The sequence below is a fragment of the Tachyglossus aculeatus genome, chromosome 14 (assembly GCF_015852505.1).
Source record: "Tachyglossus aculeatus isolate mTacAcu1 chromosome 14, mTacAcu1.pri, whole genome shotgun sequence".
NCBI lineage: Eukaryota > Metazoa > Chordata > Mammalia > Monotremata > Tachyglossidae > Tachyglossus > Tachyglossus aculeatus.
In genome coordinates, this window is record NC_052079.1 from 44,370,303 (window position 1) to 44,514,481 (window position 144,179).

General features: G+C 43.6%; 2 protein-coding genes across 2 annotated transcripts; one reads left to right on the forward strand and one right to left on the reverse strand.

Annotated features, from left to right (window-relative positions):
- The first annotated feature begins 8,113 nt into the window (after positions 1 to 8,113).
- WASHC4 (WASH complex subunit 4) lies at positions 8,114 to 57,954 on the forward strand. The gene is made up of 33 exons (XM_038756161.1): positions 8,114 to 8,187; positions 16,934 to 17,073; positions 17,897 to 17,950; positions 18,050 to 18,115; positions 18,829 to 18,874; positions 19,437 to 19,504; positions 20,475 to 20,557; positions 21,436 to 21,478; positions 21,743 to 21,846; positions 24,716 to 24,836; positions 26,926 to 27,049; positions 27,180 to 27,307; positions 29,832 to 29,992; positions 31,719 to 31,845; positions 32,102 to 32,227; positions 34,882 to 34,989; positions 36,345 to 36,491; positions 36,588 to 36,667; positions 37,646 to 37,751; positions 38,348 to 38,464; positions 38,988 to 39,156; positions 39,481 to 39,635; positions 41,271 to 41,345; positions 41,431 to 41,535; positions 44,005 to 44,139; positions 45,419 to 45,527; positions 46,478 to 46,544; positions 46,995 to 47,081; positions 49,408 to 49,555; positions 50,940 to 51,036; positions 51,935 to 52,131; positions 52,607 to 52,706; positions 54,958 to 57,954. The coding sequence occupies exons 1-33, from the start codon at positions 8,127 to 8,129 to the stop codon at positions 55,023 to 55,025; spliced, it is 3,522 nt and encodes a 1,173-aa protein (XP_038612089.1). The 5' UTR covers positions 8,114 to 8,126; the 3' UTR covers positions 55,026 to 57,954.
- Positions 57,955 to 60,404: 2,450 nt separating this feature from the next.
- APPL2 (adaptor protein, phosphotyrosine interacting with PH domain and leucine zipper 2) lies at positions 60,405 to 111,773 on the reverse strand. The gene is made up of 21 exons (XM_038756003.1): positions 111,622 to 111,773; positions 101,210 to 101,308; positions 91,328 to 91,387; positions 90,118 to 90,189; positions 85,540 to 85,627; positions 82,093 to 82,134; positions 81,941 to 81,999; positions 80,873 to 81,019; positions 75,701 to 75,783; positions 70,809 to 70,967; positions 68,167 to 68,355; positions 67,647 to 67,689; positions 67,509 to 67,565; positions 67,317 to 67,405; positions 66,208 to 66,366; positions 65,995 to 66,047; positions 63,513 to 63,687; positions 62,826 to 62,862; positions 62,528 to 62,668; positions 61,288 to 61,335; positions 60,405 to 60,924 (listed from the first exon to the last, which is right to left on the reverse strand). Exons 1-21 carry the CDS (start codon positions 111,673 to 111,675, stop codon positions 60,790 to 60,792), a joined length of 1,989 nt encoding a protein of 662 aa, XP_038611931.1. The 5' UTR covers positions 111,676 to 111,773; the 3' UTR covers positions 60,405 to 60,789.
- Positions 111,774 to 144,179: the final 32,406 nt, after the last annotated feature.

Below are 144,179 nucleotides of genomic sequence, written 5' to 3' on the forward strand. Positions count from 1 at the left end.
GTACTGATTCAAATTTATGTGGGCAACATAAATTTTACTTGACTAGTTGGCAGAGAGAATGTGCTTGCACTGCATTATATTTGGGAGGGTTGTTGAAAAGTAATGAAAACTTACACAAGCGCAACATGCAACAACTTGCTGAGTTGGTAAGAAGTCAGGATTTGCAGTGAGAAATCGGGATTACTACTCATTTACTTGCAAACAAAATTCATTTTCTGGCATCCAATTATCTGGGAAGTTTGCCAGCTCCATGGGGGCAATTGTCCCCATAGTTTTTTGAGCTGGGTTCTTCCCCCTCTCACCCTCCAACCTCACATCCTGAATTTCTGACAAGACCTGTGCTGAAAAGATTCAGAAAGTAGCTTTCTGGCCTGTTGGGTCTTTGAACCCTGCTCCTACCCAATGCTGAAAGGCCCTACTGTATTCTCCCAAGCGCTTAATACAATTCTCTGCATACAGTAAGTGCTAAATCAATCAATCAATCAATCAATCGTATTTATTGAGCGCTTACTATGTGCAGAGCACTGTACTAAGCGCTTGGGAAGTACAAATTGGCATCACATAGAGACAGTCCCTACCCAACAGTGGGCTCACAGTCTAAAAGGGGGAGACAGAGAACAGAACCAAACATACCAACAAAATAAAATAAGTAGGATAGAAATGTACAAGTAAAATAAATAAATAAATAGAGTAATAAATATGTGCAACCATATATACATATATACAGGTGCTGTGGGGAAGGGAAGGAGGTAAGACGGGGGGATGGAGAGGGGGACGAGGGGGAGAGGAAAGAAGGGGCTCAGTCTGGGAAGGCCTCCTGGAGGAGGTGAGCTCTCAGCAGGGCCTTGAAGGGAGGGAGAGAGCTAGCTTGGCGGATGGGCAGAGGGAGGGCATTCCAGGCCCGGGGGATGACGTGGGCCGGGGGTCGATGGCGGGACAGGCGAGAGCGAGGTACAGTGAGGAGATTAGTGGTGGAGGAGCGGAGGGTGCGGGCTGGGCAGTAGAAGGAGAGAAGGGAGGTGAGGTAGGAGGGGGCGAGGTGATGGACAGCCTTGAAGCCCAGGGTGAGGAGTTTCTGCTTGATGCGCAGATTGATCGGTAGCCATTGAAGTTTTTTGAGGAGGGGAGTAATATGTCCAGAGCGTTTCTGGACAAAGATAATCCGGGCAGCAGCATGAAGTATGGATTGAAGTGGAGAGAGACACGAGGATGGGAGATCAGAGAGAAGGCTAGTGCAGTAGTCCAGACGGGATAGGATGAGAGCTTGAATGAGCAGGGTAGCGGTTTGGATGGAGAGGAAAGGGCGGATCTTGGCAATGTTGCGGAGCTGAGACCGGCAGGTTTTGGTGACGGCTTGGATGTGAGGGGTGAATGAGAGAGCGGAGTCGAGGATGACACCAAGGTTGCGGGCTTGTGAGACGGGAAGGATGGTAGTGCCGTCAACAGAGATGGGAAAGTCAGGGAGAGGACAAGGTTTGGGAGGGAAGACAAGGAGCTCAGCCTTCGACATGTTGAGCTTTAGGTGGCGGGCGGACATCCAGATGGAGATGTCCTGAAGGCAGGAGGAGATGCGAGCCTGGATGGAGGGGGAGAGAGCAGGGGCAGAGATGTAGATCTGGGTGTCATCAGCGTAGAGATGATAGTTGAAGCCGTGGGAGCGAATGAGGTCACCAAGGGAGTGAGTGTAGATTGAGAACAGAAGGGGACCAAGCACTGAACCTTGGGGAACCCCCACAGTAAGAGGATGGGAGGGGGAGGAGGAGCCTGCAAAAGAGACTGAGAAAGAACGACCGGAGAGATAAGAGGAGAACCAGGAGAGGACGGAGTCTGTGAAGCCAAGGTCAGATAACGTGTTGAGGAGAAGGGGGTGGTCCACAGTGTCAAAGGCAGCTGAGAGGTCGAGGAGGATTAGGACAGAGTATGAGCCGTTGGATTTGGCAAGCAGGAGGTCATTGGTGACCTTTGAGAGCGCAGTTTCCGTGGAATGAAGGGGACGGAAGCCAGACTGGAGGGGGTCGAGGAGAGAGTTGTTGTTGAGGAATTCTAGGCAGCGCGTGTAGACAACTCGTTCAAGGAGTTTGGAAAGGAATGGTAGGAGGGATATGGGACGATAACTAGAAGGTGAGGTGGGGTCAAGAGAGGGTTTTTTTAGGATGGGAGAGACATGGGCATGTTTGAAGGCAGAGGGGAAGGAACCAGTGGAGAGTGAGCGGTTGAAGATGGAAGTTAAGGAGGGGAGAAGGGATGGAGCGAGAGATTTCATAAGATGAGAGGGAATGGGGTCAGAAGCACAGGTGGCCGGAGTAGCACTTGAGAGGAGGGAGGAGAGTTCCTCTGAGGATACCGCTGGGAAGGATGGGAGAGTAGCAGAGAGTGTTGAGAGCCGGGGGGTTGGAGAAAGGGGGGAAGAGACTTTGGGGAGGTCGGACCTGATGGATTTAATTTTGTTAATGAAGTAGGAGGCCAGATCGTTGGGGGTGAGGGAAGGAGGAGGGGGAGGAACCGGGGGCCTGAGAAGGGAGTTGAATGTACGGAAGAGCTGGCGGGGGGTGATGGGCATGGGTGTCAATAAGGGAGGAGAAATAGTTTTGTCTGGCAGAAGAGAGGGCTGAGTTAAGGCAGGAAAGGATAAACTTGAAGTGAACGAGGTTGGCATGGTGTTTAGACTTTCGCCAGCAGCGTTCGGCAGCTCGAGCATAAGAGCGAAGGAGGCGGACAGTGGCAGTGATCCAGGGCTGTGGGTTAGTGGTGCGAGAGCGGCGAAGGGAAAGGGGAGCGAGCGAGTCTAGCTGAGTAGAAAGGGTAGAGTTGAGAGCAGTAATCTGATCATCAAGACTGGGTAGAGAGGAGAGGGCGGCGAGGTGGGGTGTGAGGCGCTCCGAAAGATGGGTGGGGTCCAGAGAGCGGAGATCTCTGTGAGGGAGTAATACGGATTTACAGGGGAAAGGAGTGTGAGTGAGGAGGCAGGTGAGAAGATTATGATCAGAGAGAGGGATCACAGAGTTGGTGAGGGTGGACACAGTGCAGCGGTAGGAGATGATGAGGTCGAGGGTATGACCAAGTTGGTGAGTGGGTGAGGTGGGGTGGAGGAAGAGGCTGGCAGCGTCAAGGAGAGATAGAAGGCGGGAGGCAGAGGAGTCGTTAGGGATATCCATGTGGATATTGAAGTCTCCGAGGATCAGAGTGGGCATGGAGAAGGAGAGAAGGAATGTGAGGAAGGGGTCAAAGTCGTTAAAGAAGTTGGAAGTGGGGCCCGGAGGGTGGTAGATGACGGCTACAAGAATCTGGAGGGGGTGGTAGAGGCGAATAATGTGGGCTTCAAAGGAAGGGAAGGAAAGGGAAGGGGGAGGAGGGATAGTGCGAAAGCGAAAAAATATGGAACGCTTCACGAAATCATTGATGATGATGATACCCTGGCAAGTGCAGTATGACAAGCATGTCATGTTTGGCCTTAGAAAACTGTCTTTACAGCGGCCACTATTCCTGTTTGGAGGAGACCCTAGGAAGCTGAAGGTGGGCATCAAAATCTTTCCAAATTGGCAACACCTAAAAGTCACTCTTGGGTTTGCAGTGGTGGGTGCTATTTGAGAGTTTAGTACTGCCTGGATTTTTTTTTTGGTATGGTATTCGTTAAACGCTTACTATGTGCCATGCACTGTGCTAAGGGCTGGGGCTGATACAAGCTAGTCAAGTTGGACACAGTCCATGTCATCATCATCATCATCATCAATAGTATTTATTGAGCGCTTACTGTGTGCAGAGCACTGTACTAAGCGCTTGGGAAGTACAAGTTGGCAACATATAGAGACAGTCCCTACCCAACAGTGGGCTATGTCCCACATGGGACTCACATGATGAGGTAAATGAGGCACAGAGAAGTAAAGTGAGTTGCCCAAGGTCACACAGCAGACCAGTGGCAGAGGTTAGATTAGAACCCAGGTTTGTCTGACTCACAGGTCTGTGCTCTATCCACTAGGCCATATTGCTTTTCTGCCCTGATTTTGGTTGCCCTATTTCAGTAATGACAGCCATGAGGACAAGAAACTGAAGATGCTCCTGGCCGCCCCAGGACTCCGAGAAGGACCCCTCTAGACAGTAAACTCGTTGTGGGCAGGTAAACTTGGCGTTGTCCTTGACTCCTCTCTCTCATTCAACCCACATATTCAATCCGTCACCAAATCCTGTCGGTTCCACCTTCATGACATTGCTAAAATCCGCCCTTTCCTCTCCAACCACACTGCTACCACAGTAATACAATCACTCATCCTATTCCACCTGGATTACTGCAGCAGCCTCCTGGCTGACCTCCTAGCCTCCTGTCTCTCCCCGCTCCAGTCCATACTTCACTCTGCTGCCTGGATCATTGTTCGACAAAAATGTTCTGGACACATCACCCCGCTCTTCAAAAAACTCCAGTGGTTGCCCATCCACCTCTGTATCAAACAAAAACTCCTCTCCATTAGCTTTAAAGCACTCCATCACCTTGCCCCCTCCTTCCTCACCTCACTTCTCTCCTTCTACAACCCAATCAATCAATCAATCAATCAATCAATCGTATTTATTGAGCGCTTACTATGTGCAGAATACTGTACTAAGCGCTTGGGAAGTACAAATTGGCAACACATAGAGACAGTCCCTACCCAACAGTGGGCTCACAGTCTAAAAGGGGGAGACAGAGAACAGAACCAAACATACCAACAAAATAAAATAAATAGGATAGAAATGTACAAGCAAAATAAATAAATAAATAAATAGAGTAATAAATATGTACAACCATATATACATATATACAGGTGCTGTGGGGAAGGGAAGGAGGTAAGATGGGGGGTTGGAGCCCACAAACTTCATTCCTCTAGTGCTAACCTTCACACTGGGCCTCAATCTCACCTGTTTTGCCGTCGACCCCTGGCCCACATCCTACCTCTGGCCTGGAATTCCGCCAGACAATTACTCTCCCCCCTTCTTCAAAGCCTATTGAAGGCACATCTCCTCCAAGAGGACTTCCCAGCCTACGCCCCACTTTTCCACATCTCCCACTCCTTTCAGCATCGCCCTGACTTGCTCCCTTTGCTCTTCCCCCCTCCCAGCCCCAAATCACATATGTACATATCTGTCATTTCATTTACCCCCTTGTTCTCCCCCCTCCCCAGCCCCAAAACACTTATGTACATACCTGTAATTTTATTTGCTTGTATTGACGTCTGTCTCCCCCACACTGGAGAGAGCTCGTTGTGGGCAGGGATTGTCACTATTTATTGTTGTACTTTCTCAAGGGCTTAGTGCAGTGCTCTGCACACAGTAAGTGCTCAATAAATACGATTGAATGAATGAAAATGTCTGTTTATTGTTGCACTGTTCTCTCCCAAGTGCTTAGTAGTGCTCTACATACAATAACCGCTCAATAAATACTATCAATGAATGAATATCATTCATTCAGCAGCATGGCCTAGTGGATGGAGCATGGGGCTTGGGAGTCACAAGGTCAAGGGTCTAATCTCGGCTCTGCCACTGGTCTGCTGTGACCTTGGGCAAGTCACTTAACTTCTCTGTGCTTCTTAAGAGAAGCAGTGTGGCTCAGTGGAATGAGCCCAGGCTTGGGAGTCAGAGGTTGTGGGTTCTAATCCCGGCTCCGCCACTTGTCAGCTGTGTGACTTTGGGCAAGTCACAACTTCTCTGTGCCTGTTCCCTCATCTGTAAAATGGGGAGTAAGACTGTGAGCCACACATGGGGGATAACCTGATGACCTTGTATGCCCCTCAGTGCTTAGAACGGTGCTTGGCACATAGTAGTAATAATAATAATAATGTTGGTATTTGTTAAGCACTTACTTTGTGCCAAGCACCGTTCTAAGTGCTGGGGGAGATACGAGGTCATCAGGTTGTCCCACGTGAGGCTCACAGTCTTCATCCCCATTTGACAGATGAGGTCACTGAGGCCCAGAGAAGTGAAGTGACTTGCCCAAGGTCACACAGCTGACAAGTGGCGGAGCGGGGATTAGAACCCACGACCTCTGACTCCCAAACCCGAGCTCTTGCCACTGAGACACGCTGCTTCTCCAAAGCGCTGAACAAATACCATTATTATTATTATTGTCATTCTAGACTGTGAGACCACTGTTGGGTAGGGACCGCCTCTATATGTTGCCGATCTGTAGTTCCTAAGCGCTTAGTCCAGTGCTCCGTACACAGTAAGCGCTCAGTAAGTACGATTGAATGAATGAATAACCGTCTCTCTGTTGCCGACTTGTACTTCCCAAGCGCTTAGTCCAGTGCTCCGCACACAGTAAGTGCTCAATAAATACGACTGAATGAATGAATGACCGTCTCTCTCTGTTGCCGATTTGTACTTTCCAAGCGCTTAGTCCAGTGCTCCACACACAGTAAGCGCTCAGTAAGTATGATTGAATGAATGAATGACCGTCTCTCTATGTTGCTGACTTGTACTTCCCAAGCGCTTAGTCCAGTGCTCCGCACACAGTAAGTGCTCAATAAATACGACTGAATGAATGAATGACCGTCTCTCTATGTTGCCGATCTGTACTTTCCAAGCGTTTAGTCCAGTGCTCCGCACACAGTAAGCGCTCAGTAAGTACGATTGAATGAATTAATAACCGTCTCTCTAACGTTGCCGACTTGTACTTCCCAAGCGCTTAGTCCAGTGCTCCGCACACAGTAAGCGCTCAATACGTATGATTGACTGGATGAATGACCGTCTCTCTATGTTGCCAACTTGTACTTCCCAAGCGCTTAGTCCAGTACTCCGCACACAGTAAGCGCTCAATAAATACGACTGAATGAATGAACGACCGTCTCTCTCTGTTGCCGACTTGTACTTTCCAAGCGCCTAGTCCAGTGCTCTACACATAGTCAGTGCTCCATCACTATGCTTGAGAAGCAGCATGGCTCAGTGGAAAGAGCGCAGGCTTGGGAGTCAGAGGTCATGGTTCAAAGCCCAGCTTGTCAGCTGGGTGACTTGGGGCAAGTCACTTCACTTCTCTGGGCCTCACTTCCTCATCTGTAAAATGGGGGTTAAGATTGCGAGCGCCGCGTGGGACAGCTTGATCACTTCGTATCCTCCCCAGCGCTTAGAACAGTGTTTTGCAAATAGGAAGCGCTTAATAAATACCAAAATTATTATTATTATGACTGACTGAGTATGATTGACTGATTGAGTCTGACTGACTGACTGCCCCCCTCTCTTTCCTCTCCCCCTCGTCCCCCTCTCCATCCCCCCATCTTACCCCCTTCCCTTCCCCACAGCACCTGTATATATGTATATATGTTTGTACATATTTATTACTCATCAACATCATCAATCGTATTTATTGAGCGCTTACTATGTGCAGAGCACTGTACTAAGCGCTTGGGAAGTACAAATTGGCGACATATAGAGACAGTCCCTACCCAACGGTGGGCTCACAGTCTAAAAGGGGGAGACAGAGAACAAAACCAAACATACTAACAAAATAAAATAAGTAGAATAGATATGTACAAATAAAATAGAGTAATAAATATGTGCAAACATATATACATATATACAGGTGCTGTGGGGAAGGGAAGGAGGTAAGATGGGGGGGATGGAGAGGGGGACGAGGGGGAGAGGAAGGAAGGGGCTCAGTCTGGGAAGGCCTCCTGGAGGAGGTGAGCTCTCAGCAGGGCTCTATTTACTCTATTTATTTTACTTGTACATATCTATTCTATTTATTTTATTTTGTTAGTATGTTTGTTAGTATGTTTGGTTTTGTTCTCTGTCTCCCCATTTTAGACTGTGAGCCCACTGTTGGGTAGGGACTGTCTCTATCTGATGCCAATTTGTACTTCGCAAGCGCTTAGTCCAGTGCTCAGCACACAGTAAGCGCTCAATAAATACGATGGATGATGATGATGTCTCTCGATGATGCCAATTGGTACTTCCCAAGCGCTTAGTCCAGTGCTCTGCACACAGTAAGCGCTCAATAAATACGACTGATGATGACTGACTGACTGACTGAAAGGTATGCGCGCGCAGCGGCAGGCCGGGCCTCCTCAGAGGACTCGGTTTCCCAGCGGCCCCCGCGGCGGCGACAGGGCGCGAGGCGCGGGGGGACCGGAAGTCACGTGACGGGGGGGTCAGTTGGGGCGGCGGCGATGGCTGTGGAGACGCTGTCCCCGGACTGGGAGTTTGACCGCGTCGACGACGGCTCGCAGAGTAAGGGGCGGCGGGGGCCGGATCGAACCGGATCGGACCGGATCGGACCGGACACCCTGTCAGACGGAGGAGGATGGGCGGGGGGAATAATGATAATAACCATGGCATTTATTAAGCGCTTACCATGCGCAAAGCGCTGTGGGGACGTTACAAGGCGATCAGGTTGTCCCACAGGGGGGGCTCACAGTCTTCATCCCCATTTTACATATTTATCACCTTATTTATTTATTTATTTTACTTGTACATCTCTATTCCATTTATTTTATTTTGTTAGCATGTTTGGTTTTGTTCTCCGTCTCCCCCTTCTAGACTGTGAGCCCAGTGTTGGGTTCTCTAGATGATGCCAATTGGTACTTCCCAAGCGCTTAGTCCAGTGCTCTGCACACAGTCAGCCCTCAATAAATACGATTGGTGATGACGATTTTACAGATGAGGTCACTGAGGCCCAGAGAATAATAATAATAATGACGGTGTTTATTAAGTGCTTACTTATGCACTGTCCTAAGCCCTGAAGATGAGAGGTGCCACAGAGAAGGGAAGAGACTTGCCCAAAGTCACCCAGCTGACAGTTGGCGGAGGCGGGATTCGAACCCATGACCTCTGACTCCAAAGCCCGGGCTCCTTCCACTGAGGTCGCTGAGGCCCAGAGAATATTATCAATCAGTCAATCAATCAGTCGTATTTATTGAGCGCTTACTGTGTGCAGAGCACTGGACTAAGCGCTTGGGAAGTCCAAGTTGGCAATATATAGCGACAGTCCCTTCCCAACAATCAATCAATCAATCAGTTGTATTTATTGAGCGCTTACTGTGTGCAGAGTACTGGACTAAGCGCTTGGGAAGTCCAAGTTGGCAACATCTAGAGACGGTCCCTACCCAACAGTGGGCTCACAGTCTAAAAGGGGGAGACAGAGAACAAAACCAGACATACTAACAAAATAAAATAAGTAGAATAGATAGGTACAAGCAAAATAAATAAATAAATAAATAGAGTAATAAATCTGTACAAACATGTATATATTATCATCATCGTCAGTCGTATTTATTGAGTGCTTACTGTGTGCAGAGCACTGGACTAAGCGCTTGGGAAGTCCAAGTTGGCAACATATAGTGACAGTCCCTACCCAACAGTGGGCTCACAGTCTAAAAGGGGGAGACGGAGAACAAAACCAAACATACTAACAAAATAAAATAAATAGAATAGATATGTACAAGTAAAATAAATAAATAACTAGAGTAATAAATCTGTACAAACGTATATACATGTATACAGGTGCTGTGGGGAAGGGAAGGAGGTAAGATGGGGGGGATGGCGAGGGGGAGAGGAAGGAAGGGGCTCAGTCTGGGAAGGCCTCCTGGAGGAGGTGAGCTCTCAGTAGGGCCTTGAAGAGAGGTTCCACAGAGAAGAGAAGTGACTTGCCCAAAGTCACCCAGCTGACAGTTGGCGGAGCTGGGATTCGAACCCATGACCTCTGACTCCAAAGCCCGGGCTCCTTCCACTGAGGTCACTGAGGCCCAGAGAATAATTATTATATTATATATATGAATATATGTATATTCATTGTAATAATGATGGTATTCATTCAGCGCTTACTGTGTGCAAAGCACTGTTCCAAGCACTGAAAATGAGAGGTTCTACAGAGAAGGGAAGTGACTTGCCCAGAGTCACCCAGCTGACAATTGGCGGAGCCGGGATTCGAACCCATGACCTCTGACTCCAAAGACCGGGCTCTTTACGTTGAGGTCACTGAGGCCCAGAGAATAATTATTATATTATATATATGAATATATATATTCATTATAATGATAATGGTATTAAGCGCTTACTGTGTGCAAAGCACTGTTCTAAGCGCTGAAAATGAGAGGTTCCACAGAGAAGGGAAGTGATTTGCCCAAAGTCACCCAGCTGACAGTTGGCGGAGCTGGGATTCAAACCCATGACCTCTGACTCCAAAGCCCGGGCTCCTTCCACTGAGGTCACTGAGGCCCAGAGAATAATAATAATGATGGTATTTATTAAGCGCTTATTGTGTGCATAGCACTGTGCTAAGCGCTGAAAATGAGAGGTTCTACAGAGAAGGGAAGTGACTTGCCCAAAGCCACCCAGCTGACAGTTGGTGGAGCCGGGATTCGAACCCATGACCTCTGACTCCAAAGCCCGGGCTCTTTCCACTGAGCCACGCTGCTTCCCCGTTATTATTAATAATAATAATGATGGCATTTGTTAAGCGCTTATAATAATAATAATGTATTATTGACAATTGGCAGAGCCGGGATTAGAACCCATGACCTCTGACTCCAAAGCCCGGGCTCTTTACACTGAGCCATGCTGCTTCTCCACTATGTGCCAAGCACTGTTCTAAGTGCTGGGGAGGTTACAAGGTGCTCAGGTTGTCCCACGGGGGGCTCACAGCCTTCATCCCCATTTTCCAGATGAGGGAACTGAGGCACAGAGAAGTTAAGTGGCTTGCCCAAGGTCGCACAGCTAAGTGGCGGAGCTGGGATTCGAACCCATGACCTCCGACTCCCAAGCCCGGGCTCTTTCCACTGAGCCACACTGCTGCTGGGCGGAGGGCGGCCAGGGTCCTCCGCTCCCACCGGACTCCACACCTGCCGGTCCCCTCCAAGGGGGGAGCCCTGCCCTCGCCCTCCCGGCCCCCCATTCATTCATTCATTCATTCATTCAGTCGTCTTGATTGAGCACTGACTGTGTTCAGAGCACTGGACTAAGCGCTTGGGAACTACAGATCGACAACATATAGAGAAGGTCCCTATAATAATGATAATAATGATGATGGCATTTAATAAGTGCTTACTGTTATGTGCAAAGCACCGTTCTAAGCGCTTGGGGAGGTTACAAGGCCATCAGGTTGCCCACAGGGGGCTCACAGTCTTCATCCTCATTTTACAGATGAGGGAACTGAAGCACAGAGAAGTGAAGTGACTTACCCAAAGTCACACAGCTGACAAGTGGTGGAGCTGGGATTTGAACCCATGGCCTCTGACTCCAAAGCCCGTACTCTTTCCACTGAGCCATGCTGCTTCTCTACCCTACCCAACAACGGACTCACAGGCTAGACTGTCTCTCCCTTCCCTTCCCCCCGGGAGGGATAATTCATTTATTCATCCAATCATATTTATTGAGTGCTTACTAAGTGCAGAACACTGGGCTGAGTGCTTGGGAAGTACAAGTCGATAATAATAATAATAATGATGATATTAAGTGCTTACTATGTGTCTAGCACTTCTAAGCGCTGGAGTAGATACAAGGTGATCAGGTTGTCCCATGTGGGGCTCACAGTCTTCATCCCCATTTTCCAGATGAGGTCACTGAGGCACAGAGAAGTGAAGTGACCTGCCCAAAATCACACAGCTGATAAGTGGCAGAGTAGAGATTGGAACCCACAACCTCTGACTCCCAAGCCCGTGTTTTTTCCACGAAACCATGCTGTACTAAGCACTTGGAAAAGTACAACAATGAACAGTGACATTCCCTGCACTGTTCTAAGCGCTTGGGAGACTCCATAACAATGTAGTTAGCTGACACATTTCCTATCCATAAACGAGTTTACAGGCTACAGGAGGAGAAAGACATTAATATAGATAAGCAATTTATAATGTATAATTTAAAGATCTAAGTGCTGTGGGGTTTAGGGGTTGGGGGGGAGAGAAGTGTCAAATGTGCCAGGAAGAGGAGTTTCAGTGAATGATCTTGTGCTGTGATTTTATTCACTAAATTGGCAGTTGTGTAAAATTGAAGAAACTTAGAATGGGTAGTGTTGTTTTTCTTCTCCTTTTCTGAATCCTCTTTTCTCAGTGCTCCAAGAAGCAAGCTGCCTTTTTCCATACCTTGTAGCACTTGGGCAGCACTCCAGTTCTCCGGATTCCCAATTAAGTATGACAATAGCAACTGAAAACTGCTTTCATTTCTCAGTTGGGCCCACCTTCTTTGAGATTGTTTCTTCATTTACCAGGAATTAGTTATCTGATTGTGAAAGAAGTCTTAAAATATACACATAGGTTCCGCAGTTGCTTCCTTTTTTCTTTTTCTTGTGACATTGCCCACGACAAAGAACAAACTCCCCCCTGGAATGAATTTTGGTTGAAAATGGCGACTTTTTTCTCTCACCTTCTTCCTCCACTATCTCCCATTTGATACATTTGTTAATGCTTCTTTTATTTTTCTCCTCTCACTCTCTTTAGGCTAGTATTGTGTAAATGAGAAAGTAAAATGTATTTTTGGGTAATGAGAAAATTGCCTGCAGTTTCTAGGGCTACAAGAAAGGAATGAATCTCTTAGCTTTTTTGTACTTATATTTTCCACTAGATTAAGAACATTTCAAAATTGACCATTTTTGAAGGAGAGTGGCCAAATCAATAGTTTTTTTTTGGCGGGGGGCGGGGGGGTTGGTTTAAATTCCACTTTGAAGAATCTTTTCTATGTATATATTATAAATCATTTATTTATATTAATCTCTGTCTCCCCCTCTAGACTGTAAACTCATTGTAGGCAGGGAATCTGTCTACAAACTCGATTGTATTGTACTCTCCCAAGTGCTTAGTAATTCAGTTCAATGGTATTTAAGTGCGTACAGTGTGCAGACTCTTTTAGACTGTGAGCCCACTGTTGGGTAGGGACTGTCTCTATATGTTGCCAATTTGTACTTCCCAAGTGCTTAGTACAGTGCTCTGCACATAGTAAGCGCTCAATAAATACGATTGATTGATTGCAGAACACTGTACTAAGTTTTTGGGAGAGTACGGTATAACAATTAACAATAAGTGGAGAAGCAGTGTGGCTCAGTGGAAAGAGCCCGGGTTTGGGAGTCCGAGGTCATGGGTTCTAATCCCAGCTCCACCACTTGTCAGCTGTGTGACTTTGGGTAAGTCACTTCACTTCTCTGGGCCTCAGTTCCCTCATCTGTAAAATGGGGATTAAACCTGTGAGCCCCATGTGGGACAACCTGATCACCATGTATTCCCCCCCCCCCCCCATCACTTAGAACAGTGCTTTGCACATAGTAAGTGCTTAACAAATACCATCATTATTATTATTATAAACAGACACATTCCCTTCCCAGGGCTCTGCACACAGTAAGCACTCAAACACCACTGATGATGATGGCGATGATGTTAGAGAAGCAGCATGGCTCAGTGGAAAGAGCCCGGGCTTGAGAGTCAGAGGTCGTAGGTTCTAATCCTGGCCCCGCTACTTGTCAGCTGTGTGACTTTGGGCAAGTCACTTCACTTCTCTGTGCCTCAGTTACCTCATCTGCAAAATGGAGATTAAAACTGTGAGCCCCCCATGGGACACCTGATCACCTTGTAACCTCCCCAGTGCTTAAAACAGTGCTTTGCACATAGTAAGTGCTTATCAAATGCCATCATTATTATTGATAGCTCCAAACAAGTCACTTCACTTCTCTGGGCCTCAGTTCCCTCATCTGTAAAATGGGGATTAAGACTGTGAGCCCCACGTGGGACAACCTGATCACCTTGTATCCCTCCAGCGCTTAGAACAGTGCTTTGCACATAGTAAGTGCTTAACAAATGCCATCATCATTATTATTATTATCACTTATGTCACAGATTGTCTAAAATAGATGTTAGTAAACTGAGTTGCATACTCAGTTCACCCAGAAAATCACAAGTGAAACAAAGTGGATCTCAGTTTACTTCATTAGTATTCTAATATGGTTTCTGTATTTCAGTTTACGAAAATGAGGTATGGTTAAACTTGATTGCATAATAAAGTACATGAGCAGTTACTATAGGCTTCATATTAAGGGGAACTGTAGATTGGGTAATGAAACTAGCTTGCTCTAAAATTTACACTTTGAAGTAGTTATATGGTATAGGCAAAAATACTGTAGCAAACTGTACTTTGTGGAGTGGAATTGCCGTCAAGGCTTGGAAATAATTGCCCCAGGGCCTATTTCAGGGCCTAGGGAGCCCCATAAATGCCAGTAGTTTGTCTCAGGAAGTCCAGGCTTTTTAGGAGTTCCACTAGTATAGAGCCTCTTGGAAAGTATCCAAACTTCTGAGTTTAGAACTTTGAGAATACATATTTGTGAATGTGGCTAGCTACCACTGGTCATTTTCTAAATTCTGGGATTCAGGGGACCTGGGGCCCTAGATTATTCCATCATGAAACATATTTTTAAAATGTTTCAGAACTTGCTCTTCATTAATCAGCCCATCAATCTATGGTATTTATTGAACACTTACCGTGTGCAGAATGTTGTACTAAGCACTTGGGAAAGTATATTATAGAGTAGGTTGACACAATCCCTGCTCACAAGAATCTTAGAGACTGGGGGAGATAAATGTTAAATTTAATTGCAGATATAAATTCTGTTAGGCTGGGAGAGGGGTGAATATCAAAGGCCAGTAATACCAGTGCTGTGGCCAGGTTTATAGACTTCTTCGCTTTCCCTTTAAATACTTCTTTACTTTGTCAAATTTTTGTAATTTTTCCCTTTGTACTTTAATCAGTTGCATTTATTGAGTGCTTAATGTGTGCAGATCACTCTACTAAGCACTTGAGTATAATATAACAGGACTGGTAGACACATTCCCTGCCCACAAGGAGTTTACAATCTAGAGGGTGAGACAGACTTTAAAGTAAATTTCAGAAATGTACTTAAGTACTGTGGGGCAAGTTGCTCCTCACCCTTACCTCACCCACCACTTCCTCCATATAGATTTGTTCTTTGGACTTGAAAAATGATGCCACTGGGATTCCAACGGCAGATGGGAGTTTTTGTTGCTACCTGTTCTGTTTTATTGTCCTCTCCCAAGCCCTTAGTACAATGCTCTGTACATAGTAAATGCTTAATAAATACCATTGATTAATTGATTTACTGAGGTAGTCTTTTCTGTACTACCCATAGAAATATAGTAGGGCAATTTTTAGCTGGTTCTTCCATTGGGGTGAGCAGGCTATCCTTAAGAAAGGCTGCTTAGGCACCAACTGTTAGTAATGGTAGTTTTGCTGCCGAATAGTAATGTAGAGCTTAGAGCCAAATAGTAGAGCTTACCTGTAGACTGTAAGCTCACTGTGGGCAGGGAATGTTTCTGCTAATTCTTTTGTATTTGTACTCTCCAAAGGGCTTAGAACAGTGCTCTGAAAGTAGTAAGTGCTCAATAAATACCACTGATTGATTGGCACCTAATAATAATAATGGTATTTAAGCGCTTACTATGTGCCAGGCACTGTTCTAAGCGGTGGAGTAGGTACAAGGTAATCAGGTTGTCCCACGTGGGGCTCACAGTCTTAATCCCCATTTTACAGATGAGGTAACTGAGGCACAGAGAAGTTAAGTGACTTCCCCAAAGTCACACAGTTGGTAAGTGGCAGAGCAGGGATTAGAACCCACGACCCCTGACTCCCAAGCCCGTGCCATTTCCACTAAGCCACACTGTTTTATTTAGCCTAAATATCAATATTGGGCATCCCACTTAAGTCGGACTTGAGGTTCTGGGAAGAGGACAGGAAAAAGGATTGCTTTCTGCCTGCAAGATAGACATTTGATTTGTTTTTCTACTGTAATGATGATTATGGTGAATCGTCAGTACTCTTGTCCATCCTACATGTAGCCAACAGCTGGCAGGGCAGTCGGTGCAGTGTGGCTACGGAGTGGAATTTATCTGAGGGCTCCCCAACAGGAGATATTACTGTGTTCTTACATATTTTGCAAGCCATTATTGAGGGTGAAACTTGAGATGGCCATACTATGGACTGGGGCTCTTTTTTTTTCATTTGGCATTTGTTTATTATACATACATATATACATCATGCATGTGAACTCAACCATTTCTTGCTATTAACTGGATAGAGAAAAATGAACTGGGGTTGCAGTGTGGCAGAGGGAGGGAGCAATTGAAGTAGGGTTAGACAAGAATGAAGAGGGAAAGGGATGAGAAAGATGAGTGGGAGAGATAGGTAAAGAAGAGAAGAAGGAAGGAGAGAAAGAGGAAAGGTAGGGGAGAGAAAAATAGAAGGGGACCTGTCTGGCAGGGCCAGTTCAGCTGCTTAGCTTGGCAGCAGCTGTTATCACTAAAGAGGGAGGAAGCGGCAATTGAAGAGGAGACTCCATTGCCTTCTGGCTTCTTCCTCCTCTCTGTTGCCCTGTTTCTTCCTCCTCTCTGTTGCCCTGTTTCTGCTTTCTCCATTATAGTCCAAGGCTTCTCTCCCATCCACTGACTTAAAAGAGGGATGAAAATGTTTCCTCCTGGGGGCCTTTTGGAAGCCTGATAGAACCCAAAAGTGATACTGTCCCCCTCATGTCAGAGCATCTGATCATTTTATTGATGTACCCATAATTGCCCAGTGCTCTTAACCAGACTTTTTGGCTCATGAGAAGGGGGAAGAATTCTTAGTCATGTAAAGATCCCAAGCAATTTCTTATAGCAATTTAATGGACAGAACCCTGAGACTTTTAAGATACTGGAAAGGTTTTACTTGTAGCATGTGTTTCTAAAAGCTGTTTGTTTACTTTGCATGAATTTAGGCTTGTGACATTCTGCCATACATGAACTTCTACCTTCTGGAAATCTAGGTATATTAGAACTGATGGGCAAGAAAGCATCCCTTCCAAATCAAGAGAACATAGCAGCCAATGACACAATGCTTTAAATTCTTTATGCAGTAAATCCTGAAGTTGCTTTTGAGAGTCCTGATAAAACATGTTCTTAACAAATGTATTTTAATGTGTGACAAATACTGTATTGCAATGTACTTTTAGAAATTCATGCGGAAGTCCAGCTGAAAAATTACGGGAAGTTTCTCGAGGAGTACACTTCTCAGCTGAGAAGGATTGAAGATGCCCTGGATGATTCGATTGGAGATGTTTGGGATTTCAACTTTGATCCCATAGCACTGAAGGTCTGATTGAATGTTTTTGTTTTGGGCTTCTTTTGTTACATGCCAAATATCTAGCAAGTCAGGTATTTGAAAATTCATTGACCCTTTTGATTGGAGGAAATCTTGAGAAGTTATTTAATCTGTTGCTTATAGGTAGTCAGAATAACCCTCATCTTGTAACTTATCTTACTAGAATGGTTGATCCTTTTCTAAAAGTTTCCCTTCTTGGAATGTTTTATAACCTCCACTAGTAACCACTAGGTATCTCATGTTCTTTTCAGACAGTAAGGCTCTCCTAATCTCTGCATTCAATCCTTTTAGCTGTTAATCATTCCTTGTCTCGTATCTGTCTTCCTTTATTTATCATTCCTTTCATTATCTTCTCTCTCTGCTGTCTCCAGGTCTTTTGTGACCCTGTCAAATTGGAACCATTACTGTTCTATCAAATTACCTCCTTCTGTTCTTTTTAAATCCCTCCTCTGTCCCCTTCATGCCTACTCACTGCCTCCCTAAGCAGCATAGCCAGAAACCATTGAACAAAGGACAGCCAGAATCTTTTCAATAAGCCGTAAACAATTGTCCTTATACACTGTATTGAAGTTCCTCATCCAACTCTGAACTCCAGTCTTCCTTGTGTTTTTCTGTTTCATCTCTGAAAATTAAGGTCAGGGGCTTGGTACAGTAGGGAGTGTCAGATCCAATTCTGTAGTCTATACTATGTCAGCATGCTCTGTGTGCTCAGTATTTTGTTCACACCAGCATTTTATTAGATGCCCAATGTTGTGCTTTACATTTTAGGTTGTAAGTGCTTTTGCTCTTAATAGCTTTTTTGTTTTTTGAATAGCTTTTGCCTTACGAGCAGTCCTCTCTATTGGAACTCATAAAGACAGAAAACAAGGTAAAACTACATTAGTTAAAATACTTTTTCCATAAAAATTTTTAGACAATGTGTTAATAGTCTTATAAATATTTGTTCTTTTCCTCTCAATAAATCTAGGTTCTCAACAAAGTCATTACCGTGTATGCAGCTTTATGTTGTGAAATCAAGAAGTTGAAACATGAGGTAATTTGTGAGTGTTTTGCTTTTATATTGTAAGTGGTTAAAATATTGGTTTGGAAAGCTGTGGGTTCGTTTTAGCTTTGAATCTAAATTAGGAACTTACATATGCAGTCCACTGTTTGTGGCCCTCTGCCCCATCTTTGCTTTGCATTTCTGGTGTAGAGGATTTGGGCCAATTATACTGAAGGGTTGAGAGGAAGAGGAGAAGCAGTATGACCTAGTGGATAGAGACCGGGCCTGGGAGTTGGAAGGAACTGAGTTTTGCTCCTGGCACTGCCACTTGTCTGCAGTGTGACCTTGGGCCAGTCACTTCAGTTCTCTGTTACCTCAGTTACCTCATCTGTAAAATGGGGATAAAGATTGTGAGCTCCATGTAGGACAGGGACTGTGTCCAACCTGATTATCTCGTATGTACTGCAGTACTTAGAAAAAGTGCGTGACACATAGTAAGTGCTTAACAAATACCATAAAAAAAGCAAGAAATACCTTAAGAAAAGCAGTAACAAACTTTTAACTTAAATTGCCTGAGAATAACCACATGCAGATTTTGTGAAAGTACCAAGTATAGCATCCTCAAATATTTATTTGTGGCCCTTCTAGGAATCTCATACCTATGCATGTGACATTCTGGAAAATTTTAGTCAAGGCAGTTGATTTACTTAATGGAGACTTTGTTATTTTCATTGGGGAAAAAATGCTTTTTTCTTTTTTTACAGGCTGAAACTAAATTTTACAATGGTCTCTTGTTTTATGGAGAAGGAGGTAAATTCTGTTACATTAAAATACTATTGTGGCAAGATTTTTTGCCAACTTGTACTTCCCAAGCGCTTAGTACAGTGCTGTGCACACAGCGCTCAATAAATACGATTGAATGAATGAATGAATGATTTTTCATCAATATTGGGTTAAAGCAATGTAGGCAGATTGAGTTAACATAAACTGCTAATTTCATATCCTGGCTCACTGCCAGTAGGTTAAACAGTTGTAGGGTAGAGACCGTCTGGACATCCAAGCAATTAACTTGTCTAAAACCATAGAAATTTGATTAGTAATCTTTTTACAAAGTCATCTTTTAAAAGCTTTTGAAACTAAATGAGTGTTTTCATTGAATTGGATTGTTAATAAATACTATAGATCTGTTTACTTTTTGATTTGTTTTTAAGAAAGATTTGGTAAAAATAACCATAGAGGGCTTGAAAATTATTACTGCATTTGACAATGTATATTTTAAAAAGAACGCAATATCTTATTTTATGTTCTCATTATAGCTGACAGACTTCTCAAAATCAGTGAAATCACTAATGGCTCTTCTTGCTTTTTTAAGGCACAGATTCCAGCATGGTGGAAGGGGATTGCCAAATTCAAATGGGAAGATTTGTCTCATTTCTACAGGTAACAGACCTTTGACGTGCCATTCAGCCTTGTGCTTTGAAGTTTCATAATTGCTCTTTATTTTTAGAGAACCTTTTAATGATGTAGCCACTCATTTGTCTCACTGCTTCAGTTGTATCCATTGAATTCATACTACACCCTGCTGCCGGGATCATTTTTCTCAAACATCTTTCTACATCTGTCTTCCCACTCCTGTTAAACATCCAACGGCCATTGCCTTCCAGTCCACATCAAACAAATTTTTGACCATTGGCTCTAAAGAATTGAATCTGATCACTCCTTATTGTATATCCATTCTCTTCTTCCACTAGACCTTACGTCTATACTCTTCATTCCTCTCGTTTCATTCCACCCTGTTTTGAATGTGAGCTGAATTTTGTAGCTGTTAGAAAAATATAATCAATATAATTGTGGAAAAAAAAAACAAAACCTAATTTGAAGAAAACTGAATAAATGGGTAATGCTCTAATCAGGAATATGTGGGTCATTTAGGTTTAGAATAACTTTGTTTTAAATTGAAACTTCTCATTTTTAGCGAAGTATTTGTCTTTGGGCAAAGAACAATCAATGCAGAGCTCTTTTGCAAAACAGTACAGCATTTTATACCTTAAACTGCCACCTCAAATAATAATAATAATTGTGGTATTTGCTAAGTGCCTACTGTGTGCTAAGCACTGTGCTAAGTCTTGGGGTAAATACAGGATAATCAGATCAGACACAATCCCTTTCTCACCTGGGGTTTCCCACAGTTTTAAGGAGAGGGAGAATAGACAGTTAACCCCCGTTTCACAGATGAGGAAACTGAGGCACAGAGCTTTTAAGTGACCTGACCAAGGTTACGCAGCAGGCGGGTGGCGGAGGCAGGATGAGAATCTAGGTCTTCTGACTCCCCCAGTGGTTTTCCCACTAGACCACACTACTTCTACTTTTAAAACATCTTTGCACTAACACAGCTAATCTCTAATTTCAGGAGCTGTCTTGTTTTATTACCCGATGCTATGAAGTGGTGATGAATGTAGTCCATCAGCTGGCTGCCCTCTATACTAGCAACAAGTAAGATTTGCAGAAATATCATTGTTTATGTAGTACGAGGGGATAAAATCGTTCTTGGACTGAAATATGTGGTGAAGTAAAATAAATCTTAGCTTGGTTTAGAAAGTGAAAATGTCATTGAGATGTTTTTATTTTTAACTTTTAAGTCTAGCTCATCCATTAGGGACTTGGAACAAAAATTTTAACTAATTGACAAAGTCAGCATATTTCTAGGAGAGATTTTGCCATTTGTCTGTGGGCAGAAAGAGTATGTGAAGAAATGGGGAGGATGGAGAAATAGATTGAGTGGTTGGTTTCAGGATCCTGTTCTACAGAGGGCTCAGGGGATTATTTCTCTCTGTGATGGGCATAACTTAAATTCTTGTGTAGCGTAAGCAGTGGCTGCCCATGAGTAAGGGAATAGTGGGGGCCATATGGTTGTTGTGGGACCCACATAGTTGTTGTGGGCCCCAACCTCATAAGCCTTTTTTTTGAAAGCTGACCCTCAAGAAAACAAGAAGATGGCATGGCATTGTGCAGAATGGCTTTGCCTGTCCATTGGGATTCCTGTATTTTTTCACATGGGTCTGCTTCCCACCGCCCAGCAGGGAACAGTCATGTACTGTGGGGAAATGTGTCTGCTGACTCCTGTTCAGAATACTGTACATAACGGTTGGGAGAGTACAATATAACAGAGTTGGTAGATACATGCTCAATCAGTGGTATTTATTGAGCACTTATTGTGTGCTGAGCACCATCCCAGGAGCGTGGGAGAGTGCAATACAGTAGAGTTAGTAAGCACTTTCCCTGCTCACAAGGAGCTCACCCTACTGGCTTAAAATGCAGATAATTTAAAATGAAGTTGTCTTTGACAAGTGTGTTTGTTCTTTTTGTTTCAGGATTGCACCCAAAATAATAGAGACAACTGGAGTTCACTTTCAGGTAGGAACAGTTTTAAGAAACTTGATTATTTTTATAAGATTTTACAATTTTTAGCATATTTTTCTTTTATGGTTATACGTACATCTACTTTGAAAAAAAACCTCAATTCCAAGTTAAATTGTTTTATCTAAGGAGAAAAAGAGTTAAATCAATCCTTTCTTATTGTAGGATCAATTTGAGTCGCATTATAAATCTGAAATAAAAACATTTATTTTACTATAGCCTGACTAAGGCTACTAATAACCACTGAGGTTTTTTGGACAGACTGTGTATGAGCATCTGGGAGAACTTCTAACTGTTTTACTCACATTGGATGAAATTATTGACAACCATGCCACATTGAAAGACCACTGGACCATGTACAAAAGGTGGGTCAAAAAATGAATATTTCTATAAAATAATGAAGTACGTATTTCCATAACTCTTTAGACTAACTCCAAAAGAGCTTGAGTCTACATGCCGTTATGAATTTTATCTTTATTTGGATATTACTAAAATTCACATTGTATCCTAGTGCCGTGAGCCAGATTTTACGTGGCATTTTCACTGTTTAAAACTTTGTCACTATAAACTTTTCCTCAATTTTCACATTGCCTTTCTCTTCACCCCCTTCACTGTTGCCCTATCAGATCTTTTACTTCAGCCCTGGTTGAATCATCTTCAAATTTCATTTTACTTTCCCCTCTGCTTGCTTTTTCCTTCTCGCTTTTGCTTTCCACGCTCGTCCCCTCTATTTTTCCTCCTGATCCGTAAGCCCACTTCGTGCCCCTCCTCCTATGCCCCTATATTTTAATTTAACTGTACTTGTTTCCTGTACATTTCTTTCTGCGACCAATACGACAGAGTGCCGGTGCTGTATCATAGCACCATCAACAATGTCTGTTCTGATTTTTGCCTTTCGTGATAGCTAATTGTTTTTTTGGATTCTGGCTGTGCTTGTACACTTTTAAAACACCTTTAAGTGGTTCATCAGTCAAAAGAACTGCACTTCTTGGGGCTTTGCCCTGGTAGGCATTCCCTTACTTCTGGTTGTTACATCCCTCCACCCTTGGGAGGTGTCCATATTTTAACGGGAATGGGTCCTGCGTATAATAAAGTCCCCAGCACTTCACAATATGCTGAATCCCTGCCTGCTCACTGACTCATTGCACTCTGTGCCCCAGCAGATATACGGCTGGAAGGAGTGAGAGAGAGCAAGTCGGCCTGCACAAACCACTCTCACTAGTCACTTCTGTCCCACAGGTTCTTAGTCGTGACACCTTTGTGACGAGCGAGGCTTGTCCAGCGTTCTCAACAGGAGAGCCCATCCATATATCTGTTTCTTTCCACTAGCTGTTTTCTTAGCTTCTTCTTTCCGTCTGTTTTCTTGAAGTCCTCTACACTCTTGCCCTCAGTTTCCATCAGGTTTTTGTTTTTGTTTTTTTTTGGTGTGGTCCTTTTTGTCCCTTTTTCTGTCCCTTCCCAGCCTCTGCACCTTTTGTACACTTTTTCCTGTTGCACCTCTTCACCTCCCCCTTTCTTTCTTCCTTGATTTTGATTTTCAGGTTTTTGGGGCCCTTCTTTTCTGGTTCTCCACATGCTGTGCCCTTCTTATGAGATTGTTTCTATCAGAACCATTTTGTTCATTCTGGCCTCTCATAAGAACAAAAGCAATATTATACTGGCTTAGGCCAGCCACCGACCAGCTGTTATTTTGTCTCTGGCAGTGGTACAAAAGGATGCCTGGAGAAAGTGTCCCCATTTTAATACTCATTCACATAGGAACATTCCATCTAAACATTCCTAAGTTCTCTCCAGTAACCCATTATGGTCCTACTAACTCTTTCTGAGCCGCCTTCTAACCATTTTCCCCTTAGTAATCTCAACTTTTCTCACTAGTAACCCATCAGAGACTTCATCCACGAATTTGTCCTAGCCCTTATTAAACCTATTGATATCTTCTACCATCACAACTTCTTTTGTTAGATTAGACCTGCATGACAATTAATAGCTTGTTTTAGTTCATAATGCATCTCAGTGGATGCACAGTATACATTTAAGATAATGGAAAAAGGCGTCACAATTTCATTACATTTCTCGATAAATCGTACACTCAGTTATTCCACAACATATGTTTTGGATATAATATTTTTAGGGAATTAGGGAATGTTCTCCTGACAATGCAGGAGAACTAATTAAAGCATTCAGTCACCTTTCCCCCTCCTACCTCACCTTGTTGCTCTCTTACTATAATCCAGCCTGCACAGTTCGCTCCTCTAGTGCCAACCTATTCACTGTATCTTATTCTCATTTATCTTGTAACAGATCTCTCTCCCACATCCTACCTTTGGCCTGGAACCCTCTCCCTCTTTGTATCCGTCAGACAATTACTCCCCCCCACACCCATCTTCAAACTGTATTGAAGGCACATCTCCTCCAAGAGGCCTTCCCTGACTAAGCGCTCATTTCGTCTTCTCCTATTCCCTTTTGCATTGCCCATGAGCTTGGATTTGCTCCCTTAATTCACCCCTCCCTCAGCCCCACAGTACTTAAGTACATATCTGTAATCTATCTATATTAATGTCTATCTCCCCCTCTAGACTGCAAGCTCGTTGTGGGCAGGGAATGTGTCTGCCAACTCTGTTATATTGTACTCTCCCAAGCACTTAGTACAGAGCTCTACACACAGTAAGCACTCAATAAATACCATTGATTGATTGAATGTGTGTCTGTGGTTAGAAAGTGATGCAATGTCAGAATCATCAGTGGTGTTTATTGAGCACTTATTTTGTGCAGAACACTGTACTAAGTGCTCGGGGGAGTACAGTACAACATAGTTGGTAGGTACGATCCCTGCCCACGACAAGTTTACAGTCTAGAGGAAATGCTTGCATATGAAGCACCGTAAACACACATCTATCATGATAGAAAGTGATGAGATGTCAGAAGAAATGCCTATGTATACAGCACCAGGCAAGGAGAACATGCTATAGCACAGGTTTTCTTTAACATAGGGTTATCAGAAGCATAACCCCAGCATTAGAGGAAAACTGAGAGCATTCTAATTTATATTGCCAAAATGTCATCATCCTCAGTGGTGTTTGAGTACTTGCTGTGTGCTACCTGAAACCTGTGTTGTATTTTCACATTTTGTTGAGGAATCATGAATTTTCCATTTGATTTCATAACGTCTGAAATCAAGATTATAATAGAAACAGCTGAGGTGCTTTTAATTGAATCATGTTTATCTTACATAAGGTTACTAAAATCCGTCCATCACAACCCTTCAAAGTTTGGGATTCAAGAAGAAAAACTGAAGCCATTTGAAAAGTTTCTACTAAAGCTAGAAGGACAGTTGCTTGATGGAATGATTTTCCAGGTAAATCACCAAAATCATGTCAGTGTAGAACAAAATTCCTGGGGTAAAAATGCATTTCGGTCAGTGATGACTTTGAAATGTCTTCATTTAAAGTCTTATTGTATTCAGTGAGGCTTACTTCAAACGTCTCATTTTGCAATTGGAGCAGAACAGAAATGGTTTAGAATGTTTCCATGATGGTGGTGTCAGTGCTGTGACCTTAAATTGGTAGATTTGATATTTTCCTATTTTTACCTGATTATCGTGTATCTACTCCAGTGCTTAGTACAGTGCTTGGCACATAGTAAGCATTTAAATTCTATCATTATTGTTATCAATATATGATTACAATCATGCCTTGCCATTTCCTTGAGGTTCACATTTTTTAAAAATTGCAGGGAAAGCCAGGTATGTTAATGTCTATAAAGAATTTTGTCCTTAAAAGCATTAAGAAACAATGGGGTAGATTCAGGTTAATCAGATTGGACACAGACTCTATCCCAAATGGAACTCATCACCTAAGGTAGAGGGAGAACCGAGAGAGAACCCCAGTTTTACAGATGAGGAAACTGAGGCACACAGAAGTTACGTGACTTGCCCGAGGCCAAACAGCAGGCAAGTGGCAGAGCCCGGATATGAACCTAGGTTGCTTGGCTCCCAGTCATTCATTCATTCATTCAATCGTATTTATTGAGCGCTTACTGTGTGCAGAGCACTGTACTTAAGTGCTTGGAAAGTACAGTCCTGTGCTCTTTATTTAATGTTAGCATTTAGAGAAGCAGCATGGCCTAGTGGATAGAATATGGGCTGAGGAGTCAGAAGGACCTGGGTTCTAATTCTGGCATTTCTAAGTCTTCTATAGAATCCTTTTTGAGAACAAATTTACCTATCCTTCACACCCCTGAAAAAAAAAAAAACAGAAGCCCAAATGACATCTTAAAAAAAACTGGGGGGAAAAAAGTTTTTACCACATATCTTTATGCACACTGCTTTAATAAAATATCGTCATTTTCATCATCATCATTAATGGTATTTGAGCACTTCCTGAATGCATCACACTATTCTAAGTGCTTGGAAGAACACAACAGAAAAGCAAGAAGCATGATCACTAGCCTCCAGGAGATTACAGTTTAATAGAGTAGACAGACAAAGAATTATTTGAATACAGGAAGGAAAGTAATATTGTTGGAATAGGGTAGACAGACAAAGAATTACTTGAATACAGTAGTAACAGGAGGAAAAGTAATATTGTTGGAAGTAACATATGTATTAGGATGAAATAGTTGAATGTATATTTGATTAAACATATATATATATATTCATAACTAGTGGGGTTAGGAATAGAATTTTAAGTGTTCAGGGTAGTTTTGGGTTCATTCATTCATTCATTGTCATATTTATTGAGCGCTTACTGTGTGCAGAGCACTGTACTATCAATCATATTTATTGAGCGCTTACTGTGTGCAGAGCACTGCACAAAGCACTGGGAAATACAAGTTGGCAACATATAGAGACGGTCCCTACCCAACAGCGGGCTCACAGTCTAGAAGGGGGAGACAGACAACAAAACAAAACATATTAACAAAATAAAATAAATAGAATAGTAAATATGTACAAGACACACTGGAGTGGTGTGAATAGTTTAGTTTAGGAAGGCTTCCTGGATAAGGTGGAATGTTAGGAGAGCTTTGAGGTTGAAGTGAGCTGTTGATTGGTAGATTTTTCTGAGAAGGGAGTCCTAGGCTGCAGCTGAGTGAGGCCTTCAGGTGGGAGAGTCAAGAGCAACATACATTTAAAAGGGGAGCTCAGGAGGAGTGAGTGGTGGGTAAAGAGAACCAAAATGAATATTGGAAAAAGTTGTTGGAGAGTCTTGAATCCAATGGAAAAGTTTCAGCTAGTTTCTGCCTTATGCAGAGCAAGATAAGTAGTCTGTGAGGGGTATTTGAAAAACGTGTTGTCTAATCTACTGGTAAAATATATTTAATGTTGTGGGGTAAAACCATGCTAAATATGAATTTTAGTATGGTTATAAAATGGTGATTTCTTTTTGCAATGTCTATTGTGGTTTTTTAAGTGGGTCTTACTTTTAATGTTATTATTTCCTGTGTAGGCTTGTGTTGAGCAGCAGTTTGATTCCCTTAATGGAGGAGTGTCTGTGTCAAAGAATAGCGCTTTTGCCGAAGAATTTGCACACACTATTCGCACAATTTTTGCTAATGTGGAAGCCAAACTTGGTAATGCATACTGCATGTTTTTTGCAGTGATTTAACTCTTTTAAAGTTTTTTACTTTTACCTAAAAGCAAACTTTAAGATGTTTCTTTTTTTTACTTTTATCCCCAACCTGTGACGGCCATCTCTACAAGGTGAACCCTCTGAAATTGACCAGAGAGACAAATATGTAGGAATTTGTGGGCTCTTTGTGCTGCATTTTCAAATTTTTCGAACTATAGACAAAAAGTTTTACAAATCTTTATTGGATATTTGCAAGAAGGTAAGATATTTGACCTGCTTGCTGCTTCTTCGTAAATAGCTGAAGTAGAATTTAACTGCCATTTTAGATAGAGGACATCTTGGCTCCATCAAAGAACAACAAAAGTATTTCATTTCTTGCTGTGGATTCAAGCAAACTCATGACAGTATTTGTCCATTTAGAACGCTCAACCATCCTAATGAACACTCACCTCATCCACTCACTAACTTGGACACGTGATTGATCTCATCATCTCTAGTCACTGTACAATCTCAACCCTCACCAACTCTGAAATTCCTCTTTCTGACCAGAGCCTCCTCACCTGCCATCTCTCCCACCCATCCTCTTCCCACAAATCTGTCCTGTTCCTGGTTTTTATTGAGCTTTTCTCCAGCCTCTAATAGCCCTTGGGCCTCTTAGAGAAGCAGCGTGGCGCAGTGGAAAGAGCCCGGGCTTTGGAATCAGAGGTCATGGGTTCAAATCCCGGCTCCGCCAATTGTCAGCTGTGTGACTTCGGGCAAGTCACTTCACTTCTCTGGGCCTCAGTTACCGCATCTGTAAAATGGGGATTAAGACTGTGAGCCCCCCCATGGGACAACCTGATCACCTTGTAACCTCCCCAGCGCTTAGTACAGTGCTTTGCACATAGTAAGCGCTTAATAAATGCCATTTATTTAAGAGAAGCAGCGTGGCTCAGTGGAAAGAGCCCGGGCTTTGGAGTCAGAGGTCATGGGTTCGAATCCCGACTCCACCATGTGTCTGCTGTGTGACCTTGGGCAAGTCACTTGACTTCTCTGAGCCTCAGTTCCGTCATCTGTAAAATGGGGATTAAGACTGTAAGCCCCATGTGGGACAACTTGATCACCTTGTATCCCCCCCAGCGCTTAGAACAGTGCTCTGCACATAGTAAGCGCTTAACAAATGCCATCATCGTCATCATCATTATGCAGTCAGTCAGAGCACTGTAACAGAGCACTGAAAGTATATATGAATACAAGTATATTCATTTGAGAGTATTTAATACAATAGAGTTGGTAGGCACGTTCCCTGCCCAAGGAACTTAAATCTAGAGGGGGAAACGGACATTAAAAAAAATTACGACTATGTCCATAAGTGCTGTGAGACTGAGGGTGGGGTGGCTGTCAGGTGCTTAAAAGGATCCAGATCCGCGTGCATAGATGACCCAGAAGAGAGCGGTAATAGGAGAAATGAGGGCCTAGTCAGGGAAGGACTCTTGGAGGAGTTCACTCTGCAACTCCTTCCCCACAATCGTATTCTCAACTTCCCTGCCTTCTGCTAGGGTTCTTGCTTCCTTTGCTGTAACATCTTTCCTCTTTCCACCCTTTTTCTTTCCTCCATTGCTACCTGCCCTCCACCCCGCCCCCAGCCATCCTCCTCCCCTATCACTTCTGCTCATCCTTTGATACCAGTACCCAGTGCTACCAGAATCCTTCTTCCCTTCTCTTCCCTGGCCATTTTCCCTCGTCATTTGCTAGGCCTCATACTAGTGAATCCAAATATCCAAGCAAAGGTGTAGGCATGTGTCAGAGAGGGAGGGGCAGCAGTGGAGGGATACCAAATCACGCTGGCTGGTTCTCCAGCCTCTAATAGCCCTCAGGCCTCTTATGCAGTCAGTCAATTATATTTATTAAGACCTTATTGAATGCAGAGCACTGTACTAAGCCCTTGGGAGTGTACAGTATACCAATAAACACATTCCCTGCCCACAGTGAGCTTACAGTCTAGCGTGGGAGACAGACATTAATAATAATAATGGTGGCATTTATTAAGCACTTACTATGTGTAAAGCACTGTTCTAAGCGCTGGGGAGGTTACAAGGTGATCAGGTTGTCCCATGGGTGGCTCTCAGTCTTCATCCCCTTTTTACAGGTGAGGGAACTGAGGCACAGAGAAGTTAAGTGACTTGCCCACAGTCACACAGCTGACAATTGGCGAAGCCAGGATTTGAACCCATGACCTCTGACTCCAAAAGTCTTTCCCACTGAGCCACGCTAATAGAAATAAATATTACAGATACATATACCTTAGCACTGTGGGCTGGGAGGGGGAGTGCAGCTACTTTCAACCTTTGTTTCCAGGTTCGAGTTGCTGCTTCAGGCATCCCATGGGTGCCCCTGATGCTGGCCCTACCTCTCTCCAAATATTTGGGACAGCCCCTAGATGGGAGGGTAGGAAAAGCTGAAACTGCAGTGCTGTGATCCGAACCATAAATGACTATATTGCAGCTGCTTCAGGAAACCTGGTGTGCCCCCTTGTTCCCTTCTTCCCTTTCCCCAGGTCCTCTTAGAAACCAGTGTGACAACCAGTTTGGTTGTCAGTACTTGGAAAATATGATCCAAGTTACCATATGGCTCAACTATAATAGAAAAAATACGTCTACTGGATTTCCCATTTTGAATTCTGTTGTGATTTTTAAAATGGAAATTGATTTTCCTCCCCAGTCATTTATTGGGAGTTTGTAGTCTTTTATTGACTCGCTGTTGACTATTTCTTTTTCCCTCTCATTCTTCCTTATTATGTCTAGGTTCCAGCCATCACTTTAACGGCTAATATCATCTGGTTTGCTGATAACTTTCTGATCCAGAAAATGCCAGAAGCTGCCAAGCTTCTAGACAGGAAAAGCCTTCATGCCATTAAAACACAAAGGGACAGTTTTCTACAGCAGAAGACTCAGATGCTTACCAAGTAGGTTTTACAAAGCGGTATAATTAAAACAGAAAAGCATTATGCATTTCTGGGATTATGGGAAAAGGAAACAGTGATAAGACCTTGAGTATATTCTGTGCCAAAACCTAGCACTAATCAGCAAGCATTGAGTTTGCAAATAACAAGAAAGCTTGTGTAACCCTGTTTTTAAAAAGCTCCCAAAGCCCAAGCCCAGTTTTGATAGTGATTATGGGTAAATTATGCCTTTGGATAACAGTTAAAATATTTTTGTTTAAGTCCACTTAGTAGGTCTGGATAATTTTTTTTTTAAAAAAATTTTATAGTATTTGTTAAGCACATTCTGTTCATTCATTCAATTGTATTTATTGAGCACTTTCTGTGTGCAGAGCACTGTACTAAGCGCTTGGGAAGTACAAGTCAGCAACATAGAAAGACGGTCCGTACCCAACAACGGGCTCACAGTCTAGACGGAGACAGATAACAAAACAAAACATGTAGATAGGTGTCAAAACCATCAGAATAAATAGAATTATAGCTATATGCATATCATTAATAAAATAAAGTAGTAAATATGTACAAGTAAAATAGAGTAATAAATACGTACAAATATATACAAGTTCTTTGGGGAGGGGAAGGAGGTAGGGCGGCAGGGGCGATGGGAAGGAGAAGAGGAAAAAGGGGGCTCAGTTTGGGAAGGCCTCCTAGAGGAGCTGAGCTCTCAGAAGGGCTTTGAAGGGAGGAAGGAAGCTAGTTTGGCTAGTTTTTCTTTGTGCCGGATGGCAAACTAAGCCCTCAGGTAGCTAATCAGGTTGCAAACAGTCCATGTATTACTTGGGGCTCACAGACTTAATCCCCATTTTATAGATGAAGTAACGGAGGCACAAAAAGTTAAGTGCTTTTTCCCCAAATTCACACAGCAGACAAGTGGCAGAGCAAAGATTAGAACCTAGGCCCTTCTGACCCCCAGGCCTGTGCTCTAGCCAGTAGGCCATACTGCTTCTCAATAATTCAGGGTGTAGAATTTAATCTGTAGACCTGAATTGTCTAATTGGCCTATCTCATGGGCACAGTCAGCTGGGTATTTGCAGTCGCTCAGTGTTCTCCTCATTGGGGTTGTGTAGACCCATCAACACTGAGTAGCACAGTGTCTTGTAAAGAAAGAAAGAAATTCTCATCGAAGCTCTTCTCTGCAAGATTAAAGCTTCAAGCCAGCAGTGCAGTCAGTAGAGATGTTCATTATACCTTGCCCTTCCATTTTAGCTTGTTAATGATGTATACTGTACATAATGGTGGAAAGAAGAGAGGTGGGCACCCTTCCTTGGGAAATGGCAGCAGGCTGGGACTAGCCATTGAATGAAAATCTATTTGAATCATTGACTAGAGTGAAACTCTTTGGCTATATCTGTGGAAGACAGATCTAGTGACAGTTGAAAAGTGGTAGAAAATGTGATTGCATTGTAACAGCGCAAATGTCATCGGAATTGTAGCGATGAAAACATTTGCATCTGCTTCTCGTTAAAATTGAATACAGTGGGGTGGGAAAGTGATAGGTTGGAGCTGGGCAGGAAGGGGATTATTTCCTTCAGGATGCCTTCACTTGTTCAGTAGCTTTTTAGAAGAAAAATTGGAGCAAAAATGAGGATTGTGCATATGTAGCAATGAAGCAATCACTTTTAGCCATGTCTTAGAAGGGATACAAAATTTGTTTCCTTCTGCTGAATAACTCTCCATTTTCCTCCACTAGAGAGGTACAGTCTTACTACGTCTTTGTGAGTTCATGGATGATGAAAATGGAATCCATTTTGTCTAAAGAACAGCGAATGGATAAATTTGCTGAAGACCTCACTAATAGATGTAATGTTTTTATACAGGTAAAGTACATTCTGGCCTGATGGAAGCATTATTTTATTATTGGATTGTAATTCTTGAAAATTGAGTTAAGGGTTTTGTAACCTTAATGGAAAGTAAAGGGATAGCTGATATTAAATATTTGATACACCAAAACTTGATTTAAGTTTTGTTTGTATCCACTTTGTCTCCTCACTGGGTTTATATTGGTAACCAAACTTGCATATATTTACAACCCCACCTTGGAGATAGTCAATCTACTTTCCTGTTTGTTTCCAGGGTTTTTTATATGCATATAGCATCAGCACCATCATTAAAACCACAATGAATCTTTACATGTCCTTGCAGAAACCAATGACCAAAACCTCAGTCAAAGCCTTATGCAGGCTTGTTGAACTACTCAAGGTAAGGTTATGGGATGATGTGACTGACCTTTAACCCACTTGCCAGAGCATAACTTGATGGGGATCTTCTCACAGGAGTTTAGATTTGGTTCTGTTTTGGTGGGCACGAGGAAAAAAAAGTTGGGAAATGTGTACTTTTCCCTAATACCAACAAGCATTCTCTTTGCCTTTTCCTTAGTCTCCTGTTCCCACTTGCCTATTCTCTATGTCTCAGCTGTCTCTCAAGAATAAGCCTACCACTTTCTCTTAAAATCTAAACCTCCCTATCTGTGCCATGGACCCCCATCCCCACTGTTGTCTTAAAAATACTTTCCCCCTCCTCTGCTCTCGTGCTTCCATCCTCGACCTCTTACTCTCTTCTGTTGCCTTTCTCTGGGCTTTCAGACATACTCAAGCTCCCCGCCCCAGTCTCCCGAATGTCTTCATGCAATCTCCATTATCTCTTGTCTTCTGTTTCTGTTCAAATAATCTATTCACTGCCTTCACTTTTTTCCTTCAGTATTCTTTTTGGCCACGTTCTGGCCATACTGCACCCACAGCAGGCACTCAATCAGTAAATACACTACTGATCATCATCATCATCGCAAAAAAAATGAAGAACAGTCCCTGCCCTTTTGAAAAACTATTAGTTCTCCAAATGTAATAGGCAAGCTGTGTTAAAACTTTCAAGTTCTAGTAATTGTAGTAGGATGCAGTTGGGGAGATGAAGAAAAGGAAATACAGTAAACTGTTTTACAGAGGCTTCCATTTTGCAAGGGAAGCATCTGTTTCCCCTGAAATTTCAGGAATATTTTCTTGATTTTTTTTCTTTATACCTCAGCTAGGTTTTTAAATGTAGTGGGGGAGAAAGGCAGTTTATCCCATGAAAATTACATTATAATTTGTTTCTTGTACCTAAAGTATTTTAACTAAAACTTTGAATAAAAGTTTTAAGGACATGGAGTATGCTTTCTAAAAATACCTTCGAGCTTATTTTAATCAAATGAAAGTGATAGGATATTAAACACAGATATCAGTTGATATCAAATATCTTAGATGTCAGAAAACCAGGGAAAGAACTTTTGAAAAACACAAATTCAGTTCTGTTTTCCTGTCAGTTCACTAATTATACACTTTGCATCATTAATATATGAGTAGTACACATTTGACTGCTTCATTTTCTTGGTACCAGAAAAATGTCTACATTGTTGCTTGGTATAAAAGAATCTTGTACGTACAGCAGGACATCATCTCTTGGTAACATTTCCCCACATAAATGCATGGCTCCATCAGTCAGTCAATCAGTGGTATCTGTTGAGTGTTTTTTGGGTGCACTGCACTGTTCTCAGCACTTGAGAGAGTACAGTGGGGTTTGGTAGACATGTTCCCTTCCCACAAGGAGTTACAGTCTAGAGGAGGAGCTTTCATTCTAGAGGCTCCTTTGATTTTTGCCAAATAACGTTGCTAGTCATTACAGCTTATGTTGTCAATTAATAGTCTTTATTGAGCATCTGCTTTTATTTTCTTCATCAAATAATAGCCTTTATTGAGGATCTGCTGTTTGCAGAACACTGTGCTAAAACAGTATAAATAATCCCTGCCCTCAAGGATCTTACAGCAGGGGAGAAAGCTGCATAATTGGATACAGTAATTTTTTGTTGCCCCTTTCGCCCACCCATCCCAAGTATGTCCATCCACTTGTGGAAGTTCAAGTATACTATATTTTTTCTTAATATTTTTTCTTACTTTCTCTCTTCTCATTTTGTTTTCGTGGGCAATTCTGTATTTATAACAAGAAGATGCTTAATCTTGGGTTTGGTGCTATGGGGTGCAATGTTGTTGGGAAATACAGTCAGGGTAAATGGTTATTATCCAAGGCAAATCAAATGTTTACAAGCTTTTTGACTTCTGAAACCCTCCCATAATGATGGCATAAGCAATATTGTTATATGAGACATTTTTATTTTAGAACTGACATAAGGCAGCTAGCAACAGCCTGTCTGGGAATGGCTGTGGTAGGCCCTGGGGGAGAGGAAGCCTGGATTTGGATCAGCCTGCTATTTGACAAAATATAGCGTCCTATAGATAAAGGGAAGTTTAAATGTACAGTTTTTAATGCCAAAATAAGCTTTGAATTTCACTACTGATGGAAGTAGACTGGAACTTTTACATTACTTTAACCAGTGCTAAAAATGTAATTATCTAAGTATGAACTTATTAGACAATTTTTATAGTGCCTCTGGCCTTGAGGCCTAGCGGAGAAAGTAATTTTAGAGTAGGTAATGGATACCACAGGCTGTGGGTGTGAGTGCCAACAGTGTTTGAATTCTTTTCCAAACAGTAATGCAGGCACTTGTTTTCTGGCAGTGGCAAGCTTGCCAGTGTTGTTTCCAAACTAGTTCAGAAGTAGATGTTAATATCTAAAGCAAAATACTGGACAGCAAATTTTCTATTTGAGCTTCATTTTCTGAGTAGCTATGTGGTAGTTTATCACTATTATAGTGAGGAAAGAGATAAAAGTGCACCTGTAGTTTATAAAAGGACTGCCCAATGAAAAAAGAACAATGGAAGTACTTTTTTTTTTTTTTTACAAAAAAGCAATACACAAAGTATATGTGTGTGTGTGTGTGTGTGTGTGTGTGTGTGTGTATATATATATATATATTCTTTCTGTAGGCAATAGAGCATACCTTCTACCGAAGAAGTATGGTTGTGGCTGATTCTGTTTCACACATAACACAGCATCTTCAACATCAGGCACTTCACTCAATTGCTGTAGCCAAGGTATGTAACCCGTCGTATAATCCGTAAAATCTTTTCTTCTTAATTAGATTATATGACCTAAATAGAGTTTTTATTTATTTTAGTCCTCTGGATGCTTAATTGAGACTGTCAGCCTCTTCACATCTCTCCTTCGTCCATTATGAAATGTATGTGCCCCTTCATCAAGTCTTATTCTATCTTGAAATCTTTTGGCATTTAGATTTGAATTTCTTTTTCTTCAAAGATGCAAGGTGTATTTCTTTTTCATCTTTCATAGTGTATAAGCAGCCAGATTTATTTGGTTTAGGAGCTTCACCATACTTCAGAAATTCTTGTTAAATTAATGAGTAAGTGTTTAGCACATATCCGATGAGTTAATCATGGTCTTATAGCGGTGGATTGACTCTTAATCATCCCTAAATGCCCTTCCCTATACTGTGCTCTGTAGATATGGGGGAAGCCGTGGGGTAGTGATAAGTCCCAGGCCTGAGGTGTGCAATCCAGCTGACATATACTGGTGAGTGGCCCTGGGGAATATGGGCTGGAACCTGCCTCCCAGAGAGAATTGGAACTGCTGGAGCCGGCCCCAAGACAGATCTACCTTCATGGTCGGGGCTCTTAGCGCTTGGGAGCCCACCTAGACCCTGGTTGGCCGCAGGTCTTTCTGGCCTACCCAGGTCCAGCCCTGGGTGACTTTTGGTCTGGCGCAATTCAGTCCCATGAGCTGCAGAAGCCACTTTTTTTGTCCTACTTTGCTTTGTGGCACATGCCGCAGCAGAAAATGGCCTCCAAGGTGCTCTTGGGCCCATTGCAGGATGCTGTTTGACACACCATTATTGCCAGAAACGGAGCCAGGAACCAGTTTTCATAGCCGTTGTTGCTGGGCAGTATGACATTACCCGACAGAAATCTAGCTGAAGGAAATCAGTACACACATCCATTTTGTAAAGGGTGGTAGAAGGGAGTAATAATAATAATTGTGGTATGTGTTAAGCGCTTACTACGTGCCAGGCACTGAACTAAGCGCTGGGGTGTGGATACGAGCAAATCAGGTTGGACACGGTCCCTGTCATCATCATCATCATCAATCGTATTTATTGAGCGCTTACTGTGTGCAGAGCACTGTACTAAGCGCTTGGGAAGTACTGTCCCATGTGGGGCTCACAGTCTCAATCCCCATTTTATAGATGAGGTAACTGAGGCACAGAGAAGTGAAGTGACTTGCCGAAGGCCACACAGCAGACAAATGGTGGGGCTGAGATTAGAACCCATTACCTTCTGCTTCCCAGGCCCATCCTCTATCCATTACGCCGTCCTGACAAATTCCTTTGCAGTTGCAATATAAATTCCACTATTCTTTTTCTCTGTCCCATAAGAAAAGAGTTATTTCTGACAAAAAGTACAGTGAGCAGCGCCTCGACGTGCTCTCTGCCCTCGTTTTGGCGGAAAACACCTTGAATGGACCAAGCACAAAACAGAGACGACTGATTGTTTCCCTTGCACTGAGCGTTGGCACACAGATGGTAAGTAATCTCAATCTTTCCTTGTAAAGATGTGGTTCAAGTTTTGTTACATAGAACTAATGCTCCAGCTGTAAATATGCTGTATTTTTTCAACAGAAAACATTTAAAGATGAAGAACTCTTCCCTCTTCAAGTGGTTATGAAAAAACTGGATTTAATTAGTGAACTCAGAGAAAGGTAACTAGAACAGCATACTGGAAAAGGATACTGAAAATAGTTACTGTCATTTATAAAATTGTTGGGTTGCCTTGGCACAGATGAAGGATTTAGCAAGGAGGACCACTAGCCCCACCAATATTCTTCATACTCTTTGGTCTGATCTGAAAGAGGGCACGCTTTGATGTCTGCAGGTTGTTTCCTGTATTAAAGATGAAGCTAGCCACAGTCTACTCCTATACAAAGTAGCTGTGATCCTGGACGATGTCTGAGAAGTCTGTTAAGTATTGAAGTGGGGGATATACATAACAGCCAGGTGTTTTCTAATAAAGTGTGTTCTATAAAATATTTTTGAGGATTTTATATAACTTCCTCAAAACCAGCTAGGTATCCTGCCGAGGCAGACACCACCCGAGTGTCCACATTAGACTCTTTTCTAGCGGACATATTAATAAGGATTTGTAATTTACCTGTTAATTTCTAGGCAGAGGATATTGAAATCTGGAAATAGCTCCATCTTTTTTAACAGACACCATTGAATTTCTGTTAACTAGAAAAGGCAACACATTCTTTTATAAATAAGAGGAGTAGGGGGACTCATTTCAACATGTTACTTTAAAAGATGAGAAAGACTTTTTAACAGATCATAGAAATTGGTGAAAATAGAATTGCACCCCATATTTCAGAAGGTTTTCAAGTCAAGTAAAACAAAGAGTGCACAGCAGACTAAATGTGTAAGTAGCATTGACTAGGTATTTTGGTAAGAAATTACTTGTAAACCTTTGACTAGCTCTTTTGAAGCTGAACCCATTTCCAAATGTTTTGTGAAATGAAAGCCCCAGGGCCAAACATAGTTTTACCAGTTATTTTTGGAATATGTTAGCTACGGGACACATTCCTTCCTGATTTTTAGAAACTTGGGTAGCAGATCATTCCTTTTATTGTTATTTTTGAGTAGCCTGAGTTACTATGGCCACTAATTTCTACTTTGTATTGTAGAGTCCAAACACAATGTGACTGTTGTTTTTTATACTGGCACCGAGCAGTCTTCCCAATCTATTTAGATGACGTGTATGAAAATGCTGTTGATGCAGCAAGATTACACGTAAGTAGAGAATAATTGGAACCATTAAGAAGGATAATCCTGCATCTTTAGAGTCATTGAGGAAAGCTGATATACCTAAAATCATAAGTTATAAATCATAAAATTTCAAAACCCTTTGAAAATGAACCTCAGAGGCTATCATACCATGCTCCCAGCAGATGTCCAAATGTTAGATGATGATGATGATGAAGAAATTGGCATTAATACCCATAGTGCTGCTTTCTGTAACATCTGCCTCATTTCCCGTTTTCTGTCCTCCCTAATGATACTAATTATATTGATTTAATGTCAGTGTCTTGCAAAATAGCCAGATGCAAACAAAATTAATATCCTGTTAGGCAGATGGTAACCATTTATGTTTGTTTATGGAAGTTGTCTTTTGTTCCTGTGAAGTGATCAGAATAGGGAAGATTAAGTGGGATGTGAGTTTTTCCATATACTTGACTGACAGAACATTTGACCTTAGGGAAGTGAGACAATTTTGGGGACAATTACTCAAATTCAGTTTATTTTTTAAGCAGATTGATTATAATTTTATAATGCTTCTCAGTAATAAAACATCCGATCAAGATGTTTGAGACCTATTTCTTTTCTAGTACATGTTTAGTGCTTTACGGGACTCTGTACCTGCGATGATGAATGCAAGGCATTTGGAGTCTTATGAAATACTTCTGGATTGTTATGATAAAGAAATTATGGAAATTCTAAATAAGGTAATTGCACATATATAGATGTCAGAAAGTAGCCATATGTTTGGAGTTGGAGTGTTCAGTTGTACATTTGGCTTTAATCAGACTTTGTCATTCATTTTGAATTCATGTTGACAGTAAGAAAGAACAGTGAAACATAACTGAGAAACCCTCAAACCATAATTACGTATCTGTACAGAATGTTTTTTTGGGGTATCAAAATCAAACTGGAGATTCTTTGAAAAATGCTGTTCTTGACCTTTTCTGTGTGTTACCGTATTAACCCAATGTCTTATATTTGATCGTAAGCTTCTTGGGGACAGGAATACGCCTTATTTCTCCTTCGTGTTTTCTTACACTGCTCTGTACACAGCACTCAAAACTGTTAAATAGATGATTGAAAAGAGCAGCTTCTTTCTCCCCCTGCCAGTATAACATACTCACATCCTCCACCCTTGTTCAAAACAGTTTTAAGGGGAAACTTATAGCCCATTTGAAACATCTCCATGAAAACTAAAGCCACGCCATGTTGTTTCTTTCCGATTAGCATTTGCTGGACAAGCTGTGCAAAGAAATCGAAAAGGATCTGCGCCTGTCTGTGCACACCCACCTGAAGCTGGATGACAGAAACCCATTCAAAGTTGGCATGAAAGACCTGGCCCTTTTTTTCTCTCTGAATCCAATTCGCTTTTTCAATCGTTTCATTGACATCAGAGGTAAGTGTTTATGTTTTTCCTTTTGGAGTCAAGCCTTTCGGTACCTTTTCTGTGATCAGGTATATTATCCCCATTTATATAGCCTCATATTTCAGTGCCCGGTCCATTTCTTTGGCCCTTGAATTTCTCCATCTTTCTTTTTGGTTTTCATTTCTCTTTTTTCAGTTGCTCTTCATTTCAACAAAGAGCGCCACTTGTTTTCAGAGACGGATGATGGTTTCTCATTTCTCCTTAGTTTCATTTTCCGTCCTTCTTTATTGTTTGGTAACCACAATGAAGAGGTTTGTGTTCATTTGATCCACCCATGTCTCAATGTTTTTATAGCTTATGTAACACACTATTTGGACAAGACTTTTTACAATCTGACAACAGTAGCTCTTCACGACTGGGCTACCTACAGTGAAATGAGAAATTTAGCAACTCAGCGTTATGGCTTGAATATGACAGAGGCTCATCTTCCCAGTCAGACTTTAGAACAGGTATGGTATATTTGTCTTGCATATTCTTGAACTAGCCTATGATGGGGTCCTTGTGGGCAGGGATCATGTCTACTGACTATTGTATGCTCTCCCAAGCCCTTAGTACAGTGCTCTGCACACAGTAAGTGCTCAATAAATACGATTGATTTCATTTTGTTTTCTTATAGACTTTGTAGTGGACATGTATTTTTATATTGCTTCTGAATATAATAAAACATCCAATCCAGTTATGTGGATATTTTCTTTTCCCAGGGTTATAGACTTTAGACTTGGGAATGCACATTATGTGAACAGAAAATATGTGATAGAACATTTGATCTAAGGCGTGTGAAGGAGGATGGCCAAATGGGTAGAGCATGGCCCCGGGAATCAGAGGGACCTGCGTTCTCATCTTCGTTCTGCCACTTCCCTGCTGTGTGACCTTTAGCCAGTCACTTATCTTCTCTGGGCCTCAGTTACCTCATCTATAAAATGGAGATTAAGACTATGACCCCCATGGGGGATATGGACTATGTCCAACCTGATTAGCTTGTATCTCCCCCTGTATTTAATACAGTGCCTGGCACATAGTAAGTGCTTAACAAATACCTTAAAAATGATAGTCCATGTTGGAATTACATTATTGTTCTGAATGCAAGAATACAAAGAAATGCTTTACCTTTGTAAGGTGGATAAACCATTATAATATGGTAATATTTTTCAAAATATACTTCCCTCAGTTTAAAGCATCAACCTATTTGCAAATAATGTAAATTTTGTTAAAATAAGATGAAACAGAAAACATGTACTTTGCATTCAGTATGAAATTGGCTGCTTGGCCCTTTGATCAGCTCAGTGTGAGGTTTGCAAATGAATGGATCTTGGTGAGATAGCTAATGGGGACTGACGGGGGTGGAGGGGAAGCAAATCACCTTAGTTTTTTCCAGAAATTGACAGAAGGAATGAAAATTCAAATGGGACTCATCTTCCATTGGAGCACATATCTTGGCTCTGTCATTACTGGAGCCTTCTCCACAGGGCTCTGAGGGATGTAAGGGGTGAAGCAGGGACATCTGCTTTCTCTAGCTGCTCCCAAGTATTCCTCGATGCAAGTTCTTCCTTTTTTCCTCCTTTCTGCTTTCTCCATCAGTCAGTAGTATTTGAGCACTTACTGCATGCAGAACACTATCCAGTAGCATAAGAAGACATGGTCACTGCCCTCAAGGAGCTTAAAATCCAGTGGGGAGAGAGCGATATTAAAATAAATGACAGTTTGGGGGAGCAACCAAATGTAAGTGCATATACTTAGGTGCTGTAGGGGTGGGGTGAATATCTAAGTGCTTAGATACCACCCACCTATACATTGAAAAACTGAACAGCTACTCAGAATGTCAGTCCTTCCAGAGAGTTACTGTCAGTGTCCAGGCTGAAAGGATTTTGCATCTTTTGAACAGGTCATATGGCCAGACAAAGTCTTGTTTCTTCAAATTACATAATCATTTAAAAATCTATTGCTTAATATTGAATCATTAGGGCTGCGAAGTAGTTTTAAACCCTCAAAATTGCCATGGCTATTGAAGTCATCTGGGGAAACTTTAATATCTGTTAGAATGGAAAACCAACACAAAACTAATCTCTAAATGGTCTTTATTTCAGGGTTTGGATGTTTTAGAAATCATGAGAAACATTCATGTGTTTGTGTCCCGCTATCTCTACAATCTCAATAATCAGGTGAGGTCCCTCTTGTTGGACTTTACAGAATTTGTTCCTTCAGGTTCTGACTTTTATACTCACATGCTGATGCATTTATTTACAGATCTTCATTGAGCGAACTAGCAATAACAAGCATTTGAACACAATTAATATCCGGCACATTGCTAATTCAATTCGGACGCATGGCACTGGAATCATGAATACAACAGTAGGCATCTTTTGTAACTACGTATATGATGGGAGGGCATGTGTCTGCTAATTCTGTTTTAATAACAATAATTGCGGTATTTAAGCACTTACTATGTGCCAGGCACTGTACTAAGCGCTAGGGTGGATACAAGTAAATCGGGTTGGACTCAGTCCCTGTCCCACGTGGGGCTCACATCTCAATCCCCAATTTACAGATGAGGTATTTGAGGCACAAAGAAGTGAAGTGACTTTCCCAAGGTCACACAGCAGACAAGTGGCAGACCTGGGATTAGCACCTTCTGACTCCCAAGCCTGTACTCTATCCACCATGCCATGCTACTTCTTGTACTTTTCCAAGCACTTAGTACAGTCATCTGCACATAGTAAGCTCTCAGTAAATACCACTGATTGATTGAAGAGTGTGTGTGTGTGAGAGAGAAAGAGAGAGTGTGTGTGTGCAGGCACTCACTTCAATAGGAGCCCTTACTACCATGTTCTTTCCTCTTCCGTAATTACTCCCTTGGTAACAGGTGAAAATGGAAAGACTTATTTTGTCTAAAGTTTGTAGAAACCAAACTGCCAATTAACTGTTATTTTCATCCCAAGCTGAAGTGACTTTTAGCTTTTAAATTTGAATTAAGTCCACCCCAAAGTCAGTATTCATTACTCAGTTGTTTTATTTCTTCATCTTTTGGACCCTCATAGGCTCTGTTATACGTGCTAAATTATATATCATTACATGGAATGCTTCCACATAGAATGAGATAAGCACTTCAGGCAAAGGTAGTTTCTTCTTGAAAGGAAAGGGCAATAAATATTTATTCAGCCAAAGTTTTATCTGGCTCCTTAGCCAATTCTACAGGCACTTTGGAGGATTCGTTGATCAAAATGATCTCCTAATCTAATCAGCCAGTAGTCTTTCCTAATGTTCCACTGTAAACCTGGTCAAAGGGCAGCATATGAGCCTTCCATATGATTATGCAAAGTCCCGTGCTGAGACACCTTGACTCTGAGGTAAAGATTTTGACTAGCATCTCATTCCCTAAGTAGCCCAGATAACAAGCCTTTTGCCACATGTGGAAAATGGAATGTAGCTATTGAGACAGTAATAATTACGGTGTTTGTTAAATGCTTACTATATGCCTAGCACTGTTCTAAGTGCTGTGGTGGTGGATACAAGATATTCATTTATTCAGTCAGTCATATTTATTGAGCACTTACTGTGTGCAGAGCACTGTACTAAGAGCTTGGAAAGTTCACTTTGGCAATGGAGAGACACAGTCCCTGCCCACACTGGTTTTGCAGTCTAGAAGGGGGGAAACAGGCATCAAAACAAGTAAACAGGCATCAATATAAATAATTATATACATATATAAGTGCTGTGGGGCAGGGGGAGAGAGGTAGAGCGAAAGGAGAGAGTCAAGGTGACGTGGGGAGAGGAGTAGCTGAGGAAAAGGGGGGCTTAGTCAGGGAAGGTCTTTTGGAGGAGGTGAGCCTTCAGTAGGGCTTTGAAGGAAGGAAGCGTGATTGTTTGACAGATTTGAGGACGGAGGGTATTCCAGGCCAGAGGTAGGATGTGAGCCAGGGGTCGACAAGAACGAGGCACAGTGAGAAGGTTAGCACCGGAGGAGCGGAGTGTGCAGGTTGGGATGTAGGAGAGAAGGGAGATGAGGTAAGAAGGGGCAAGGTGAGAACTTTGAAGCTAATAGTGAGGCGTTTTTGTTTGATGTTTTTTGATAGGTTGGATATAGTCCCTTTCCCGCGTTGAACTTACAGTCTAAAAATACAGTTGATTTACTTACAGTTACTGATTTTAGCCATTTGGGTTCTTTTAAGCTTTAAAACAGCCACATCAAAAGTTGCAGGGTGCATGCATACTGTACCTAAAGCTATTCTAAAACCACTGTTGGTAAAACTTGTTTAAATCTAGCTTTTGCATAATTGCCTTTCAAGGCACTTCAGAAATATAAGTACACAGAATCCTGAAATGTTACCATCCCCATTTTATAGATGGGAGAACTGAGACGTATTCAGGATTACACAGGCAGTATAAGAATAGGGGCTTGGGTTCTAATTTTTTTTTTTTAAGTTTAGTGGTGTTTCTGTTATTTGAATATTTTCCTTCTTTAAGAAAAACTCAGCCAATTCTGAATTGTATCCAGAGGACCTGGGTTCTAATCCTGGATCCGCTCTGTGACCTTGGGGGAGTCATTTAACTTTTCTCTGTCTCAGTTACCTCACTTGTAAAATGGGGATTAAGACTGTGAGCCCCAAATAGGACAGGGACTGTGTTCAACTTGATTAACTTGTATCTACCCCGGCACTTAGTGCTGTGCCTGGCACATAGTAAGTGCTTAACAAGTAACCATGTATAAAAAAGAAGTGTACTACTGACTAAAAGTGATTTTAATTAGTTATTGCTCAGCCATATTGATTCACAACTTTATCAGGTAACTGTTTTTTCAATTGTGCTTATAATTTGCCACAGGTTAATTTCACCTATCAGTTTTTGAGAAAGAAGTTCTATATTTTTAGTCAGTTTATGTATGATGAGCACATTAAATCAAGGTTGATCAAAGATATCCGGTTCTTCAGGGAAATCAAGGATCAGAACGATCATAAGGTAACATTTTAGCTCCTTTTAGAAAGAAAGGTATTTCATTGCTCAGCATAGTATAGTCGCTAAGACTTACTGGAGTGACTTGGTTGATATGAAAGCTGCTATTTAATATAAACCTAATCTCTACATGTTATACACAAATATTGCAGTATCCACAATGCGGTGACCCAGTGCCTTGCCATGTATAGTTTAAAGTTTAATGGAAACAAAGTGCCCTTCAAATGGCAAGGAAAATGTAAGCAGAAATAGGTGAATTTTGCAAGCATTACCCTCTTGTGACATCGCAAAACCTATATCCCTATCAGATGGGTCCCATTTGATAGGGAACTTATTGGCAGATGGTTCTTGCATACAGATCTTGCTGTTTCAAAAACTGGAAAAATGTGGCCGCAGTGGTAGTGTAGCGAGTTTTCCAGTAGAGTGGGGGATGTGAGCCTGCAGAATCTCATGTTAAGGAAAACTTGCTTTAAAGTTCATGCTGTACCATGCATACACTGTATTTCACTGTATCCAGACTGGCTCCATAATTTCCCAGCAGCGTTCTAAGCCAAGGTTCCTAGTAAAAATGTGTTGTGGGAGAACTGAGTGCACCTAAGTGGTGAAATTCTCCCAAGTGCTTAGTACAGGGCTCTGCCCAAAGTAAATGCTCAGTCAATATCAACTGATTGATTGAAGGTAATATGCCAAGGCAGAATCTAGGTGAATCAGGAACAAAGGGCAGGGGAGCAGGGAGGAAGGCTCTGGGACCAGACTGCTCAGGAATACAAAACCCCAGATTCCTCCCTTTTCCTTAAAGTCATTACTAAGGCCCAGTTCAGGAATGGAGAGTGGTTGAAGCAGGTGAGCAGCTTGAGCTTCCTCCCCAACCACCCCAATCCCAGGTGTGCTGACTGTAGGTGGAGACCAGATCGTTGGGATTGGACAACAACCCACTGGGGTTTCTTGGGCTCCCAGTGGGTGAGTCTGCTCCTGGATAGATACAGAGATATGGGGTAATGGAGAGGAGAAGCAAAGGGGCATTGACGCTGCTGGTGGTGTCAGCAACCCAGAAATGAAAAACACTTGCTTCTGACATCAGCCTTTTGGCTTTTAACTTCTAAACTGGGTCTATCTACGTATCTTTTCTCTTTATGTAAAATGTAGATTTAGGTACAGGAAATGCATTTAAGTTAAATTTGGAAATATAAGAAAGCTGAGATGAAAAGCTAGCCAAACATATTATTGCTTAAAGGATAGGTGTCTCTGTTCTTTTAAAAGTGATTCCCCCCAACTGTCTCTCTAGTATCCTTTTGAAAGAGCAGAAAAGTTCAACCGAGGCATAAGAAAACTTGGAATAACACCAGATGGACAGAGTTACCTTGACCAATTCAGGCAGCTCATTAGCCAAATAGGTAAGAAAGATGAATATAAAAATGCATCAGTTGTAATGAAACTTCTTCACAAGGACTTATTTTTCTATTCATTTCACTTCAAACATCCAATCTTGATATAAGATGTTTAGGATTATTTGACTTGAGCCTATCCCAGATAGCCAAACTTAATTATGTTGAGTAATACGAATTTTCCATTGGCTGAACTAGCCTTAGTCTTAGTTACTCTAGCTTAGAATGATAATCAGCTTGCTACTATATCTATAATAGTCATTATTGAAACATATGTCAACAATCTTTATAAAAAGGAAACTCAGGTAGGGAAAATATTTTGGCATTAGCCACAACAGTTAAAAGAAAACAACAACAGCTTTGACTCCTTAACATAAATACCAAGTGGCTGCATTTCTGATTGTTATTGAGGGTTTTGAAGTATATTTGTTAGCATATCCAGACCTTATGCACTTATTTATGCCCCATCTCTGTACTTCTGTATATATGTTTATTCAATTGTGCATTCAGGTATTTATTCTGGTTATTTTGTAAATACCTAAATTTTGTTAGAGTATAAATTCCTTGTGGGTAGGGAATCTGGCCTCTTTAGTTTTGTAATAATAATAATTTTGGTATTTAAGTGCTTACTACGTGCAAAGCACTGTTCAAAGCGCTGGAGGGGATACAAGGTGATCAGATTGTCCCATGTGGGGCTCACAATCTTAATCCCCATTTTACAGTTGAGGTAACTGAGGCACAGAGAAGTTAAGTGACTTGCCCAAAGTCACACAGCTAGCAAGCGGCGGAGCTGGGATTTGAACCCATGACCTCTGACTCCCAAGCCCATGCTCTTTCCATGGAGCCATGCTGCTCCTTTGTATTTTCCAAGCCCTTAGTACAGTGTGTTGTACCCAGGGGATGTTTGATAAATGCTATTACTACTGTTCCTACTAATTTTCTTATTTTGGAATTTTAAGGAAATGCTATGGGCTATATTCGAATGATCAGATCTGGTGGACTTCATTGTAGCAGTAATGCTATTAGGTATGGATACACATATTTATTTTTTCTACTTATAACTTGTGCCATCTTTTTTAAAAATCTAAAGTCTCTTAAAATTCTTTCAATGTGAGTCATTTTAGTGTTGGAAAATTATATTCTCTCTAGGCATAATAGTTTCCACATTTGGGGATGGACTTTAGGATAAAATGGGAATTCCAAATTGCTTTTTCAGTATTTATTTTAGTAAAAAACAGACTAAATATTTTTACTATTTAAGGTCTCAATTGAGTATACAAATATTATGCCTTAAAGGTAATTAAGGTTATAAACATTTGATTTGTGGATCAAAACACTTTATAATTTTGCATGTAAGCTAAATTTCAAGTTCCTTTTTGAGAAAAGGAGGGTTTATTTTTTTTCTAGATCTAAGCTAAATTGTATGTTTATTACCAAGTCACACAATAACAAAATCCCAACTGAATTACTTCATAGATTTGTTCCTGATCTCGAAGATATTGTAAATTTTGAAGAACTAGTAAAAGAAGAAGGGCTCTCAGAAGAAACTTTAACAGCAGCACGGTAATCTAAAATTGTTTCATGAAGAGACCAAAAGTGTCCATGTTTTAATTAGATAAAGCCTCAGAGGAGTGCCCAAGTTTAATTTTCAAAAATCAAATGCAGTACAAGTTAGAAGTAGGATTTCTCCATATTCCCCTGGAGTTATAATTGGAACCCAAAAAGTTCATGTGGGACACCATGGGAGGTTTCTTGGAGGAAACCTAGGTGGGAATCTCTGAAATTTGATTAAGAAAGAAATCGTCCTTAATATCCCCTTCTGTTTTTCCCTCCTCTCACATTTTGTGCCTGTGGAGGTTCAGGCTACCTATAAGTTTAAAGCAAGACAGTATATTCCTAGAAGTGTGACTTCAGTTGAGATCGAAGAGATGAGGAGGCTCGTATTGAGGAGGCTCATATTCATTTAAAACAAATTTTGAGGAGAAATGATCAGTCAGCTTCTATGGACTTTGAGCTCTTATACTGAATATTTTGGGCAGAACTTCAGTCTACATGGTTTTCATTGCTTGCTATGTTGTAATTCACTGTAAATGTCTCTCCGATAACTCAGAAGCCAGTCATTCTTATTTATTAAGTTCTTGCCCAATGTAGAGCATTGAGATCAATCAATCAATCAATCGTATTTATTGAGCGCTTACTATGTGCAGAGCACTGTACTAAGCGCTTGGGAAGTACAAATTGGCATCACATAGAGACAGTCCCTACCCAACAGTGGGCTCACAGTCTAAAAGGGGGAGACAGAGAACAGAACCAAACATACCAACAAAATAAAATAAGTAGGATAGAAATGTACAAGTAAAATAAATAAATAAATAAATAAATAGAGTAATAAATATGTACAACCATGGGAGGGTACAGCAGAGCAGCAGCATGACTAAATGGAAAGAGCAAGGGCTTTGGAGTCAGAGGTCATGGGTTCAAATTCTAGCTCAACCAATTATCAGCTGTGTGACTTTGGGCAAGTCACTTCACTTCTCTGTGCCTCAGTTCCCTCATCTGTAAAATGGGGATTAAGACTGTGAGCCCCACATAGGACAACCTGATCACCTGGTAACCTCCCCAGCGCTTAGAACAGTGCTTTGCACATAGTAAGTGCTTAATAAATGCCACCATTATTATTAGAGTTAATAGGCATGATCCCAGCCCTCAAGGACAGTTATTAAAGGACAAGATATGTGAAGACAGATATTGAAGCGGTGTGGCTTAGTGGAAAGAACAGGGGCTTGGGAGTCAGAGGACACAGGTTGTAATTCCGACTCTGCCACTTGTCTGTTGTTGTGTGACCTTGGGGAAAGTCACTTAACTTCTCTGTGCCTGTTACCTCTGTAAAATGGGGAGTAAGACTGTGAGCCCCACGTGGGACAATCTGATTACCTTGTATCTACCCCAGTGCTTAGAACAGTGCTTGGCATATAGTAAGTGCTTAACTATCATAATAATAATTATTATTATTAAAATTAATTTCAGGTAGGGGAAACACCAGAATATAAGGATATAAACCTAAGTGCTCTGGGGTGGGGGTGGGATGAGAACCAAATTGCTTAGGCCATAGGGACCCAAGTTCATAGATGGGGTAGTCGGAAGGGAAAATTGGGTTGGGGGATGAGAGATTATTGTCATGTCTGCACTGTGGTAGATCAGAGTCAAAATTCAAAACTACTAGAAGCTGACTGCCTCTTGCCTTTGATTAAAAAGACAGTCAGGTTGGACACAGTCCCTATTCCACAGTGGGCTCACAGTCTAAATGGAAGGGAGAATGGTTATTGAACTACTATTTTACAGATGAGGAAAATGAGGCCCAGGGAAGTTAAATGACTTTCCCAGGGTCACACAGCAGGTAAATGGTAGAGTCCTCTGACTTCCAGGCACATACTCTTTCTACCAGCCCACGCTGCTTCTCTGGCTTCTTTTTATCTATTCTCTCCTTAACTGGTATGGAAGTTTCAATGATGTTAGTCTCCATTCTTTGGAAAGTAAGGTGAAGAGTCCATTCAGTCTGCTGAAAATTGGAGTTATGAAGATGAATCTTTCGACATTTGTACTTTTTAAATTTGTTAGTGTTTTATTGGTTCTGGAGTTTCCCATCTGCCTAACTTCCTGATTGCTATTCACAACCCAAGTGGCCAAGTGTGAGTTATGCTCATTTTCTCTCAATGAGCTAATCCTGCTTGTCCTGTAAACAGATTGACCTCAGTCTTCCCTCCCTGTCCCCACTTATGGTCTGGTATTTTGAGAGGTGCTGCACTAGCTGATTTCCTCAGGGAGGGACTCAGGAGTGCATGCTTGCACTGTAACTCCTTGTTTTCTGCCTTTGCTCTTCTTTCTTTAGGCAGTTGGATTCAGTCCTCAGTGACCACACACGGAATTCTGCAGAAGGCACAGAGTACTTCAAAATGCTTGTGGATGTTTTTGCTCCTGAATTCCGCAGTTCAAAAAACATGCATCTCCGCAATTTCCACATCATTGTTCCTCCCTTGGTTAGTACTTACTACTGTTAGTCAGTTAGTCGGGTTTATTGAGCACTTATTGTGTGCAAAGCCCCGAGTGCTCTGTAAGGGCTCTCTAATTCCTTCAACATCAGTTGTGTTGAACTGATGACTCAGGCCAAGTAGACATTCATTCAGTCATATTTATTGAGCACTTACTGTGTGCAGAGTACTGTACTAAGTGCTTGGAAAGTACAATTCAGCAACAGAGACAATCCCTGCTCAACAAGGGGCTCACAGTCAAGAAGTAGTTGATGCAGGAACTGTGTTAAACATATTTTGGTAAGAGCACTTGCTCTCTGAAATGTGTCCTGTTTCCCTGTTAGCCTTGCTGATTCAGTCAGCCATTGAGCAAGAGCTAGATTAATTTCATCTGTGTTCATTAATAGAAACACGAGCTACATTCATACTCTGAATTGAACTGCACAGCTTCCTTGGCTTCATTTCCTGGAATGCTCCATAGACTCTATTTGAAGTGCTTAATCTAGGCTAATGTTAACTTTCACAAACTTGAAGAGGTTCCTACCACCAACCCAGAAGACTTGAATTTCGTGAGCTGTGCTATTCAGTAATATTTCCTGGATAGTCCAGGATAAGTGTTAATGTTTTATATCTTTTTATTATATACCTTCAATGGTACTTCAGACCTTCAGTTAGAGTGAAAACCAGGGAGTGGAAGATGAAACTGTAGTATTAGTAGTATTCAGTAAGCGTTCATGGAGTGCATAGACTGGCTACAAGTGCTCCACCAGAAGCTTCTTGGGATTAACCACAGGTGTTCAGGGCTTTCCCACAGGCTTCCCTCTCCACCCCCCAGCTCTCCCATACCCTCCCATTCCTTACTTAGCCTTAGGTTGCTTCTCACCACTGCATTTCCCACCCCTTGCCCTCTATTTAGCTTTTCTAGCTAGGGCATCAGGTGAGGGGAAAAGCAGATCCTGCAAAGAAGTTGCCCACTAGTTTAGAAGGTGGAGTAGATGGTCCTGAGACTGAGTCTGCAGATCTGGGAATTTTCCAGTGTTCTTCTCCATTGGCATGGATGACAAGATCTTCAGGTGTTTTGTTTTGTTTTTTTTAATTGAAGGGGCATTACCTTTGTAAATTATAGCAACCTCAATTATGTGCATTATTTCCCTCCTAAAGCGGTAGGATCCTTCTGAGTTTAAAACAATCCAAAAAAATCTCAGGAACATAGGCAGTACAGGAGCCCTGCAGTGTAGAGAGCTGCAGCTGGTAGGGAGCATTTTGGAGAATATACTAGGTACATGTAAAGATTCAAATCACTGTGCAAATCCAAAATGATTCTTTTTGAAGCCGTGGTTATTTTCCGAATTAAGTTGTTTGCCTCTCTTCTCATGGGCTCATTTCATTTCAGACCCTCAACTTTGTAGAGCATTCCATTAGCTGCAAGGAGAAATTGAATAAAAAGAATAAACTCGGAGCTGCTTTTACTGATGATGGCTTTGCCATGGGTAAGCTAGATGTAATTGTTTTTTTCATTAGATTCTGTATGTGGTATAATGAATTCTTGGAGGTGTTTGAAACTGGAGCTGTTCATTCTACACTTTTGGCTCTCAATGAACCCCATTTACTGCATTACCCCTGATGACAGTGATTAGGGGTGCATCATTTACATAAAATGTGTAGGCTTTTTCAGCCATCCTTTTTATTTCAGATTAGTCTTTGCGGTCTCTTGGTTTTATATTTGCTCCAAGTTTTCAGTGGAATATTTTTATATTTAGCTGAGTTGCATTGGATTTCCTAATTTCTGTTGGGGTATCTGAAGCCCCAACCTTGTCTATTGAACAACGCAGTTTTTTGCATGTCTGCTTTGTCACCCTAGCTAGGTGTCTTTCCAAGGAACTTATGTACTTTATGAAGGAATCTCATTTTAGTCCTTGAAAAGTATTTTAGAGCAGTGTTGCTTCTGAGAAATGAAGATGTGTTCTTAGATTGTCATTATAATAATAATAATATTTGTTAGGACTTACTAGGTGCCAAGCACTGTTCTAAGTATATACCTTGGGGTATATACAAGGTAATCAGGTTGTCCCATGTGGGGCTCAGTCTTAATCCCCATTTTACAGATGAGGTAACTGAGGCACCGACAAGTGAAGTGACTTGCCCAAAGTCACACAGCTGACAAGTGGTGGAGTCGGGATTAGAACCCATGACATCTGACTACCAAGCCTGTGCTCTTTCCACTAAGCCACGCTGTTTCTCGTGGCTTAGCAAAGTACTAAAATGGAACATAAAAGCATTCCTACTAAAAGGCCTAGAGCAGTGGTGTGAAGTACATGCATTTAAAGGAACTATGTCCCAGATTTCACTATTATTTAACTTTGGTAAATGGTTTGTTAATGGCTACAGGTGTGGCTTATATTCTAAAGCTTTTGGATCAGTACCAGGAGTTTGACTCGCTTCACTGGTTCCAGTCTGTCCGAGAGAAGTACATGAAAGAGATCAGGGCAGTAGCTAAACAGCAGAACGTGCAATCAACCAGTCAAGATGAGAAATTACTGCAGACTATGAACCTAACCCAGAAGAGATTGGATGTCTATTTACAGGTATAGTGCTAGTCACTGGCTCCTAACTGACCTTGTTGAAGTCCCACCACACCTCCTGATTTTTGATAGAGCGCTAATTCTTGCAGGGCATCTGAAAAGCTCAAGTACTATTCACTCGGTGAGCAGAATGCCATGAAAAAACCCAATTTGGAGAACAGATGGTACTTGCTGACCATCAGTCCTGTGTCTTGTGTGAGCTTTAATTGGAGAAGGCAATAGAATTTATGGGCATGATTTTAAAATGTTTCCTTATAAAGTTCTGCAGGCTAAATTTGTAGGGTGCAAAAATGAATTCCCTTAAGTTTTATACCAGCCTGAGGCATTTGTGTATCTGGGTAGAGTGGATCATTTGATTCAATTTCTGTTTCTAATAGTTCTGTAGGTCTGAAAATGATGGTAATTAGAAGAAAGCTGAATGCTGTTGTGTCATATGCAAGCACTTTATTCATTGTCTTTTGTCTGTCCTTTTACCTAGGAGTTTGAGCTGCTTTATTTCTCACTAAGCAGTGCAAGAATTTTCTTTAGGGCAGACAAAACTGCCGCTGAAGAAAATCAGGAAAAGAAAGAAAAAGAAGGTTAGTAAATAGTAATAGTTGTGCTATTTCTGGAGCACTTATGTGCCAGACACAGTACTAACTGCTGGGGTAGATAAAAGCAAATTGTGTTGGACACAGTCCCTGTCCCACATGGGGCTCACAGTCTTAACTGCCTTTTATAGATAAGGTAACTGAGGCCCAGGGAAGTGAAGTAACTTGCCCAAGGTCACACAGCAGACAAGTAGCAGAGCTGGGATTAGAACTCAGGTCCTTCTGACTCCTAGGCCTGTGCTGTATCCATTTAGGCCGCACCTCTTCACAGTACAGCAGGGAAACTTAGGGCTTGCAGAAAATAGTCAAGGACATCATGCTTCTGTGAAGCTGGCTGGGTTCTGTTTTAGAGATATGTCTGGGCTATCACGAGGTTATGTTTATAGGTTTTTGTAGATGCCTATTTCTGTAGTTTAACCCAGATCCATATCCACTGCCCCTTTATTATTTTAAGCAAATAAATAGGAATCTATAGAAAACTCAGACTGAATAACCCAAACTAGCTATGATTTTGGCCCAGTGAAACAGTGATAACTTTCTTCTGGATGTTTATACTTTATATACACTTAGTTAATCAATCAATCAATCAATCAATCGTATTTATTGAGCGCTTACTATGTGCAGAGCACTGTACTAAGCGCTTGGGAAGTACAAATTGGCATCACATAGAGACAGTCCCTACCCAACAGTGGGCTCACAGTCTAAAAGGGGGAGACAGAGAACAGAACCAAACATACCAACAAAATAAAATAAGTAGGATAGAAATGTACAAGTAAAATAAATAAATAAATAAATAAATAGAGTAATAAATATGTACAACTATATATACATATATACAGGTGCTGTGGGGAAGGGAAGGAGGTAAGACGGTAAGACGGTAAGAGGTAAGTTAAAAATAGGCAGGTCTGATTCTCAGACTGGGTAGAAAAAGTGGCTCAACCATATGGGCCCAATTTGATTTGGGTACAGTTGCAATGTCTTGGATGTGGTTAATGAAATTTGCAGCATATGAAATGTACAATTAAGCATACTTACTAGGTTGGATTAATAAAGATGTAGACACAAAATACACTTACTAAAATGATGGGAAGTGCTTAGAACTGGGAAACCTAATAAATTTTTCCGTAGTGCAATTCTTGTCAATTAGGAATAGATGATGGTATTTTTGGAGTCATGACTGTGCGGCTGGTAACTGCATTCAAAGACATTTTTGCTCAGCTTTTACAGTTATGCCAAATTTTTTTTCAGCTCAGTTCAGTCAGGGTAATGTGGGGCCTGTTAAGTTCGTGGGTTATGGAAGTGAGACCCAGTTACGTTTTTCACCCAGTAAAATGGCAGCTTAATTAGTGATCCATTTTGTGTTATCTGAAGATCAGTCAAACAATCTCATTTACCGAGCGCAGAGCATTGTACTAAGTGTGTAGGTGAGTACAATATGTCAGAGTTGGTAGACCCGGAGTTTACAGTCTAGAGGGGAAGATAGACATTAAAGTAAAATGTGGATACATATGTAATGCTGTAGGTGGGGTGAATATCTGGTGCTTAAAGGATACAAATCAAAGTGCATAGGCAGTGCAGAAGGGAGAGGGAGTAAGAAATGAGGGCGCCTTGGAAGGGGCCCTTGGAGATGTGATTTTCACAGAGTTTTGTAGGTGGGGAGGTTGATGGTCTGTTGCATATAAAGGGAGAGTTCCAGGCCAGAGACAGGACGTTGGTGATGAGGTAGTTGAGATCCAAGGAGCCAAGTGAGCGTGCCGGCTTGTAGTAGGAAATCAGCAAGGTGAGATAAGGGGGGGCAAGGTGATTGAGTGTTTTAAAGCCACTCGTAGGAGTTTGATGTAGAGGTGAATGGACAACCAGGAGAGGTTCTTGGACTGAACTTTCTGTAGAAAAACGATCAGGGCAGCAGAGTGAAGTAAGGACTGGACTGGGGAGAGGCACAAGGCCAGGAGGTCGGCAAAGAGGCCAATGCAGTAGTCACGAGGAGAGACGATAAGTGCTTGGATCAGCATAGTAGTAATTTGGATGGAGAGGAAAACACAGGTGCTAGCGATGCTGTAAAGGTCAAACTGACAGGATATGGTGACAGATTGAATCCACACTTGTCATTCTATTCCATCCTTTTCTGTAAAGATGGTATAGTGCAAGCTTTGTCCTTTGGGATATTTAGGCCTCTGAAATTCGCACTTGCTGTAAATATATTTAACATTTAAATTTTTTTGTACTTTTGTACCTTTAGAAGAAACAAAAACCAGCAATGGAGACCTATGCAACAGCTCGTCTCCCACTGATCCTGTTGTGAAATGATGCTGGAGGACTGCACTGTTCACCTGAAACAGTATTACAATGATTTTCATCCTGTTTCCACTACCTTAGGGGGATAAACATCTCTTAATACCCTGCTGAATTGAAAAATCTTCAGACACTACTCAACCTTACAACCCCTCTTCTAGGCAGTGCTTTAAAATGTGATCATTTATCATCTGTCTCTTTGTTGGAAAGATCCAGAACAAATTTTTTGAAATCTGCTCTGGCATTCAGCTTATGCACCAGTGTGCTAAGAAGCAGTTATTAGTTAAAGATGTTGCAGAAGAGCAAGTCGGAATTCCTCGTCTGTCAGAATTAGACACCAGCTCCTTCTGTACCGTACAGATCGTTTTTTACAAACCTTTATTCCACAATGAACAGGAAATCATTTTGATGTTTTCAGCAGCTTTGGTATACTTGAAAACAAGTACTGTTAAATCCAGGAATACGGTTATATTTGGAACCAGAAATCCCTGAAGCATAAACAGTTCTGTAAAGAGAGTCCAGCCTATATATTTTAAGGATGAGGCCTAGCTGATAAGTGCATTTGCACTGGGGTCTTTTGATAACTAGCCATGGTTTACGTTGATTGAGTCACAGAGAATGGTGATAAAGAAATCTTGAATCCTTCCACAGGCCACTTTGGGAGATGTGAGGGAGTTGAAACCCCAATCATTATATTAAATGTGTCAAAGGTTTATTTGATTCTGTCCGTAAAGGAACTTCAGAATCAAGCCCAGCATCTTCTTTCAAGCTCACTTTGGATTAAGGACAATGAGGTTTGTGCCAGATTGTCGAGCAAGCTTGCCCTTCCATACCCACCCAGATGGTGACTGGCTACCTGGAATTTCCTCATAGGCCTGTGCCCAGCTCAGAGCTTTTCTTTGAACACAAGCTGGGGACTTGGTTTTACATAGTTCTCCTGCAGTCTTGAAAAAGTGACCACTGTGATGATGTGACAACCTCCTAAAGGTTATGCAAATGATGAAGGGTGTGAGGAGTGATCCAGCAGTTGGCCTGCAAGTAACAAAATGGCTCATTTTGGGCGGGAGTCACTTGGCAGTGGGTGCTGCCTTCAGACTGAAAAATGTCCCAGTTAAACGTGGCTTCAGACTGAAAAAATGTCCCAGTTAAACGTGGCATTCAGTGACCAGTTTTTCCATTCTTTGTGCCATCTTATCCTCAGGGTAGACTTCAAAATGACCCAGTGTCCAGCTGGCCCAGAATTTTCCCCTTGGCTTGATTCAGTGTAACTTTCCTGCCTCAAGCTAAGCCAGGTTCTCTTATAACCCAAAGGATTCAGAATATATACAATTGGCTCTGCTTTTCAGGAACATAATGTAAAGAATCCTAGAGGGGAATCATTTAATCACTTATAAGTCACACTAGTTGCATATAGGGCCCTTAAATATGCTGCATAATTTTTAATTTATGTTTCCTTAAGTTTTTGTAATGGTAATTTTTAAAAAATTTGCATTTTCTTCATGTCAATCGCCACCATCTTTCGCTAAAGTAATGATGTTTTGGGAGAAGAAAAACTGAGTCAGATACCCCCCTCCCTTTCATTGACCCTCAAAGCATGTAATTTTTTGGCCTCAGCAAGACTAAACTTCTGCCTTTGCCTCCAAGTCTTTGCGCACTCCGGTGATTAAGAAGAATGCCCTACAGAATCCTTCTGACCTCGGCATTACTGTGTGCTCTTTGTTCTGGGCAACCGTATCTACTCAACCAGTGCCGTGCTAACAATATCAGCAGGTTTTGGATGAAATCTGTTGATATTTTACATAGTTTAGCTCTGAAGTCACTGGTCTGGGTATGACCACACACCGGTGTCAATATATGCATTTGTACAAGGATGGTTTTTCTTGGAAACAAATTCTTAAGTACTGATATCTTTTCCTAGCATACTGTAATCTAATGATGAACATCAGCATTCATCTTAAAAATCCATGATTTAACTATTCAAATTCTCAGGAATTAAGGACCAAACGTGTATTCTAACTTCATTTTACAAAAATAAAGGGATTTTGTTACCTCAGTTGTATCTTTCCCCACTTATATGCAAGCAGAATGCATGATGTACATTAAAATGTCAATAAATATAATTTCAAGAACTTCCTTTACCTTGGTTTTTATGTTCAAAAGTAAATGTCCTACAAGAATGTTTCAGTATTTTAGTAGAGCAAAACTATCCTTATTGCCACTAAACATCCGATTTTGCTCTTTTCATAGCCTGCTAGTTGCAAATACAAAGAAAATTGTATTTTTGATAGCCAAACCCAGGGAAATTACCTAGTTTGCATTTCTTTGCATATTTTACTAGAGGGGTGCTCAACTTTAGGAGAGATAAAATAAGGCTTTGAGCACTGGTGAATCTATTCCTGGTAATCCAATACAGTATATATAAATAAGACCCTAGTTCTTAAGTAGTTAAAGAGAGGGATGTTAAAGAAGTAATGTGGTAAAAACCCTAATTGGTGTGGTGCCTACACAATGTCCAGATTACTTTGTCATCAATATGTTTTTTTACTCTGCTGGGGAATTGGGTACCTGTTGACTGGAGAGGTTTTTTTAAAAACTTAAGTTTTAATAACATTGACTTATTTATCATGCATGGCTCTTCTGGCTACTTCATATTGCCACAGAAAAACCAGAATTTCCTTCCATTAAAGAAGAAAGGGGACTCAAGGCTTAAGATCTGATGGTGTTACTCCTATGGCATATTTAATCTCTACAGTGATTACTGCATGGAGCTAGCAGCTATGAGGAACAGTTGGAAGATTTGGATGAAAATTCTGCAGAGTGTAAGCGGACCCATGGAATTCCTGTGCACTGAATTGAAGAGCTTAATGACAGTGGCTGTATAGTTAGGATTTACTCTATACAAAACAAGTACTGGTTGTAGAGAATGTAAAATAAAGTAACTAATGTTGGGAAAAAGTTGAGCTTCCTTTTTTTCTTTTCCTTCTCCTGTTTGCAAAGTGTTTTTTTACTAGTGCAAGGCTGCAGTTAGTCATCATCATCATCATCATCAATCGTATTTATTGAGCACTTACTATGTGCAGAGCACTGTACTAAGCGCTTGGGAAGTACAAATTGGCAGTTAGTCACTGGGATTTGAGGTGTAGAAACTTTTAGAAAACACCTATGTGCCTAAAGCAAACTGACTTTGCAGTTTTCAGTTAAAGCAAGGGTGCTATGTAGTCATCATGAGCGGAACAGAGAGCAGACCACCTTGTGATCTGAACAACCTGTGCTAACCAAATGTTTTGGACAAAAGGCTTAGGAATAGTTACACTGGTAATTTTACCAGGGCCCTTCCTCCCACAGCAGGGGCAAGTGGGTGAAAATATGAACAAAGCAGTGAAAATGTACTTTTCCAGAACCTTAAGAGCTCCAGTAGTGTAGGTAGTTCTCTGTAATAACTGCTAATCCTCATGTACTGTGGACAATTTAAGGGCTGGGCTCAGCTGGTGGAAAATAGAGTCCTTTGTACTTAGCTGGAAGCTGGCACTTTACAAGGACCTGGGAGGGGGAACACAATGAAAACAAATTTGCAACTGAAGAGGCTGCTGGGGAGGGCTGGCTCCTGTTCCTGGAACGACTAGTAATGAACAGGTCTTAAAGCAGCATGGACCACTCCCCACAATGGCCGGATTCCGGTCCATTTCCCGTCCTTGCACACTCCCTGTGACAGGAGTCCAGCAGAAACCAAACAATAGGGACTACTGCATGCCTGCAGTCCCAATCCGTCCCTTTCCAGGTTAATGACCTAAAACAAAACTGACTTGTTACTAACTCCTCTGTGTTCGGGTGCCTTGGTGACTGCAGCCTGCCACCAGCCTTATTTTCTCTCTGGCCTGTGGCTGCCGCCTAGGACCCACGCACTTTGCTTTTCAGAAAGTTTTTAACCTTTTGGTCCCCTTTCGAGTTGGATGACAGGCCCACAATTGGTACCTTCAAGGCAGCAGTGGGTGGATGTGGAGAAAGGGCCTGGTAATGAGGAAAAGATGGATTTGGAATGGAGGCGGGGAACGGGCTGGCCCACTCTCTCCGGGATGCTCCAAGGTATGCTGTTGTCATTTCCTAATAGACTTCAACAAAATGAAAAGTTACAATAATATCTGTTAAGCACTTACTATGTACCAAGCACCGTGCCCCTCGTCCCACTTGGGACTCACAGTGTAAGGTGGAAGGAGAACACGTATTGAATCTCCTGCATTGAGGGGACGGGTACTGATAATTTAACTCACTTGCCCAAGGCCACCCACCCAGCAGGCCACTGGTAGAACTGGGCTGAGAACCCAGGTCCTCTGTCTCTGGCTCGTGCTTCTTCCACTTGGGTCCCACTGCTTCCCTTCCAGGAACCAGCCTGTCGAAGCAGCACCTCAGCTTTTACCCTTCCTGCCTAGAGTCTCTAGAAAATAACCACCAGAGGACGGAGGAAAACGAGGAGAAGCAAGAGCTTTTAAATCATTTCCTAGCACGCGCGTCGCTAGGCTCATTTATTAGAAAGACATTTGTAAGTTTTTACTTTCACCATAAAACTTATAAACGTACCAATTCAAGATCATGAGCCCTGGCTGCCTGTTTTTATGGGTGAGGTGGAGCTCTGTCAGGGGACTAACACATCGACCCTTGCAACAGGCCGTATGATGGGAATCAAGCTCTGAAACAACCGGTCCCTTCCCTGAGAAGGGTGGGGTGTGCTTGGCTCAGAAGAAAGAGAGACTGATTGAGCTGCAACAGCCTGGAAATTCACACCCCTGCTACTGGAGATCCACTACCTAATCATCACACAAGACTAGTACAAATTCCTTAACTTCCCCTTAGAATGAATAATGATGATGATGGTAAGTCATGGTATTTGTTAAAGTGCTTAGTATGTGCCAAATACCATACTAAGCGCTGGGACAGATACAAGATAATCAGACCACCAATCAGTCAGTTGAGCATATTTACTGAGCACTTACTGTGTGCAGAGCACTGTACTAAGCGCTGGGGAAAGTAAAATACAACCCACAACACATTCCCTGCTCGCAACAAGACAAGGGTCCCATCCCACCTGGGGCTCACGTTCCCTGTGATGACTTTCTCCTCCCCTCATCTTAGTTGAAGACAAATGAATACATCCTGACGTGTACAGTACACACGGATGTTCTTTACTGCATGATCTAGAGCAGGGAGTTGCCTAAAAACCCCCAGAGAGGTACCTCATACTGATTTCTGCACAACTCAGATACACACCTAGGCATCTGAGAAGAGCAAAACAATAAATGGACTTCTATATGGTATGTAGTCTTGTAAGAGTGATAGGCACTTAAAGCTTATTAGGTGAAATACAAAAATAGATTATATTAATAGGAAATATTTAGGTGGTTTTTTTTAAATCAAATCTTTTGTCAATCCAGGCTACTGCCACCCGTACAAGGACACTAGACTCTGGAAAGATGACTTCATTTAAAAAATAAAGCAAAGAGTGCAGTTTTTCCAACTTCATTTGGAGAGGCTATGCCATGCAAACTACAAAAGGGCCTTACTTCAAAGCAGCTAAAAGTAAAATTTAAAATTGGGCAGGACTGTAACGTTAACCGTTTCCTGCCGTTCCCCTCCAAGCCTCAGGGCATCGGGGCTGTGACGACACGTTCCCTACACGATTGTCAGCATTCTGAAACCACGTTAGTGTTCTGGGACATCAGCAGACCTGGGGCTGTTTGCCGAGGAAATTTTCCCGGGCTCTCATCATACCCAGTGCAGACTGAGTTTATGCTTCTGACTCTTCCCCCTTATTTTCACTCGGGCTCCTGTCAGCGGTGTCCGTTTGGTCACTTAACAGCACAAACTTCCCATCATTGGTTAGCGGCATGGAGAGCATCAGTTGGGCCAGTGCTTCTGGATCCTGAAAACGAGAGTTTGGAGAGAATCAAGCCTAAGCAAACGGACAGGATTTCAGTTCTATCCTACGGGATCAGTATGGACACACAGACCCTAGGCTCTGAAAAAAATCGAGTTGGGACCCATGAGTTCATGGCCAGGAAGAGCTGATGAAAACTGAAAAGCAATAGAGCTGCACCGGCACCAAATTAAGACCTCGGGTGCATCTCAGTCTGGAAAAGACAGGAGAAAACAGCCATGAGCTGATTCAGAATAACCAACTCCAAGGGGGATGCACACTGGTTTTGGTCAGGGGCCTACTTTACACATGCAGAACAGTATTTCAGTTACTGATTCTTTCAATTAAACAATAGAAAAAGTACTTTACCTTCTGAGCCTCAATAATTTCTTTTCCCAAGCTGATGGCATAACAAATCTGAAAAAAAAAGGAAGTCAGTGATTCTTTAGAGGATAAAAAGCACCTGTTTGAATGGATATTTTCCAAATGACATAGGATGGGGTGAAGAAGCTTTGGGGCCTGCCTGTGCCACGGTGTCAAAGCCAGGGAAAGAAGAGTCTAAGGAGCAGTGTGGCCAAGTGGAAAAAGCACGGGTCTGGAAGCAGAAGACCTGGCTCCTAATCCCAGCTCTCAATCAATCGGATTTATTGAGTGCTTACTATGTGCAAGGCACTGTATTACGTGCTTGGGGGAGTACAATGCAACAATGTAACAGACACATTCCCTGTACACTGCCATTTGCCTGCTGGGTGACTTTGGTCAAGTCACAACTTCTCTGTGCCTCGGTTTCCTCATCTACAAAAATTCCTTCTTATTTATTTATATTAATGTCTGTCCCCCCCTCTAGACTGTGAGCCTGTTGTGGGCAGGGAATGTGTGTGTTCATTCTTATATTGTACTTTCCAAGTGCTCAGTACAGCGCTCCGCCCACAGTAAGCGCTCAGAGAATACAACTGACTATCTCTCCCTACCTCTCCAGGGAGATTTAAGGACAAATGAGACAACTGATGTGAAAGTGTTGTAACAAATTCAAGGTGTTACGGGGCCTCCAGCTGTCAGGCCACAGCCCTCCACATACTCATATCCCTCCTCTTCTAACAGGCCTTCTCCTATTAATTTCCCAGCACCCTGAGCTATATCACCCCTCAGTATTAACTCTGGCCCTTTTGAATTTATTTATACTTTCCTCTGCACTCAAATATATAAAGTGTGCTCCTTTATTTAACCACGAGTTGTAAATATTTTTATTTAACAACAGTAGTAATGATGATGGTATTTGTTAAGTGCTTACTATGTGCCAAGCACTGTTCTAAGCACTGGGATAGATACAAGGTATCTTCATGCTTGTCTCCCCCATGTAAGCTCCCTGTGGGCAGGTAATGAGTCTCTTCTTTATTCTGTACTGCCCAAGCGCCTAGCACAGGGCCTGGCACCAAGTGGGTGCTAAATAAGTGCAACTTCTCCTCATATTACTACTAAGAGAGATTCACCAATTAGGGATGTGAAAGAGGGGGAAAAAAAGCCCAGGATGAGATTTGCTCTTTTACTACGCCCGATGTTATTCAGAAACTCTATTAGAAATGGAGTTAAACAGAAGACTCCTCCAGACCTTTTCGCCTTCCGTGTTACTTTCAAAAATATATGTGCTCAAGGACTCTTCCCCTGGAGATTCAGCAATGCGCACCACAAAGCCAACCAATCTCTTGTTGTCTTGATGAGCAGCAAACTGGGTGACACTGGAGAGTTCAAACTGGAAAACGATATTTGAGAAAGGCTGAGTTTCACACAACCTGGCTGCAACTGAAACACCCAGCTGATCCCTAACAAGGATGGACCTGCCCCTCCAAATGCCTACATCCCCTGCCCTGGGCAGAAAATCTGTATAAGAATGAATGAAAAATACTTACGCTTGTCCTTGTAACTTGAGTTTGGGGATCTATCAGTCTGAAATTAAAAATATAATGTTATAGCTTAAAGTTTGTTTTAGACATATACACACATATACATACATACATATACCATATACATTTATACCGTATTCTATAGTATATAGATATACTATACTATATTCTTATAAAAGCTTAGGAGTTACAAAGTTGGTCTTATTCTGGTTCATTTTCTCATGCAATAAACATGATCAATGGAAAAAAGCCCCCAAACAAAACATTTCAAATCTACTATTTTCCAACTTGTAGCACCAAATGAGAATCAAGCTGGGAAGTTTCTTTTTTTAGGGAGAATAAACCACAGGGGCCAACTTATTAAGTTTCCAAGATCAGTCATCTTTGTAAATCACAGCTGGGAATGTGGATACTTCATTCTCCAAAAGTCAAACTTAGAGAAATCAAAGAGCCTACAGAATTTTCTGATGGATTCTAAGGACAGTTTTCTTCTTAAGGTTGACAAATACTTCCAACCCTCTTGACACAGCTCCAAGAGCTGATACTCAGAGAGAGATATGGACCTTAAAAAAAGGATCAAGGGTCTTTGGGGGGTGGTGGAGTGGAGGAGACAAGGAGGGAGGGAGGGAGACAGGGAGACAAGGAAGCAGGGAGGGAGAAAGGAGGGGAGACAGAGAGGGAACAAGGCTGTACCTCAGAGACTTGCTGGTGACCATCAGGTGGGACTCGGTCATGCGGAAGATATTATGAATGGCGCGAGCCGCCAACACCTGCCGCATTGCTTCATAAATCACTTCATTGGTGCTGTCCGTTTTGACAGCCATGGAGCCCAAAAACCGGACTATGAACATCTGCTGCAAAAGTGAATCTGAAAGATAAAGAATGTTCTCTAGTGCTTAGAACAGTGCTTGGCACATACTAAGTGCCTAAATATCATTAGTATTACTATTATTATTATCCTTGGTGACTTTTTCAATGAGTCAGATTTGGGAGACAATGAGGAGAGGGCTTCTTCCCTCTGACACTCTATGAAGTCAGGTGGCCACGTGGTTGCCCAAAAACAGAGATGGGCTCTGTGGGTCCAGGGGAGTGGGGGGCGGCCGAGGCAAGCACCTCACTGAAGCCAGGAGCCATGGAGAGCCAGACTAGCAAGAGTCACTTCTGCCCCAGATGAGGCCCAGGTGGGATCTCACCATTCGGGTGTCATCTTTGAAAAATAAGGGCCAGTGATCTAGCTAGGGGTAATCTATGGCCAGAGCAAGCCCTGGTAATAATAATAATAATTAATAAATTACAGTATTTGTTAAGCGCTTACTATGTGCCAAGCACTTTTCTAAGTGCTGGGGTAGAGACAGGGTAATCAGGTTGTCCCACTTGGGGCTCACAGTTTTAATTCCCATTTTACAGATGAGGTAACTGAGGGGCAGACAAGTAAAGTGGCTTGCCTGAGGCCACACAGCAGATGAGTGGCAGAACTGGGATTAGAACTCACGTCCTCTGACTCCCAAGCTCGTGTTCTTTCCACTAAGCCACGCTGCTTCTCCAAGAAGCTGGCTGAGAAGGCCTCATTTAAAGAGCAAACATGCCCTTTCATGTGCAGTTGATCATTTTGAGTTTACCTCTTTGCTTTCTTTCTTAGGAAGACATGCTTATGCACACCAGTTCCAAACAAATGTATAAACCAGCAGGGGTCAGACTAATGTCTCTATTTTCCCCCCAAAAGTATGTGAGTGTGCAAATCAAACATCTTAGCCAATACTACTAATAATATTGATTGTGATGTTTGTTAAGCATTTCCTATGTGCCAAGCACTATACTAAAAACTGGGCTAATCAGATTGGACAGTCCCTGTCCCACATGGGGCTCACAGTCTAAGTAGGAGGGAAAACAGGTACTTAATCCCCATTTTACAAATGAGGAAACAGAGGCAGAGAAGTCAAATGACATGGCACAGGTCACAGAGCAGGCAAGTGGCAGAGAGGATTAAAATCCAAGTCCCCAGGCTCCCAGGCCTGTGCTCTTGCCACTGGGCAACACTGTTTCTGAACTCAAACATTTCACATGCATTTGGACTCTCCCACTTTATCCAGTTTCAATTCAATTTTCTTTTTCATTTTTTTAATACTATTTGTTAAGCACATACTATGTGCCAGGCATTATAAGTGCTATGGTAGATACAAGCTTACTAGGTTGGACACAGTATCTGTCCTGCATGGCACTTAAAGTCTTAATCCCCATTTTACAGATGAGGTTACTGAGGTGCAGAGAAGTTGACTTGACCAAAGTCACACTGCAGACAAGTGGTGGAGCTGGGATTAGAACCCAGATCCTTCTGACTTCCAGGCCTGCGATCTATCCAATAGACCATGCTGCTTCCCTTTGAAGTTTTTGAAATCTCTTTGAGAGAGACACAGAGAGAGAGAGAGAGAGAGAGAGAGAGAGAGAGAGAGAGAACAAGAGTTCCTTCTGACAGTGCATTGTACTGCAATCTGAAAGACGGGTGAGTGGAGAGCTTTCCCTGAGTCCCTGAGACTGTTCCATCCAAAATGCAAAATGAAAACATATGTTACAGAACTGGCTGTCTCACCAATAAATTTACCTAATCTCACAGAAGCAGGCTAAACACGCAGTTAAGAAAAATGCACCTTGCAAACCTCTGGACCAATCAACTCTATTCACTAGCCCTTCCTTCCTTTGCTGACCAATACTGTTCTTCCCGATGACACATTTCATAGGAATGAGTATCACAGCTGGAAGTTCACTGACGTGGATTATCATTTCAGATTTCATTATAACTCATACTTTCCCAAGGCAAGGCTTCTTTAGGCACTGTCTGATTTCTACCAGCCCCTGCAGTCGGAAGCAGCCATGACCCAGTGGAAAGAGCATGGGGCCTGGGAGACAGATGATCTAGGTTCTTAATCTCAACTTTGCCACCTGGATGCCAGGTGACTTTGAGCAAGTCACTTAACTTCTCTAGCCCTCATCGTCATTATCTGTAAAATGGGGATCAAAAAAGCTATTCTTTCTCCTGTGAGCTTAACAACGGAAAGGAACTAAGATTATCTTGTATCTAGCCCAGTGCTTAGTTCAGTGCTTGGGGCACAATATGATTATTATTATTATCATCATCATCATCGCTTGGCCGAGTAAAACAATTAAGCATAAACCTTACCTTCTTCGTTAGACTGTTTTTCATCCTCAGATTCACCGAAAGGGTTTGTACGTCTGGGGGAGGTTAAAAAAAAACCAAAAGTATCTCAGAACAGCCTGAGTCTGAATGACAGTTGGCACTCACAAATCAAAGTGATGGCCAACTCATCCCCCATCAAAGGATGATCATATTTTGTCCGTTTTGCACCCAGTGGGGGGATTCTTGTGCCCCTACCTGCCACCTCGATTCTGATCTAGGAATTCAGTGGCTGGGAGAACAATGTCAAACTGGATAGGTGTTCCAGGGGCAATCAACTCCTTGGCATCAGGCACTGCGGCTGGTTTGTCTGGAACGCTCTTGTCAGTTTCCAACTCCGTGGTCTTCGGGTTCTGGCTAGAGTGCAAAAAAGGGAAAGAGAAAAGAGCAACAGCCATCATTAAGCCTGGGTCCTGGCACGTGGTCCAGGAGAAGGCTGCTCAGCTCCAATCACTCCAAGGAATGAATCGGCGACAGACCGTGCCCTGAGTAACGTATCATCCTGTAAAAAGGTGGTCGAGTATGGCCACCTCGTCTATTACACCAGTTGGAGTGAGTGAAATCTGCAGGTCTGTAAACAGATGGTCAGGGACTTGGTCACCTCCAAAACTGCTGGGTGGGGTTTCTGGGGGTTCAGCTGGCACCTCTGAGACCAAACCAACTTTAGGCTTTGATGAAAACTCCTAAATTTCATCCCAGAAAGAAGTTAATATGACAAATCTTGGTGGCAGAATAGTTATTTGACATACTTGGAGCAATTTTTTCTGCAAAAAAAGCTCAATATACTGACCTTCTAATAGATATTAATCTCCACCAGCTAAATAAAATAATCTCTGGGAAAGGAAGAAAGAAAAAAATCCACTGGACCTGTGACTGATCCACCCAGGGGCTCAATCCCCTTTCCAACTCTACCTCTCTGTTCTTCCTTGCTCTCTGCCCTTCGCTCCAGAATTGTTTGCTGATTGTTCAGCGTTCATAAATCTTGTGCTACTAACTCTGAGAATCTTATGCAATATTCACTCCAACAAACATTTCAATTTTGTTTTGGATAGACTAACCACATTATGATTTCTTTGGTTTAAAAGAAAAAATTCTGTCAGAAAACACGGCTGCTTACTAAGTTCAAAGTAAGAACAAGTCATTCAACAGGTCTTATTCTCTCTCTCCAAGAAGGAAGAAAATATGCTCCTTATTGTGAAGATGAATAAACAGCACCCTGTTCCTACCCCATGGGAAAATCTGAGGATGGGATACTTTGCAATAAAATGGCGGCCAACAACGTGACACTGCTTTCCCTGAAATATTACCTGGGGCGCAAGCTCTCATGTTTTTTCCCGAAACTCGTGATGGGGGTCACTGCCTGTAGAGCTGTCTGGTTCAGCTTGATGGCGACCGCCTGACGGGAAATGGAACAGAGACCAGCCCATTCACACGTGTTAGGAGGAGAAGCCGGGGGCCTTCGCGGACCGAGAGAGAGAGGGTGAAGCAATCGTTGTTACCTCAGGATTGTCGGTCAGATAGATCTGCCTGGAGATGTTGTTGATTGCACATATCCACTGTGAAGGACAAGGAAATGCACTGAGCCTCAAGAAAACTGACCCGAGCAAAGAAGTAGTTCAAGCGAGCAAAGTCTTTACCTCCTCGTTTTCCTTTTTGCTTTCTGCTTGAAGGGTTATCCCCCTAAAATAAAAATGCAGCCAATTAAGAAAGCTTCGTGCTATTACCTGGTGAGATCCTAGCTCAGGAGAAACTGGTAAATCAAATTATTTCCAATGCACGTACTTCGGAGGCCCCTGAGCTTTCTGTCAGCCCCCTGGGGTGCCCATTTAATAGCCCGTACCTAAGGCACATGAAAAAGCTTGCGCATCTTCCCGAGTACCTACTACATCCAGACGACACTGATTTACTTAGCAGGACCTGGCCTGAATTTACTAGGGTTACGCTGACTTTTGGCTGTGCTAAGTTCATTTTCAGGAACTCTAACTCTAACCCAAAACATTAATGCTTTGCTGACCTCTAAGAGATTAGCCTGAGTCCCCAACTACCCCCTCAGAGAAAGGAGTTGACAATTCCTGAAAAACAGCAGTAAACGATGGGTCCCTTGGCAGCAATGGCATCAGCAAACATTGCCTTGGGTAGAAAACCTGCTAATCATACGATTTTCCGGTTGGAGTGGTGATCTGGAAGCAGTAGCGTCGGTCTTCGCAGTCCACCGCCATCACGGAACAGTTGTCCAGGTCCTGGATCAGCCCTCCGGCCACGGCTCCCCGAGGCTGGCACATCAGGTTGCCCCCTTGAGTGAAGAAATAGAGTCTCTCCCAGGTGGTTGTCACCAGGCCCGTTTTACTGCGGAGACAGGGGAAAAGAGAAGGGGGAAAGAAGGGGGCAGGAGGAGGGGGAGTGGAAGTAAAACACCCTTTATGAGAGCCAGTTAACAATAATGATAATAATAACTGCATTATTTGTTAAGCACTTACTATGGGTCAAGTACTATCCTACACACTGGGGTAGATACAACCAAATTCAGATTGGACATAGTACTTGTCTCACATGGGGCTCACAGACTTAATCTCCATTTAACAAATGAGGTAACTGAGGCAAAGAAAAGCTAAATGACTTGCTCAAGGTCACAGAGCAGAAGACAAATGGCGGAGCCAGGATTAGAACTCAGGTCCTTCTGACTCCCAAGCCTGTGCTCTATCCACTAGGCCACGCCGCTGCTTCCAGTTGGTCTTCGATGACTGCCGTCACCCCATGTTTTGACTATAATGCCGTTGGGGACTAGGGAATGTGCTCCCAATGTGGGTCTGTCCGGACACAATGCTATGCCAAATCAATCAGTCAGTCGATCAATCAATGGTATTAACTACGCACTTTGTGTGTGCAGAACACCGTACTAAGTGCTTGGGAGAGTACAACATAACCTAGTTGGTAGGTCCAGTCCCTGCTTGGTATGAGCCCGGAGAAAAAGTTGTGTACCTGCACGCACACTGGTGATCCAAACACATGAACACTAACGTGAGCGTCCCTTAACATGGCCGGAACTCGGCATCATCAACGGACTGAGTGGGCCAGAAAAGTGATGCATCATCTCTGGGCTGTTCTCGTAGGTGAACTTTGCTGGCCCTTTAAAATGTTTTAGAACATCCCCTCTCCGAAGATGACTGCTGATTCATAAAGCTGGGCAAAACAGATCCCCAGGAGAGGATCAACCCTGCTCGGCTAGTCAGATGGAGTCAGATGCAGCTCCCAAGGTAAGGCGCAGAACACACTGGGATGGATGCTTGAGGACAGGGAAATAAGCTCTAGCTGCAACCACTTTGGGCGAACGGAATCACGTCTTCAGAGCGTGATTTGTATGCTGCTTTAAGAAGGCAGCAAAGCCTGAGGTAAACTGTGATATAAGTTGTCAGCTGTGCTTGCCTCTCGCAGACTGGTTGGAAACTCTGGTCACACAGCTTCAAATCTTTAGGGAACTTGCAATATCTTTTCTGCCTTACCGTGAGCTTCTTCTGGGCAGGGAATGTGTCTACCAACTCTACGTGTATTGTACTGACCTCTCCCGAATGCCTAGTAAAGTGCTAGGCACCTAGTAAGCACTCAATAAATACCACTGCTTGACTGATTGATTGACCTGCATGGAGACATCGAGCCATTCTGGATGTCTGTTTCTGGAGAGCCCAACGGAGGGCTGTGGCAGTTTGACACTGATAATTCTGCGGGCCTGCAACGCTTTATAGGAGTAAAAAGGAGGCATCCTTGATTTAACCTGTCTTTGTTCTTTCACAGTTCTCAGGGAAGGAGGCAGCAAAGCCTAAAAGAAAAAAGCATGGACCTGGGGCTCGGAAGATCTGGGTTCTAGACCCAACTCTGCCTTCGGCCTGCTGTGTCACCACAGGCAAGTCACTTATCCTCCCCCCAGCCCCAGTTTCCTCATCGGTAAAATGGGGGATAGATAACCAAACCCTTCCCTTTTAGACTGTGGGCACTCTGTGAGACTGTGCCTGATTTGATTACTTTATATCTATCCCAGTGTTTTGGCATACAAAAAGAGGCTTAATACCATTACTAGTAATAATAATAATAATAATGTATTGTACTCTCCCAAGTTCTTACTACTGTGCTCTGCATGCAGAAAGCACTCAATAACCATCACTGACTGATTCAACAGAGCTGTCTTCGGAGAGATCCCAGATCCAACAGTCCCAAGCCCGAGATGGGTCAATCAGTGGCATCGACTCCAAACACAAGGGACAAATCCATCTGAAGCCAGTTCTTTTCCTCAAGGGGAAAGAGTTCCTGCTGGTGGACTTTTACACTCCTTCTGCTTAAAGCTGATAGTTAAAGAGTCCGTGAGGTACCAGACATCTAACTCAACCACTTCAACTCAGGAGTAAGTGGCTTAGAAAGCACCCGGAGAACAGAGTGAGTCCAAGTGGCATGATTAATCGAATGGGGCAGCCCAACCCAGCCCCTGCCAAGATCAATGGGACAATTCTCACTCCATCATCATCATCATCATATCATCGTCACATCCCCACTGGGCTCATCACTTCTACTGCAACAAATAATAATGATCATAATGATGATGGTGATATCTGTTAGGCTCTATATGTCAAGCACTGTGCAGAGCACTGGGGTAGACACAACACAGTCGGATTAGACACGGTCCCCGTCCCAGAGCTGACAGGCTTATTCAAGTAAAGGGGTAAAACGGAGTCTCAGCCTTGACAACTTGGATTTAGAGCAAGGTGGAGGAGGCTCGGGCCAGGAGCAAGCGGGAGAAATGGCATTCTCACCTTCTAAGATTCAGGTAGCCTGCCTTCTGGATCAGGTTTCTGTTGATCAGCGGAGAAGCTGCGTCGAAGTCTGGAGTGTAAACGGATTCATTAACGGAAAGCAGTTCTTGCTGAGACAACCTCATGTGTTCAGCTTCGACATCCAACTCCCCCTGTATGCTTAAGACAAAAGATTTTCCAGTCAGCTGAAGAGAAGAAGAAATTGGAATTGATATAAGGGAGAGAGAATGCACAAACACTGGGATTAGAATGACCCCAAAAGGAGGGTCTGAACCCCCATCCCCACAATTTCACGAGCCAGGAACTGCATGACCATGGCCTCTCCAAAATAATCTCCAGAAATTAACTGATAGGGATGCCAACGGGGTGTCCTGTCTCAGGACATGACTGGCCACCGGGTAGCTCTGTTAGGTGACCACAGCAGCTCACGACCATCTGACTCTTGGTTTGGGCCTACTTTAAAAGCAACTCCCCCTCGAAGGCTTCAAGTGAGCCTATCCTGAGAGAACATAGTTTATACAGAAGACTTTCTGAGGGTGCTGCTGTTTCTTTTTGATCATGGTGGCTCCTTTGCCGCAGAATGAGGCAGGGGTGGTGGCCAGCGAGGGAGAGATGAAGACGACTTGGAGGCAGGGACAGTTACACGAAACGGAGGTGGCATAAAAGGTTAACCGATATCTTCTCTTCTCCGGGACATTCAGGAAGCTTTCCAGACCCGATCCAGGAGTAGGTATCCGCTCTCACCTGCTGGAGGGCTTGTGTTTATGCTGGTCTGCTTTCATCCAGGCACATGACTGCCCCAAGAACCTGTCCACCCACAGCCGGGAGGCGGACAGGGCCCGAAGCGGTGACTGGTCACTCAGATGACAGCGTGCGGGGAGGAGACCCCCCCACCCAGGGAGGAGCTCAGATCGTAGCGCTACAACACTGTGCCACAGGGACACCAGAACTCAAACCCACAGGCACCTGAGGCCATGGAACCCATTTTATGTGGCTGTCTTGGAGGCCACGTTGAGTTATTTTATCCCTGACAGAACCGAGTTTTCAAAAAAGTCTTCCAACCTCCTTTGGTGGGGTTGGGAACGTTTCGCTTCCTTAGACAGAAGTTAGGGAAAAGACGAAACACTGCAATGGCAAGGGGTTAGACAGTGAGAGCGACACAGAAGCCAGTCAATCAGCCTGTCGGTCAGTTACAGAGAGTCCCATGCACAGCATCATTCTGAACCAATACCGATAGAACATGCTCACATCCACCTGGATGCACTGCCAGAAGAGCCCAGTACAGTGCTCAGCACATAGCAACGCTCAATGAATTCCACTGACTGACAGCCCTAGCTGGGGTGACCACCTGAGTGACTGACAAGACTCACACTTGACAGCTGCTGGAGTCAGTGTCATTCACTGTTTTTATTACTCCCCAGGTTGGGAGAGTCACACAGTTAGAAGCAATAACGTTGTTATGAGTGAGTATTCATGTTGGTTCTAAGAGGGGAGAAAAAGGGGGAAAAATTCTGAAATCTCCAGAGTTGAGCAGTCATCGAAAGGTGGAAAAGTCATTCATTCCCTTCTTGTCCTAAAAGGTGCCTGACCTCTGGCCCCACAATAACCAGTCAACCTCATGCCAGGTAGCAAACGGTTTAGGTTCCCCCAAACCAAACTGAGCTGCCTTTCCCAACTCCTGCCAGCTGGCATTCCTGAGCCCCGAGAGGAAGGGAAAGGATGGAGGGAAGAGGAAAATGGGAAAGAGGACCGAGGAGAGGAAGAAGAGGAAGAAGAGGAAGAGGAAGAAGAGGAGGAGAGGGTCTGGATAAATAGATATGTGGTGGAGGGAAGGAGGTCAAGCACCTAAGGGCAGATTTTCAGTATCTGGTAGACAATCCCACCATGTCATACTTAGCCACCCTCAGGCTTCTGAATGACTTTTCCAACTGGCACTGCTTAATCTTAACTTTTCCAATAAACAGTTTTCACTATATGTCTTGGATGGAGCACTTTGGGAAATTAGGACATGGTCCTCTGACAAGAATCTGAATGGAACATGCTTCAATGTCAAAAAAATGGCTGTGTGGACGCAAGTGGCATTGGTCAGGATGTAAGTATCATAGCACAAGTTCTCTTTAACACGGGGTGTGTCAAGAATTGAACCCCCCCAAATTACACGAAAACTGGGTGCACACTGGAAGGGGGGTGGGGAGCCTCCCAACAATAACACCATGGTCCAATGCTGGAGAGAAATTTAAGGACAAAGAGAACAAAACCACAAACTTGTCTGCTAGCAAAGATGCCCCGCCCTGCCAGGGGATGAGGGAGAGGTAGGAGTCAGGGGAATGGTTATGAAGAAGTATGGAGGGCTGAAGCAGCCAAACAAGGCTCCCAGGAATTAGGGGACTGGGGTCAGAGGTCAGTTGCTTCCCCTTTGTCTGCTTTGGGGTGAACAGGTCATTCTGACCTAGAGCCTAAATTTTAAGAGCAGTCAGTAAAAGAAAGGGAGCAATAGTGCCAGCTGGATTAATCACGGACAATCCCATCCAGCTGCAAGTAGATTCAGATGACCGTGTTGGAATTTAAGAAAGTTCAGATGATTACATTAAAATTTAAGAGGGTTCACATGTGGAAACTCTCTGACTGGGGCTGCCCAGACCTACCCAGCTGCAAGTGCAGTCGGAATCACATGGGCTGCAGGTTGGGCTCTGTAGACCTCCTCTGATACCGATACAGTGCACTGTACCCCAAATGCACTTCAGGCTTGGCTGTCTGGGCTGAGAGTAGCGCTGTCGGAAGGACGATATCAAATATGGAGCCCCACAACATCCAGCTACCAGCACTTCAAAACCTCAAAATAGCCTAGCGGATACTGACAGTCAAATACTTCCCTTGGGACTCTCTGAACCAGAAAGTTAACAGACTTGATCATTGATCATAACGTGGTCTTATAGCCACGATTAATCCTCTCTAGTCCAGATCCCAGGTTAGTTCACAATAAGCAAGCAGCTGAAACTTAGGATGCTGCATTTACCTTTGTGCTCATGAGCACCTGATTTCATCAACCCAGACCTAATACCACTACTATACTGAATTTTACTTGTACCCAGGTGTGGACGGGAGGCTAGAGAAGAGAATCAAAAAGTGTCCTTGTCGACTCTATACAGAGACCACACAATCCAGCACGGCAAAATCAGAGCAACTCCTGTGCCATTCAGTGGTGATTCACCAGAAGGCTTGGTGCATTGTAGGGGAAGTCATGTAGAAATGGATACGCAGGGTTAAAATACCATTAGTAAGAGGAAGTGGTGGAGAGAGTGGGAAAGGGGGAATGAGAGAGAGAGAGAGAATATCAGAGGGCAGCAGTAGACTTCATTCTAACACCAGCCAGAAAACACCGATCGGTCATGTGGGCAGTGAAAGAGGGACAGAGAGAGAAAGATGCTAAAGAATGGAAATGTAGTAAGCCTTTTTTCCACGCTTCATTCTGAAAGAACTGGGGCCCAATAACATAAATAGAAAATTTAAATCAGATTGAAGGAACGGAGTCCTACCAATTAATTAATCAATGGATGATATTTATGGAGTGCTAACTGTGTGCTGAGCACTGTCCTCAGTGCTTGAAATGCCTTAATGTGAACAGAATTAACCCATATCACTCTCATGGATTCAGGTTGGGGGGACGAAGGGTTAGTGTGTTGGCAAGGCTTGAGCCCTTTACGGAAATAAAGCCATTGGGGGTCCCATGTCATTCAGAGATGTCAGAGATAAAAAAAAAAATATCAACCTTCTAGCTTCAAGGACTCAGAAGGACAATTTTCCTTGAGTGCAGAGCAGCACTGAATGCTTAGCACTGCATGTGCCTCATGCAGCAGCCTTAGTAAGTCTCGGTTCTGCCCCAAAATAGGATGTTCCCTTTCACAGTTTTAGCAAATCCAAAGGGATCCTACTCACTGGACATCTGACTATAGCAGGAATGAGGGCAGCCTCTGGGCAATGCATTGCCTGGAGCCTTAGGGAAATCAGGTAGATGAACTGGGTAGAAATGCAATTGAATCTGCCTCTCTTTTTCATGGCATTCATCATTCCCCTTGTTTGGTTAGCGATGCCTGGTGGATGGGCTTATCGAGGGCCTCCGCTGTGGTCTTTTAGGCACTAACATGTGGATAAGCGGAAGGAGGTGTGGAGGGCCATAAGGTGGGTAAGTGAAAGAGGAGCCGAAGCAGATTTTGTGGGCCAAAGAGTACTTGAGGCATCAACTCTCGTTCTGTTTTCAAGGCTAGTCTATTAAAAACATGAATTACAAAAGGATGTAGTGCTCCTCAGATCTGCTGCAATTTCATGGCCATTCTAGGAATCACATTCCCCCTTTCAAAGAAATAAACTGAGTTACTTAAGAATCCGTCTGCATCATCAAAATGGATGAGGACCATGTAGAAAATGGAAAAAGGGAGAAAAGTAAACATTTAACACACTTAAAAGCTTGATGAACTGCACACACAAGGAGTCATGACAATGCAAAAAAAACCTGAAGAAAACATTTAAGCTTATTGCCTTTTAACTTTTCAATCATCCTATGAGTTACAGAATATACTGCCCTCAGAGGAATTTCCATTACTGTCAAGCTCTTATCAGTGATTTTGAAGGTCCTCAAAGCCAGGCTTATTCTGGACTTGCAGAGAATATTGATTTTTTGATGGACTACCAATAGTCAGTGATCTGCACCAGAGGGAGAGGACAATGGCAAATGGATCAAGAACAGATGCTATGTTCCACCAAGGGGTGGGGATTGGGCCCTGAACACCCCTACCAACCCTCCATGCCGGCCCCTCCATTTTCAAACAAGGCCACCGACTACTAAGTACGACAGGCACGAAAACACACCACCCCAAACCTAAGTGCCGCGTTACCTTTGAACCATGTTTGTAACGGAGGATAAAAAGCTGTCCATTCTTTTGGAAAACATCTCTGCTCCCTTCTTAAAAAAGTTAATCTGAAAAATACAATAAGGGCATGCTGAAATTTACCTAGTACAAGCACGGGCAATCAAGTCACTTAAGCGTGGGTCCGGTATCCGGAGAGGTGCTAACGCCAGCCAATGGGATGCTCGTACTCAAAGTACAGTTAATCTTATCTGCCAGAAGCTAACCAGGCCCTAGGTGCTGGGAAGTATAATATTCTCAAGGAAAAAGACCTGGCTCCAAAGGCTCACAATCCAAAGCAAATCTTCTCACTGTCCCACCTCTGGCCCCTTTTCATGGCCACTCTTCCCAACATCAACCTGTCCTGTTGCCTGGAACTCCCTTTCCCTAAAAATCCACCAGAACACAACTTTCCCCAGCCACAAAGCACTCCTGAAATTCTGCCTCATCCTGGAAGCCTTCCCTGGTTACTTTTTCTTCTCCCCAGATCATCTCCCCTATCTGTAATTCATTTTAATGTTCACCTCCCTGTAGAAATTAGGGCAGGGATTGTGTCTACCAACTCTAATATACTGTACTTTCCCTAGCGCTTGGTACAGTGCTCTGCACACAGTATACCCGATGAATACCACTGATTGATCATTTCCTCCCAACCATCAGCTCAGCACTTAGGCAATCTAAGTTACCCAAACGTCTTTTGTCCATATTGATTTCCACACTCTATTATTCAAGCCCTTATTTATTCACTTATGCTTCTTGTCATTCTCTTGTTATAAACAGTCATCTCTCTCTTTCTCCTAGCTATATATAATTCTGTGACTGCCTATCCCCTCCATTAGATGGTAAACTCCTTAAGGGTGGGGTTCATATGTCTTTCACTTCTATTATAGTTTCCAAACTTTGCGTGTGGTGTGCTGTCCTTAGTAGGGCCTCAATAAGTATGACCGATGGACTACAGTGCTGTAGCTTTTCTTGCCCATCCTTCAGTGGCAATCCCTGGGAACTGGCGAGGGCACTAGACAGCAGTTATGGCTTTCTACCTGGCACTGAATAATATAGAGAAGCTTCCTTCTTGTTGGTCCTATATCAGCCTCCTGAAGGGTTGGGTCCCATACTGATCTATGGGTGCTCTGCAAGGCTAACCCTGCTCCTATTTTCACTTGTATTCTATTTTCAAATGGGCAGCATAGTGCAGATGGGGGAATTACAATGACACCTAAAGAGCTGAGGTGTCACCTAAAGAGCTGAAGTGTCTATTTCCTGCCTGGCCCCTATGGTATAGGGGTTAGTTAATGCATCTGAGTCTTGAGGAGGATGGCTTTCTCATGAGCTGGCTGACAGCGAGGTTGGGCCCTGGTTGGACTAATTATGAAATGAATGACCCAAAAAAAAAAAAAAAAAATCAGCCAGCAGCCCTCAGCTAACGAGTTTTCTCCCACAAATTATCACGGCCTTTCTACAGTTCTAGAGCGTCAGTATGCCCTGGGCTGAGGCAGATCCATTCTCCTCTAGCCAACTCCGACTCTCAAAAAGCCCTCTTGGCCCAAAAGGCTGTAACTGTTGCCACACTTACTGACATCTTCACATCTGCCCCGCCATCCTATTGGTGGATGTGCTGTCTTAAGCCCTGGGTTCCAGCCTACAGAAACAGCAGATTTCTGATATGAGGCCATGTCAGAAAATTTTCGGGGCCTCCCTGGGCCTTGAAATACAAGAAAAGGCACAGAATAAAGACCAGCATCTAAAACACCACTTGGAGGGCTTGAAGCATTTAAATAGAAATGTTGTGTATCTACAGTGAATGTGAACTCCTCCTGGCACCATACAGGCACAGGGATGATGCTTAGCTATCAAAAGCCACATTATTGAAGCCTATACTGGCATTTTTGTAAAACAACGGGTTCCAAATACCAAATTCAATCTCACACTTGATCTGCAAGTGGAAGGCTGAGTCCTAGTCTAATTTAGTTTACCACAACTGGAGCATAAATCAGGAGGGAAAACTGTTTTCCCAAACCACAAGAAAGCTCAGAAATTGGGATCCTACCCAGCTGGTTCTGCAGAGGAGCCCGATTAATCCAGACTTCTTAGAGATCCCATAATCCTCAGAGTGGCAACGGGATGGGCCAATGATACAAGTGAGAACGACGGTCATTGCTGCATCTCTTAGCAATGTCGTGCCCTCCACTATCATTACATTAGTGGCGGATGAAGCTAATAGAGAATCTGTTAACTTCTACAGAATTATTTAAAGCTTTCTGTGTTAACCTTGTCATCCACTATTCCCGTTCTTCCCCAGCCACTCTGGTCCCTTTTCTACCACCTGATGAAACATTGCTGGCGGTACACACGACAGCTCCTCTACGGCAGGGATCGTATCTTTCAGTCGGTTTGGACACCTGACGCAGGGCTGGTACTCAAGCATCATTAGTTCAACCAATCAATTAGAGGAATGAGGCCGTCAATTTTGAGCCACCACCTTGACACTCTGACCAAGGTTAAGGCAGAGCTCAATTGATGCACACTGGATGAAGCAGTTTCTGGCTCTCCAGAAAAGGGATAGCAGATAAGATGGCTTGGGGGCTTCAGCAGGCAGGAGCAGAGGGGGGTGAAAATTGCTAATACTGTCATTAATAATAAAAACAATAATAGTAATTAACACTGCTGCCCCACAGGGGCTGTCCATTTGGAGGAGTGAGGGCAAGTGGCAGTAAGTGGGTGACCGCATAGGGACACCTGGGAAAGACTATTGGGACGATCACAGGTAATTCCAAAGGCACTTCGAAGTCTCTGAAACCACTGGTGGTTACTGCTGACTTTATCTGGCTTTCTCTTTGAGACTGGCAAGTTCCCCAAATTAGATTCTATCTAAACACTCATTCCTGAAGGTTCAGTGAAGTAACTGCTTCTGTGCAGTGTTCAAAGAACATAAGTTACAATCTAGATCTGTAAATTGAATTTTTTTTTTAAACACACGCACTCTTGAAACTCTTGTCTTTTTCTTGATTGCCTTTTTTTGGGGAAGGTTTTAAAATTCTGCCAACTTTCTTTCAAATTCAAACACCCACATATCGAATAGGCATTCCTATGTATTCTGGGTCTTGCAAGATGAAAAATTTTCTTCTACAGAAAACACATTCTTCCAAGGTTTCTTGTCCACTTAAGATTAGGGAATTCCAGAGGCATTTTGAGATCTGAGGGGCTGGCTACTAATGCCATGCCTGAAGTTGGCCCAGAGGTACTACTGGTGGTATACTGACATCTATGACTTTGACTATTGCATCAGTCTCTTCGCTGCCTCCTACCTCTCCCCACTCCAGTCCATACTTTACTCTGCTGCCCAGGTCACTTTTCTGAAAAAATGTTTAGTCCACATCTTCGAATTCCTCAAAAATCTCCAGGAGCTGCCCACCCATCCACCTCTGTGTTAAACAGAAACTCTTCAGTGTCAGCTTTACGGCACTCCATCCACTAGCCTTCTCCTATATTACCTCACTGAACTCTCACTACAACCCAACCTGAATGTTTCTAGCCTCTCATACCGACCTACTCACTGTACCTTGATCTCACCGATCTTACTGCCAACTCCTTGTCCACTTCCCACATCATATCTGACAGACCATGGCTCAGCTCACCTTCAAGGCCTTACGAAAATCATACCTTCTCCTAGAGCCTTCCCAAAGCCCTCATTTCTCCCTTTCGTCCTCCCTTTTACCTTGCCTATGCACTTGGATCTGTTCCCTTTAAGAACTTGATATTCACCTCACCCGACTCCTAGCTCCATAGCACTTTAAGTGCATATCCCCATACTCTCCCATTCACCCAGCAGTAATATATTTTAATGTCTATCTCCCCTCTCTAGACTGTGAGCATCTTGTCTACCAACTCTACTGAATTGTTCTCTTCCAAGCCCCTAGTAAAGTGCTCAATAAATACCACTGATTGCTTGATTCAATATCAATCATATTTTAAGGATTATCCCATTCATAAGGAAACAGAGGGGCTGAGGCAGAAGATGCTGCGATTAAGTCTCTCCACAGCATATTCTTTAGGGAAACTGAGTCACCGTTTTAAACACTGGAACCGTAGGAAATACTGATGCGACCTGCCATCATCAGAGGATTTTTAAGAGGTGGGGTGCCTAACCACAGAGCCAGTAAAGGGGAATGAAGAATATCTCAAAGTTACTCAGGGACAACAGTCCAGGTTATCTACTTGAAGATGAGGCAGTTCCTCTAATAATTCTCCAACTGTCACCCCTCAGGGTGATCAAAGGACAGATTCCTACCACATAGGGGCACCAAGAAATGTCTGGAACCCCAGCAGAAAACACAGTGTTCAGTTTCTGTAAATCCTAGATGCCCACTCCACGGGGTGATGACAGTCGCCTGATGACAGTCGCCCACAGTTTTCTCAACTGGACTCCAAGCCTTGCTCATTTCAGGACTGTAAATCCTAGATGCCCACTCCGCTGGGGTGATGACGGTCGCCCACAAGTTTTCTAAACTGGACTCCAAGCCTTGCTCATCTCAGGACTGTGGCAAGCACGTAAGTGCTTAGTACAGTGCTCTGCACACAATAAGTGCTCAATAACTACCACTGATTGACCTGAGATTCCAACCGGAGGTGAAAAGACCCAAAATGTCAGCTTTCTGGACTAAATGCTTTTTAAAGCTCCTACCATCTTCACTCCTGCTCCTTCCCCCCCGTTAAAATCGCTGACCCATTTTCACCACCCCTCTCAAAATGAAATCTCTCTGCAACCGATCTAACTCTTATTTGCCTAAATAATTGTGTCTGTCTAGGTTATGGGCTTAGAAGTGTTGGGTCTGACTTTTTCCTTGGATTAGAAGCAGAGTATCCACATAAGAATTGAGGAAAGATCGTTGGTTATGTACAAAGAGATCCTTTCCTAAGGACATAATTCCACACATCATCTAAAAACAATCTGGTAGAAATAGCAAATTGATAGTTTTACGCTAATAATCTACTGCAATAGCTGGGTACGTTTTTTTGAATAGCTGTCTGACATTTTTTCCCCCCACTCTGACTTCATTTCAGTTTCCCTAAACTCTGCTCTACCAGAAGGGCTTCTCTGTCCTCCAGTCTTGGACCTTTTAACCTCTTCATGGACTTGTTAGGTCTAAGGGACATACGTACCTGCGCTTGTGTGTACCCTAACATGGGTTCCATCATTGCGATCCTCTTTCTGTACTGCAGGGCATTGAGGGTGCAGTAGTACTGAAGAGATGAAAGATGCTGCTTCCTTCGGGCAGTAGCCACCTCTCTGGCCACTTCTGTTTTGACCTGATTGGAAAGTCATGGAGAATCGAGAGTCTGACCCTGAGTAAAATCCACTGGTGCCCAGACGTTCCCCACTGGTGACTTCAAACAGAGCTCTGTCCGTGGTCCACATTAGAGCTCCGGAGGGTGGGGTAAAATACAACAGAAGTAAAGCCAAGGATTTGGGCAGACCTGGAGCCTGAGGGACCAGATAGTGCAAACAAGGAAGCCCTTACAGCAGAGAATGGACAAAGGGCTACTGGTAACCCTTGGGTCTGTTCAGTGAATGTTTCCATACTTCCCCTCCCCATCCACCTCACTAATAATCATTCAGCAGCTGAGTCACCCTCAGGACCCTGCGGCCTAGTGGGACAAGCACAGGCCTGGGAATTGGGGGACCTGGCATCTAATCCCGGCTCTGCTGCTTGCCTGCTGTGTGACCTTGGACAAGTCACTTCTCAGCCTCAGTTTCCTCCTCTGTAAAATGGAGATTAAGCACATATTCTCCCTCCCCCTTACACTGTGAGGCCCACTCATATTCCAAACATCTTGCACCTACCCTAGAGCATACTACAGCACTAAACACGTATTAGGTGCTTAACGAATTCAACAGTTATTATTCAATGGACACTGAGGCCACAAATGCAACAATTATTATTAAATGGACAATGAGACCTCTTCCAGCCCCAAAATTTCAAGGCGAAAATATGGAGCTGCCTGAATGACAAGCCTTGCTGTGGCTGACCCTGCCAGGCCCCCAGGCTCGATTTTGGTTTGAAAAGCTAAAGTCAATCCAGCTGTTTCTTGGACGAATGGGTACGTCCTCATGAGCGGAGCACCGGAAACATCTACTTGATATCATTCTATCTTAAACTCATTGCACTGGTTCATGAGCATTTCCGAACTTCGGTTACATTAAGAAAAAAATTCTTTTTTTTTTTTTACCTTTTCATTTTCTTTCTTTTTGGATAATCTGCTATACTTTGCCATAGAGAGGTCATGTTCTGAGAAGACCAAAGAAAAAGGTTTTAAGTTTGGGGCACTTTTACACAACCCTCTTCTACCCAACACCCCAAGAATATATATAAAAAACTTACCATTACTAGCAAGGCCAAAGAGATCCCGTAAAGTGCTTACTTCTGGTAAAGAGAAGAAAGAATCAGCAATTCAGAGTCTAGAAAAAGGGCTCAGGACTCTGAGCTCATCTATGCAAAATCAGAAATACATCCAATGAAGACACCTTTTCCCAAGTCCCGGTGTTGGCTAATGGGATGGGGCTCCCAGGTAAAATAAACATTGGAAGATATGTGCCTTTTAGGAGGCAGGTGGGACAGTGTGGGGGATTTAGTTTGTTTTCAGGACCACGTAAAGTCACCCCTCCAGGGCTTTCCCCACTTCAATACCAAGGCACTTTCCAACCCACATGGCTCTGCTTCTAGACCGTGAGCCCGTTGCCAGGTAGGGACTGTCTCTATATGCTGCCGACTTGTACTTCCCAAGCGCTTAGCTCTGCACACAGTAAGTGCTCAATAAATACAACTGCCTGAATGAATGAATGCTCTAAGAAAAGGAAGTCCAGGGAGTTGGCATTAGGAATTGGGAAGCGGTGGTGGCAACAGACTCCTGCCACGGCTGCTCGGGTCTCTCCTGGGGCTAGGAAAGTGGCAGAGGGTTAAGCAGAGAGTTGACCTGAGCAGGAGAATTTGCTGTTTGAGTTGTGGTGCTGATGGCGGTGGGTCTGAAGGTCCTTATGGGAGGGGAATTCTTGTTGGGGGTTGAAGGGCAGAGGGAGGCGAAGGTGGGAACAGGACATAGGCTCTGATCCTGTTCACTCTTGCCTGCCATAATGGGCAATTAAACAGAAGGAGACCCAGTGAGGAAAATATACCACAAATTGCTTTGAAAGTCACTGGGAAGCAGTACAGCCTACTGGACAGAGCACTGGCTCGGGCTGGCGGAAGGTCGGGGGGGAGGAGGAGGGAGAAGTCACAAAACCTGGTTCTACTTCCAGCTCTGCCATCTGTCTGCTGGGTGATCTTGGACAAGTCATTTAACTATCCTGTGCTTCAGTTTCCCCATCTGTAACATGGGGATTCAATACCTGTTCTCCTTCCTACTCAGACTGTGAGTCCCTTGTGGGACAGGACTGTTTCCATCCTGTTTATCCTGTATCTACCCCAGGGCATAGTATGGTGTTCAGCAAACTAAATATTTTACAAATACAATTATTATCATTATAATAATAATTGTCCACACAACCACACAAATATCTTCTATACAAGGAACGTTTGAGATTGATGGAACAACTATTAGGTGGGGACATAGTTGGCTGGAGAGTCGCATCAAGTGTCAGGACAGAAGCAACTTAGTCTATTGGATAGAGGATGGGCCTGGGAGCCAGAAGGAAGTCGGAAGTCAGAAGGAGTCAGAAAAGCAGTGTGGCTCAGTGGAAAGAGCACAGGCTCTGGAGTCAGAGTTCATGGGTTCAAATCCGGGCTCCGCCAACTGTCAGCTGTGTGACTTTGGGCAAGTCACTTCACTTCCCTGTGCCTCAGTTACCTCATCTGTAAAATGGGGATTAAGACTGTGAGCCCCCCGTGGGACATGATCACCTTGTAACCTCCTCAGCGCTTAGAACAGTATTTTGCACGTAGGAAGCGCTTAATAAATGCCATTATTATTATAGAAGGATCTGGGCTCTAATCCCGGCTCCGCCACCTGTCTGCTGTGTGACCTTGGGCAAGTCACTTCACTGTGCTTCACTTACCTCATCTATTAAATGGGGATTAAGACTGTGAGCCCCATGTGGGACAGGGACTGTGTCCAACCTGATTAGCTTTTATCTATCCCAGAGCTTAGTACAGTGCCTGGAACACAGTAAGCGCTTAAATGCCTAAAAAATGGCAAACAAACAAACAAAAAAAATCCGGGGAAAGTATCAGGTGACAAACTTCCCACAGAAATTGATTCTAGGGCTGTTCTATCTCAACAGCTTGAATGATGACTTGCATAAGGGGTGCATACACACGCTCACTAGATTTACCCATGGCCCCAAATCCAGTCTTGCTAGTGCTTTGGAAGACAAGACTACAATGATAAACTGGGAAAATGGTCCCACAAAAACAGGATGACATCTGTGACGCATAAGTGAAACCCTGTGCCTGCAGGAACGAAAACACACACCAGAAGTACAGGAAAGGGAACTGGTTAGGCATAGATAAAGAGAAAAGGGCCCAGGGAGGTCACAGCTGAGCAGAGGCTAAAAATGAATCGGTGCTGTACTGCCATTATTTAAAAAGCCACACACTAACTAGTATCAGTATATACTGAGGCCCAATTGAGTGCACTGTCCTGCTCTCTTAAGCGCTCGTGATAATGGAAAAGAGCACGACAACCTATCTTGTGCTTATGACATACATTCCTGAGCACAAGGAGTTCACATGAAACCTGGACCTAAAAAGAAAAATGGAAGGAATTGCCAGGGAAGCAGATCTATGAATGCATACTGAGTAGCAGGAAGATCCATGTCTATGCCTGTCTCTCCCTGTAGACCTGTCAGATTTTTGTGGGGTGGACTCACGTCTAACAACTCAAGTGGATTAAGAATAATAATAATGATCGTGATTTTTGTTGAGCATTTACTATGTGCCAAGCACTGTACTGAGCATTGCGGTAGATATAGGATAATCAGGTCCCACATGGGGCTCAAGAGTCAAAGCAGGAGAGATAACAGGTAGTGAATCCCCGTTACGCATATTACAGATTTGAGGCACAGAGACGTTAAATGACTTGCCCAAGGTCACAAAATAGACAAGTGGCAAAACTGGGATTATTCTATTTTCCGAAGCACACAGTACAGTGGTCTGCAAACAGTAAGCATTCAATAAATGCCTTTGATTGAATAATGGGCTAAAATTGAAGCAGGACTCTGCTTGGGTTTAAAGAAGACCGTCTTGGCCCTTGGGATTTAAAAAACCCAGGAACACTAAGGGAGGCCGTGTGGAGCATCTCTGCTATTCATCCCCAGAGCTTCCATTTTTTCACTTATATCAATTTATAATCAACCCCTGTTCATTTGCCTTGTTCTGTGGACAAGGACACAATTGCCACACTTCCTTGCCAAAGTGAAGGAATCAGCAAAATCTGGACCCTTTCGCACTCAGGTTTCGGTTTTCCTCAGGAATCGGTAATTTCCTAATCTATGACTTATTAACTATTTTCATACTGTGAACATGTGACAGCTCTTCACTGGAAATCCCTATTCAGACTGGAGAAATATGATGCATGCTTTAAAACTGAAACAAGTACCCACTAAAATTCAGATTTAACCGACAATATTTTTGGTGGTTCTTCTTATTCACTTTAGAAAAAGAATCCCAGTTTCAATCAGAAGAAGAGTTATTCTGGCTTTTAAAAATTGACAGCCTTCATTAAGCCAGCAAAGAGGCTAAGTTCCCATGGATTTCTATCATTTTAAAAAATGATAAGCAACTAAGCAGCCAAAATATATTTGGAGATCAATAACAAGGTAATTAAGACTGTACCTGTGAGATCCTTTTCTCGAAATTGTATAATAGGGAGCACCATTGTGTCAGCCAGCTGTTTCGTCAGCTCTGTATGGAGAGTGTTAAGCTGAAAGAAAGAGATTTCCTGAAATAAAACTTCCATGGAGCAATCAATCAATGGTATTTATTGAGTGCTTACTACATGCAGAGCAATGGGAGAGAATGATACAACAGAGATAGCAGACACACTCTCTGCCCATAGTGAGCTTACAGTCTAAAAGGAAGACAACCTCATTGCCAATCCACTTTCCTCTTGATGTAGTACAGGGTGGTTGGAAAAGCCAGGGATGCAGCTGGCCTAGAGAAGCTTTGGGGGACACGCGTGTGTGTGTGTGTGCGCATGTACACAGCATGTGGGTGTAGAGAGGAGAGAGGAGAGGAGGTGGGAATGCCCAACTAGGTGATCCCCTTCCCAGCAAGGATTCTCTCTGGCACAGTGATGGGTTGGAAAGAGGCCAGTTGTACTGGACAACCCTCACCTCTCAGTCTGCTTGCCTGTTCTTCTCCAAGCTGCCAATCAACCGAGCCAAACACGGAGTTTATTGAGTTCCTCCAGTGTGCTAAGGACTGTACTAAGCAGTTGAGAGAGTAAAACAGAAGCAAGGCACACATTCTCTGCCATTAGGAGTTTACAACCCAATGGGGGAGACAGGCGAAAAGTGATTTACAAATGGTGGGAGCTGGATGAAGAACAAAAATATTTTGTGAAGATGTACAAATACATCAGAATGAAAGAGTGGAACAAATAACTGAATGTACAATAAACAAATGAACACAAACATGCATATGTACATAAATGCTGCAAGGAGGAATAAAACTCATAAAATCTTAGGGGGGCTGTTTGGCTGACACCACTGCGATATTGTAAAAGAATTTTGAGGTTTCCTGGAGCAGGAGGTGATATTTTAGGAGGGCTTTAAAAATGGGGTGAGCTGTCATTTGTTGGATTTTGGGGAGGGTTGGGGGCAGGTGTGGGGAAAGGAGAGAGTTCCTGTCTTCCCTTGACCACCTCGTTCTACTCTGACTCCCATCCCAACCACCTTGCCTTCCTCATACCCAGCTATTGATGGGGGCCTTAAATCAGTCATGAAGAACTCTGGGGGAACTCTTACTAGGAGAAACTTGATCAAAGAAAAAGTTTAAACATTAAAGGACCAGAAAAAGATGCTCCCTTAGACTTTAGCACACCTGTAAAATGGACACAAGCATAGGCATGTGCACTGAGAGCACTACTGCCACCCGCATTGGGTAGCTGATCTGGATCGCCCTAGTGATTTGTATTCAAGCCACAGCCTTTCTGAAGAAACCAAACTCTCCTGAACCCACGGGGAACATCTCTCATGGTTTCAGAATTCAGGTCAAATAATAACCACCCACTCAGTCAGAGTATTTGTGGGGTGGTTCATGCTGATGAGGTCAGGACCTGGGCTTGAATTCTCACTTGAAAGCCAGTCCTTCTTAGAAGCCCTGCTATCCTTAAAATGGCACCCGGGATGCTAATACTCACCCCAGTCCACAGCACTTATGTGAATATCCTTATCCTCAACTATTTCCTCTAACCGCAACATATTTTGATGTCTGTCTCCCCTTGTAGACTGTAAGCTACTTGTGGGAAAGGATCCCAACTACCAACTCTGTCGTACTGTACTTCCCCAAAGGCTTAGTACAGTGCTTTGCACACAGTAAGCACTCAATAAATAAGACTGAATGCATGAATGTTCTGCACACAGTAGGTGTTCAATAAATACTGTTGATTGATTGACTGGAGGAACAATTCAGACAGAAGAGGACTGCTTATTGATTCTGCCAACCCAGATAGCAGTCTGGTTTGTTCATTCTTCACATTTTACCAGATATCAACGAGGGTAGTGTTGGAGTGTGGCTAGGGGGAAAGAAACGACACTGCTTCCTGACTCTTTCTCCCTTCCAGCTTTGGAGCCCACTTGAGTCCTGCAAGTGTCAAGATCCAGTAGGCAAACTGAAAATAATCTTCTGGATCACAGTATTCCTTCTGACCAAACCCACGAAGCTCTCAAAATCTAAGAATTCCAGGTGCTGGACACGAGCAAACTGTTAACTATTGTCAGACTAGCAGTTTCAGAATCAGATCCCTACCGTTAGAAAGGAAATAAGTACAACGCACAGTTGATATCTGGCACTCTTCTATAGTCTTTATTGTAACAGAGTTATTCACCAGATTCCCAGGTAATATATTTTCAGACTCGAGGACAACGAGTTTTATTTGCAAACATGCTAGGGGTGCAGGTTAACCCTCTGTTCACCAAAAGCAAAACTACTCCCATGTACACTTGGGATGGGGGCTCCAAATGGGCTGCTTATTAAGGAACCTGTCTTTTTGGATTTCCGCAAACCGAGAAAGTTCTGTGATATTAATCAACATTCTTCAGGCTAGAATGGGTAGTGGCTTCAATCAATCAATCAATCAATCATATTTATTGAGCGCTTACTATGTGCAGAGCACTGTACTAAGCGCTTGGGGCCTCTCCTTTCAGCCAGGCATTTATTGCCTCGTATCCAGTCAACTCTTTAGCATCACAGCGACTCTATGCCTACTTTGGGGCAAGAGGCTGAAATTCTTTCGGGTTCAGTCGGGTGAAAGGCTAGGGACCGGGCCCAAGTTTGCTTTTGTTCTCTCTTTGGGGGTGTCCCACCAGCCTTGCTGATGTTGTTTTCCTCATTTTATCTGCCCATCAATCACACCTGCAAACAAAACCTTCTCTGCTACTCTTTGATGTGAGCCAGATTTTGGCCCGGTTCACAGCAGCTGCAAAGATTTGGTGTTCCTGGGACTTTTGTGGGAGATGCTGAAGGTGATCATTTTTTAGGACACTAGGGCCTCTGTGCCCTATATTTAAGCACTGCTCCGGAGCACACAGTTCCAAGATCTTTTCTCTCCCAGATTCTAGCATTTGTTTTAATTTCATCTCGGTCTCAGTGTACTTTTCCTGACAGGAGAAAATTATGGACACCAATCTAGGGTGGTTAGAGCTACCACTTCTTAAGCCTCACTGAGCTCATCAGATTCTAAAAACACTCAAACAGAGAGAAACCAAATCCACCAAAATAGTTTTTGGAGTCTAAACCAGGTCAGGGCAGGGCTTAGGTACCACCCAATCCCCTTTGGTGATTTCTACCCCCACCTCCTCAAATGACTTGCCTCGGTTCATCCTTTGACAATGATCTACACCCCTGGAAAACTTCCACATCAATTCTGGCCACAAAAACCGGATGGTGAACGACTATTGTAACTGGATCTAGAAAGCAAGTACCTCCTTTTCTGCCTTCTGATTTCCAGGCCAACAATACTACCAGGAGACGTAGCGTAGCCTAGCAGAGGCCTTGCAGTCAGAGGACTTGGGTCCTAATCCTGGCTCTGCCTGCTGTGTGACCCTGGACAAGTCACTTCTCTGTGCCTCAATTTCCCCAACTGAAAAATGGGATTAAATGCCTGCTTTCCCTCCCATTTAACTTGTGAGCTCTTGCTTTCCCCCCGCAAAAAGCGACCTTCTTTGGGGAGCTTCCACTCCCTCCTTCCCTGTATTAAGACCGGATCTGAATGATTCCCCTCGCCCCCTCCCCGGGTAATAATGCCCTAGTACTAACTGTGTTACCTTTAGCAACTACCTGCATTTCACACCTTTTCGGCCCACCCATGTTATTTGGCTATCAGAATTTTACAGATGAGGATACTCGGGCAAAAAGAGGTTAAATGATGACTTGCTTACAGCCGACAAGTGGCAGAGCTAGGATTAGAACCCAGGTCCTCTGACTCCCAGGCCCACAAGAGGAGAAGCAGCATGATGTAGTGGACAGAGCAAAGGCCTGGGAGTCAGAAGGTCATGGGTTCTAATCCTGACTCTGCCACTTGTCTGCTGTGTGACCCTGGGCAAATCACTTAACTTCTCTGTGCCTCAGTTACCTCATCTGTAAAATGGGGACTGAGGCTGTGAACCCCATGTGGGACAGGGACTGTATACAACCTGATTTGCTTGTATCCACCCCAGCACTTAGAATGGTGCCTGCCACATAGTAAGCTCCTAACAAATACCACAATTATTATGCCTTTAAATTAGTCATCAATATCACTTATTAAAGGAAGGTGATTGTACTAAATCAATCAATCGTATTTATTGAGCGCTTACTGCGTGCAGAGCACTGTACTAAGCGCTTGGGAAGTACAAGTTGGCAACATATAGAGACAGTCCCTACCCAACAGTGGGCTCGCAGTCTAAAAGACTAAATATGGGGAAGACAATGTGGACAGTGACAGACACAGTCCCGACTCATAAGGAACTCAATTTTACAAACATACTGCAAACCCGTTTATGGAAGGCAAATCTAAGAAAAATCAGTCTTACAAACAGCCCATGACTCCTTTCACTCCTCACTCACCCAATCTGTCTGACTCCATCGCTTTTTCTGAAACAGCAAATATACCCTATCTGTATCTACCTCTGAATGAAAACAGACAAAAGCAATGCAGAAAGGAGAGATAAGAAAGAAAATCATCATTTTACTACTGGTCACACACCTTACCTCATCTACTACTTTGGAAAAGTAATGGAGAGTAGATATCACTTCTTCATCGCCTTTCCCAAGAGCAAAATTCTATGATGAAAAAGGAAAACAGAACTGGGGTTATCTGAACAAGCAATGACATCAGTAGCTGTACCTTAACACATTTACATTTGGGTCCCCCCTCACCACCTTATCCAAATAAAGAAAACCCTAATGAGAAAGGTAATCCCAAGGTTACTTTAGAAGGACTCATTCAGAAACCTGGCAGTTTCTGTTTTTCTATTAACCCTGGCCATCATATCCTGGAAATATTCAGGAAAAATAGCCAAAGGGGAAGAAGAGATAAAAGTCGGTAGGTGGGGATGATTAGTCACAGAATGAGAGCAATATTCTTGACTCAAGAGTCCACGGACCCTGATCTCTGCCTTGGATGCCTCCACTTTCACCCACTAGAATCACAGCACTATTAGACCGTCAGCTCTTTGCGGCCAGGTAACTTGTTACTTTGTTATTCTGTACTTTCCAAGCACCCGATTCAGTGCACCACCCCAAGTGGGTGCTCAATAAATTCTACTACTACTTACTACTAAGACCTTTTCCTTCCTCCACTGAAAGAACTGAGATTATTTTGGGCAAGTATCAGATAGAGATAGACTGAGCATGTTGTGTGCTGCTTACACTACCACATGGGTGACAAATAGTAGGGGAAGCGTAGGGGCCTGAAGAAGAGGGCAAGGTGGGCAGAAGAAATCTCACATCAAGCAATTTTCTTTGGTGGATTGAGAAATGCCCATCCAGCTGTTAAGGCAGAATTTAAAGCTTTTTTTTGTCATTTTGGTCAAACATGAGAGGTTCCAACTGCAGAAAAGGAAAAAAAAATCAATCTACATCTGCCATCAGGCAGAGCTTGACTTTGTCAGCCTATGAAGTGCTGTGTGAGATCCAATTATCAACGTTATCCCCCAATATTTTCTGACAGCCTACTTCGGGCAGAAGCACTGTGGGGGGATTACAGTGACAAGACACGACACCTTGGTATACTCTGGATAGCTATTTGATCTGCGGCGGCCTTGAATTATTTGAAATCATATTAAATAGTTGGAGAGTACTCAGCAGAGGTTGGTACTCTCTGCCCCAAAGGTGAAAGGAGGATATTTTTGGTAAACAGTTGAAATTTTTTCAGCAAAGTCTCAGTCATCCGGAACCAAGGCACCCAGTGGACCAGTACCTGTTTCTCATAGGAAAGAAGCTGCTTGGAGAGCTGTTGAGTGGCCAGGCACATTTCATTCTGCAGAGAGAAGGAAGAAGTAAATAGATGCCATCTAACATGTTCTCAGAGATTAATGAACACCTCCCCAGTCAGCTTCAGGGTGTGCATCCAATAACTTGAAAAAGTATTCAGTGGTGTAAAAACCAATGGCAAACAATGCACATTAAAATGTCACTTTCAGCTCTTCCTTCCAACAATCTCAGGAAAGAAGGGAAGAAGTGTGGCCTAGTGAATAAAGCATGGGCCTGGGAGACAGAGGACCTGATTTCTAATCCTGGCTCCACCACTTGTCTGATGTATGATCATGGGCAAGTCACTTCACTTCTCTGTGGCTCAGTCACCTCATCTGTAAAATGGGGATGAAGACTGTGAGCCCCATTTGAGACACAGACTGTGTCCAACCTGGTTAGCCTGTATCTACACAAGGGCTTAGTTTAGTTCTCTGCAAAGAGTAAGCGCTCAAAAAATGCGACTGACTGACTGATCAGTTAAAATAGGATTCCTACCTCTCTTACCCTTTAAATATTTGTTGGCTACAATGGTGTCTCTCTGTCTGTCTCTCTCATAATAATAATTACGGCATTATTAAGCACTTACTATGTGCGAGGCACTGCACTAGCGCTGGGGTAAATACAAGGAAATCGGTTTGCACACGGTCCCTGTTCCTCATGGGGCTCACAGTCTTAATCCCCATTTTACAGATGAGGTAACTGAAGCACAGAGAAGTGAAGTGACTTGCCCAAGGTCACACAGCAGACAATTGGCGGAGCCGGAATTAGAACCCAGGACCTTCTGACTTCCAGGCCCATGCCACGCTGCTTCTCTCTCCTCCCCTTAGTACCAAGGGAGAATCATTCTTGCACTAAATTATTCCTTTCCTCTGGAGCTTAGCTGGCAAGCGCTCAAAAAAGTAATGGAAAAACCTGTCACGGATCTCCCAGCATCAAATTGCCCTGGCAGGGCAGAGGAGAAAACAACAGCTTGAGGCTCAAAACCACCTCTGCCACACGTTAAGTAAAAAGGGGATTTACTACAGAAATGGACTGTTTTCTGAAACTAGTTAGTGAAGCACCACTCTGCCAACCCATATGGTGAAACTGTCCTGAATTTTTCTGTTGGACAAAATCTCTTATTTTCTTTAAATTCTTTTCATTCCAGCCTTCAGGACCAATTAAGATTTCCTCTTCCCAGTGTTCTTTCCCTGGCAGCAAGACCTGAAGAAGTTGGCTGGCAATCTCCTCACAGAGCAAAAGAATCCTTTCTTTGGGAAGTTTGGGAGCCCAAATCAGCATTAAACCTATCCATACCCAAACCATTAGGCACTGAGCACAATGCACTTGTAAACTGTCTACTTGCTCATCTGTACTCTCCCAAGCGCTTAGTTCAGTATTTGGCACACAGTAAGTCTGAATAAAGAGAAGCAGCATGGCCTAGTGGAGAGAGTCTGGGACTCAGAAGGACCTGGGTTCTAATCCTGGCTCCGCCACTTGACTGCTGTGTGACCTTGGGCAAGTCACTTCACTTCTCTGGGCCTCAGTTACCTCATCTGTAAAATGGGGATGAAGACTGTGAGCTCCCTGTGGGATATGGACTGGGTCCAAACTGATTAGGTTGTATCTTCCCCAGCACTTAGCACAGTGCTTGGCACATCAAGTGCTTAACAAAAACCATAAAAAAGGACAAATGGCTAATTGATTGGCATGACAAATTCAACAGATGACCAAATGTGAGTAGTAAAGATCTAGAGTCAAAACTGGACCCTATTTAACAATGTAGTGAGCCAGGATTCTAGAAGCATTTTAATCCTTTAATACAGTAGTTTCTTAGCTTTAATTCAGTATAAGAGTTACTTAAAATGAAGTATTGATCTGGGTGGGGAAATCAACTAACTGCAACTTGTCTGTAAAGACACCAAAATAACCACGAACAGCCTTGAAACAATCCTCTTAAATGATCATTTGTCCAAAAATGTATCACCTGTTAGCTATACTAAAGCATAGCCCCTAAGTATTCTGATCAACTGCTAGCAAACCTGAAAGCAATGCTTTTGTCAAAGGAATTCTTCAACCTTCCTCATTAACTGAAACTCAAAGTTACCCAATTATTTCACAGAAAGTTGACTTTCATTTAACCGTGATCATCGAGGACAGGCAGAGCGTGAATAAAAGAAATCCACAGAGAATCCAAAAATCTCATTTCAACCATCATTTTCAATTTCTCTATAATAACTGCAGTATCCATTAAGTGCTTAAACTATCAGCCAAGTGTGGTAGCAAGCGCTGGCCTAGATACGCAATAATCAGGTCGGACACAGTCTCTGACCCACATAGAGCTCACAGTCTAAAGGAGAGAGAAAACAGGTATCCCCATTTTATAGATGAGGAAACTGAAGCCCAGAAATCAATCAATCAATCATATTTATTGAGCACTTGTTATTCATTCAATCTTATTTATTCATTCATTCAATCGTATTTATTGAGCGCTTACTGTGTATAGAGCACTGTACACTTGGGAAGTACAAGTTGGCAACATATAGAGACGGTCCCTACCCAACAGCAGGCTCACAGTCTAGAAGGGGGAGACAGACAACAAAACAAAACATGTGGACAGGTGTCAAGTCATCAGAATAAATAGAAGTAAAGCTAGATACACATCATTAACAAGGTAAATAGAATAGTAAATATGTACAAGTATGTGCAGAGCACTGTACTACGTGCTTGGGAGAGTACAACAGAATTAGCAGTCATGTCCCCTGCACACGAGTTTACAGTATAGAGGAGACAAACATTAATATGAATAATTTACAATATATAAATTAAAGATATGTACAGAAATGCTGTGGGGTTGGGGTTGGGGCAAATATCAAATGTCCAAAGGTCACAGATTGAAGTGCAGAGATGTTGCAGAAGGGAGAACAAGCTGGGGAAAAGAGGGCTTAATTGGGGAAGGCCTCTTGGAGGAGATTCATTCATTCATTCAATCGTATTTATTGAGCGCTTACTGTGTGCAGAGCACTGTACTAAGCCCTTGGGAAGTACAAGTTGGCAACATATAGAGACGGTCCCTACCTAACGACGGGTAATGCTTTGAAGGTGGAAAAAATGGTGGTCTGGTGTATATGGAGGGGGAGGGAGTTCCAGGCTAGGGGGTGGATGTGGGAAAGGGTTGGGTGGCGAGATAGACGAGATTGGGGCTCAGTGTACAAGCTGGCACTAGAGGAGAGGAGTATGAGGGTTGGTCAATAGTACATTAGTGAGGTGAAGTGAGGTAGGATGGGGTGAGCTGACTGAGTGCTTTAAAGCCAATGGTAAGGAGTTTCTGTTTGATGTGAGGCAGATGGGAAGCCATTGGAGGTTCCTGAGGAGTGAGGAGACATGAACCGAATGTTTTTTGTAGATAAACGATCATGCAGCAGAGTGAAATATGGATTGGAATGAGGAGACACAGAAGGTCGGCAGGTCAGCGAGGAGGCAGATGCAGTAGTCAAGGCGGGATAGGATAAGAGCTTGGATCAGCATGGCAGCTCTTTGGATGGAGAGGAAAGGGTGGATTTTAGCAATACTGTGAAGATAGAACCCACAGTATTTAGTGATAGGTTGAGTATGTGGGTGGAATGAGAGAGATGAGTCGAGGACAATACCAAGGTTATGGGCTAGTGAGGATAGCTGTGTTGTCTACGGTGATGGGAAAGATGGGGAGGACAGGGTTTGGGTGGGACGATAAGAAGTTCAGTTTTGGACATGTTGAATTTGAGGTGTTAGAGGGACATCCAAAGTAGGCAGAAGGAAATGTGAGGTGTGAGATTAATCTATTTGGGGCTTCCTTTTTTCCTGACCTTGACTACCCTCGGGGAGAAATGTTACCAAAGAGCAAAGAGTCAACCTGGCAAATAAGTAGGTGAAAGAGAAGCAGAAGCAAGAGACCATCTGCCCCAAAATAATAGTCAATCAATCAACAGAAATGACTGAACACTTCCTGCGTGCAGCTGCCTTTTCCCTTCACCTGCCCCCAGAAGCAGAACTTGCCAAACTTTAACTCCTAGAGAAAATGGAATTGTCTATAGGATTGCACAAGGCACATTATTATGGCATAAATGTCTGTTTTAGATGATTAAATGGGCAAAGAACATATTTCTAGTTGATTAAACTTAGCAATAGCCAAAATAAATGGAGCTATCCCAACATTATTATCTGTACAGGCTCGGTGCCAAGTTCTAGCTTGACTACAGTGACCTGAACCTTGCACCAAAACCAGTCTCTTATTCCGTTTTTAAAGCCGTTCCCCTCAGGGTGAAGGAAGCAATGGTACCAACACGGCAACCTGCTGGCCAACATTCACTTTGTTAAGTCTTTGGACAAAGGGGAATCGGGCTAATGACTTCTGATTAAATGAGTTCTGAGTGGCTTGCTTTGTTAACAAAATATGAGGACTGGTGCCAAATCAAAGTCTGGCGTGGGGGATAGTTCATTTGAAGATAATAATAATAATGATGGTATTTGTTAAGCGCTTACTATGTGCAAGCATTGTTCTAAGATATTTATAAAATTTCCCTCAGGTATATACATTTGGAGGAGAGAGAGGGGAAAGAGGAAGTGAGGTGGCGTGTATATTTCAATTGGAAAAGCATGACACAAATTCATCCACAGGCCTAGGATTAAGTCCTCAAGGTTGTGGGAAGATCTCAGGCTATTTTGCAAATGAGAGAAATTGTGCCCCAGGCCATCCGACTGTATGTCAAGGTCCGACATACGGTCAGAACACTTGTTTGTTCATATTAATGTGTTTATTTGTATTAATAACTGTATTAATATCTGTCTCCCCCTCTAGACTGTAAGCTCGTCGTGGGCAGGGAACATGTTTCCTAATTCTGTTGTACTGTGCTCTCCGAAGTGCTTAGGACAGTGTTCTGCACATAGTAAGTGCTTAATACGATTAGTTGAGTAGAAGCTGTGGTTCAGAGTTAAACTCCCCAATGTGAGGGGGGTGAGGAGAGGCTGCCTGATGAGGGGGGCCAAGAGGTAGGCATGTTCCCTTTAGGGTACCCCTGGAGACCCCACAGCCACTTTCATTCTTTCAATCGTATTTATTGAGCGCTTAATATGTGTAGAGCACTGTACTAAGCGCTTCTGAAGGAGAAGGGCCCCCAAGGCTTAGCTCTGCCCAGACCTGCAGACACCCTCACGCCCACTTCTTGGTAGGGGCAGGTCAAGGGAACGGGATAGGCTAGTTTTATCTTTTAAATAAGCCCTGCCCTCTACACTTCGTATTTTCTCCTCTACAATATTCTAATTTGAAAACATAAGCCCTAGCAAAACCCTCACAAGCCAGCTACAAAAGCTTTTCAAAAGAGAAAAGGAAAATGAGAGAGATAATGAGACCAAAAGTGACAATGTGTCATAAGGGAAAAAACATTAATTTACTAAGAACTTAGGAGAGTGTCTCTCCCTCTGTGTTGAAACCCAGGAGATCCACGAAAATATTAAATGATTAACTAGATTTCACTAAAACTCTGGAAATTGGCAGAGCTTTAAGTTACGGGGTTCTGGTTTATTCAGATTTTCGATAGCTAGTTTTCTTCCTTTAAATGATCCACAATGGTGTCCCCAGATCTCATGATTAATGAATGACTCAGTGAAGAATCGGCTCATAGACGGAGAAGAAATGTGAGTCATGGCTCTGTGGTACATCAATACAAACAGCTACAGCTTTTTTTCCTGATTCTGTTGCTCCAGCCTGACAACCTCCAATATTTCCTGCAAACCAGCTTCCCCGAACAAAACAGCTCCTCTCTCATTCTCTTTCTGAAACTAAGACCTAAAAGGCTGCTCACCATACTGGGATCCAGAAACTGGCTATTTGGCCTGATTAAAATTCCTCAACTGACCAGTAGCACAGTTTGACAAATCCAGGACATCATTAATCAGTACTAAAATCCACGCTTAGCCTGGAGTTTTTGGTGGTGAAGGGAGGAAAAGCACATTTTAGAAAAATGTCTCTGATTTTAAAAACAAAAACAAAAAAACACACACATAATGTGGTCATTAAAAGTAAGGCCTCTGAGTCATGAAAAAATTTAAGCATATTTAAAGCACAATCTAATGTCTGATACTTGGATTGTGAGCCCATGTAGCTATAAGATAATCAGGCTGGACAGAGTCCCTCTCCCACATTGGGCTCATAGGCTAACTAGGAAGGAGAATGCAGGTGAAGAAAGTGTCACAAGCTTCACAAAGGGATTGGATCAAGAAGTCCACTGATGGAGAAAGTTAGGATGCTAAAAGAAAGTTAGAGATGTAAGAGGGCTTGAACAGGGTTAAAGAAATACCTGAATGATTGATCCAAAATGTGGGAAAATCGGGGCTGCTAAGGTACATCCTTAGTCTTGGAGATAGATGACAAGAAGGATGACCATCATGTGATTCCTTCAAATACGCAAGTGGAAATTCCCTCTGAAAACACTTGTCCGGATTGATACAGCATTTTTTAAGTCAGGGGCCGCTGTGTCTGCATTCGGCTACCGGAGGATTTCCATTTGGCCACAGAACCACAGCCACCTTTGGTGCCTCAAACTTCCCAATTTTGCTTCTCTCATTTCTGCCAGCTTTTATCATTAGCCTAATTCTAAAAAGATGTGGCCAGGGTCAAAAGGGAGGTCATAATTGCTTTGAACGGTGCTCTGCCTAAAGAAAGTGCTCTGTGAATACGAATGATTAATAACACCATATAATGCAGCCCCCCCGCCCCACGAACTGCAACGCCCCAGCCCCCGCTAAAAGCCACCACTGGAAGTGCCTAGGTAAACCCGCTTTCTCTGCCAATCACTTTCCCTCCTCCTCTCCCTGCCGCAGAGCCTGTTGCCTGGGGCAAGTCTGGCACATGATTGGTAGAAGAGGCAGCTTGGGTGAGAGGGGACGGGTGACAGGGGTGGAGGGGTGGGAGGGAAGGGCATCTTTCAGGAAGGAGGCACTGGAACGCACGGGTCAGCTGCTCCCGTCTGCTATGAGGTACTAGGGCCTCCTTGCCTGGCCAGGTTTTGACCTGCAGGTACCTCATCTGCAAAAGGGGAAGTGAGACTGTGAGCCCCATGTGGGGCAGGGACTGTGTCCAACCTTATTTGCTTCTAACCACCCAAGCGCTTAGAACAGTGCCTGGCACACAACAGGTGCTTAACAAATGCCACAATTATTGTTACTCCTGCCTGGACGTGGCATCTGCCTCTACAACCTCTCCCTCCACTGTAGTGCTACATGGCTGCTGTGTCCCCAGCTCCTTGGCAGCCAAGGAGCATCTTTGAATTCCTGACGAGAGGAAAACAGAAACCACCTCCCTTCCAGCTAGCTGAGACTTAAAGGGTCAAGAAGACCAGACACGGACTGCCCTGCTCAGAGGCCCCTGGGTGGTCACTCGCTTAGCCTCCCGGCCAGTGGATCTGCCATCTTACGTAGCCCTGCCACTTGGCTCAGGCAGATGGACGAAAATACTATTCGGAGAAACTGGAGGGGTCACTAGAGGAGCTTGGATCTCCTTGGGGATGATGATGAGGGTATTTGTAAAGCGCTTACTATGTGACAGACACTCTACTAAGCACTGGAGTAGATATGAGCAAATCGAGTTGGACACAGTCCCAGTTCCATGTGGGGCTCACAATCTCAATCCCCATTTTACAGATGAGGTAACTGAGGCACAGAGAAGTGAGTGACTCACCCTAGGTCACGCAGAAGACAAGGAGTGGAACTGGGATTAGAACTCAGGTCCTTCTGACTTCCAGGTCTATGCTCTATCCACTAGGCCAAGGGATCAGGAATGCCTACCAGCTCTGGGTCCCGAGGATTCCCAGGAAGCTCTCACTCTCTCCGCTGGCCCTGCCCAGTGATGTCGGACACGGAAGGACAGGATGTCTCCTGCACCCCATAGAGGGAGTGGGGAGAAAGAATAGGGGATTTTGCAAAATCAATTAGCCCAGGGCCCATGCCAGGGCTGCACCAGATCTGGGTGTGGCCACCAAATGCTATAGTAGGCCCATGACTGGTTCTAAACTCCAAGGAGGCATTTTGAAGTAGACCAAGGACAGCACTTAAGTGTAGATGAGGCTTGCAATGGAACCTGAAGTGACCTAAATCTGCAAATTAAATTAAATTACTCTCCTTGACATCTAGCCTCACAGTAATAGATGTTCCACCTACCATCCCTAACTAGTTAAGCAATAGTCAATATTTCTTCATGGGGCTGGCAGTTTGCCACTTGCAGTGACATCTTTTACTACTTGTTGCAATTAATAAGGATGAAAAAGTCCCATTTGTATCACCATTCATTCATTCATTCATTCATTCGTGTGTGCAGAGCACTGTACTAAGCGCTTGGGAAGTACAAGTTGGCAACAAATAGAGATGGTCCCTACCCAACAACAGGCTCACAGTCTAGAAGGGGAAGACAGACAACAAAATATGTGGACAGGTGTCAAGTCATCAGAACAAATAGAAATAAAGCTATGTGCACATCATTAACAAAATAAACAGAACAGTAAATAGGTACAAGTAAATAGAGTAATAAATCTGTACAAATATATATACAGGTGCTGTGGGGAGGGGAAGGAGGTAGGGCGGGGGGGGGGATGGGGAGGAGGAGAGGAAAAAGGGGGCTCAGTCTGGGAAGGCCAGTACAGGAGCTGTAAAGAAATAAGGGAAGGAATGCAAAGAAGCCTGCCCTGATGGAAGATACGCATCAGCAGGCCACTCGGTGTTGTTCACAATGATAACAGGGAATACCTAGTAATGGACTGTGCTAGTCTTGGTTTTTGGACTTATTACTGGAGATTTAGAGCTAGGTCCTAAGCGCAAACCCAGCCACATGCATTAGGCAAGGGCATAGTTTGATATTAAAACCATTCCCTTTTGCAATGGGGTAGTCCTGCCTCTGGCCCATTACTTCGTTTTGCAACCCAGGGGTGTGTGCACTTAATAAAAGGAGGGGCAGGACCACAGCCGTGATTCATCCACTTCAGAGGCGTGCGTGCTCCTCCTTGTCCCACACTGTTGGCTGGCCCCAAACAAACTGTCTGTGGGGAGAGACTTTTCTCATTCCCCCAAAAGAAACATCAAACCCAGAAGAGCCCACTCTTACCCCAGGAAAGAGGCTGCTACACTGACACTCTTGGGAAGTATCTGAGAAATAAAAAATTGGGATTCTACTCCCCCCACCCCCACCCCAGCAGTCTGAGCCCTGGTTAAGGATGGGGGAGACTCTTCTTGACTATTTCAAACAATTCGTTTTTCCACTGAAATTTTATTTTTTTTAAATGGTATTTAAACGCTTACTATGTGCTAGGTACTCTACTAAGCATTGGGATAAATACAAGACAATCAGGTTGGACACAGTCCCTGTCCATGGGGCTCAGAGTCTTTATACCTATTTTACAGCTGAGGTAACTGAGGCACAGAGTAGTTGAATGACTTGTCATCACCATCAATCGTATTTATTGAGCGCTTACTGTGTGCAGAGCACTGTACTAAGCACTTGGGAAGTACAGGTTGGCAACATATAGAGACAGTCCCTACCCAATTGGGTGCCTAAGGTCACACGGCAGATGGGATTAGAACCCAGGTCCTCCGACTCCCAGGCCTGCGCTCTTCCCACTAAGTCACGCTACTTCTTTTGCAGCGTGAGGTAAGAAATCACCAACTCTTGCTTAATTTTTACATTTCATTTTCAAGACCACCTGAGACCTTCCTTTTCTTCAAGTAAAACAATCCTGAAGGATGGAAGACGGCTTAGAAGAACAGGGGTCCCAACTCCAGCAAGAACCAAACTCTGGCTCCAATGCTACGGAAGAAAAACTATTACCTGAGCGCCATACACTCGTTGCATTGCCTGTAGTAGTTGGTTTGTATAATCGGTGAGGGTCCCGGCATCTTCTTCAAATACACTCAGCAAGGAGCGAGTCTTTGAGGGAAAAAAAGGACAATCAATGCCAGAAACGGTAATGAGGAGAAGGAGACACTCAAGAAAAGGTGAGGGAAGCAGGGAACACGTGGAAAATCCTTTTTTGTTGCGGGGCAGAGGAAAGCCCACCAAAAATAACAAAAATGGACTGGTGTATGGAGTGCTAACAAAGAATTCCCCACTACACCATGACATAATAATAATTGCAGTATTAGCTAAGTGTCTACTATGGGTTAAGCCCTGTGCCAGGAACTGGGGTAGATAAAATACAATCAGATTGGACTCAGTCCCCATCCCAGACGAGGCTCTCTACAGAGAAGGGAGAAAACAGACACTTAATCACAACTGTACAGATGAGAAAACTTAAGCATAGAAAAGTCACACCGCAAGCAAGTGACAAAGCCAGGATAAGAACCCAGGTCTCTTGACTATCCAGGCCTGTGCTCTTTCCATCAGGCCACGCTACTTCTTTAACCTTTAAAACTTTGTTGTCAAAATGAATGGGAGACAGTCCACAAGGGCTCAGACCGCCATTTCTACTCTTTCAGAATATGGCGAGTGATTCATGGAACCTGAAGAAAAATCCATTATTACGGGTGTTAAATTGGAGAGCCTGATGACCCAATTTTAGTCTCAAGCTGAATGCAAATGTGGATGTCGGGTACCTCCACATAGAAGGCTTCAACTTCCAGTTCCACTTGTGCACCTGGGCGGGAGCCCAGCTTTTATGTAATCATTTCACAGTGGGTCACCTGGCCAATATTCTGCCACTTCTGAAACCTTGCAAGATTGAATTGCTCTTTCCCCCCACACGCTTGGTTGTCTGCTTCTTGGACCACATCCTGTAGGTCTAGATGGACCCCTTGCATTTCTCTATAAAATCGGGTCTCATAATCCAACCTTTAGGCACTCGCACTGCCAAGTGGCTAAATATCTGTATCTCAAAAGACACGGTCAAACTGGAGCTTAATATAAAATAAATCAGAGTTAATGGCTCATTTTTCAGAGGGCTGATTAAATTCAATTGTATTTATTGAGCGCTTACTGTGTGCAGAGCACTGTACTAAGCGTTTGGGAAGTACAAGTTGGCAAGGTATAGAGACGGTCCCTACCCAACAGTGAGCTCACAGTCTAGAAGAACAGTGGGCTCACAGTCTAGAAGATTAAATGATCTGGGAGTTCAATCATGAACTTAGAGAAGTAAGATTTCTGTAACTGTCTTGGAGGAGAAGCCACGGGAGCCATTACGAAGCATCATTATTCTCCTCATCTTCATCATCACCAAGTAGGTGGGCCCAAGCATCTTGCCCTGTGGGACCCACACCTGCCAGGCGATTTCTTTCAATTTAAGTTGCTTTTTCACATCATCTGGCTCAGGAGCACACGAGTACTTAATCAGTGACTCTGTCTCTGAGATGCCCACTTCAGAAACCACCAACTAGGGTGCAAAGAAAGTGCAAAACAGTTACAATCATACCTTTTATTATTAGTAGCATTGCATTTGTTAGGTGCTTACTAGGTGCCAAGCAGTGTTCTAAGCACTGGGGTAGATACAAGTTCATCGTGTGGGACACAGTATCTGTCCCACATGAGGCTCACAGTCTAAATAGGACGAATAACAGGTACTGAATCCCCATTTTGCAAATGAGGAAACTGAGGCACAGAGGAGAAGTTAAGTGATGTGCCCAAGATCACACAGCAGGCAGCTGGCAGACCTGGGATTAGAACTCAGGTCACTTGACTCTAAGGCCCATGCTCTTTTGCTACATCATGTTGCGCCCATAATTTGAGGATCTCAAAGCACTTTTAATCTCTACATCATATTATGACTCATTGCACAGTGGTGACAAAACTGTAGTGCTTTTTTCCTTCAGAAGCAGATCTGGGATTCGAGAGATAGGTGCCAATACCTTGCCCAAAGTTATCCAAGAAGAGAACCAATGAGTTGAGGTCATTACCTCCAACATCTGAAAAAAGGGTTCTCACTCAATCCATTAGTTAATGGTATTTCTTGAGTGCTTACCGTGTGCAGGGCACTGTACTAAGTACTTGGGAGAGTACAATATAGTGGGTAGACACAATCCCTATCTTCAAAGACCTGATGCTGGTTATCACTGAAGCAATTATTTACTCTGGATTTGTTCCACTGTCCCTGAAGCTGACGATACTGTCCTTTACAGAAAAAGGTACCAATGTATTCCATCTCTTTCTTTTTGATCCCTACTTCTTGACTGAGGAACCACAGACACATACCTACGTCTGTCACAAAATCCTGTTGGTTCTTCCTTCACAACATCTCTAGAATCCACTTTTTCCTCTCCATCCCAACTGCTACCTTACTGATCCAAGCACTTATTTCCTGCATCGGCCTCCTTTATGACTTCTTTGTCTCCTGCCTCTCCCTCTCTCCAGTCCACACTTCACTTTGCTGCCCGGACCATTTTTCTGAAAAACCATTCAGTCCACATCATCTTAATCCACAAGAACCTCCAGTGGCTGCCCATCCATCTCTACAACAAACAGAAACACCTTATGGCTGACTGCGGCTTTAAGAGATGCAATCAGCTCTCTCCCTCATCTCCCACTGCAACCCAACCCACACGCTTTGCTCCTCTAACACCACCCTACTCTCTACCTCACTCTCGTCTATCCCGCTGTTGATCCCCTGACCGCACCCTCCCTCAGTACTGTCCAACAGTCCACCACTCTCTCCACCTTCAAAACCCTCCTAAAAATCACATCTACTCCAAGGAGCCTTCCCTGACGAAGCCCTCATTTCCCTTACTTGCTCTCTCCTCGCCACTGACTATGCACTTGTCTGTGTATCCCTTAATACTCTATTTCCTCTCTCTGTAATGGACTTGAATATCTAACTCCCCCTTAGACTGTACGCTCCTTGAGGACAGGGATAATGCCTACCAACTCTATTATATTGTAATTTCCCAACTGCTTAGTTCAGTACTCTGCACAAAGAAAGTGATCAATAAATAACTGTGATTGATTACAGTTGGCTGTGGGACAAAGGAAAGCATGTAACAAGTGCCAAGTATGCCAATATAAAACAAAGCATATACATGGTCCCTAGTGGAAAGAGCCTGGGCGTCAAAGGACTTGTGTTCTAATCCTGGCTCCGCCAACTGCTCTGTCAAGCTGTGCAACCTGGGGCAAGTTATTTACCTTCTTTGTGCCTCAGTTTTCTCAACTGTAAAACTGGGCTTCAATACCTGTTCTCGCTCCCACTTAAGCCTCTGAGCCCCATGCGGTTCAGGTGCAGTGTCTGACCTAATTGACTTGTACCTATAGAACAGTGTTTGACACATAGTAAGTGCTTAAAGAGTGCCATAAAGCAAACAAACCAATAATCCTCTCTCATCACCTCTCCTTATAATTCAACTATTTGAAAGAAAGGCAATTATTCGGGGCTTGAATTGAATATGTTCTCAGAGCAACTCCAATCGGATATTCTCAGTTCTACTAGAATGCGCGTTTTCACTGCGTATTTTGGCTAGACCATGATGGCGGAATTAGGGAATGTTCTCCTGATAATGTGAGCCTGGATACAGAGTGGCCTTGAGAGAAACGGTTGTAGGCTGCCTGGGCAGCATCAGACATGGAGGCAGGGAGTTCCGCAGCCTGAGTTTTCCTTCTAGACTGTAAGGTCACTGTGGCCAGGGGTCGGGTCTACCAACTCTGTTGTACTGTCCCGTATTGCACTCTCCCAAAGTGCATAGTACAGTGCTCTGCATATGATTAAGCACTCAAATACCACTGACTGTTTTTCCATCATGTCTACCAACTCTGTTGTTCCATACTCTCTTGAGTGCACATGGCAGGCTCTCAGTAAATAGCATTGATTGATTGTTTTGCCTGCTATTAGAGGTGAACTAGGTGGATTTTTTAGAGGGGAGAGAGAAGAAGGGACAAGGAAACATACCTTCCTCAAAGGAGTAGGTTTAGTATGTTTACACTAGGTTTATATGTTTACACGTAAATGCGATCACATCCAATAATTTCAAAATCCGCTTCCACTGGCAGAAGCAAAGGGGAGGTCAGAAGGGACCACGTGGCCCAGGGTCCCGAAGCCTGGCACCCAGACCAACCGCCCTCTTCTTCTTTCGTTTGCTCAGAACCTGGAAATGAAGCCTCTCGCCTCCTGCAGAAGCTGCTTAACCTACCTATTGAGCGCTGGAAAGAACCTGGGGAAACTTAAGACCAATCAAGAAATCAATCATTTTTACTGAGAGCTTACTGTGTGCAGAGCACTGTACTAAGCACTCTCGCAAGTTCCCTGCCTGCAGCGAGGTTACCACACTTGTTGGTCTGGAGTGCTGGAGACTTTAATCTGTGTTAGACTACAATAACACTATGCAGATGTGGCTTTGAGCCTGCCTTCCTCCACTTGGGCTGAGTATTTTGTGAGATGTGAAACCATTTCTGAACTGTTTCCTTGTATTTCTCTCGAGGCCTAAATACAGGATTTTGCACAGGGTAATAAATAGTACAACAAAATAATAATATAGCTCAATAAAGATGTCCTGTTTTTTGTCCTTCCACCATAAAGACAAAGAGTTCATATAGCATCTTATATTTTGACCGATTTCTTTCACTTAAGGTCAACCTGGGGATCATACAATCGCACCCACTATGTGCAGAGCACTGTACTAAGCCCTTGGGAGAGTATAACACAAAAGAGTTAGATAACAATATTTATCAGGATCTTTGGAAATAAAATAAAAAATTCAGATTACAATGATGCAAATTCAGGGGAATCAGGCTTGGGTATGATTAAACCAACAGGGGGTTAAAAATGGAAGGCTAATGACTAATATTTTAAACTCTTTCCCAGGACAGACTCTCCTGGAAGACAGGAGAGGAAACTTGGACCCAGGGAAGTTTGTCCAATTCCTCTCAGTGAGTCAGCAGTCGATGGGATCTGGGAAGGGGGCGGGGGGCAGTGAGTGAGGAGGGGGTTGGGAGGGAGGAGGAAGAGGGGCCGAGAGAAGACCAACTGAGCTTTCTAATATCTAAGACACATCTCCTCCCAGGCCATAAAGGTAGCAGGGCAATAATGTTCAGGTTTATAAAACACGGGCATTTGTAGCCACTGAGTGGGAGGAGAGAAATGGATGTGTGTCAGGTCAGCCAGCTGTTGTTCATCTGGATTTGGGATCACCAGCTTTGGTGGACAAAAGCTTTTATGTGCTATAGTCGATCATGTGCAGCCCGCTTGCTGGAGCAGGGCTCAGAATGCTCATAAAACTGGAGTTGATTCATGATGTACACACGTTTTTAACAGACTCATTTAAGGCCAGTTTTACTGGTTTTGCTGACGCAGTTCTCTGTGAGCTCTCCTCTTGCTTCTCTGGCTCCTCCTTCTCAGTGTCTCCGGCCCCCTTTCAGCTACTGTTGGCGGGTGTCCTTCCAGACTCTCTTCTGGGTTTTCTTCTACTGACTCTACACTCCCCTCCTTTGAAAAACTCCGCTGCCCCGCTAGCTTCAAATACCACCTTTTGGAGAAAACTCCCCAATCCACTACACTAGCCCCAACTTTTCTCTTTCACTGCAAACTCACATTTCCTCCTGCCTCCACAGCATCTCAACGTGGCTGTCCTGGTGGCACCTCCTATACCCCAAACTGAACTCATCTTCCCTCCCAAATCCATTCCTCCATCCCACTTTTCCATCACAGTTGACAACACTGCTACCTCCCTACCCATCTCTGGAGTCCAAAACAAGGCATTAGCTTTGACTTCTCCCTCTTTCTCAAATCCCACCTCCACAATATTTCCTCTCTATCAAATGACCAATGGGCTGGTCCAAGCCCATGTCATACCCCAGTTGCACTACTGCATCCTCCTCCTCACTGATACACCAGCATCCTGTCTCTCCCCTCTCAAGTCTAATTTCACTCTGCTGAACAGATCATTTTCTCTAAAATGTCATTCTGCACAAGCCTCCCCCATCATCAGAAACCTTCAATAACGCTTTCTTCTCCACATTAAGCAGAAACTCTTGACTACTGGCTATCAGGTGATAATTTTCTTTCTCCCCACAACTTACCCACTCTTCTCCCACTACACTCCAGCTCGGTTGCTCTCAAGCTAACCTTACTAAGCCTCACTCTCTTTTTTTCTCTCATCTCTGACCTCCTGCTGACACCCTTCTCCCAGTTTATAACTCTCACCCCTTTCAAATCTGCCAGACCACAGCTCTCCCCATTTGCAAATCACATTTCCAAGGATTTTGACCCCGCCCAAAGCGACACAAGTGCCGCAGCAACTAGGCGTTCTATCTTACCCCTCTTCCTCCATCACGGCCTCTCTGTGCCTTCATTTCCGTAGAACAGCATTAAAAAGATTTAAAAAAAACCACCTAGTGGTCCTGGGACTGACTTCTCTAGAACTTCTAACTAAAGACGCTGCACTCTGCCCAACTCGTGGCGCTAATTTCCACCCTTCTCCTTCCTAGGAGGGTTATAAAGCTGAATGCAAGGATAACACCAAGGTGCTTTGTAAGAAGCATTGCACGCTAGATTACCATAAGAGGCTCATGATGATGTCACCTTGACCACCAGACTACAACCAGAGCAAAAGGAGTCGAACCCGACAGAAGTCCCAGACTCCCTGAAGAATCTATTAAAGAAACGAAGAGATGAATGTTTCTTGGAGGAGACGCTATGGAGACTGTGCATGCAATACTATACTGAATAAACACAGCCAGAAAGGACATGATACAAAGTTAAGCACAACACAAACATAATTAAGGGAGGCAGAACTGATTCAGGATGAAATGAAAAAACAGCCAAACATGGCTAAGACCCAGCTCAGAAAAACAGGATAATCCTCTACTCATGCTTCAAAATTAATACTCCAAAGAATACAAAGACTTTCTTGACAGAGCAGGAGGCCCACAATTACACTTAATGGGATGTCACTGGGCCTCTCATAGCTGACACTGAGGATAAAATTTCCCTGAAGGGAAACCTTCAGGTTTGGAGAAGTAATAATTCCTTGTTTTGACACCACACCTTTCTCCTGGAGGGACTCACAGCACTTGACAAACATTATTTCATTCATCCTAATCAAATTCTCAAGAGAGTTATTAGTTCGAGGTTACTATTTTCATTTTACAGACAGGAAACTGTGAAACAGGTGGAATTGGGAACAGATTCCTCGTCCGACGTGGTTTTCACCGGACCAAAACAGTGTACCTCTCCACAAGGTCCTTGAAGGGAAATAGCTAGTAGTCTTGGGATGGAAAAATAAGCACCAGAAAATTGAAAAACAAAGGGGCACATCCTGAGCTGGCAGAGAGAGACAATGGACAACGGGGAAGACCTTCCCTGCCTCTGCTCTTAATCTGTGCTTTTATCCCCCCAGCTCCTTTAGGGGCCCACATTTTCCCTTATGACTGTGATGCTAATTAGATTTTCCTTCCAGCTGACAGCAGAGTTCCCAGGGGCCAGTTCTGACTTTGCATTTGTCCCCTGCAAAGACTCTTTCTCCTTCCACTCTCTAATCCAAGGGTCCCTCCAAAGTCCCTGGGACACGGTCCCTGTGGGTCTCCCCCTCTAGACTGTAAACTCGCTGTGGGCAGGGAACGCATCTATCAAATCTGTTATATCGTACTCTCCCAAGAGCTTAGCATGGTCCTCTGCTCACAGTAAGCGATCAATAAATACCAACTGAATGATTGATTCTGGTTTACCAAAAAAAAGGAAAAAAGTGAAGAGCGACACCCTTAGAGAAACAGCATGGCTTAGTGGCCAGAGTATGGGCCTGGCAGTTAGAAGGACCTGGGTTCTAAACCCTGCTCCGCCACATATCTGCTGTGTGACCTTGGATAAGTCACTTCACTTCTCTGGGCCTCAGTTCCCTCATCTGTAAAATGGGGATTAAGAGTGCCAGGGACTGTATCCAATCAGATTAATTTGTATCTACCCCAGTGTTTGGAACAGGGCTGGGCACAGAGTAAGTGCTTCACAAGTAACTTTTTTTAAAAAAAATTGGACGATTTTGCAGGTGGCGTCATTCATTCATTCAATTCATTCAATTGTATTTATTAAACGCTTACAATGTGCAGCGCACTGTACTAAGCACTTGGAAAGTACAATTCGGCAACAGATGGAGACCGTCCCTACCCAACAATGGGTTCACAGTCAAGAAGGGGGAGACAGACAACAAAACAAAACATACAGACAGCCCTTGTCTGGGCTGTTGGTGCTGAGCCCTATGCCCTCCCTCTCTGGCCAGAGAGAAAACCTTTAATTATAACAACAATAATCATTATTATTATTATTGGCTTTGTCTCTCCCCTCGCCCTGCACGGAGAGTGGGATTAAGGTGCAGAGACAGGAAGGGGCTGAGGGGTCAAGCGCTTAGTACATTACTCAAGTGCTTAGCATGGTGTAGTGGATAGAGCACGGGCCTGGGAATCAGAAGGTCATGAGTTCTAATCCCAGATCAGCCACTCGTCTGCTATGTGACCTTGGGCAAGTCACTTTGCTTTTCTGGGCCTCAGTTCCCTTATCTGTAAAATGGGGATTGAGACTGTGAGCCCCAGGTGGGACAGGGACTGTGTCCACCCCAGCGCTTAGTACAGTGCCTGGCACATAGGAAGGTTTAACGAATGCCATTGTTATTATTATTATTCATTCATGCAATCGTATTGATTGAGTGCTTACTGTGTGCAGAGCATTGCACTAAGTGCTTGGTAAGTACATTTCGGCAACAGATACAATCCCTACCCCACAACGGGCTCACAGTCTAGAAGGGGGGAGACAGACAACAAAACAAAACAAGTAGACAAATAAAGCGTTTAGTCCATTGCTCTGCAAGCAGTGAATTCTCAATAAATACGACTGAATAAAAAGTAGCAGTGTGGCTCAGTGGAAAGAGCCCGGGCTTGTGAGCCATAGGTCATGGGTTCGAATCCCGGGCTCTGCCCCTTGCCAGCTGTGTGACCTTGGGCAAGTCACTTAGCTTCTCTGGGCCTCAGTGACCTCATCTGGAAAATGGGGACGAAGACTGTGAGCCCCACGTGGGGCAACCTGATTACCCTGTATCTACCCCAGCCCTTACAACAGGGCTTGGCTCTTAGTAAGCGCTTAACAAATACCTTCAATATTATTATTACTTAGACAAGTACTACTGCACACAGTAAGTGCTCACTAAATAAGATTCAAGAAGCAGCAGTGTGGCTCAGTGGAAAGAGCATGGGCTTTGGAGTCAGAGGTCACGGGTTCAAATCCTGGCTCTGCCAATTGTCAGCTGTGTGACTTTGGGCAAGTCATTTAACGTCTCGGTGCCTCAGTTACCCCAGCTGTATAATAGGGATTAAGACTGTGAGCCTCCTGTGGGGCAACCTGATCACCTTGTAACCTCCTCAGCGCTTAGAACAGTGCTTTGCATACAGTAAATACTTAATAAATGCCATTATTATTATTCAAGCATGGTGGCTCAGTGGAAAGAGCCCGGGCTTTGGAGTCGGAGGTCATGGGTTCAAATCCCGACTCCGCCACTTGTCGGCTGTGGGACTTTGGGCAGGTCACTTCACTTCTCCTTCTAGACTGCTCCTTCTAGACTGTGAGCCCACTGTCGGGTAGGGACCGTCTCTATATGTTGCCAACTTGTACTTCGCAAGTGCATAGTACAGTGCTCTGCACACAGTAAGCGCTCGATAAATACGATTGATAGATTGATTCTCCGGGCCTCAGTGACCTCATCTGGAAAGTGGGGATTAACGTCAGCCCCCCGTGGGACAACCTGATCACCTTGTTACCTCCCCACCGCTTAGAACGGTGCTTTGCACATAGTTAGCGCTTAATAAATGCCATCACTATTATTACTATTCATAATGAAGAACGAAAGCTCCCGGGCCTGGAATGCCCTCCCTCTGCCCATCCGCCAAGCTAGCTCTCTTCCTCCCTTCAAGGCCCTACTGAGAGCTCACCTCCTCCAGGAGGCCTTCCCAGACTGAGCCGCCTCCTTCCTCTCCCCCTCGCCCCCCTCTCCATCCCCCTCATCTTACCTCCTTCCCTTCCCCACAGCACCTGTATATATGTATATATGTTTGCACATATTTATTACTCTATTTTACTCGCACATATCTATCCTATTTATTTAGTTAGTATGTTTGGTTTTGTTCTCTGTCTCCCCCTTCTAAACTGTGAGCCCACTGTTGGGTAGGGACTGTCTCTAGATGTTGCCAACTTGTACTTCCCAAGCGCTTAGTACAGTGCTCTACACACAGTAAGCGCTCAATAAATACGATTGATTGATTGATTGATTGATAGAGGCGGGTGGGCGCGTTACCTGTGGGCTGTCTTGCAACGCCTCTTCCAGGAGGAGTTTGTCGACGGCAGGCATGGTGGCTTCCTGGCGGTGGCGGCGGCTGCTCCCTGCCGCTATCCCGCCCCGCGGATGGTGCTCCCGGCCCGGCTCCGCCCCACCATCGGGCCGCTCCCGGCGCTCCTGCCTCCTCCTCCTCCTCCTCCTAAGGATCAACAGGAAGTGTGGCGCGCCGGGAGGTTCCCAACTACAACGGTCACGTGCCGGGAGGCTCCCAACAGGAAGTGTGGCGCTTCGGGAACATCCCCAAAGGAAGTGGGGCTCGCCGGGAGTCTCCCAACCACAAACAACTGTCACGTGCCGGGAGGCTCCCAACTGGGAGTGTGGCGCCCCGGGGGCCTTCCCTCCGCCAAGCGAGCTCTCTTCCTCCCTTCAAGGCCCTACTGAGAGCTCACCTCCTCCAGGAGGCCTTCCCACACTGAGCCCCCTCCTTCCTCTCCCCCCTCGTCTTACCTCCTTCCCTTCCCCACAGCACCTGTATATATGTTTGTACATATTTATTACTCTTTATTTATTGTACTTGTACATATCTATTCTATTTATTTTATTTTGTTAGTATGCTTGGTTTTGTTCTCCGTCTCCCCCTTCTAGACTGTGAGCCCACTGTTGGGTAGGGACTGTCCCTATATGTTGCCAACTTGTACTTCCCAAGCGCTTAGTACAGTGCTCTGCACACAGTAAGCACTCAAATATTATTGATTGATTGATTCCTCTCCCCCCTCCATCCCCCCTCATCTTACCTCCTTCCCTTCCCCACAGCACCTGTATATATGTATATATGTTTGTACATATTTATTACTCTATTTTACTTGGACATATCTATTCTATTTATTTTATTTTGTTAGTATGCTTGGTTTTGTTCTCCGTCTCCCCCTTCTAGACTGTGAGCCCACTGTTGGGTAGGGACTGTCTCTATATGTTGCCAACTTGTACTTCCCAAGCGCTTAGTACAGTGCTCTGCACACAGTAAGCACTCAAATATTATTGATTGATTGATTCCTCTCCCCCCTCCATCCCCCCTCATCTTACCTCCTTCCCTTCCCCACAGCACCTATACATATGTATATATGTTTGTACATATTTATTGCTCTATTTATTTATTTTACTTGTACATATCTATTCTATTTATTTTATTTTGTTAGTATGTTTGGTTTTGTTCTCCATCTCCCCCTTCTAGACTGTGAGCCCACTGTTGGGTAGGGACTGTCTCTACATGTTGCCAACTTGTACTTCCCAAGCGCTTAGCACAGTGCTCTGCACACAGTAAGCACTCAATAAATACGATTGATTGATTGATATTTATTACTCTATTTTACTTGTACATATCTATTCTATTTATTTTATTTTGTTAATATGTTTGGTTTTGTTTTCTGTCTCACCCTTCTAGACTGTGAGCCCACTGTCGGGTAGGGACCGTCTCTATATGTTGCCAACTTGTACTTCCCAAGCGCTTAGTCCAGTGCTCTGCACACAGTAAGCGCTCAGTAAATACGATTGATTGATATTTATTACTCTATTTATTTTACTTGTACATATCTATTCTATTTATTTTATTTTGTTAATATGTTTGGTTTTGTTCCGTCTCCCCCTTTTAGCACTGTTCTTAAGCCTCATCCCCCTCTCCATCCCCCCATCTTACCTCCTTCCCTTCCCCACAGCACCTGTATATCTGTATATATGTTTGTACAGATTTATTACTCTATTTATTTTGCTTGTACATATCTATTCTATTTTGTTAGTATGTTTGGTTTTGTTCTCTGTCTCCCCCTTTTAGACTGTGAGCCCACTGGTGGGTAGGAACTGTCTCTATATGTTGCCAACTTGTGCTTCCCAAGCACTTAGTGCAGTGCTTTGCACACAGTAAGCGCTCAATAAATAAGACTGATTGATTCCCAAAGGAAGTGGGACGCGTCGGGAGCCTCCCGACTACAATCAATCAATCATATTTATTGAGCACTTACTGTGTGTAGAGCACTGTACTAAGCGCTTAGGAAGTACAAGCTGGCAACATCTAGAGACGGTCCCTACCCAACAGTGGGCTCACAGTCTAGAAGGGGGAGACAGAGAACAAAACCAAACATACTAACCAAATAAAATAAATAGAATAGATAGGTAGAAGTAAAATAAATAAATAAATAGACTACAAACAACTGTCACGGTCCGGGAGGCTCCCAACTGGAAGTGTGGCACCCCGGGAGCCTCCCCAAAGGAAGTGGGGCGCGCCGGGAGGCTCCCAACTACAACTGTCACGTGCCGGGAGGCTCCCAATTGGAAGTGTGGCGCCCCGGGAACATCCCCAAAGGAAGTGTGGCGCGCCGGGAAGTTCCCAACTACAACTGTCACGTGCCGGGAGGCTCCCAATTGGAAGTGTGGCGCCCCGGGAACCTCCCCAAAGGAAGTGTGGCGCACCGGGAGGCTCCCAACTACAACTGTCATGTTCCGGGAGCCTGCCTACAGAAAGCGTGGCGCGACGGGAGCCTTCCCAAATCAATCAATCAATCGTATTTATTGAGCGCTTACTGTGTGCAGAGCACTGGACTAAGCGCTTGGGAAGTATAAGTTGGCAACATTTAGAGACAGTCCCTACCCAACAGTGGGCTCACAGTCTAAAAGGGGGAGACAGAGAACAAAACCAAACATACTAACAAAATAAAATAAATAGAATAGATATGTACAAGTACAATAAATAAGTAAATAAAGTAATAAATAGGTACAAACATATATACATATATACAGGTGCTTTGGGGAAGGGAAGGAGGTAAGATGAGGGGATGCAGAGGGGGAGAGGAAGGATGGGGCTCAATCTGGGAAGGCCTCCTGGAGGAGGTGAGCTCTCAGTAGGGCCTTGAAGGGAGGCGCGCCCCAAAGGAAGTGGGGTGTGCCGGGAGGCTACCAACTACAACTGTCACGTTCCGGGAGCCTCCCCAAAGAAAGTGGGGCGCGCCGGGAGGCTCCCAACTACAACTGTCACGTTCCGGGAGGCTCCCAACTGGAAGTGGGGCGCCCCGGGGACATCCCCAAAGGATGTGGGGCACTCCGGGGGCCTCCCAACTACAACTGTCACGTGCCGGGAGGCTCCCAACTGGAAGTGTGGCGTCCCGGGAGCCTCCCCAAAGGAAGTGAGGCGCTCCGGGGACAACTGAGAGCTCACCTCCTCCAGGAGGCCTTCCCAGACTGAGCCCCTTCCTTCCTCTCCCTTTTGTCCCCCTCTCCATCCTCCCCATCTTACCTCCTTCCCTTCCCCACAGCACCTGTATATATGTATATATATTTGTACATAGTTATTACTCTATCTTGTACATATCCATTCTATTTATTTTATTTTGTTAGTATGTTTGGTTTTGTTCTCTATCTCCCCCTTCTAAACTGTGAGCCCACTGTTGGGTAGGGACCGTCTCTCTGTGTTGCCAACTTGGACTTCCCAAGGGCTTAGTCCAGTGCTCTGCACACAGTAAGCGCTCAATAAATACGATTGATTGATTGATCCCCAAAAGAAGTGGGCGCGCCGGGAGCCTCCCGACTACAACTGCCACGTGCCGGGAGGCTCCCAACTGGAAGTGTGGCGTCCCGGGAGCCTCCCCAAAGGAAGTGGGGTGCACCAGGAGGCTCCCAACTACAACTGTCACGTGCCGGGAGCCTCCCCCAAGAAAGTCTATATGTTGCCAACTTGTACTTCCCAAGCGCTTAGTACAGTGCTCTGCACACAGTAAGCGCTCAATAAATATGATTGATGATGATGAAGTGGGACGCGCCGGGAGCCTCCCGACTACAACTGCCACGTGCCGGGAGGCTCCCAACTGGAAGTGTGGCGTCCCGGGAGGCTCCCCAAAGGAAGTGGGGCGCGCCGGGAGGCTCCCAACTGGAAGTGTGGCGCGCTGGGAAGCTCCCGACAGGAAGCGTGGCAGGCTGCATGGACCTCGCTGCAAGTGTGGCTCTCAGGGCGGCTTCCCCGCCGGAAGCAACGTGGCTTTAATCATCAATCGTATTTATTGGAAAGAGCTCGGGGGTCACAGGTCATGGGTTCGAATCCCGACTCCGCCCATTGCCAGCTGTGTGACTTCGGGCAAGTCACTTCACTTCTCTGGGCCTCAGTGACCTCATCTGTCTCCATGTTTTGTTCTGTTGTCTGGCCCCCCCCTTCTGGACTGTGAGCCCGTTGTTGGGTAGGGACCGTCTCTCTATGTTATAACAAGCGCTTAGTACAGTGCTCTGCACACAGTAAGTGCTCAATAAATACGATTGATTGATTGATCGGTTAATAATGATGGTATTTGTTAAGCGCTTATGTGCAAAGCACTGTTCTATGCACTGGGGAGGTTACAGGGTGATCTGTATATATATATATATATACATGTATATATGTATATATGTTTGTACATATTTATTACTCTTTATTTTTTTTACTTGTACATATCTAGTCTATTTTATTTTGTTAATATGTTTGGTTTTGTTCTCTGTCCCCCCCTTCTAGACTGTGAGCCCGTTGTTGGGTAGGGACCGTCTCTCTATGCTATAATATTAATAATGATGGTATTTGCTAAGCGCTTACTATGTGCAAAGCACTGTTCTGTGTGCTGGGGAGGTTGCAAGGTGATCAGTATATATATATATAGATAGATAGATAGATAAATAGATACATGTATACATGTATATATGTATATATGTTTGTACATATTTATTACTCTTTATTTATTTTACTTGTACATACCCAGTCTATTTTATTTTGTTAATATGTTTGGTTTTGTTCTCTGCCCCCCCCCCCCCCGCCCCCGCTTCTAGACTGTGAGCCCGTTGTTGGGTAGGGACCGTCTCTCTATGTTATAATATTAATAATGATGGTATTTGTTAAGTGCTTACTATGTGCAAAGCACTGTTCTGTGCGCTGGGGAGGTTACAAGGTGATTAGTATATATATATATATATATGTATGTGCATATACATGTATATATGTTTGTACATATTTATTACTCTCTATTTATTTTACTTGTACATACCTAGTCTATTTTATTTTGTTAATATGTTTGGTTTTGTTCTCTGCCCCCCCCCTCCACCCCCACCCGCTTCTAGACTGTGAGCCCGTTGTTGGGTAGGGACCGTCTCTCTATGTTATAATATTAATAATGATGGTATTTGTTAAGCGCTTACTATGTGCAAAGCACTGTTCTGTGCGCTGGGGAGGTTACAAGGTGATCAGTATATATATATATATATATATATATATGTATGTACATATACATGTATATATGTATATATGTTTGTACATATTTATTACTTTTTATTTATTTTACTTGTACATACCTAGTCTGTTTTATTTTGTTAATATGTTTGGTTTTGTTCTCTGCCCCTCCCCCCCCCTTCTAGACTGTGAGCCCGTTGTTGGGTAGGGACCGTCTCTCTGTGTTATAATATTAATAATGATGGTATTTGTTAAGCGCTTACTATGTGCAAAGCACGGTTCTGTGCACTGGGGAGGTTACAAGGTGATCAGTATATATATATATATATATATATATATATATATATATATATGTATGTACAGATACATGTATATATGTATATATGTTTGTACATATTTATTACTCTTTATTTTACCTGTACATATCTAGTCTATTTTATTTTTTTAATATGTTTGGTTTTGTTCTCTGTCCCCCCCCTTCTAGACTGTGAGCCCGTTGTTGGGTAGGGACCGTCTCTCTATGTTATAATATTAATAATGATGGTATTTGTTAGCGCTTACTATGTGCAAAGCACTGTTCTATGAGCTGGGGAGGTTACAAGGTGATCAGTATATATATATATATATATATATATATATATATATATGTATACATGTATATATATATATGTTTGTACATATATATTACTCTATTTATTTTACTTGTACATATCTAGTCTGTTTTATTTTGTTAATATGTTTGGTTTTGTTCTCTGTTTCCCCCCTCTAGACTGTGAGCCCACTGTTGGGTAGGGACCGTCTCTATATGTTGCCAACTTGTACTTCCCAAGCGCTTAGTACAGTGCTCTGCACATAGTAAGCGCTCAATAAATACGATTGATTGATTGATCAGTACAGTGCAAGCGCGTAGTACAGTGCTCTGCACACAGTAAGCCCTCAATAAATACGATTGAATGAATCAGGTTGTCCCACAGGGGGCTCACAATCTTCATCTCCATTTTACAGATGAGGTAACTGAGGCACAGAGAAGTGAAGTGACTTGCCCAAAGTCACTTACCGACTTGTACTTCCCAAGCGCTTAGTACAGTGCTCTGCACACAGTAAGCGCTCAATAAATACGATTGAATGAATGAATCTGGAAAATGGGGACGAAGACTGAGCCCTCCGTGGGACAACCTGATCACCTTGTAACCTCCCGAGCGCTTAGAACAGTGCTTTGCACATAGTAAAGTGCCTCGTGCCTCGTTCTCGCCTGTCCCGCAGTCGACCCCCGGCCCACGTCCTCCCCCGGGCCTGGAATGCCCTCCCTCTGCCCATCCGCCAAGCTAGCTCTCTTCCTCCCTTCAAGGCCCTACTGAAGAGCTCACCTCTTCCAGGAGGCCTTCCCAGACTGAACCCCCTCTTTCCTCTCCCCCTCCTCCCCCCTCCATCCCCCGCCTTACCTCCTTCCCTTCCCCACAGCACCTGTATGTATGTATATTTATTTGTACGTATTTATTACTCTTTATTTGCCTTGTACATATCTGTTCTAATTATTTTATTTTGTGAATATGTTTTGTTTTGTTCTCTGTCTCCCCCTTCTAGACTGTGAGCCCACTGTTTGGTAGGGACCGTCTCTATATGTTGCCAACTGGTACTTCCCAAGCGCTTAGTACAGTGCTCTCCACTCAGTAGGCGCTCAAAAAATACGATTGATTGATTGGTAGTAAGCGCTTAATAAATGCCATCGTCATCAATCCATCAATCGTATTTATTGAAGCATTTACTGTGTGCTGAACACTGGCTTAAGCGCTGGGGAGAGTAATAATAATAATAATTGTGGTATCTGTTAAGCACTTACTATGTGCCAAGCACTGTACTAAGCGCTGGGGTGATATAAATAAATCAGGTTGGACACGGTCCCTATCTCACGTGGGGCTCACAGTCCAGTCCCCATTTTACAGATGAGGAAACTGAGGCCCAGAGTACATTAGAACGAAGTTGGTAGATGCGTTCCCTCCCATCTCTGTTATGGTGTACTCTCCCAATCAGTACAGTGCTCTGCATAGAGTAAGCGCTCAATAAATGCAAGTGATTGGTAGGCTGGAATCTATAGTCAAGCCTTTGTGGGTCTAATTCATCTGTAAAATGGGGATGAAGACTGGGAGCCCCACGTGGGACAAGCTGATTACCTTGTATCAACCCCAGCGCTTAGAACACTGCTTAGCACATAGAGCTTAACAAATACCATCATCATCATTATTATTATTTGTTATTATTCTTAATTGAGCTGCATGTTGGCTGCAGAGCCCTCTACAGAACAGGGACAAAACAATCCACGCTTGGGTACAAGGACACTGAATTCACAATCGTCCATTCTACGGGATTCATGAAACTGTAACCTAGGATTCCAACTTCCATTTCTAAAACCTCTTGCTTTGGGACTTTTGTTTTCCAACATCTTCCTCTTAGGATGAAACTTTCCTTGTGTAGTCTTGGCCAAAAGAGGAAATACTTTGGAAAGTTCCTCTGCCCAGTTGTGCTATTTATAAATTGGGGAAACTGAAAAAATGTATTTTTAGTGAGAAAGGTTGCATATTCCTCAGGTCATGACTAATTTAGACTTTTCTTCCTGCGCATGGCCAGTAGGTGATTGTTTAGTATCTGCTACTATTTTCTTTCTGCTTTAGCGTAACCCTTTTTAACCATCGTAGTGGGATTCATTCAATCGTATTTATTGTAGATTGCAGACTGTAAGCTCCTCCTATAAACTGTAAACTCGTTGTGGGAGGGGAACACTTCTACCAACTCTGTTTTATTATACTCTACCAAGCACTTCGTACAGTGCTGTGCACACAGTAAGCGCTCAATAAATAAATGCATAGTCGGATCAGGTCTGTTCACTTTTTCTGTGCCCTTGTGGTTTGAGGATAAGAGGAGAGATTTGGAAACTGGATTCAAAATATGTTTCTGATCCTCCAGGAAACTCTTCCAACTCAGAAGACAATGAGACCGTTATCCAGGGACCACTGTAAGCAGATGACTGTATTCTTGTCACACACTCACAAGAAGACACACAAAGAGCACGGCGCTGTGGGAATGAGAGGACCTGGGTTCTAATGCCAATTCTGCTACTTGTCTGCTTTGTGACCTCTGGTAAGTTACTTCACTTCTCTGTGCCTCAGTTACTTCATCTGTAAAATGGGGATTAAGACTGTGAGCCGCATGTGGAACATGGAGTATGTCCAACCTGATTATCTTGTGTCATCATCATCATCATCAGTGGTATTTATTGAGCACTTATTGTGTGGTATTTATGTTCAGAGCCCACAGCGCTTGGGAGAGTACAGTAGATCAGAGTTGGTAGACAAGTTCCCTGGCCACGGTGAGCTGTCCCACTGCTTAGTACAGTACCTTGCCCGTAGTAAGTGAAGTGATTAACAAGTACCGTAAAAAAACATGAACTGCTTTGCAGAGTCAGCACAGCAATACGACTGACAATACAGTGGGAGAAAACAGGTTATATACCAACCAACACTTATGAAATCCTACATGTAACCAAAACATTTCATCAGCAACACAGAACAAAATGCTGTTACCAAATTTTGTTAGAAAATAGCCAGTACATACCTAAGTGAATATTTTTTGGAAAAATAAGAGCACTATACAAATTACAAGAAAAACTATTATTATATCTGGATTTTTGTCCACCCAAATTGCATCCTGGCCTACCAGTGTTGGGCTATGTTGTTTAGGAGCTTTATACCTCTTTCTTTGTCTCTGTCTTTTTCTCTCTCTCTAGATGTGACTCCGTATACTGTCTGGGCTTTTCAGTTTGTTGTTATTTGTTTGATGTCTTCCTTCAGCATCTCCCTTCACTGCTGAGTTTGGTAATTACACTTAAGTAAGATGTGCAAAGGGGCAGCCATCTCATCAGCCTTGATTTTTCTCTTGCCCCTGATTAGTGATTCCTAAGAGTAATTGTTTAGCTGCCACCTAGGAAGCTATCAGTCCATGGTATTTATTTAGTGCTTACTTTGTGCACTTTACTAAGAGCTTAGGAAACTACAATATGATAATAAACAGACACAGTACCTGCCCACAACAGGCTTACACCCGGTGCTGGCAAGATCACTGTAGCAAAAGGCTCCCCCGCTCACCTGCCCCACTCCCCATTCCCTTCTGGAATTTTGCCCCCTTAGGGTAATCCAGGCTCAGATTCCTCTTGCAGAATGTCAATCAATCAATCAATCAATCAATCAATCGTATTTATTGAGCGCTTACTATGTGCAGAGCACTGTACTAAGCGCTTGGGAAGTACAAATTGGCATCACACAGAGACAGTCCCTACCCTACAGTGGGCTCACAGTCTAAAAGGGGGAGACAGAGAACAGAACCAAACATACCAACAAAATAAAATAAGTAGGATAGAAATGTACAAGTAAAATAAATAAATAAATAGAGTAATAAATATGTACAACCATATATCCATATATACAGGTGCTGTGGGGAAGGGAAGGAGGTAAGACGGGGGGATGGAGAGGGGGACGAGGGGGAGAGAAAAGAAGGGGCTCAGTCTGGGAAGGCCTCCTGGAGGAGGTGAGCTCTCAGCAGGGCCTTGAAGGGAGGAAGAGAGCTAGCTTGGCGGATGGGCAGAGGGAGGGCATTCCAGGCCCGGGGGATGACATGGGCCGGGGGTCGATGGCGGGACAGGCGAGAGCGAGGTACAGTGAGGAGATTAGCAGTGGAGGAGCGGAGGGTGCGGGCTGGGCAGTAGAAGGAGAGAAGGGAGGTGAGGTAGGAGGGGGCGAGGTGATGGACAGCCTTGAAGCCCAGGGTGAGGAGTTTCTGCCTGATGCGCAGATTGATCGGTAGCCATTGGAGGTTTTTGAGGAGGGGAGTAATATGTCCAGAGCGTTTCTGGACAAAGATAATCCGGGCAGCAGCATGAAGTATGGATTGAAGTGGAGAGAGACACGAGGATGGGAGATCAGAGAGAAGGCTAGTGCAGTAGTCCAGACGGGATAGGATGAGAGCTTGAATGAGCAGGGTAGCGGTTTGGATGGAGAGGAAAGGGCGGATCTTGGCAATGTTGCGGAGCTGAGACCGGCAGGTTTTGGTGACGGCTTGGATGTGAGGGGTGAATGAGAGAGCGGAGTCGAGGATGACACCAAGGTTGCGGGCTTGTGAGACGGGAGGATGGTAGTGCCGTCAACAGAGATGGGAAAGTCAGGGAGAGGACAAGGTTTGGGAGGGAAGACAAGGAGCTCAGTCTTCGACATGTTGAGTTTTAGGTGGCGGGCGGACATCCAGATGGAGATGTCCTGAAGGCAGGAGGAGATGCGAGCCTGGAGGGAGGGGGAGAGAGCAGGGGCAGAGATGTAGATCTGGGTGTCATCAGCATAGAGATGATAGTTGAAGCCGTGGGAGCCAATGAGGTCACCAAGGGAGTGAGTGTAGATTGAGAACAGAAGGGGACCAAGCACTGAACCTTGGGGAACCCCCACAGTAAGAGGATGGGAGGGGGAGGAGGAGCCTGCAAAAGAGACTGAGAAAGAACGACCGGAGAGATAAGAGGAGAACCAGGAGAGGACGGAGTCTGTGAAGCCAAGGTCAGATAACGTGTTGAGGAGAAGGGGGTGGTCCACAGTGTCAAAGGCAGCTGAGAGGTCGAGGAGGATTAGGACCGAGTAGGAGCCGTTGGATTTGGCAAGCAGGAGGTCATTGGTGACCTTTGAGAGGGCAGTTTCCGTGGAATGAAGGGGACGGAAGCCAGACTGGAGGGGGTCGAGGAGAGAGTTGTTGTTGAGGAATTCTAGGCAGCGCGTGTAGACAACTCGTTCAAGGAGTTTGGAAAGGAATGGTAGGAGGGATATGGGACGATAACTAGAAGGTGAGGTGGGGTCAAGAGAGGGTTTTTTTAGGATGGGAGAGACATGGGCATGTTTGAAGGCAGAGGGGAAGGAACCAGTGGAGAGTGAGCGGTTGAAGATGGAAGTTAAGGAGGGGAGAAGGGATGGAGCGAGAGATTTCATAAGATGAGAGGGAATGGGGTCAGAAGCACAGGTGGCCGGAGTAGCACTTGAGAGGAGGGAGGAGAGTTCCTCTGAGGATACCGCTGGGAAGGATGGGAGAGTAGCAGAGAGTGTTGAGAGCCGGGGGGTTGGAGAAAGGGGGGAAGATGTCATGATGTGTTATCGATGGGAGATTCATACTAAAGTCATAAAACATAGTCCTCTAAGAGTCCCATCCCTGGTGATGGAGAAATGCATTTAAAGTCTCCTGTAGTCAATAAGCTCAGTGTGGTCGGGGATAGTGTCTATCGATTCTGTTGTATTGTATTCTCCTAAGTGCTTAAGACCGTGCTGTCTGCACCGAGGAAACACTCAGATAATTTATTAATAAAACTGGCATCCGTTTTATTACTGCAACAGGTAAAAACAAGAATCTAGAGCCAGGTCCTTTTGTCCATGAGCAGTGCTGGAAAGAGGACCCTGATCTTCTGGCCACCGGGCCAATGTGAGTCAAGTAGAGCAGCACACATGTCTGGTCAATAGGTTGGCCAGCTACAGTATTTGTGGATACCAGGCACCCACACACGCACACACACACACATGATGCTACGTGTGTTATGCCAGGCGGGCGGTGTGATGTAATGATGTCATAAGGAAGATTTTCTGGAAGTCTTCCCAGTTTCACCTGTTGGAGTGTTTCTCTCAGATAGTCATGGCCTAGTGGATAGAACATGGGCCTTTGAGTCAGAAGGTCATGGGCCCTTATCCCTGGCCTGCCGCAAGTCTGCTGGGTGACCTTGGGCAAGTCACTTCACTTCTCTGTGCCTCAGTTACCTCATCTGTAAAATGGGAATTAAGACTGTGAGCCCAATGTATGACAGGGACGCATGGTGCTTCGTACAGTGCCTGGCATATAGTAAGTGCTTAACAAATACCAGAATTAGTATTATTATTCAAAGTCTTTGTGTTCTTCTCCAAGGAACGATTCAATACAGGTCCAGATGCAAGCCCTAAAACTTGGCAGCAGGAGCCAAAGAGGAGGGAAGCTAGGCACTTCAAATGAAAACATTGGATGTAGTACAGTGCCAAGTGCTTAGTACTTTGCTCTGCACATAGTAAGCATACAATAAGTACCATTGATTTGTTAAAGACAGCTGATGCCATTTCCATGTCAAGCAGAGGACAGAGCCTCTTAAAACCAGACAGTCCAAGCACTTATTCCAGCCTGCCCCGACTACAATAAATACAATTGAATACTGCATCAGCCTCCTTGCTGACTTCCCTGCCTCCTGCCTCTCCCCACTCCAGTCCACAATTCACTCTGCTGCCTGGATCATTTTTCTACAAAAAACATTCAGTCCATGTTTTCCCATTCCTCAAGAACCTCAAGTACACTGTACCTCGATCTTGCCTATCTCACCACTGATCCCTCTCCCATATCCTGCCTTTCGCCTGGAACTCTCTCTTTCTTCGTAGCCGACAGATGATCAGTCTCTCCACCTTAAAAGCCATATTAAAAATCACATCTCTTCCAAGAGGCCTTCCCCTACTAAGCCCTCATATCCCCTGTTCCCTCTCCCTTCTGCATCATCCTAGTACTTGGATTAATACTTTATTCACTCCATTTTCAGCCCCACAGCACTTATGTACATATCTGTCATTTATTTTAATGACTGTCCCCACCTCTAGACCGTAAGCTTCTTGTGGGCAGGGAACACGTCCATCAACTCTGTTATGGTGTACTCTCTGAAGTGCTTAGGACAGTGCTCTGCACATAGTAAGTGCTCAATAAATACGATTGATTGGTTGACATCAAATGAATAGCCACCTGTAAGCATAAGGATACTTTTGAACCTGGCTCTTATAGAAACATAATAATAATATTTATTAAGGACTTACTATGTGCCAAGCACTGTGCTAAGTGCTTGGGTCGATACCAGATAATCATGTTGGACACAGTCCCCTGTCCCACATGGGGCTCACATTCTAAGAGGAAGGGAGAACAGGTATTTAATTCTTATTTGTGTTAACTCACAGATGTTTCATTCTAGTTGAACATTTGAAATCTGTCCCAATGTCTAGGATTTACATTGCATCTGGGTCAGATTTTTAATAGCGAGATGGTGATGTGAAATCTCTATTTTTTCATTCTTTTGTTTTTAAGCACAAAACAGATGTATAACCCCAATAAAGGCAGAATCTAGAAAAGGAAAAAAAAGCCGTCCATTTGAAGCCCTGCTGAATGCTAACAAAAGTCTTGTTGGGATTGCCCTGTGGAGTCATTTAGGGATCTGGAATAAATCCAATGGAAAGACACGAGGTTCATTTGAAAAATTTGCCTCTTTCAACAGGAAAAATAAGGGTCAAAATAATACTAAAAAAAGGGAAGTCTGGTGAGATCGGTTCTGTTATTCATTGACAGATCGGATAGGAATTTTTTGGATAGTAATAAAGGCATACACATTTATAAATCATCTTAGTAGAGAATTGTTCAAAAGAGTAATAAAAGTGCCAGGCAAAATGAGAAAATCAAGCATTTCTACTGATGTAAAAGTCTTTGGGATGTTCTCTGGAGTTAGTTCACAAAAAACTCCACCCTTGTTGGTATCCCTCCATTGTTTTAAACCTAAAAATTTCCTCCAATTCAAAGAATTTGGAGGGTGGAGGGAGAATCCTAAACTTAATTTTATAGCTTTTGTCCCCCATAAGCATTAGGTTCTGGTTTCACACGTATTCTCAGAGTGTAAGCTCCTCTGGGGCAGAAAGTCTGTCTCTTCATTACTCTGTTCTTCCCAAGCACCTAACACAGTGCAATGAAGCAATAAATAAATGCTACTGCTCTGGTGGCAATGACAAAAACTATACTAATACCATTACTGTACATTTTCCACCCTTCAAGTCTATCTCCTCTGCTAATAACAACCATCATAATAATTATTATTATGATACTTGTTAAATGCTAAAGTAAAAGCACTGCCACTGGCCTGGCATGCCTGCCCCCGTCAAATCCAACAATCATTCTCTCCCCCCACCCCCAACTTCAAAGCCTTATTGAAGGCATATCTCCTCCAAGAGGCCTTCCCAGACTAAGCCTTCCCTTTTGTCTTCTCTCACTCCCTTCTGCGTTGCCCTGACTTGCTCCCTTTGTCCCGTCCACCCCCCCCAACCCTCGCCCCACAACGTTTAGGTAAATATCTGTAATTTGTTTTGCTGTCTTCCTCTCCCATCTCTAGACTGTAAGCTCATTGTGGGCAGGGAATGTGTCTGTTTATTGCTGCATTGTTATAGCATACTCTCCCAAGTGCTTAGTAAAGTGGTTTGCACACAGTAAGTGCTCAATAAATTTGATTGAATGAATGAAAATTCTAACCACTGGGGTAGATGCACGTGAAATTCCTGTCCCACACAGGGCTCGCAGACTTAAGTATGAGGGAGAACAGGTAATGAATCCCCATTTTACAGGTGAGGAAACTGAGGCACAGAGAAGTTAAGTCATTTGCCCAAGGTCACACAGCAAGCAAGTGGCAGAGCTGGGATTAGATTAATCAATCATGTTTATTGAGCACTTACTGTGTGCAGAGCACTGTATTAAGCACTTGGGAAAATCCAAATGGGATATGAGATCTTGGGAAATATCTCAGGAAGCTGAAAGGAAAAGCAGGGAACTGGAGTTAGATCACCCTCAAAGTAACCCTTTCATCCATGGCTGAAACCCTGAGCACTTATATAGAACACTTTACATAGCATGTATGTGTCTCTGTGTTATTGTGGGTGTGTTTTGGATTTCCATTGCTGAATTGTTTTATATCTGCATTACCTTATAGCTATCTTTGGTTATGTTGTGTCTCAGCAATTGTCTCCTCACCTCCCTCCCCCCACCATAAATCATTAGCTCCCTAATGACAGGGGTTAGGGACAACTGTCTAGCTGTCTGCATGAATGCTACTGGCTGGCAGGGGCCAATAGGAAGGGAATTCAGGAGGAAGGGAATTCAGGAAGAACGAAATTCAAATGGGTAAACGAGGTGCAAGTGAGCCCTCATGACAGGATAAGATTTAGCGAATGGGACATTGTTCTTGTGGTCAGAGGATCCGTGGGAAGCACTATGGCCTAGTGGATGGATCACATCTGGGAGTCAGAAGGTCATGGGTTCTAATCCCAGCTCCACCACTTGTCTGCTGTGTCACCTTGGGCAACTCACTTAACTTCTCTGTGCCTCAGTTACCTCATCTGTAAAAGATGAGAATTAAGAGTGTGAGCCCAATGTGGGACAGGGACTGTGTCCAACTTGATTACCTTCTATCTACCCCAGAGCTTAGAACAGTGCTTGGCATATAGTAAGCATTTAATAGGTACCATAATTATAATTATTATTATTCCTGGCACACTCTTAGAGTCTCTCCCTGCAAGCACTTTCTTCTCTTTATCTGTACGAGGGACCCACTGACTGAATTTCTCGACCATCTTAGTGCCATCAGAAGTCCAACAATTAACAATGAGTCGAGGCAATTACAGAGGTTATTTGGATTTTCACTGGGACCACTTATATCCAGAGGACTGACTATCAATCAATCAGTGGTATTAACTGAGCACTTTGTGTGCAGAGTATGTACTAAGTGTTTGGGAGAGAACAATACAGCGGTGTATATATCTATAATTCTATCCATTTATATCGATGCTATTGATGCCTCAACATCAGACATTGTTTTGATGTCTGTCTCCCCACTTCTGGACTGTGAGCCCATTGTGGACAGGGAATGTCTCTACTTAATAATGGCATTTGTTAAGCGCTTACTATGTGCAAAGCACTGTTTGTTGCTGAATTGTACTTTCCAAGCACTTAGTACAGTGCTCTGCACACAGTAAGCGCTCAGTAAATACGATTGAATGAACGAATGAAGAATTAGCAAACATGTTAACTGCCCACAGGGTTTTTTTTCTAAGGGCCTTACAAAATGCATTTACTATGTACTAGGCACTGTACTAAGTGCTGGGTTAGATATAAGCTAATCAGGTTGGACACAGACCTTGTCCCCACCTTGGGCTCACAGTCTTAATCCCCATTTTACAGATGAGGTAACTGAGGCCCAGAGAAGTTAAGTGATTTGCCCAAGGCCACAAAGCTTCTGGAGGGGAGACAGACATTAAAATGTTAGCCCTCAGTTTTCTCTTCTAAGATTGGCCATGATGTAAAGTCTATATTAATTTTGCACCCCAAAATACATCTATGATTGAAGGATGTTATCTGAAAATTTAAGTTGCTATTGCTTTCAAAACACTCCTAGAAGTCTGAATATAAACTGTTGCATGACAAGTTGGAAAACAGTTGCCCCTTTCTCTCTTTTCCTTGTTGCCTCTGACTCCCACACATGTTGAATGGATTTATCTTTTACAAGCCTTTCTTTACTTCCTCATGGGGGATTTTATTACCACTCTGGGAGAAACTTGGGTTGATTTCTATAACAGAATCCGTTGTGGGAAGAGTCTAAAAACAACTGCATTTATGTGCGCCTGAAATGTCAGCAAGGATTTGAAAAATTTGACACTTTGAGTCAGTCAATCAGGAAACAAACACTCCACTATGTGCATGTCTAATGAAGGCCTGAAAGGTGCAAATTGAAGAAGGCAAACATGACCAACTAAAATGGGTGAAAGCCCGCATTTTTAATGGAGATCTGTGCTCTCATTCAGATTTTTCTCCCTGGGAGAAGTCTAGAAGTGAACTTCTAAGAAAATGGGTAGCTGCCATCTCTATCTCTAGCACCACCACTAATGTCATCATCAGTATTTACTGAGTGTCTACTGTGGGCAGGGCACTGTACTTGGGGACCAGAAAGAGGAATAGTCCCTGCCCTTGAGGAATTTACAAGCGAATGGGAAAGACAAACAGAGAGAAGCAACGTAGCCTAGTGGATGGAGCGTCGGCCGAGGAGTGAGAAGGACCTGGGTTCTAATCCCAGCTCTGCCTCTTGTCTTCTGTGTGACCTTGGGCAAGTCCCTTATCTTCTCTGGGCCTCAGTTATCTCATCTGTAAAATGGGGATTAAGACCGTGAGCCCCCGTAGGACATGGACTGGGTCCAACCTGATTAGCTTGTATTCATTCAATCGTATTTATTGAGTGCTTACTGTGTGCAGAGCACTGTGCTAAGCGTTTATCTACCCCAGCACTTAGTATAATGCCTGGCACATATTAAGTGCTTAACAAAATACCATAATTATTATTAACAAATAACAAAAAAAGACAAATACTGACCAATATACACTAAGATAAAAGATCAGCCTGAGAGGAGATAATAATAATAATAATAATAATAATGGCATTTGTTAAGCACTTACTATGTGCCAAGCACTGTTCTAAGTGCTGGGGGAGATACAAGGTGATCAGGTTGTCGCACGTGGGGCTCACAGTCTTAATCCCCATTTTACAGATGAGAGAACTGAGGCTCAGAGAAGTGAAGTGACTTGCCCAAGGTCACATAGCTGACAAGTGGTGGAGCCGGGATTTGAACCCATGACCTCTGACTCCCAAGCCCAGGCTCTTTCCACTGAGCCACGCTGCTTCAGCCCCACCACACAAATGAATAAATTAATCACAAATAGGTGTACATATAAGTATGCAAGAATGCTGAGTAACTTAGGAGGGGATAGAATGACTGTAGGGGATTAACTGGGGATCCCCCAAAATAGAAGGATTAGACAGTTATCCGTTTGGGTTAGTTTAAATGTAGTCCTGTCCAGAGGCAGAGGCAGAGAGGCAAAAGGAGAAATGTCTTATCTACAATTCTGGTTCTGCTATCCATCTACACCATGGGAAGCAGCCTAGCTTAATGGATAGAGCCCGGGCCTGGGTGTCAGAAGGTCATGGGTTCTAATCCCGGCTCGGCCACTTGTCTTCTGTGTGACCTTGGGCAAGTCTCTTCAGTTCTCTGGGCCTCATCTCTAAAAATGAGGATTGAGACTGTGAGCCCCATGGGGGACAGGAACTGTGTCCAACCCCGTTTGCTGGTATACACCCCAGCCCTTTGTACAGTTCCTGGAATGCAGTAAAATGTAACAAATACCATTCATTCATTCATTCATTCATTCATTCAATCGTATTTATTGAGCGCTTACTGTGTGCAGAGCACTGTACTAAGCACTTGGGAAGTACAAGTTGGCAACATATAGAGACGGTCCCTACCCAACAGCAGGTTCACAGTCTAGATAATTATATAGATAATTATATATAATAATAAAAATGTACCATAATTATTATCATCATCTTTAATTTTCCTATCCTGGTTTCACATAAATTCAGCCTAATTTTGGTCAGACCTGAACCTGGTGGTGGACCTATCACTTCATTCCCATAATTCTCTCTGTCACTTCAATCCCATAATTGTTCCTAATGTTCCACAATTTCCCCGAACCGGAGCTGCGCAGCTGCCCAGATTCCCATCTGCGATCAGTTCAGTGGCAAATGCACAGTGTAGAGACCTGGGTCCTCGGTGGAGTTAGTCATCTGTAGTCAGTGACATGTTTTCTCTGAATCTGCTACTAGAGTGTGATTTCAGCCCATACATTTTGTATCTCTCAAAGCTGCATGAACATTGGCATGCCATCCAGTAATCCTTTCAGTCCTCTCTCATAGACCATGGATATCAAGAAAAAACTTGTCACGTCACTCTAACTTCCTTTTGGGCTAACTGCTGGTAATGCACATCCTTCTGGAGAGTTGCTGAGTTTTACCCGAGTGGCCACACATTACTCAACTTAGCGAAATATGCTTATGACTGGAATGACTGTCTGACTAATAGTCTTGTTCTTGATGCTTAATGTCAAGCAGATTAATGAAACTGGAAGGGGCTTTTTGTGCTGCTTTTATGGCAACAGGAGGTATGCAAATAGTCATTCATGAAAAAAAGATGAATAAATGAAAAACATTTTGAAAAGCCATCCTTTTAGTTTGATTTCTAGTCATAGCTTCTGACATTCAATTAGTGCACTCTGCAAAGTCATCAAAAATATTGTGCATAAAAATTCTCTTCAGTCTGCAAAATTTACATTGCTCTGCCCACATTTATCAGTGCAGGCTTTCTCCTTCCACTTCCTTCTGTTTCTGTCCATATTTATAGGCTAAAGGAAAGCAAACATTAGCTAACACCAAATACATCCGCATTCACTCCACAAACTCAAATTCTTGTGAAAACCAAAATGATGATTCAAACGAGTGGCGGAATATATCACATTATTTATAAGCTTGTGAAATAAACTTTACTAGGCCTATTGAATGGTTCTTAATTATAATAAAAATTGTATTTGTTAAAAGCTTACTCAGTAAATGCTCAATAGATACCATTTATTAATTGATTGAGGAGAATAGATAGTCTAAGCCACTTCAAGGGCCTGAATGAACAACCAGGATGGTTGGAGGGCTGACAGGGTGGGGAATTGTGGCAGGGTTGATAGTTGGGGCTACAGTGGTCCCATATTGGAAGCTTAAAGCTACTCCTTACCCTGAGGACAGCTTCTTATCCCCCACTGCAAGAACCCTTTAAAACTTGGAAGATTTCTGTACCGTCGACACCGTTAGATGAATACTTGCCTCCCTGAGCACAACAAGTGCTCAATAAATGATTGATTGATTGATTAAAAATCCAAAGAAACACTTTTTTAGAAAAGGGAAAACCTTATGAACCATTTAACATGCTCAGGGTGTTGCTGGAGATAGTAGGAGAAAGAGAAAAAATATCTAGCTCCTTTGTATATCCTAATAATAATAATTGTGCTATTAAGTGCTTACATTGTGTCAAGCACTGTACTAAATACTGGGTTGGATACAAGCAAATCAGGTGGGACACAGTCCCTGTCCCACATGATTCTCACAGTCTCACCCCCCATTTTACTGATGAGGTAACTGAGGCACAGAGAAGTAAAGTGACTTGCCCAAGTTCACACAGCGGACAAGTGGAGGAGGTGGGGTTAGAACCCACAACCTTTTGACTCCCAGGCCTGTGCTCTATCCACTAATAATAATAATGGCATTTATTAAGCGCTTACTATGTGCAAAGCACTGTTCTAAGTGCTGGGGAGGTTACAAAGTGATCATGTTGTCCCACGGGGGGCTCACAGTCTTAATTCTCATTTTACAGATGAGGGAACTGAGGCACAGAGAAGTGACTTGCCCAAAGTCACACAGCTGACAAGTGGCGGAGCCGGGATTTGAACCCGTGACCTCCGACTCCAAAGCCCGGGCTCTTTTCACTGAGCCACGCTGCTTCACTACACCATGGGGCTTCTCATGAGCTGATAGGAAATGAGTTGACAGGGAGGGAGTCGAGGGAAGTGAGCTGACAGGGAATGAGTTGAAGGGGAGTGAGGAAGCAGTGTGGCTCAGTGGAAAGAGCATGGGCTTTGGAGTCAGAGATCATGGGTTCAAATCCCGGCTCCTCAGCTGTGGGACTTTGAGCAAGTCACTTAACTTCTTTTGGCCTCAGTTACCTTATCTGTAAAATGGGGATTAAGACTGTGAGCCCCCCGTGGGACAACCTGATCACCTTGTGACCTCCCCAGCACTTAGAACAGTGCTTTGCACATAGTAAGTGCTTAATAAATGCCATCATCATTATTATTATCGAAGGGGAGGGTTTTAAAAATGCATTATAAAGCGTGGCGTGGTGATTATTGGGAAATGCAGCAGCAAGGACAGATAAGTGTACTTTTTAATTTGAACCATAAACCGTGAGCTGCATAAATGCCATCTCTTATCACAAGCGAAGTTAAATATAACAAAGATCAGCTCTCATGTATTCTCAGTGTGCTGCTATTTGCATTTCTCCCTCACTTGTTTTTTGGGGCTGAAGTGATTTAATGACAGGTGCAGAGAAGAAAGAGTTTGGAAATATGTAGGGAGAATGGAAGACTTAATGTCTGAGAAAACTATTAATAACTCCCAAGTTTCTGTATCCTCAGTGAAATTACCCAGGTGTGTGTGAAGCTGGGGGAAGAAAGGACATAACTTGCCCAAATGTGTTCACTTTGTATGGGTTATGATGCATATTTTTAATTCAAGAAAGGTAGATCATTTTACTTTAGTGGCATTAAAAAAAATTGTATTTCTGGATTTCGAGTTATTCCTGCTGAATGGTTGGCTTGATTAGGATCAGAAAAGATATGCAAAGCAGGACTCTCACCCTGCCCTGCCGAAATCTCCCCAGTGCTGTACAATCAGGAAGCACATTCTTGCTGTCATTATTGCTTCAGAGGGAAAGTGTGCTTTACATATGCAAATAACATTCGAAAGTTTAATTTAATAATTATCAGCTGGAGATTCTATTGAGCAGCTGAAATAAATCATTAGCGAGGGAGACTGCAAGTTATTAACCGTTTCTGGGGCCGGGCTGGTTTTCTTCAGCCAATATTTCAGCGCCCTAAGGTGATGGGGAACACGGATTAGTTTCATTGTGCCCCTGTGAAGACGTGTTCCTGACAAGAGTAGCGTTTTTGTCGATTGCCTGTAACTCTTGTGCAGAAGACGTCATCTTTCTCTTCTATTCGTGCTAGAGGAGCAGTGCGGTCTAGTGGATAGAGCACAGGCCTGAGGGATAGAAGGATCTGGGTTCTAATCCCAGCTCTGCAGCTTGTCTGCTGTGTGACCTTGGGCAAATCACTTCACTTCTCTTTGCCTCAGTTACCTTATCTGTGAAATGGGGATTGCCTGAGAGTTCTGTGTCATGGATCTCATCCAAATTGATTAGCTTGTCCCTACCCTAGTGCTTAGTACAGTGCCTGACATAAAGCAAGCACTTAACAAATATCATTTTTTTTAAATAGCCAGCTGATTAGAGTGACTTGAAGCCAAATCTAAGTCCATATTGAAGATGGCAGAAAGATTGAGGAGAATCAGAGCAGTGAAGCTCCCATTCATTTTCACCAGAAATAGACCAATGGGTACCTCGGTGACTGTAGAATGAGTGGAGTGAAGTGAGTGAAATCTACATTATCAGGAATTTAGAATAGCATTGGCAGAGAGGAAGTAGAGGCCACCAGAGGCTGAACCAAGGCTGACCGGGGTTCTAGCGTCAGGGGCAAAGGGAGGCACCAGAGGACTGGGGTGACCCCCTTCCTTCATCATCATCATCATCATCAATCGTATTTATTGAGCGCTTACTGTGTGCAGGCCTTCCTCGCCTGTCTGTGGATCCAGAGGAAGAACCCCTTGTTTTCCGGGAGCAGTTGGACGCTACTGTTACTGGGGCTGTGGCAGTTTCTCCCCCAGGATGGTTTTTATCTGAAGTGGTGAGATCACCCAAACTGGCCTCTGATTAATCTTTCCATGTTTTATCACTGTTATTTTAGATTTGTTGAATTTTAATCAGCCGCAGAGCTGGGATTAGAACCCAGATCCTTCTATCCCTCTAGCATTTAGTACAGTGGAATGCACCCAGTAAGTGATTGGCAAATACCACTATTATTATTGTTGTTATTATTTTTATTATCGGGTGATATTCTTGTTGTTACCATTACATTTTCATTGTTCTCACCGTTACATTTTCATTGTTCTCAGTCCCTGTTCCCTCCCATTTAGACTGTGAGACATTTGTGGGCCAGCACAGTAAGCGCTCAATAAATACGATTGATTGATTCATTCATTCATTCAGTCGTATTTACTGAGCACTTACTTTGTGCAAAGCACTGTACTAAGTGCTTGGGAGAGTACAATACAACAACGGACACATCCCCTGCCCTTAATGAGCTCACAATGAAAAGGGGGAAACAGACATTAATATACATAAATAAATAAATAAACTGGGATGGTGCCCTATCAGAGCTTTATGTAATCACCCAGCACGCTGTTGCACTGAACACTGTAAGCACTTAACAAATGTTAGTAGTAACACAAGACCAAAGAGTGACCAGGCCCCTTCTCCAACTTCAAGTATAAACCCACAAACACACGCACACACCCAATGCAGTTGTTCTTTGTTTTTCCAAATGAGGCTAGTCGAAATCCTATCCACCTGACAGGGTGTAGCTGAAACCCACTCTGCAGTGTGTGCCGGTAAAGACAATCTCGGCTTGTGCTGTGTGTTTGCCACTTCCAGAGGCTGTTTCTATGTGCATGATCCGTAGGTAAACCCATCCTTGCCAAACCTCCACTCAGTAAAGGCAACCTCTCTGCTGCCTCCCAAGCTAGGCTTTATCCTGTAGCTGCTTTGCACTACCTGCTACATTTTTTAAAAAAAATTATTTTGCCTCTAGACTCATATTCATATTTGTCTACTTCCTTTTTGGCAGAGACGCCCATTTCTGACTCCTCTGTGCCAGGCTGATCTGTCAGCTGCTACAGTTTCCCAAACAGATGAGGGAGAGAGGGAGAACAGGTAGTTTAACCCCCTTGTAAAGGTGAGGACACTGAGACACAGAGAAGTTAAATGACTTTCCCAAGGTCATAACAGCAGAAAAGCAGGGAAGCCGGACTAGAACCCATCTCCTGTTAGCCAGTTCTGTGCTTTTTCCATTAGGAAACTGACACTTACTGCCCTGGGCACTGTCAGATGTAGAGGAAAGTAGGATAATACCTCGTGATTCCTTTAAATCAGCACTAAGTGATCCAGGGGGACATTGAAATTGTTTTTCATGAAACTACAACTTTAAGACTTCAGTTTAATGCAGAACATACGCTTTGTTCATTTCCCTGAAATGTATTTTGATTCTAGTCAATTCTAAGAATAGATTTATACGGGCGAGCAGAGATGGACATAAAAATGAAACATTTTTCCTCGTTTATTATTTCTATCAATCTTTCAGACTGCCTTTCAAGGGACATGCCACCAGCAATCTATTTAGGCTTCTAATTTACTTTATTTGAGGGATTTAAAAACATTATTAACTGGGGGAAATATGCTGCCTTGTTTGGACCACATTTGAAGTTGATTTTGTTCTTTTTGAAATAAAGTGGCAGATTCACAGTAACCATCATTGGTTTAAATGCAGCAGATTCTTTTCTGGCTTCAGCAATGAAATGGCAATTTCACCATATTTATTGGATTCTCAGCACACCATTGGCTAGGCTCATAAGCAGGCAGAACAGTGGATCTTGCCCTTAGACCTGTACCCCTTGGGCAGTCACCCTACCCTCAGCCCCCCAGTACCGACGTACATGTCCATAACTTATTTCTTTATGTTAATGCCTGTCTCCCCCTCTAGACCATAAGCTCACTGTGGATAAGAAATGTGTCTACTTAGTTGTACTCTCCCAAGCGCTTAGTAGAGTGCTCTGCACACAGTACTCAATAAATACCATTGATTGATTGGAGTATTTGGAGCTAGGGCTGAGTTTAAGAGGCTCCTCTTGTCCCCCATAAGTTGATTCATTCCTTCAATCGTATTTATTGAGCGCTTACTGTGAGCAGAGCACTGTAGTAAGTGCTTGGAAAGTACAATTCGGCCACCGATAGAGACAATCCCCACCCAACAGTGGGCTCACAGACTTTTTGACATCTAGCTTTTCAGTAAAATCCACTCCATTCTTTTCTATAGCATTTTTTTTCAATCAATAGTATTTATTGAGTGCTTGGGAGAGTACAGTAGAATAAGAGTACAAGATTATACTCATTATTTATCACCTATTGATGACACCCAAATCTACATCTCTGCCCCTGCTCTCTCTTCCTCCCTTCAGGCTCATGTCTCCTCCTGTCTTCAGGACATCTCCATCTGCATGTCTGCCCGCCATCTAAAACTCAATATGTCCAAGACTGAACTCCTTATCTTCCCTCCCAAACCTTGCCCTCTCCTTGACTTTCCCGTCACTGTAGATGGCACTAGCATCCTTCCCGTCTCACAAGCCCGCAACCTTGGTGTCATCCTCGACTCCGCTTTCTCGTTCACCCCTCGCATCCAATTCGTTACCAAAACCTGCCGGTCTCACCTCCGCAACATTGCCAAGATCCGCCCTTTCCTCTCCATCCAAACTGCTACCCTGCTGGTTCAATCTCTCATCCTATCCCGACTGGATTACTGCATCAGCCTCCTCTCTGATCTCCCATCCTCCTGTCTCTCCCCACTTCAGTCTGTACTTCATGTTGCTGCCCAGATCATCTTTGTACAGAAACGCTCTGGGCATGTTACTCCCCTCCTCAAAAATCTCCAGTGGCTACCAGTTAACCTACGCATCAGGCAAAAACTCCTCACTCTCGGCTTCAAGGCTGTCCATCACCTCTCCCCCTCCTACCTCACCTCCTTTCTTTTCTTCTACAGCCCAGCCCACACCCTCCGCTTCTCTGCCGCTAACTTCCTCACTGAGCCTTGTTCTCGCCTGGCCCGCCATCGACCCCCGGCCCACGTCCTCCCCCTGGCCTGGAATGCCCTCCCTCCACACATCCGCCAAGCTAGCTCTCTTCCTCCCTTCAAAGCCCTGCTGAGAGCTCACCTCCTCCAGGAGGCCTTCCCAGACTGAGCCCTCTCCTTCTTCTCCCCCTCCCCATCCCCTCCGCCCTACCTCCTTCCCCTCTTCACAGCACCTGTATATATGTTCGTACAGATTTATTACTCTATTTTTCTTGTACATATTTACTATTCTATTTATTTTATTTTGTTAATGATGTGCATCTAGCTTTACTTCTATTTATTCTCATGACTTGACACCTGTTCACATGTTTTGTTGTGTTGTCTTTCTCCCCCTTCTAGACTGTGAGCCCGTTGTTGGGTAGGGACCGTCTCTATATGTTGCCAACTTGTACTTCCCAAGCGCTTAGTACAGTGCTCTGCACACAGTAAGCGCTCAATAAATACGATTGAATGAATGAATGAACCTATTCTTTTGCAAGCTTGTGGGCAGGGAATATGTCTGTTTATTGTTATAGTGTACTCTTCCAAGTGCCCAGTATAGTGCTGTGCACACAGTAAGTGCTCAGTAAATATAATTGAAAGAATGAGTGAATAGAACTTCCAGACAGTTGTAAGGAAGCTTAATCCTTGTGGAAATATACCACTTGCTTTTGAAATGGGGTGTTTTCACTATAAGCTGCTCAGGGGTAGGGACTATGCCTTTTGAATGGTCTTCTGAATGATTTTTGTAGTGATTATTCTCTCAATAAATAGTAATTGTCAACAAGGATGCTTTTCCAGAAAGCAGGTTGTTGTTAGCATTTGTTTTTATTTTTCTCTATGTAAGTGCCCAGCAGCCTGCTTTGCTCTTTCAGTTAAGGAAACAAAAGTCCAGAGAACTTAATGGACTTGCCCAAAGTTAACAGCAGATCAAAGGCAGAAGGAAGAGTAGAGTACAGGTTGTCTGATTCCCAATCAATCAATCAATCAATGGTATTTATTGAGTTTACTGTGTGCAGAATATTGTCCCAATCTCCCAGTATGGTGTACGGGTTAGAGCACAGGCTGTGTCTGTCTGCTGTTTTATTGTACTCTCCCAGGCTCTTAGTACAGTGCTCTGCACAGAGTAAGTGCACAATAACCACAATTGAATGAATGAATGGGTTCAAATCCCAGCTCTGTCACTTGTCTGCTGTGTGACCTTGGGCAAGTCACTTAGCTTCTCTGTGCCTCAGTTACTTCATCTATAAAATGGGGATTAAGACTGTGGGACAGGGACTGTTTCCAACTCTATTATCTTGTATCTATGCCAGAGCTTAGTACAGTGCTGGGCACCTAGTAAGCACTTAACAAATACCACCGTTATCATAGTTATTATTCCAACCACACTGCTCCTTTTTCACATAGAAAGATATGTTACTAGGGAACTATGGAAAGTCCAGGACTAGATGGGGAGGCAGGAAGGCCTAGTGGAAGGAACACAGGATTGGGAGTTAGAAGACCTGAGGTTTGGGCCCCATCTCCGTCTCTGGCCTGCTGTATGACCTTGGGCAGTCGTTTATTCTCTCCTGGCTTCTGTTTCTTCATCTGTAAAATGGGGGTAGAATAGAGTGTGAACGCACTGTGGGACAGTAACTGTGTCAGAACTCATAACCTTGTATCTATCTTAGCACCTAGCAATTAATAAGCATTTCATAAATGCCATGACTCTTAACTAACTTTCTGTGATAGTGTGACCGAATCCTGGCAAACAGTAAATGATCTTTCAATAGCTATTTTGACTTTCTAATGTAGGATGCATGTATTCGGATACAATTTTAGTGCAAACTTCAAAACCCCTGAGTAGAATCAGCAGAGTGATGCCTTAGACCAGTGGTTGTGTAGTTCTCTGGTGCTTAGTTTTTGTCTTTATATGTTGTTTTATGTTGTTTTTCTGTTTCTCCTTTACTTCCCTCTCCACCCCAACTCTCCCTCTACATTAAATTATTTATTTTGACTACTCTTGAAAATATTTTTATGTTGGTCTTTCCCATCAGAGTGTTAATTCCTCGAGTATGAGGAACTGGTCACTCTGTTAGTCTATACTTCCCCAAGTGCCTAGTACAGTGCAGTGCACCAAGTGGATGTGCAGTAAATACTATTCTTACTGTTACTTCAATGATGTAGATCATTGAAGATCATGTCTAAGGTCTAATTCCCATCCTTGTACTTTTCCCCAGCACTTAGTTCAGTGCTTTGTACACAGTAAGCACTTTTTTAATGGTATTTATGAAGTGCTTACTATGTGCCAGGCATTGTACTATGCACTGGGGTAGATACAAATTAATCAGGTTGAACACAATCCCTATCTCACATAGGCTCACAGTCTTAATCCTCATTTTACAGATGAGGTAACTGAGTCACAGAGAAGTTAAGCTATTTGCCCAAGGTGACACAGCAGACAAGTGGTGGAGCCGGATTAGAATCCAGGTCCTTATGATTCCCAGGCCTGTGCCCTATCCACTAGGCCACACTGCTTCTCTCGGCACTCAAAAAATATTATTATTACTACTGTTAATTACTCAGTAAATATTAATGATGATAATAAGGGGAAAGCACTGTGTCTATTCTTTTAAGTTGTACACTTAAATTGAATGCACTGTAGGAACTCTGCTGCCTTTCAGTCAATACTATATTTGTCAACTGACTTGCATACAATAAATACCCCTGTGTTTCCAGATGCCATGGCTTACTGATTGGTCAAAACTGAAATTTGGGAATGAGGCCAGGGACAAAAGACAGAGCTAAGATAGAACTGGGGCACTGTTGTTACAGCGACCAGTGTCCCTTTCAGAGACTTTGGTTGAACAGATAGAAAGTCACCACAGTTGCCAAATATAGACTTTCAATTCTGGACTGTTCCAGTGAAAGCTGCAAGAGGCAACTGAATGCATAATTCCTTTTGAGTCAAAGGTGATTACCTCAGTGTGTGCTCAAAGGAAATCTTCTGCATCTATCCCAAAATGGAACCTTTTATTAGTCTCATCCCAGGGAGCCTATGGCTTGCGAGCTACACACGATGCTTCTTGGAATCAAATGTGGCTCTTGAGCACAGACTCCCCACTCGTGGATTCTGCGAAGCCATTAGCTTTTACCTCCACAACAAAAAGCTAATAATGGACCGGGGCGGGAAGTAGCTGGGCCTCCCAGCCCTTTGAGTCTCAAAGGAGCTAGGAGAGCTAAGATGACGGCCCCAGGCCTCACCAGAGTGCAGGGTGAGTCACAGCTGATGTTGCCCTCATCCCCATAACTCCCCGTGCTCCCTGTCTGTCTGTCAACACTTACAGTCCCTCTAGACTGTAAACTCATTGTGGGCAGGGAATGTGTTTACCAAATCTGTTGCGTTATACTCTCCCAAATGCTTAGTACAGTGCTGTGAACACGGCAAGCACTGAGCATAAACACAGCTGATTAATGAATGTTAATTTTAATAATAATAATTGTGTTTTTTTAAGCACTTACTATGTACCAAGCACAGTACTAAGCACAACAGTGCTTGGCACATAGTAAGCGCTTAAGAAATACCATCATTATTATTATACAAGATAATCAGGTTGGACACAGTCCAATTGATTAACCGCAGCAAGAATTAGTCAATCAATCAGTGATATTGATTGAGCGCTTACGGTGTGCAGAGCACTATACTAAGAGCTTGGGAGAGTACAACACACCAATAAACAGACACATTCCCTGCCCACAGTGAGCGTACAGCCTAGAGAGGGAGACAGACGTTAATATAAATAAGTAAGCACAGGTCTGGGAATCAAAGGACTGGAGTTCTAATCCCAGCTCTGCCACTCGTCTGCTGTGTGATCTTGGACAAGTCACTTCACTTATCTGTGCCTCAGTTCCATCACCTGTAAAATGGGGATTAAGACTGCGGGCCCCAGGTGGGACATGGACGGCATCCAAGCTGATTAGCTTATCTCTACCCCAGCGCTTCGTTCAGTGCCCATAGTAAGCACTAAACAAATTCCATAAGAAAAAGAAGCAGTAGCGTTACGGCAAGCTAGCCAGGCCAGGGAGGGCAGGACATGGCTCACCTACAGGAGACAGAGGGGCGAGGGCAGCCTCCTGACTGGGCTTTGGGTGCCATGCCCACCAAAAGCAGCCACATGGAGGGCCACCCTGGACAGGGAGGTGACAGGGCAGGGGGCCAATCCAGCCCTTATGCCGGGGCTGTGAGCTCTTATCCAGCCTTTCCATGCATGCAAAATCTGGGAGCAGTGAAGTAGGGGTGGAGGAGGAGGAGAAGGAGGAATAGGAAGGAAACGACCACATGTACTAGTGTTTAGTACAGCACTCTGCCCACAGTAAATGCTCAATAAATACCACTGATGGATTGATTGCTATAGGTTCATTCTCTTATTTCTGTCTCTCTCTCTCTGCCCCCATTTCCCATTGATGGGCAGGATAGAGCACAAACTTGCTTGGCTTTTCCAAATTCTCTCCTAGTCCTGTCCTTGACCAGCATTTCAGGCCAGTGCTAATGGAGGCAGAGAGTTTCCTCTGAATGGTTTCCGGAGTAAACTGCCCAGGGGGCTGAGCAGGACGGCGGGCAGGGGCAGGGGATGGGGCAAGCATGCAGACCCCCCAATCTGTCTTCTTCCCTCCTGGATCTGAGCTGTGGGCAGTAGCTGGGCCAAGGCCGGGGACAAGGAGAGAGACCCGAACTGACCAGAAGCCCCCCCGACTCCCCCTTCCTGCCCCCTTTTCTGCTGCTCTCCCTTCTCCCTTAATAATAATAATAATGATAGTATTTGTTAAGCACTTACTGTGTGCCAGGCCTTGTTCTAAGCACTGGAGTAGATACAAGGTAATTGGACTGGATACGGTCCCTATCTCACACAGGACTTGCAGTCTTAATCCCTATTTTACAGATAATAATAATAATAATAATAATAATAATAGCATTTTATTAAGCACTTACTATGTGCAAAGCACTGTTCAAAGCTCTGGGGAGTATACAAAGTGATCAGGTTGTCCCACATGGGGCTCACCATCTTCATCCCCATTTTACAGATGAGGTAACTGAGGCACAGAGAAGTTAAGTGACTTGCCCAAGGTCACACAGCTGACAAGCGGCAGAGCCGGGATTTGAACCCACAATCTCTGGCTCCCAAGCCCGGGCTCTTTCCACTGACCCACGCTGCTTCTAGGCACAAAGAAGTGAAGCGCCTTGACCGAGGCCACACAGCAGACTGGTGGCAGAACCGGGATTAGAACCCATGACCTTCTGATTCCCAGGCCCCTTCTCTAGCCACTAGGCCATGCTGCTTCTCATGCTCTCCTTCCTTCCCCTCTCCGTCCTTCCTTCTCTCCCCGCTTTTACCTCTCCTTCCATCCTTCTCTCTCCACTCTCTCTTCTCTCCCCCTCCCTCTCCCTTTTTTCCCCTCCTTCTTCTCTTCTTTCCTTTCTCCCACCACCCTCTTTCCTTCCTTTCTCCACCCCCACCTCCCCCACTCTCATTAATGACCTCATCCAAACAGATTTTAGCCATTGCAAATTCTCCATTTGTTGCAATGAAAATGTATACAGTCTTAATAAAATGAGGATTCAGGGTTTTTTTCCCCAGTAGCTCTCATTTTTCCTTGGGCAGATATTGCCACTGACAGGCATTTTAAAATAAAATATGTATTTATAAATAAAATGTTTATTTCAGCAAAAAAATGCAATATGACACTTTCTTGTGAGCCAAGCATATTGCTTCCAAAGGAAAACATCTGTATTATTAGCATATGTTTTCAAAAGGAAGTAAGTGCTTCAAATATTAGGCCTCCAGACAGCTTCAAAATATTTTCAAAACACTTCCTAAATGCTTTGGCAGTTAAGTTGAGATGAACATCTTGAAGATGTTGGTTTAGGCTTTGCTTATTCCAAGAAAGTTCCGCATTCAAGAAAGTTGGTTTCCCTTGTCACCGACCATCAAACAGGTCTTTGAAATCAATCAATCAATGGATCGTATTCATTGAGCGCTTACTGCGTACTGCAGAGCACTGTATGAAGCACTTGAGAGAGTACAATATAACAGAGTTATAGAAGCAGAGCAGCCTAGTGCATAGAGAAAGGGCCTGGAATCAGAAGGACCTGGGTTCTAACCCCAGCTCCACCGCTTGTCTGCTGTGTGACCTTAAATAAGTAACTTAACTTCTCCCTACCTCAGTTCACTCATCTGCAAAATAGGGATTCAGTAGCTATTCTCCCTCCTACGTAGACTATGATCCTCATGTGGACCCGATTAACTTGTATCTACCCCAGCACTTCGTACAGTACCTGACACATAGCATGCACTAAACGAATACTGTTATTATTATCATTATTATTATTAAACGGGGACTGTGTCCAACCAAATTATCTGATTTTTACCCCAGTGGCTTAGTACAGTGGCTGGCACATAGTGAGCATTTAACATACCATACCATAGTGGGAGGTAATTCCTGGCAGGAGGGAGGATTTAACATACCATAACTTCCCCCACCTTCCGCACACACAAAACCCCCCAAAACTAGGATGAGGCTGGAAAGAGTAATTTCTAGGTACCTGAAAACCTGAAACCAGTATTCTGAAGGTCAACTTTTAAAAACTTGCATAAGTAATGAAAAATCGGCAGAAATCTTCCAACAAATGTACACGTTTTTAAATATTTCCACAACATTTCCAGGATCTGCCCCTTCCATTCCCTCCCAAAGGCCACCATGCTGGTCTAGGCACTTGTGTCCCAGCTTGACTACGGGACCAACCTCTTCTTCCGTCTCCCTGCCTCTAGTCGCATCCGTCTCCAGGCCATACTTCACTCTGCTGTCACAGGCCCATTTTCTCAAATAATGTTTTGCAAGTGTCCCCACTCCTTAAAAACCTCTAGTGGTTACCCCATTCCTCTCCTTATCAAGCAGAAATTTCTGATCGTCGGATTTAAGGCACTCAGTCACCTGGTCTCCCCCATACGTATTTGTTCTTCACATTACATCACATCTTGCCCACTCCACGTCCCGTGCCTTGCTT

Excerpts from the sequence above, each read along its gene's own strand:
- WASHC4 (XM_038756161.1), top strand. The coding sequence starts at position 8,127 with ATGGCTGTGGAGACGCTGTCCCCGGACTGGGAGTTTGACCGCGTCGAC. Across the intron at positions 18,875-19,436 it reads CTTGTTTTATGGAGAAGGAG|GCACAGATTCCAGCATGGTG; the intron begins GTAAATTCTGTT and ends TGCTTTTTTAAG. Across the intron at positions 39,157-39,480 it reads TCGTTTCATTGACATCAGAG|CTTATGTAACACACTATTTG; the intron begins GTAAGTGTTTAT and ends ATGTTTTTATAG.
- APPL2 (XM_038756003.1), bottom strand. The coding sequence starts at position 111,675 with ATGCCTGCCGTCGACAAACTCCTCCTGGAAGAGGCGTTGCAAGACAGC. Across the intron at positions 67,690-68,166 it reads ACCACTCCAACCGGAAAATC|GGGGATAACCCTTCAAGCAG; the intron begins GTATGATTAGCA and ends TTTTTATTTTAG. Across the intron at positions 62,669-62,825 it reads CTCAAGTTACAAGGACAAGC|TTTGAACTCTCCAGTGTCAC; the intron begins GTAAGTATTTTT and ends ATCGTTTTCCAG.